At 40.1% G+C, this 144,179-nt stretch overlaps 9 protein-coding genes across 19 annotated transcripts in view; 6 read left to right on the top strand and 3 right to left on the bottom strand.

Annotated features, from left to right (window-relative positions):
- Positions 1–12,058, top strand: part of pdgfbb (platelet-derived growth factor beta polypeptide b) — a 12,281-nt gene extending 223 nt beyond the window's left edge. The window contains exons 1-8 of the mRNA XM_061700713.1: positions 1–380; positions 6,061–6,157; positions 7,148–7,204; positions 8,406–8,599; positions 8,689–8,877; positions 8,972–9,740; positions 10,648–10,799; positions 10,876–12,058. The exon at positions 1–380 is cut by the window's left edge and continues 223 nt beyond it. Coding sequence (XP_061556697.1) covers positions 315–380; positions 6,061–6,157; positions 7,148–7,204; positions 8,406–8,599; positions 8,689–8,877; positions 8,972–9,740; positions 10,648–10,781 — 1,506 coding nt within the window. The 5' untranslated portion in view covers positions 1–314 and the 3' untranslated portion in view covers positions 10,782–10,799; positions 10,876–12,058. The remainder of the gene's footprint in view (positions 381–6,060; positions 6,158–7,147; positions 7,205–8,405; positions 8,600–8,688; positions 8,878–8,971; positions 9,741–10,647; positions 10,800–10,875) is intronic.
- A 6,310-nt stretch (positions 12,059–18,368) lies between these two features.
- csf2rb (colony stimulating factor 2 receptor subunit beta) lies at positions 18,369–29,145 on the bottom strand. Of its 10 annotated transcripts, XM_061701523.1 has the most exons (16): positions 29,129–29,145; positions 28,851–29,039; positions 25,224–25,341; positions 24,974–25,149; positions 24,731–24,885; positions 24,499–24,564; positions 23,865–24,009; positions 23,034–23,166; positions 22,767–22,921; positions 21,901–22,034; positions 21,421–21,607; positions 21,224–21,326; positions 20,643–20,709; positions 20,461–20,540; positions 20,178–20,340; positions 18,369–19,976 (listed from the first exon to the last, which is right to left on the bottom strand). In XM_061701523.1, the coding sequence occupies exons 2-16, from the start codon at positions 28,951–28,953 to the stop codon at positions 19,647–19,649; spliced, it is 2,115 nt and encodes a 704-aa protein (XP_061557507.1). In that variant the 5' UTR covers positions 28,954–29,039; positions 29,129–29,145; the 3' UTR covers positions 18,369–19,646. The 10 variants fall into 10 exon arrangements, 8 of the variants coding, with proteins under 8 accessions (XP_061557507.1, XP_061557506.1, XP_061557512.1 ...); XM_061701522.1 differs by lacking the exon at positions 29,129–29,145 and having other exon boundaries at positions 28,851–29,122; XM_061701528.1 differs by lacking the exon at positions 29,129–29,145 and having other exon boundaries at positions 18,369–19,793; positions 28,851–29,122.
- Positions 29,146–35,502: 6,357 nt separating this feature from the next.
- Positions 35,503–71,174, top strand: pvalb6 (parvalbumin 6). Its single transcript, XM_061700280.1, has 5 exons — positions 35,503–35,711; positions 68,986–69,051; positions 69,254–69,386; positions 69,496–69,605; positions 70,654–71,174. The coding sequence occupies exons 2-5, from the start codon at positions 68,991–68,993 to the stop codon at positions 70,677–70,679; spliced, it is 330 nt and encodes a 109-aa protein (XP_061556264.1). The 5' UTR covers positions 35,503–35,711; positions 68,986–68,990; the 3' UTR covers positions 70,680–71,174.
- Positions 71,175–71,719: 545 nt separating this feature from the next.
- baiap2l2a (BAR/IMD domain containing adaptor protein 2 like 2a) lies at positions 71,720–123,528 on the bottom strand. The gene is made up of 16 exons (XM_061700951.1): positions 123,413–123,528; positions 122,148–122,335; positions 119,211–119,299; positions 83,807–83,882; positions 82,007–82,093; positions 80,359–80,420; positions 80,166–80,237; positions 79,960–80,040; positions 79,288–79,419; positions 78,272–78,370; positions 77,837–77,903; positions 77,374–77,578; positions 77,121–77,186; positions 75,501–75,666; positions 73,588–73,628; positions 71,720–73,306 (listed from the first exon to the last, which is right to left on the bottom strand). Exons 4-16 carry the CDS (start codon positions 83,874–83,876, stop codon positions 73,228–73,230), a joined length of 1,227 nt encoding a protein of 408 aa, XP_061556935.1. The 5' UTR covers positions 83,877–83,882; positions 119,211–119,299; positions 122,148–122,335; positions 123,413–123,528; the 3' UTR covers positions 71,720–73,227.
- Positions 88,230–99,499, top strand: cbx6b (chromobox homolog 6b). The gene is made up of 5 exons (XM_061701556.1): positions 88,230–89,158; positions 93,906–94,182; positions 94,517–94,749; positions 96,531–96,710; positions 96,921–99,499. Exons 1-5 carry the CDS (start codon positions 88,457–88,459, stop codon positions 97,149–97,151), a joined length of 1,623 nt encoding a protein of 540 aa, XP_061557540.1. The 5' UTR covers positions 88,230–88,456; the 3' UTR covers positions 97,152–99,499.
- Positions 112,928–122,390, top strand: LOC133415108 (extracellular serine/threonine protein kinase FAM20C-like). The gene is made up of 10 exons (XM_061700935.1): positions 112,928–113,355; positions 114,965–115,143; positions 117,686–117,764; positions 117,864–117,956; positions 118,893–119,008; positions 119,106–119,286; positions 120,750–120,859; positions 121,069–121,150; positions 121,624–121,683; positions 122,156–122,390. Exons 1-10 carry the CDS (start codon positions 112,928–112,930, stop codon positions 122,388–122,390), a joined length of 1,563 nt encoding a protein of 520 aa, XP_061556919.1.
- On the top strand, positions 123,362–132,362 carry LOC133415119 (nuclear body protein SP140-like protein). Of its 2 annotated transcripts, none has more exons than XM_061700950.1 (14): positions 123,362–123,451; positions 126,414–126,588; positions 127,367–127,939; positions 128,052–128,168; positions 128,248–128,381; positions 128,775–128,813; positions 128,893–128,935; positions 129,120–129,272; positions 129,365–129,504; positions 130,471–130,598; positions 130,835–130,952; positions 131,037–131,111; positions 131,203–131,346; positions 131,426–132,362. In XM_061700950.1, the coding sequence occupies exons 1-14, from the start codon at positions 123,374–123,376 to the stop codon at positions 131,498–131,500; spliced, it is 1,992 nt and encodes a 663-aa protein (XP_061556934.1). In that variant the 5' UTR covers positions 123,362–123,373; the 3' UTR covers positions 131,501–132,362. The 2 variants fall into 2 exon arrangements, with proteins under 2 accessions (XP_061556934.1, XP_061556933.1); XM_061700949.1 differs by lacking the exon at positions 123,362–123,451 and adding an exon at positions 123,535–123,841.
- Positions 132,363–132,591: 229 nt separating this feature from the next.
- On the top strand, positions 132,592–135,822 carry LOC133415408 (uncharacterized). The gene is made up of 3 exons (XM_061701448.1): positions 132,592–133,044; positions 133,833–134,110; positions 134,450–135,822. Exons 1-3 carry the CDS (start codon positions 132,807–132,809, stop codon positions 135,251–135,253), a joined length of 1,320 nt encoding a protein of 439 aa, XP_061557432.1. The 5' UTR covers positions 132,592–132,806; the 3' UTR covers positions 135,254–135,822.
- ccdc97 (coiled-coil domain containing 97) lies at positions 133,265–141,207 on the bottom strand. Its single transcript, XM_061701449.1, is given in 8 exon segments — positions 133,265–136,675; positions 137,420–137,543; positions 137,649–137,841; positions 138,421–138,509; positions 138,709–138,868; positions 140,185–140,331; positions 140,333–140,359; positions 140,873–141,207. Coding segments are annotated over 8 exon segments (1,005 nt in total). The 5' UTR covers positions 141,023–141,207; the 3' UTR covers positions 133,265–136,560.
- Between the last annotated feature and the right edge of the window lie 2,972 nt (positions 141,208–144,179).

Genomic DNA, 144,179 nt, shown 5'->3' with positions numbered 1-144,179 from the left:
TTTTGGGGGACTACCGCAGGCGCGCATCAGTCTGGCGCACACAGCAATCTGAAGCTGCTGATCTATGCGGATTAAATCAAGTTTTTTGGGGGGGACAAAATCAGGTGACGGCGGACTGCCTTCTACAACCTCATCTTCGACCTCTGGATAGCTGACGTCACCGTGCGAAGACAGCTCGGGGCGCGCTCCGCAGGGAGAGAGCCGCGTACTGTCCGGGTCGGGAGAGCCAGTGTCCCCGCCGGCCGAGGACAGCGGGCCTCCGGAGCCTCCATAAATGCTCGGCCCGTCGCAGAAGCTCCAGGCTGGGCAGCAAGATGAGCTCCACCGTGCAGCTGCTGCTCGCGTTACTGGCGACGTGCGTGCGACTTGGCGCGGCCGAGGTGAGTGCGCATCTCGCAGTTGCAGCGACTTTTCACGCCGTACACGCGCGTGTGTCGGACACTCGATTAGGTACACTCGCACCACGGGAGGTGGCAAGAGTTGCGGGAAAAAATGTTGAGGCGTTGCTTGAACATCAGGTGTTATTGTTCGTCAAGTTTACAAAGCATCATGTTCAACCATTTCTTATTGTCAACAGAAGAAGGATCGAAACGCCGTTTAGTAACAAATAACCCTAACACAAAATATATATCAAATTAGAAAGACGAAATGCGGTGCAGTAGTTTAGATTATTTAGATGTGGAGCGGACTGCAACATATTAGCAATACTATGGCAATATTAAGAAGTCATTTGGTCATTTTACTATTGAGTAGCATGAAAGGTTACACCACTGGAAACAGCTGAGCATTTTATGTGTAGCCAATTTCTGTGGCCAGTAAGTCTACATTTCATATATGTGAACAGCCTGACTGTCAAATGTGATATACTGAAAGGCCTGCAGCAAAGGCTATACAATGTATTACTGCATTGGCACCATATAAACTAGTTTACTGATATAGTTTGCCACATCGTGAAGGGCTGATGATGATGTACCGTTTCAACCTTGATGTACCTTTCAACAGTATACGTTCATTAGATGCAAGGGAATGTTTTCTCTCTCTCTCTCTCTCTCTCTCTCTCTCTCTCTCTCTCTCTCTCTCTCTCTCTCCCCTGAATCACCCAAGAGCACCTGCTGGATAATAAAAGTCTCACTTCAAAGAGGGCTGCTTGGCGAGGTAAACAGTTATTCCTGCCATTAAGTGCCTATAAGAAGGATTGCTCAGGGGCAGGCACGTGCACGTGCACGTATACGTCGTCTTCTGTGGGTGAGGAGGCAATAAGCTGTGAGTGCACCATGATAGGCTCCCTGAATGCACCACATGGTGCATTTAGATGCTGCTGCTCCAGATGTGAAACTACCACAAATCAGTGAGCTGTATCTCTCTCTCTTGCTCGCTCTCTCTCACACACACACTGTAACTCCATTATAAAATGAACATGTGTTTGGATTGCAACCAGGAAATTATATTATGTTACTTTTAACAATGCCAGACAACTTCACATAGTGTTCGGAATACTAGCCCTGAAGATGACAAGCTATTCACATTCATGTGTCACGTGACGCTACAATACAAATCTATTCGCATAACACACTGAGGATGTTGAATCATGCAAAGACCTGTATAAAAAAAAAAAAAAAAAAAAAAAAAAAAAACGACAGGATGCATTTGTCTCACATGCACAGGTAAGGCAAAACATTTCAGAGTGGAATAGGGATGAACAGTTGCTGTTACGACGGCATGTACCACTACACTACCCAGTGCTGAACAGGAATGAATAGTAATTGACATTAAGTCTGTTTCAGTGTTACACTATGAAATCATATTTCCTGACAACTGAACAAGCAGTCGTAAATGTAAATGGGATTAAAAGACTTTGAAACATGTCACAGTTTGGGGTCGTTATCCTCACTCAGGAGGGCTGAAGTCACTTGTTCCCTGGAAGGAGCATCAGATAAAACATACAACGGAATTAGTAAAGTCTTCTGGGGTTTTAAAGATGAATCTGTATGATTGCATGCGAGAACAAATGGCTCAATTCGTCATTTCCTTCCAAAGTGCCTGAAATAAAGGTGAAACAATAATATATATATATATATATATATATATATATATATATACCTGTATGTGATGGATAACTTGCAAACCCCTGACATCAATGGCTGTTTTTTATGCCTTCTGTAGGCAGCACATTTAAAGGAAACCTCAATTTTGACAGGCAGCCTCATGGGCGTAAGTTAAAAGGACTTTGATGTATACAAGTGGGAATCCCCAGAGTTGAACTTTGAAAGTTGGAATAAGGCATATATGCAAACTTCAAACATCATTATTATCATCAAAATGGCTTCAAGTCACACACAGTGTTGTGTGGCCAGTCAGTTCCATTTATTTCAACAAGCGACCGCCAAAGGGAAAACACACATTTACACATACACTAGCCCCAAAATTCGAAACACCTGCATTTGATCCAATAAAAAACTCCACAAACAAAATAGTAACTGACATTGTCACATAGGGATTCAATTTCCTGTTTGTAAAAAAACAAAAATTTAATTATGATTACTATGGTTGTAGTTTGCTGTGGTGTACAAGTGCACCGCATCATAGATGATAATTTCCCCTAAATTATAATAATATATCATTGCATATAATAACAATATCCAGACACTGTGCAAGTACGCCTTCTGGGGGCTGTGAGCGGCATAGTGATGACATCAGAGCAAATACTTTGACAACATCGCGGCGTCATTATTTTGCTATCCATGAGCTCGCTATTGACCCTTTCCCCAAAAAGCAAAAAAGATTTTGGAACATCTAAACTTTTGGACAAAATATATATATATATTTTTAAATGAAGCTGTTGAGTGGGGGTGCTGCCATTAATTGCAATAAAAACAAGCTGGGGAATAATAAGAAAACCACATGCTCTGGGTTCAAAACTCAACTCTCCTGTGTGGCGTTTGTATGTCCCCCCCCCATGCTCGCTGAGGTTTTCCCCAGGTACTCCTGCTTCCACCCTCATTCCCAAAACATGCTGAAGATGCGAAATTGTCCATAGATGTGAATGTGAGTTTAAACGGTTGTTTGTCTAAGTGTCCTGCGATTGGTGACTCCATTCATTAAAATAAACACATCCAAGTCACATGTCTGTGATGTATCACACACATGCAATTAGTTTTAATTTCAGTGACCACTTGTGAAAAATCCCACGTGTGCTGAGACACAACCAAGCCCTCTTTCCCTCCCTCCCTCCCTCCCGCCATAATTACATACGATTAGACGATCGTGCTCCTCCCCTGCAGACGTACCTGGCATTCCTCAATACGTCCAGTAGACGCTCCAGAGAGGCGGCCCACTCGAGTCTACCTGATTAGGGGATCTCTATTTAAGTTTAATTTCTGGTTCTGCGGTCACAGTCACATTCACCAACACTGATGCACAATGGCAGGGGTGTAAAACTTTGTTTTGGTCGCGGGCCACATCGTAGTTATGGTTGACCTCAGGGCGTATAACGGTAAAACGACATAAATGTTTAATCGCTAGTAGTGTAGTGCTACACCAGGAATCAGTGCAACAGTAACAGTGTGATTTTGCTATACATGCACTAATATGTAATGACATTTGTTTTTGATGTAGCTCCACTTCAAAGAGCTAGGGAAGGTTTGTACTGTGCTAGCCTTTTTGGCGTGCTGCACCGACATTCCCATTTGCATGATGCCATTTAAAATAAGTAAAGTTCATCCTTTAACCAGAAGCTGAGCTTCACTGTGTTTGTTAATGGACTTGATGTGTAACAACAGCTTGAGGGGGTTACACTTCTTTCCCTCACCTATGTAATATGTTCAGTGTAGGAACCCTAATAACTGTGTCATCAATAATATATAATTGATCCTGCATTTGAGTATCATTTTTATAATGGAAACTATTTTTGAACTTAAGTCAAGGTCACATGAAATGGATGGATTGAGGCTCCATTATACAGAATTGACATTTGTTATTGTAGATTATTAGCATTTGTTTTTGTTTAACTAATGTATTGTCTCTTTCATCGGTAGCTAACCATTCAATGACCCAGATTTCACAAGACGGTGTCCACTTCAGATATTTAGTTTACAATCATCAGTTGACCAACGAACCTTTTCTCTCAAATGAATGTCACTTCGCTTTTGAGGCGCTACCATATTGCTTCTTTTACAGAAATCCGACCTAATGAACCAATTCTAATACACAACTCTCTTTGTGTTATGAGTGTGCGCATCCCTCCTAAATACCGGACATACTGAATGCTATTATTTCCTGTATAGATTTAAGTTGCATAAATCAATACTGCGCATTTTTATTTATTTTTTTGACATCAGGTTTGTTTAACAGAAGCCAAGCGTTTAGAAATACATTTCTAAACACTGCTTACAATTACATTTCATGACAGCAGGCAGGGCTGTGGAAAAAAGGGTCACGTCCTATAATTAACATCAGACACAATTATCCAAGCAAGCAGGTTCGCTCTGTTGGCGAGGAAAGGAACTAATGATGACTCCTTTGGGGCATCTGCAGCTCTACAACAGAGATGGGAGCGGAATTACAGCAGGCATTTCCCGGCCGGGCTGTTGGAGACTCTGAAATGGCAACCAACAATGCAGGAAAAGGCCTATAGTAGTACGGGCCCGGTCGAAATACTCGCTCATGCACGGATGGTTGCTTCCTTTGGCTGAAACCTGCTTTCTAGAGGAATTTGTTAAATTCTCCAGATTTCAGATGGACTCTCACACATGCTTATACTGTACATACAGGACATTTTACAGCTATTTGCATTCTGTTGTGTTGAAAGTGTCAGACAATAAAAATAAGTATTATCCCAAAGGTATTATGTTTGTGCTGGACCATTTACCATAAATTAACAACAGGATTAAAAATTGAGTCTTGCAGCACGGAAGAAGTGCTGTACTAAAAACAACTCATTTTATCCGATAAAGACTTTCTAGGCCATATTTTGTTAACATATATTATTTCGAATGCACTTTCAAGTAAGACTAAAATGTAATATACCATTGACATTGCATGACTTATTACAAATATATTGAACTGAATGGAAAATGACAATTTTCAGATTTTTGAGAACACAAACAGTAGTTTCAAAAACTTTTATTACATTCATATCTCTCCTGAGTTGTCTCATGATGCACTTGGCACACTCTGAAGATCATTTTCACTGGCTGCATGTGTGTTATGGCAAAGCGTCCACAGAGCATTTGAACCAGTGCGAGCAAGTGTCCCAACCCCATGTCTGATCCTTGTCCATTCTAACCCGTCTTTTATTCATCTATTATCCCTCCTTTTTGACATGTGCCTGCCTCCCTTCTCTTCTCCTCTTCTCTCTGTATCACTCCTTCCCCCACTTCCTGGCTCCTTCCTGGCTCCTTTGACCCCTAAATGTTAGCAGATGAGAAGACACAACGCCAATAGTCATTCAACCCGTTCTTAGTGACCATTGTGTGTCTGCTTTGGTTAATACTCACCCCCCTACCTCCACCACTGTCACCCCCCTTGCCCAATAATGACTGAGGGAGGGGGAGGGGGGTGTGGGGGGGTTAAACCCACAGTCAGCTCATGATTACAATGTGGTGTGTTGCATTTAGTTAAATACAAGGATTCATCGAGTGTTATTTTATCATTAACTTGTGAAAATGTTGAAAGAAACCCTTATTTGGATCAACACCAAATTCAACACCTTCAAGTATCACCTCCTGCACATGCATCTATTTTTCTTCACAATGCAAATTCAATGAAAAAAACCCATTTCTATTGTACAATATAGTGAGTTGTGTGGTGTCCATTTTGACTTGTTTAAATTGCCTATGTTGGTACTTGCCCTGAAAAGAGGCTACTACCTGAAAAATTAAGGGAAATGTCTAAAATGCCTTTTCACAGTGTTAACAATAACATTCCTGGATTCACACATTTCTATGCATCCACACCCAAATGCAATGGGTTCCAGTACTGATTTATCCCAACCCTGTTAACTAACCGTGAATAAAAAAAAAATTCTATTCATGTTTTTTTTTTTTGTGTGTGTTTTTTCAGGGGGGTCCACTTCCTGCAGCCCTGGTGGAGCTGGTTAGAAACAGTCCCATCTCGTCCATTGAAGATCTTCAGCTTCTTCTGCTCACTGATTCCGTAGGTAAAGAACTGCTCATTTGAATTCAATTCGTTCTGCATACATGTGATCATTTTACCACAGTTTTAATAATAAATGGATACATGTTGAAGAAAATATGTCACACATTTGTGTTTTACCCCAATCATATTGTAGGAAAAAATTTAATGAATGTTTTGTCTTTTCCCCCTCGCACACTGCATGGAGGATTGCATGATGCTGTATGGATTAAAAAGATGAACAAATATCTGTTAATTAACTATTACAAAGACATGCAAAACTATGTTAAGTCAACAAAGACAGCACAGTCAATTGGATTCATGTGATCAAACGTTGTTGCAAATAAAATAAGGGTTGAATTGATTAGTACAGTAGTCAACTTCACAACTCTGCATTGGCTTTACGCTTGAAGTCAACCACTCGCAAATAACGTTTTTGGCATTTTGTCTTCCAATCGGCCAATGTACTGAGGGCTTTCAAGTGTTTATGTGTGCTTTGTGGCGCAAAATTAGTTGGGGCATGCTGTATTGTGCTGAAAAAAATAATGACATCGATTAATCGACTTCGGCTCAACTTTCATCACATTATAGTCGACGACAAAAAAAAAAACCATTTAGTTGTTCAACCACTAATATAAAACCAGAACCTCACACAGGAGAGTGCAGACCTCCACCAAAACCAAACCATCCCCATGTGGACCTGCACCAAATTGTACGCCTTCGAAGCTACCCATCTCCTGCATTTGCCTGAATTTGGTCTTTAAGATGCATGTATTATTCACCGAGATATTGAAGACAATGTTGAAAATGCACGATCCTGCCATACTGACAACTTGTCAAGTGGGACAAAGAACACACTTACTGGTGTAGCAATAACTCAGAATAGCTAACATTTTAAAGAAGAACAAGCAGGGAGACCAGGGAGAGAAATCCACACAATAAACATGAAAAGTGGTCAATTATTTGGGATGTTTGCATTAATCACAGGCTGTATGTGTTTACTGCTTTGTCTCAGATGAGGAGGAGGGAAACTCAGCAGTAAATGGAGGTCACAGACTACCAAGAAGCCTGGGTAAGCACCCTGCGCCCCCTTTTTTAAACGTGTCACTTGTGAAAAATTGGTCGGCTATAACCTCTACCAAAGGAATATATCACATAGCATGACTTTTCTCATACCCAAGCCTGTCAAAAAAGAAGCCAGAAAAGACATGTCTGATAATGTGTCTATGTGCATGTCATGATAAATGCACACACAACCGTGTTAGTAGGACGTTGGAGTGCTGGCATGGAGGATTCCTGATTTTCCTCATGAATGTAAACGTACTCCATCTTCATTAGGCCGCCTCTCCGGCCAGTGATTAATGTGACAATTTTGGTCTTAGTGACATCCTAAAATCATTCCCATTAACCTTTTTTGGCAATCTATGATAAAACAGATGTCTTAAGTGGTCAGTGTCAGTCTCCAACAGTTGGTGCACGATGAAGGATTCCCTCCAGCATGAGGAGAATAATGACCTTGCATTAAACCATATGTTAATCCTGATGAAAGCTTTATTTTCCTACAACTACTTTCTATCCTCTCATATTGGCATAGGTTTGGTCTGATGCAACTAATGATAATAACAACAATAATAGTGACAGACTGGAATGAAATACTGTATGGTGCACGTCCTCTTTTTTCAAGATTTCATTACTCGGCACGCATTACATCTTCTGTGGCTTGTAGTCTACATGTCACTCATTAAATACACCACCAGTGATTGGCAAAAAAAAATAAAAATAAAAAAAAAAACATTGTATGGAAATAGGTCAAGTCAACCCAAAGCAGCAGGAATGGATGTTTCAGGTTTTTTTTTTTTTTTTTTTAAAAGCCCAATTCATTCATTTTAGAAGGAACAGGTATTGTTTGATTCAGCAGAAAAGTTCAATGGAAAGTAGAACGACAAGATTATAATCACTTGTTTTTTGCTGCTTTGGTTGTTTTCATTGTTATGGGTTTGTTGCCTTGTGGAATATCCTGTCTAATATGAAATGAGGATGATGTCATTTTATATATATATATATATATATATATATATATATATATATCCAGAAATTCATTCCTGATTTGAATTAATTTCTGGATATATATATTTGATGCGCTTATGTAAGAATAACATCTCAATTATCTTCAGAATCCAACTGAACAAACTAGTGTTATTAATATAAGTTATCCTCATGTTAATTCTAATGTCAGTTATCAGGCTCACAATTGTCTTGGTCTCCTTCCTCAGTTGCTCAGCCAGCCCAGCAGGCTGTGTGTAAAGTTCGCACAGAGGTAGTGGAGGTCACCAGGGCAATGTTAGATCGAAGCAACGCTAACTTCCTGCTATGGCCGCCATGCGTTGAGGTTCAGCGTTGCTCTGGTTGCTGTAACACCAAAAGCCTGCAGTGCGTCCCTTTTGTCACACACACCAGATATCTGCAGGCAAGCAACCACACTGTACATACCGATCATACATGTCTGCTCAAGGTGTAAGTAAGATCATTAAGGGTAAATCGTCTCATCTTCTGTAGGTCATGAAGATTGAATACATAAATAAAAGACCCACTTATGCTAAAGCGGTGGTGTCAGTAATGGACCACGTGGAGTGCCGATGTCAGCCTATGCCAAGACAGCAGCTACTGAAGAGAAAATCCTCTCGCCGGCATCACGGCCACAAGGACCAGTATCGCAACCAGACGCTCAGCCAAGGACACAGACAGGTACTGTACATTAAAAAAATATATATATATATTGTTCAAGCCCATTGCATCACTCAGTACTCAATACAAGATTGTTTTGACTTTTACGGTCAAGGTCAAGGTGCACACCAAGGATGAGCTACATCAGTGGGATGAACTGAAGCAGAACCAGGGTTCCCTCCTGGTGGACCTCCTGGAGCAACACTGGAGCTCCAGAGGAGACACGTTCACTGAGCCTGGCGAAGGCTACAGTCTGGCTGCAGAGGAATCATCTCTACCTGAAGAGTCTGTTCTCATTGGCCCACACTGGACACACAACTCCACAGGGTTCCTGCAGACTAAAACCCAAAGGGAGAATAAGGAGACCAAAGAAAGGATGTCAGAAGGAAACAAGACTCTGTCTTCAGTGGCTCATGTTGGCATGGCTAAAATGTTAGAAGATAATGTGGGGCTCATCAATCTTGAAGGAATGATTATTGATGGACCAAAGGGCAGGAATGAAGGTACACAAATACACAGTCCATCTAGGCAGGAAGAAAAATCTGCATTTCCAAAGCCTGTCACTCAAAAACCTCAAACCAAGTGGAGTTCAATTGAGGAAGCCATTGGCAGGTTTGGGAGCAGGTTCAGACCCACCAAAGAACCCAACCCGGACCCTCGGGAACAGACCAGGCGGAGAGACAACAAGACTCCAGAGGAGGTGAGAATTCTGCAGATTGCACAGCAAAGGTTAGAGGAGGAGAGAAAAGAGCTGTTCCTGCTTCACAAGAGGTTGGACCAAGAGAAGGAGATACTAAAACAACAGCAAAAGAAACGAGAGGAGGAGCAACGCCTCCTACGTAGCAGACATCCTTACTTGCAAACAACAACGGCACCGTGGCCAGGTACAACAGAGTTCACTGCTCCCCCAAGTAGCATACTTTATTTTGTGTATTAGGGAACAATTTCATGGCTCTGTAAAAAAAAAAGTTTTTGTAATGGGATTCTTGAAAGTTTTCACCAGGCCAGTGGTAAAGAAACACTACAGTGTAGTGCCTACATGCTTGCACACCAACTGCTTATCCTCCCGAGTCTAATCCTAAAACCACTTTTAAAAACTCTCCAATGTGTGACAAATAAAAGTAACACCACTCCTTGGACAGCACTATAGTTAATGGGTCCCTTGAAAAGTGCTACGAGAGTAGTTATTATGATCCATACATACATTTTCTAATATTAACACATACTTTGCTGGAGAAGCAAAAAGTTAAATATTTGCAGTAATCAGAAGCGTAACAATAGAGCCGGCATTTATTTGCCTGTTCTTTTCAGACAGAACTCACCGAAGCAAGACTTTTGTGGTACAAGTGCGTGCTCAAAGAGCTGATGCTGGCTGCACTATTAACATAATTAGATGCGTAGTGACATCACCATGACAACGACACTTGCTTTAAGTTAAAGTGGCGTGGACAAGTGGGTCTCTCTGGTGTTTAACATACTCTGATCGCAGCTGGCGGCTTTCTGACCGTTATGCCTCTGATTTGGGTTCAGAAGCTTGCGAATTTGTGGGTCAACTTCAACCTCCTATATATAGCACATCGGTAGCTTATACACGGGACAATAGCTTAGATGGCCAGAGTGAAAGAGGCTTTTGAAAAAGGCTGACACACTTCCATACTGGTTTGTACACACTTACACTTTCTTTACATTTTCAAGCTCCAAAATGCGGTTATACTGTACATGAAAGCCCCCCCACCACACATTTTTTTGGTGTAACACAAATAATCCATACATTATTTCTTGTCCCCACAGAGATAACGCCAATGGCCACCAAACAACGTTCAACAGATCCAGCAGGGCCCAGACCTCCAGCACATCCAAAGAGAAGGATGAGGAAGAATCGAAAACGGATAAGCAAGGCAGCTATGAGAGCAATGCTAATGTAAACCCTTTCAGAATTCCAGGTGAGTTGACAGAATTCTGCGGATGTTTTGTCTTTCACTCACAAAAAGGCTACTAATCATGTATTTGGACTTTCAGGAGCACAAGGTGAACTTGGAGTATGGATAATCCAGGTCTTAATAAAAGTGACTACTCCTCAGTGACTCTATTGTTTGAAGAAGCCATAACTGCACCTGGATGGAGTAAAAGGGAAGAAGAAGGCAGAAAAAACATTTCTGCAAAAGTTGGAAGTGGCACCCAAAGACTTGCCAAAAATGTGTGCCATATTTCCTGCATTTGAACAGAACTGTAGAAATCCGTGTAACTTCTCTACATGGATGCTTGTTTTGAGATCAGAAGAGAGAAATTGCACTTCTATGTTGACATAAATATTGGCATTTAATGACAAAGTCAGTTTCTGAAAGACTGCAGACAAAGTGCAGACTTCCAAATGCAACGCTGTGGTCTACTATACTGATGACATATGAATTGTAAGAGGGCTGCACACCAAAGTTAAGTTGACTAAGATAACGTTTAATTACCAATGAAAACAGTGAATACGTCTCGACCATATTTAATTCCATTTTATCCATCACAAACACTGGAATTAAGCGGATGTGATTAGCATGACAAATCAAAACAAAGGTGAGCAGGGGATGATGTTACACCTGTGGCCTTTCTGCTTTTTACATTATTATTTATTTACCACAACTACTACTAAGGGTTAACCTTCTTCACCAGTTTTGAAAACACATGTAACAATGTCATGCAAGTCAGGGTTCTAACTGAACAATGTGTGTTACTTTTTGAGTTGTATTTTTTTTTCTTTTTTTTTGCAAAAAGGTTAAACCTTCAGTGTATTGTTGCGTTGAGTTTGTATGCCAAGTGTGTGTTTGCTTTTTATGTTTGTTTAGTGTGTGTCAGAACCCTTCCTTTTATTTGAAAGCAACATCCATCTCCCACTGGTGACTTTTTGGTTGAACCAATCACATTCCTCAGTTAAAAAAAAAAGAAAAAAAGAAAATGTATATATATATATATATATATATATATATACACACACAAACATCAAATTTAGCATGTTAAAGTGTCCAGATTTGTTTGTGTACACTGTGGACCTTTTATTTGCAGAACATGATTAAGAGTCAGGTAGTGTTGTGTAGTTCATGTCCCCATCAGTGATGGCAGGAAGAAACACACTGTTGTTGTTGTTCTGTGTTTAAAAATCCGTAATCAGAAACATAAGTTATTGAAAAGTGTGTATGTTCTACTTGTCAACTTACAACTGTTACTGATTTTGTCTCTTTTATTATGAGTTTTGAGAAAACAAACAAACAAACAAACAACTAATGATATTTTCTCATGGTAAAAAGCTCATGTGCTAAAAATAGTGTTGTTTTGTCTTTTTATTGCATACCATCAAATGGCAGGCCATAGTAAGTGTGCCTGTTTCCACTTAAAATTATTCTCTCACACAGCGCAACTCAGTGTTTTTCTTACTAATGGCCCTTTACATCTTTAAATGCTACATTAAACCTGAGTAAAATACAGTATATGGGATTACATGAGAGGTCGATGTGTAGGTGAACTCTGACACTGTCCTTGTGGTTTGCATCGCACCCACCCAATAGCCACAAGCATGATTTTAGCGCTTCACGGTCATCATCCGCTCCTTTTTGGTCCAAAACAAATTGTCCCAAATGATGTTTAATTTGACACATTGACTGAGGTGTTGCCCTGCTATACACATGTGACTCTTCAGCCTCAATGTACATTTGTGCAGCCAGTATTCCTCCATGTGGCCCTACTGTCGATCTCACACACACATAACACTTTTAAACAGCAGACCGTCTCCAAATTCATCATGGAGGCGGGAAGCCAGTGGTCCTCTCGCACGACACCCCCGCAATCTTCAAACAGGAGCGAGGAGGAGGTGGAGGGGGAGGAGGAAAAAGGCGTGGAGCCTTGTTGACTGTGAGAAGCATGTTCATGCTCATTTCGGACACACACAGGGGTCAAGCACTGTGACAATGTGGGCGTGTCTCGCAGGACCAAGGATGGTTCAAAGCGGACTAAGTGACCTTAAAGGATGATATGGTTTGTTGAGTCTTAACAACACTGAGACCTAACCAGTGAACAGCTACTGGAAAAAATAGAATCAACCATCATTTAATGCACTGGTTTACACCTACATTTTAGTCCAAGGGGGAGCGCTGCATCTGACGTTTTTTTTCCATCTGCTCCGTGCACCGGTGGCAGATCGAATAATCCAGGGCAGACAAAACCAGACGTTGCAGAAGCAATGCATCTTGTTGCAAAAGTCACAACTTTAAAAGTGAAATTCCCTGATAGACTGCATATGAATGTGGAAAATTCCAAAGAGATAAATGAATTGTGGAATACTGTATTGTGGATATATATATCACAGTACAGTATCATAGTTTTTCAGAGATTATGGGCAAACATGCCCTCTTTGGATGGTAATCAGATATTTGATTGGCTGCTGAGTAAGTGCCATGACAACGTTACTACATCATTGTTTCCTTTTTGTCAATATTTTATTAATTTATTAAGACTATTATTTACGTATTCTCTTTATCAGTAATAATGTATTAGCTGTATTCCAATATTTTGGAAGTGATGAGTGTTTGGTGAGAAAAATAACACAACTGTCCTGAACTGTGGGGCCTTTTTGTTTGAGTGAGATTGAGTCCATTGAAAATTATTACACACCAGAAGAAAAACGTACAGTGTGGCTACATGACTCTCGCGACCACACGATAATAGTCAGCTGGGAATGGATCCAGCTTCCCTGCGACCCTCAACAGAATAACATGGATGGATGGAATTACAGTACAGTACTATATTTATGATTGTCCTTCCATATTAAGATGGAGATATTCATACCAATGTCAAGGCAGTCCTCCTACATGGATCCGAAATATGGAGAGTGACCGACAACACCACCAACAAAGTACAAACGGTCATCGACAGGTGACGAAGACACATCCTGAACATCAGATGGCCCGACAGGTTATAACCAACAACAATCTGTAGGATGGGAGACAAAGGACGAGAAGCCCATCAGCCAGGACGTGATAAAGAGAAAGCGGGGTTGAGCCTCATAACGAGTAGGCAGATCACAGACCTCGGATCCATATTGCAGATACCAGCTTGGATTTTACTCAGTATCGGATCAGAAAGGAAATAGTGGTATCCAAACTCACTATCTTGCAGAGCTGCTATTAACCCTGCAATTATAGATCATTCTTTTAACCATCGGCTTTGACTATTACTTTACTGATTTATAAATCAGTGTTATGGAAGTCAGTGTGTTTAAAAACAAAACATTAACAATAATGCCATTAAGGAGGTCATCTAGACTTTGGCTATAATTGTCAGTTTGAGCCTGGCCCACATTCTCACAGACAAGGAAACAAGAGGCGCTGCAAAAGGAGGTTACACAAGCGTCCGCGTGACACCACCCACTCCCCACACCTTCCAGTGCCTTTATTTTCCAGTTTTTATGTACGGCAACGGACGCAGGGACATGATGTACACGGACGACCAACCGTGATCCGGAACACTCTCAATCAGTGGATCCGCTCACTCCACTGAAGCACCCTCCTCTTCCAGAGAACAATGGCCTAAAGCTGAGTGGGAGACTCAGGAATGTCACTGTTTTTCAGGAGGCTGAAAAAGGATGGAATTCTTAAAAAAACAAAACAAAAAAAAACACTCATCAAATAAAATGTTCCTTCCCTTCCCTTATGACGGGCAAGGTCAAACACATGAACATGTTGACATCTTCTCACACATGAAAGTTCCCGGATTTTCCTTTAACATCAATGCGTCACATTTATTACATTGTTTGTTTAGAAGTACAGTATAGAGACGCTCCTATTGATTTTTAAATGTTCAGTAATGGGTTGTTCCCATAATATCTCTATCATTTTGGACAGCTATATACAATGGGACCTCCAAATGTTGACAGTAAAAAGTTAAAAGTATCATGCGTGACAAAGCACATTTTGGGAGACTTCAGCTCAGTGAGCACTGATAGAATTACCTCCATAGGCAGTTCCCGCATTTTTCTCTTTGTTTAGTTCCTTCTCTCTTTTTTTGTGATGCCACCACAGAAGGATGAGGGCAAAGAGAAAAGGTGTGATGAAAATGGAAACCTATTGAGCGATAGGAAATGGTGCAGCTCATCAGTACAATATGGCCAGTGAAATTATTTAAACTGCATACACAAATGAATGATACCAAGTTGATGCAACTATAAATCATAGCCGAAAGCAAAATGCTAATGCTAATGACTAGCATGTAAATGAAAAGCGAAGCGTGCCAGCCAACATACTTTTACTACAACGAAAAAAAAATAGTTTGATTACTTAAAATATACAAATGAAACAACCAAAAAGCTCAAACAGCCTCCTGTTCCCTCTCCGTTACATGTCTGGCAACAATCTTCAGTAGGTGAGTAGCTTTACTTCGTTTTAGTTGTATTTTCAAGTGTTTAACGTCACTTTCCACTTGTCATTATTAAAGTGTTACTTCAACCATTGTAACTTTACTATCGGTTTTGATGATGATTGCCACTATGATCCTAGAAGAAATTAGATCACTCACGTTATTTACTCGGTGAAAAGTTGTTTTAGGACAACTTTGAAGTCAAACAACGTCACGGGAAAGGCTGTTTTCAAATTTGGTTCCACTGTAAAGGACTTAAAAACTTGTGAGAACATTTTGGGAAAGGCCCGTTTCTGTTCCAGCTTGACTGTGCCCCAGTGCTCTTCTGGATAAATGGACAAAGATTTCCACACTACATTCCACACACTGCAAAGGACAGACCAGCTCCATATTTTCTCATTTTTCACAATCCCTAGGTGGGTCGGTTTTTCCTCAATATGCTATCCCTGTTATCATACAAAATAATGTGGTTACAAAAAAAGACATGCAGCATGCACACAGGCAAACTAGAATGCTTGAACCGGAGTACGTGGCGAAAAACCAACGAATGCATGCGGAGAACTCCTCACAGGAAGGCCGGACCCTGGATTCGAACCACAGAACTGTGAGGCGAGTATGCTAACCACTCGGTCACCATGCCACCTGCATGAACCTTAAACCACAAAGCACTCCTATATTATTAATTATGTTTTATTTTTGTTTTGGCTAATCCAATGTTTGTGTTAGAAAAAGCGACGACGCAGGAGTTAAGTGTAATGTTTGATTGTCTGAACTTGACTCCTGCACCATAAAAAGCAAATTAAGCAGTTTTTTTGGACCAAACTCTATCAAACATTCAGCAGTAATGTCTGACAGGAGGTGATTTATGTTTTGCGTGTTGTTTGGGAGTGTGGAAGCAGGTGCAACACAAATCAGCCACGTCACTAAATTATGTGGACTCCCAATTAAACACGTGACACCCTCTGATTATTGATCTTTTTCCACTGTTTTTTTCTGGTTGGAGGAGTTTAACAATAAACAACTCAACTTTTGACACCCACTGTGTATACGTGTGTAAATTTATTATAGTGGACATAGAGACCTTTACAAAAGCATATATCAAAGTACAGCAGAACCTCCAAGGTTGAACACATTCTGATGCTGGTTTACTACAAATCTGTTCTTTTTTTTCTTCTAAATTTTCCCATAGAAGAAAATTAAACATTTATTCAATTCAGGCTTACATTGTAAACTGTATAATATTTTGACTAATGTTTTCGATAACATTTTAATATTCTTGAAGTATAAAGCAACTGCAAAAGTATTGGTCATATTTTACTAAGCAGCCAGAATCTTCCACATGTAGCAGTATGTTCCATTTTTAGTTCGGTATCCATTGGTAGTCAAGTCACATAAAAGCACAAAAAGCCAAAGAAAAAGAAAAATCCACTTAAAAACATCATCTTCTCAATTACTGGTTACTTTTGTTTGACTTTTTAGGCACATATTTCCAGAAAAGCTTGGTAGAACTCCAAAATGGACCACTTTCGGAGTGTTAGTATAGAGAGCTAATACTGTACGTGGTTCGACATTTGCAGATTTGCCTCTTTTTGGGGGGAACGGATCCTCTGTTATTCGCTGAATACCTCACCTATTCGCTGTTTTGTGCTCATGTTTAACAGAAATATTGCTTTGGTGTCATCATGTGCCAAGCAACTATGTAGAACTGAGGGGAGGAGCTTCATTAGGAAAGTACCTATTATCAATGGCCTGGAGACTAGTTGGCGACATGATGCGACGCGATTCTCCGCTGCTTGCGCAGACAGCGCCGCCACATCTCCTGGAGACTGACCAGGTCACTAGGGAGTCGCGGTAAATTCGAACGATGTCCACATAAATTTTAGTGACGATTGATCGCTGTTTTGGACACGAAGCAAGATTTAGCTTTTTTACATCAAGTTAAGACCGTCCGGGAAGTCTGTGCTCTGGCGGCTGAGTGTGGAGGGCTGCCGCCGCCACTTCGAGATACGTCACCCAATTGAGGTTCGACCACAAAAGAAAAGAATACTTGGGTCACAAATAAATGATTAGTACGGTGGACAGCAAGCTACAGCTGCATGACTTGTTTTTCTTCAGTTATTCTTTTTATAATGGTGAGAAGCCAAAACAGAAATAACAGTTAATAACAGTTAACAGTTTCATCTGAATTGTAAGCTGTTCTTAAGCCTGTGTGTCTTCATTCATATATTACATGTGAAAACTGATGTCTCACTCCCTGGAGCTGAGGTCAATCAATCAATCAATCAATCAATCAATCAATCAATCAAAATTAACTTTCCATCTCCATTTTAAAACACACACACACACACACACACACACACACACTCAAAACATAATATAAGTTATAGTTCTTTAAAGACTATATATAGGCCTATATCAGCGACTTCCAGGTGAACTGGTTGTCACCTTGTCTGGAGACGTCTCCGAGACGTCGTCCTGGTGAGAGCGCAAGCAATATTTTGATCTCCCAGGTCGCCAGAGTTGCCGTGACTGATCAGTCTCGGCTGTCGCGGTGACGTCTCCGCCAGTGAGATAGGCTCGTAAGGCCATAGCCTTGTCTAATATATATAAAAATGTGCTTTGCCGCCATCTTGTGGCATATTTCGGCTCAGTCCCTATCCCCCTCTGAATAGTGGGAGTTCACAGTACCTTTATTATTTATATATATCAAATATATTTATATTTATATATATCAAATGAAGTGCTGTATTGTATTTCCTTCTGTATAATGTGTGTTTGTGAGTAAACAATTCACACGATATACAGTATGACCCCCCCATTTAGGAATGCAATCTTTCAAGAAAACACTCTAAACACGCACTTGTTCCATGTAGAGGCCCTTGAAGCTGGTCACGAGCTAAATGTTTTCACACCATCATGACCGCGGTCTGCTGTGTTGCAGTATCATTGCAATGTCGAGAACTTTTTTTCTCTCTTTTTTTTTTTTTACGTATTCAGCGCCTGCCAAGCTTGGACATTAACAACAAGTCACAAAAACACACACCTCTGTGGAAACATGCATATATGGCCACATAGCAAACATGACAGTATTTATGAACTTATGAACTTCAGCACTTCACTTTTTGGCTTTTTTATTTTTTATGTTTAATGGAAGCAATTAGGATAACAGTTTTTTTTAAATGTCCATGTGATTAGAATGTGTGCTTTCAATAGTATTCGTTACACCTGCATAAAGAATAAGATTAAGTGCTGTCAGAAAAACTGCCTTTACAAAGACCACATTTTGTATAACCCTGGTAACAAACAGTGAATAAACAATTGCTTGGCAGCATTAACAGTTCTCTTGACGGTCAAAGATGTGCAATGTTTCTAATACTTTGCCCTTTTCATGTAGCTAAATAGGCTAACCAAACTGATACTTCGCCATATGTTAAAGTGCAGCTCAACTGAATACCACAAACGCAATAATAAGCATGGTTAAATTAAAAACTTTTGAGTGTAAAATAATGTTCCCCCAGCTGTTACATTGGATCTCATTGAATTGATAGTTGCTGTTTAATCCTGTTTTAGTAAAAAGAATACTTGTGCAGCAACTACTTTGTACTGTATAAAAAGTATTTTTTGGTCTCAGCTAACTACTGCCCCCCACTGGTCAGATGTGAAACTCTAATGTGATGATATGGCTATTTTTGATAAAACTAAGCAGCAAGCATGAAAAACTGTTTGAGCATTTATTCACTATCCTTTAGTTACTTGCAAGTACTTTGGTATTCAATTGTTCATCAAGTGAGCATATTTGCCTTTACTAGTACTACTAGTATGGTCATAAATATCACAATTTATGGTATAGGCTGCTTTGGCTCTTAAGTATTGGGCAAAACTGGGCTATAACAAATCATGTGAGTGACTCGATGCGGCAAACCCTGACAGGACAAGCAACGACTAGTAGTTAGCTACTTGGAGGCAGATAGGAACTTACCAGTAGTATGTCAAAAAAAGAATACTTGTATTACGAGTAGGAATTTTGACCCACACTAGTAAGGTCAAAACCATCTTACTTGTGCTACTAGTGGACATTTTGGTTTGATAGTACTACTAGTGGGCATTCACACTATTACTACTAGTACGAGAAAGGTGAAACATACCTTACTTGTGGGCATTTTGGTACTTCTAGCACTAGTGAGGGGAAAAATGCCTTGGTGCTCTTAGTGGTCATTTTGGGGCTACCAATGGGTGACTAGTGCATGACACATGCCCATTAGTAGTGTGTCTACTAGTCACTGAATTGTGTTACTACTGAGGACAAAGCGCACACTCGTAGATTAGAAAGGATAATGAATACATGTTCAAACAGCTTTCCATAAGCAACTGTCAAAATTCATCTTGCTCAAGTGCTCTTAAGAAGGAGGTGGCAGAAGACAGTACCCTGAGGCCATTATGGTGGGCCAGGCGGACTCTGAGCTGTATGCTGGAGGCGGGTCACTGCTGTCGGGCCTGATGTCGAGCAGCACTGGGTTATCTGCGCTCTGGTGGTTCTGCTCACGCTTTTGTGCGTTTACATTGGCATCCCAGTGCGACGGCAGATTCGATGTGGAAGTGGAGACGCTGCCACGGGGGAGGCACACATAACCTTCAACATTGTGTGTGACGACCACCGAGGAAGGAGCCTCTGATGATGTTACTTCGTTCTCCTTTGTCTCTTCACACATGCAATTGGAGTCTAATGACTGACAAGTACAGACCCAAAGGTTAGTATAGCATGTCATATTATAATGTCTTTTTAGTGTGCATTGTACTTGATATCATCTCAGCAAATGTTTTCAGAAAGACCCTAAAATGTGCCTATAACCTTTTATGTTAAACGTTATGGTTTTATTTTGATTTATGCGCTTGCATAGTTGACGAATGGTTGTGAGTGAGTAGCTGACCTGACAGAGGATATATGGGCCGCTGAAGTGCATTGGAAGGTCACAGCCATTAAACTTCTCAGCAGGGAGGGTCAAACTATTAGACTTGTAGTCCTGTCGGTCCTGCTCCAAATCTTTATTTTCAGCACCCTCAGTTGGCCACAGCGAGGAGCTTTGGGATGTGCTGGGAGTGGAGTAATCTCACTGATGAATTCGTGCATTATGACTTGTGTGTGACTACAGCGCAGCAGTATTTTAAATAGTAAAAGTGGTAAAGAGAAAACAAATAGGTGAGAAATATTACCATGTAGCCAAGCTGTACAATTGCTCCACTTTGCTCATGTAAGTGTTCTCGTTCTCTATCAAGGCCCAGGAGGTGGCAGACTGGAATATAGAAATATTTTTCTTTCATTATAAAATATAATGGGGGGGAACTCAATTAACTACAAAGAAATAATTAGACATGCAATAATTTCATATTCTCACCTTGATCTCTGACAAGGTTTTGCTTTTGCCAGGAGAAGGAACAGTGCCCACCCAAATAATTATTTTCCTATTTGTGGATATTTTGGAATTAGAGAAAATGAAACAAAACAGAAAAAAACAACATTTAAACATCAAAACAAATCGGTTCAGGTGTGGTGGAGATATTATTTGTAAAATATGAAATAATACAATTGTAAATATCCGTCCTTTTTCGAAACCGCTTATCGTCATTAGGCCGGAGCCCAGCACAATTGACTTTGGAAAAGAGGCGGGGTACACCCTAAACTGGTTGCCAGCCAATCGCAGGCCATTTATCGAAACAACATCCATTTACACTCACATTCACACATAAGGACAATTTAGAGTCTTCAATCATGCATGTTTTTTTTTTTTTTTTTTTTTTTTTTTTAATGTGGGAGGAAGCTGGAGTACCCAGAGAAAACCCACACATGTACACAAGAGAATTTGCAAACTCTACACATGAAGGCAAGAGCTGAGACAATTAAATATACAGTAAATGTAACAAAAAAAAAAATGACACAACAAAAACATTTTTCATAAAGTGAGTGCAAAAAGAGTACCTCTGACAGGATGAGATGGTGCAGTAGAGTAGCAGTATCAAGAAGATTATGGCTACAGTCGCACTGAGGCAGAAATACACCGTGGTGGTGAGGGGCCACGTGGCTACCATGGACGTAAAACAGGTATTAAAATCCATGGTGATCATTTATGGAACAAAGCAGATAAATGGAGAATAACACACTTCCCAGTGCAGTACCTGCGTGTGAAGTCCAGTCCGCTGGCTCGCTCCATTCGGAGGGGCTTCCTTCATAAAGTGAACCCTGTCCAGGGATGACTACAGATCTGACTTGGACCCGGTGGTGCTGGGATGGGCTCAGGGATGGCCCCAGGATGCTCACTGATGTGGAGCCTTCTGAAATGTTCAGCAGCAGAGAGGACCCCTGCTAAGAACATGCATATAAACTGATTTAACTTGTCCAACACTCTGAAAGAGAATACGAGCAACTACAAACATGATAGAATGTCGTACATCACAACGCAGCGCTAACTCCCGTTGTAAAGCTCCTGAGGTAAAATAAAACATCTCAGGTAAAAGCATGCAGTAATAAAAACAGCACAGCAGAAGTTAATATTGAGAATAAAAACAGATGAAGAGCATAAAACACATTTATGACTGTAAGCTCTTGCAGTGGTTTTGAACTTTAAAGGACTCAATTCAAGGTTTATTGTTTATTACCTTATCTTGTGTCTTGTAATAGCGCACTTGATAATATAGTCGGATTTTGGAGGCTGTGCTGGGTTCAGTCCAATCCACCATCCAGTTGTTGCCTTTTTCTCCCACTCTCACCTGCTGTGGTGGCCTGGGACGAACTGCACATGAGAAAATATACTGTATTTGTTAGCATTAATAATGCTGATATTATTTAGTGCTTACATACTGTTCATTTTCAATGCACACTTAGTAAGTGACTATCCTCATTATAATTGTCTTCATCAAATTAAGAACTGTAGATCTTTTGAAAATGTATCAACAGTCTTTATGACATTTGTGGATGATTAATCGTTAATCAATGTTTCAGAGAAAAGCGAGTGTTTTTTTGTTTTTGTTGTTTTTTGCATGTGCCGATCTCGTGTCTGTGTCAAGGCACCCCTGTGATGAATGCATGTATGATCATTCTTATGCTGTTTTACTCTTCAAATGTTTCTGTAAAAAAGAATGATACTTTAAAATATCTTCCTTTTTGTGTATTTTAGGTCACCCTAGGAAGCGTCATCAAATTTGAGGGTGAAAGAATGACATTAAGGGTACTTTTATTGCTGTTATATGTCAAAATGGGTCAAATTTGACCCAAACAATATGCAAAGGTTAAGAAACAAATTAAAAACATATGACCCAAACACTATGCAAAGGTTAGGAAACAAATTAAAAACATGCCCATCATCTCTAAATGACCTTCAGTTTCAGTTTCATTTCAGCGCAACAATGCAGTTGTGCCTTTCAACACTAGGTGGAGACGCTCAATCACGTCACCATTGTGATTTGTCTGATCACGAGCCTTAAGAGTCTTTTTGTGTGCGTGTGTTTTTTTGTCATTCACTCACTGTGCTTATTGGCCCTGAACGTCTTTGCATTGCGAGTTGGTTGAAGTTTAAGCAGCAGTTGTGCAGGCCTCGCGACAGTCAGCCAGCAGCTGTATCGTACTAGTGGCCTACTGGGGTCAAAGGTGACGGTCTGGTTCTCACAGCAGCTCTCAGACCTGCAGAAAGGCATTACAAGAGGCGGAGCATCAACATATGGAGTTCAGCTTCCGCCAAGTACTCTTTCAACATGCACGCACGCACGCACGCACGCATGCACACTTGACTCACGGTGCAGTGTGGTTGTGTTGACAGGCCAGCTGGTAGGTAATTACGTGATCCAGCGCTCTGCTCACCTCCCAGCTACACATGACTTTGTCCTCTCCATCCAGCACACAATACAAGCTGGGAAAGTGCCTGCTGTCTGAGGCCAGAGAGTGAGAGAGAGTGAGAGACTTTATGATAACAAGAATACATACAGTAGTACAGGAAAGTCAACTGAATTTTCAAACATTTGTTTTTTTAACTGAAATTATGCTGCAAGACGTTTGTCTGACTGCCGTAATCCCCCATGGTTCACGAACCAATTGGCATCTTTTTCTGTGGCACCTATCTCCAGCTCACAGTATTTGTGTTTTTTGTTTACTTTCCGAACACAATAAAATGCCAAAATTTGTCACCAAAAATAAGTCTAAATAGGAAAGTAGCACAAGTACATACTGCATGTTTAAGTGACATATCTTTACTGAGCGACAAGCTTTGTAAGTCGGAGAGAAACTACAGCAAGTTTAGCCTGGGTTGTTAGTGTAAGTTATGGAAAGTCTTTGCCCCATGTGCATGTACACATAAGCACTTTTGGTGCATTTCTTTCAAAAATCAAATGATCTGTGAGCCATTCATTATTGAGGGCAATGTAAAATGAGCAAGAAATTATATTAAACTGTTTTTGGATAATAGTTTGTGGTATATTCACAATTTAAACTTTTCATATCGGCAGTTACTAATCTCAGAGAGGCTAAATATTGTAGCAACAATGATAATTTCAAGTTGAACAGGTATGAATTTTTTTCACAGTTTAATTGTAAAGTGTTTGATCCCTTCTTTTCATCTTCTGTAACTCACCTTCTTTAGTCCTCCACATCACGACGGGGCTCCAGTGACTCCACTGGCCCACACCGGCCCAGCCCCTCACCCTGGCCTCGTACCTGTGACCTGGAAGCAGCAGTCGTGTCTCTAGTTTGACATCTGTGCTCGTCACATTCATAATCTGCAGACACAATCGCAGAAACAAACTTAACAGCGACCAGTACTTCAAGTACTGGCCACTTCATTTTGACCCCGTGCAAAGTCTGGATCTTGCGGTTACAAATCTGCCTCGTAGTTCTGATGTTCAGGGTTTGAGTATAGGCTCCAGTCTTCTTGTGTGGAGATTGCATGTTTTCCTAAATGGGTTTTTGGCAAGTACTCTGGATTCCTAAAACACGCATGTAAGAGTGAGTGTAGACTCTAAAGTGTGAATGTGAATGTGATTGGTTGTTTGTCTATACAGAATGTGCCCTGTGTTTGACTTGTCCTCCAGTATACCCCGCTTCTCACCCAAAGTCTGCAGGGACAGGTTCCAGCTCACCCAAATCAGGAAATACTCTCACTATGATGAAGTGCAGTTCTACACCACAACCATAAATATATTGTTGAATTAATAGCAGTCATCCATCCATCCATCCATCCATCCATTTTCTGAGCCGCTTATCCTCACAAGGGTCGCGGGAGCGCTGGAGCCTATCCCAGCTATCATCGGGCAGGAGGCGGGGTGCACCCGGAACTGGTTGCCAGCCAATCGCAGGGCACACATAAAGAAACATAAAGACACAACCATTCGCACTAACATTCACATTAATAGCAGTCAATCAAAACTTATTATTACAGTTGGGAGTGTGCAGGTATATATTCACTATGACAAGAAATTACAGAGATTGTCTGGTGCTTACAGTCCACGTGTCCTGTCTTTCTGCCTTGTAGCCGACTTGGTACATGAGGTTTTTGTTCAGGGATGAGGATGCAGGATAAGGGCTGGACCATTTGATCCACAGCTGTCCATCACCGGTGTCATATTTTGACAAATCCACAGGTGTGCGTGCTCTCACTGTACAACAGATAGACACAATCAAAACCATGTTGTCCTTTTCTCCCCAGCATTTATTTATAGTTATTAAAAAGTGATTTAAAGTAACCGTGATCAGAAAGCTTCAAGGGCTTGCGTGGGGCAGATGAGCAGAGTGCGTCGTCCTCGACAAAGAAGACCGTGTGATTGATGCCAATGGAAAAAGAATGCGTTTCATATCTACACTGGACAGTCCTGTGTCCATCTGCATTTCGGACCTCGACGCCAAAGTTCTCACATCGCTCCCTGAAAGGAAATGGTATGATCTCTACAGTGATGCCTGTCCACCGCCTATCTTTTGACCATTAAGATGTGTTTACCTGCTGCGTTCCGTATGGAACCAGAGCTGCAGTGGTGCACGTATGTGTGGGCCCTCCCCCCACTTGCAGTAGACGTACGATTCATAGTCATTATGACACTGTAATAACTCCATTAACACTGCATGAGAGACAGAGGCATTGTTCACTTAATTCACTTATTCCCAACCACTGTCCTGGGAGAGATCATCAGGGGGGCTGCCGGAAATTATCCAATTTCACGTGATTGATCCAAAATGTGTTATTTTAAGATCGCCGTCATGTGGCATTCTTCAATTTCTGTTCAAGTGAATAGGCCCAGATTTTACACTCAGTAAATTTGTGAGTACATTGAGACAAGTTCATCATTATTTCTATATATATATATTTTAACCTTTTTATTTGTTGGTGTGCTGTGAAAATGTTCTAATGTAAAACAAACAAACAAACAAACAAAAAAAGACAATATTAATTCATTTTATTTAAAAGGCAACTTTCAAGGCACTAAAGGTCACCATACTCATGTTAAAAGAAATCAAGCAATACAAGTTGTAGTTTGAATGCTGCGGGAACAATACCAGTAGAGAGAGATGGGTGGAGGAGGTTAGTGATAAGAGGGACCAGGGACGGGAGGCAAGCTTTGACCAAACAGTAGGGAGGTATCAAGTTGGCAAGTGGAGGGCTTGGAGCGACACGTGATTTCTGAAATGTCCATGGAAGAAGGCAGAGTAAAAATTGAAAATGAGTGGACCGGTAGGACAGGGAGAGGCAGTGAGGATGGACTAAAGCAGGAGGAAGGAGGAGGTTGCTGGTGGATTTGTGTGATTTTTGCATCAAAAAATGACATAAAAGTACAAGTAGGAGTTAATGGAATCCGGTCACGGTGGGCGTGAAATATTGCCAAGCAGGGAGAATAGTGCCTTGTAGTTTTATGGCTTTGGGTTTTGTAGTAGGTGGATTTGGCTCGAGTTAAACAGTCTTTGAAGTGGTTAAGATGATGCCTTTACATGTCCTTGTGCAGGACAGGGGTGAACCAAGGTGCAGAGGTGGTGAAAACGACACTGTTTTTTTTTTCTTTTTTTTTTTTTTTTGAGCATATAATGGAGGTTATTGTTGTAGTGAGTAACCAGCGGCGGCACGGTGGACGACTGGTTAGAGCATCTGCCTCACAGTTCATAGGACCCCCTCTACGCCTCGGCTGCGCCGAGAAATTCTGTCCATAAAAGTTATGAACAGAATCGGTGACAAAGAGCAGCCTTGGCGGAGTCCAACCCTCACCGAAAACGAGTCCGTCTTACTGCCGGCGATGCGGACCAAACTCTGACACTGGTCGTACAGTGTCAGAGTTTGATACTCTGACACCGAACAGCCCGTATCAGGGGGTTTGGTTCCTCATACTCCCGAAGCACCCCACACAGGACTGACATGGTCGAACGCCTTCTCCAAGTCCACAAAACACATGTAGACTGGTTGGGCTAACTCCCATGCACCCTCGAGGACCCTGCTGAGCTGGTCCATTGTTCCACGGCCAGGACGAAAACCACACTGCTCCTCCTGAATCTGAGATTTGACTTCCCAATGGAGCCTCCTCTCCAGCACCCCCGAATAGACCTGACCAGGGAGGCTGAGGAGTGTGATCCCTCTGTAGTTGGAACACACACTCCGGTCCCCCTTTTTAAAAAGTGGGACCACCACCCCAGTCTGCCAATCCAGAGGCACTGTCCCCGATGTCCACGCGATGTTGCAGAGGCGTGTCAACCAGGACAGCCCCACAACATCCAGAGCCTTTAGGAACTCCGGGCGAATCTCATCAACCCCTAGGGCCTTGCCAGCGAGGAGCTTTTTAACCACCTTGGTGACCTCAACCCCAGATATAGGAGAGCCCACCTCAGAGACCCCAGACTCTGCTTCCTCTTGGGAAGGCGTGTCGGTGGAATTGAGGAGGTCTTCAAAATATTCTCCCCACCGACTCACAACGTTCCGAGTCGATGTCAGCAGCGCCCCATCCCCACTATACACAGTGTTGATGGTGCACTGCTTCCCGCTCCTGAGAGGCCGGATGGTAGACCAGAATTTCCTCAAAGTCGTCCGGAAGTTTTTCTCCATGGCCTCACCGAACTCCTCCCACGGCAGAGTTTTTGTCTCATCGACCACCAAAGCTGCATTCCGCTTGGCCAGCTGGTACCCATCAGCTGCTTCAGGAGTCCCACAGGCCAAAAAGGCCCGATAGGACTCCTTCTTCAGCTTGACGGCATCCCCAACGGGTTCGGGATTGCCGCCACGACAGGCACCGACCACCTTACGGCCACAGCTCTAGTCGGCCGCCTCGGCAATAGAGGCGCGGGACATGGTCCACTCAGACTCAATATCCCCCGCCTTCCCCGAGACGTGGGTGAAGTTCTGCCGGATGTGGTCGTTGAAACTCCTTCTGACAGGGGATTCTGCCAGACTTTCCAGCAGACCCTCACAATACGTTTGGGCTGGCCAGGTCGGACCTGGTTTCTTTCCCCACCATCGGAGCCAACTCACCACCAGGGGGTGATCAGGTGACAGCTCCGCCCCTCTCTTCACCCGAGTGTCCAAGACATGCGGCCGCAAGTCCGATGACACGACCACAAAGTCGATCATCGAACATGCTTGAACATGGTGTTCATTATGGACAATCCATGGTGAGCACAGATGTCCAATAACCTCGGATTCTGATCGGGGGGGCCGTTTCTCCCAATCATGCCCTTCCAGGTCTCACTGTCATTGCCCACGGTAGCATTGAAGTCCCCCAGCAGAACGATGGAGTCCCCAGCGGGAGCGCTCTCCAGCACCCCTTCCAAGGACTCCAAAAAGGGTGGGTACTCTGAACTGCTGTTTGGTCCATAGGCACAAACAACAGTCAGGACCTGTCCCCGCACCCGAAGACGGAGGGAGGCTACCCTTCTCGTCCACCGGGGTGAACCCCAACGTACTGGCGCTGAGCCGGGGGGGCAATAAGTATATCCACACCTGCTCGGTGCCTCTCACCATGGGCAACTCCAGAGTGGAAAAGAGTCCAACTCCTCTCAAGAGGACTGGTACCAGAGCCCAAACAGTGCGTGGAGGCGAGTCCGACTATATCTAGTTGGAACTTCTCAACTTCACACACCAGCTCAGGCTCCTTCCCTGACATTCCACGTCCCTAGAGCCAGCTTCTGTAGCCGGGGATCGGATTGCCAAGGGCCACGCCTTCGGCCACCGCCCAGCTCACACTGCACCCGACCCCTATGGCCCCTCCCACAGGCGGTGAGCCCATGGGAAGGGGGACTCACGTTAGCCTTTCGGGCTGTGCCCAGCCAGGCTCCATGGGTGCAGGCCTTCGAGCCACACCTCCAGGCCTCCAGAGGGGGGCCCCGGTGACGGGAAACCTAGATCCATTTGATTCTTTCTTCATAGGGTTTTTTTTTTGGAGCCGTGCTTTGTCTGGTCCCTCACCTAGGACCTGATTGGCATGGGTGACCCTACCAGGGACGTGAAGCCCCAGACAATTTAGCTCCTAGGATCATTGGGACACACAAACCCCTTCACCACGATAAGGTGACGGCTCAAGGACAGGAGAAAAGCCCATTTTTAACCTAAATTAGTGCCTAACTATGTAAACTTTTAAGAGAACACATTGCTTACCGTCGCGTGAGGTGTCGCTGTCATGAATGATACATCCGTCTGGATGAGAGAGGAGAGTCAGTGGTGGGAGCACTAACCAAAGCAGCACCCAGAAAAGAGGCATCGTTCTCAGGTAAAGGCTGGTCCCCCTTTTTTCTTGGGGCTGGCTGGTTTCAGGAAAATGTGAGTACTGACAACATGAGAAGTCCGCTGATCAGAAGGAAGTCATGAAGAAAGTCACAGAGTCACTTTTCACAAAATCATGAAGAAAATTGTCACAACCACATTACCGCCCTTACTTCTCCTTTGAGCAGCCTGCACACTTTAGTTTTTTCAGCACACATCCGCTCAGTCTGTTCTCAGCCACGTGTTAAATCCTGATAAAGAAAATGATTCATTTGGGAAAACAGCAATATAAAAATATCGACAGAGAATAGCGAGGGTGGCTGAATATTCAATATAGTGTAAAATTCACAAGCTGCACACTACCCTCATGTTAAAATATAGGCACGACTGGAAAGAACACCATCAATGTATATGGCAATAAATTCAGAGGCGATCCGTGGAAGGCCGTTTGGAACTGGCTGGTTATTTTGTGAAGTGCTAATCGTTTTAGGCTTTAGTCTCCCTCCATCTATTTGTACATGGCTTTTCCCCATCATGGTTGCGGGGGTTCTGGAGCCTATCCCAGCGGACGTTGGGTGAGAGGTGGTGTATATCAAAGGGAATGTAGACAAACAATTCCCATTCCCATTCACAACTATGGACTCAGATTCAGAATCTTCAATTATCTTAACATTCATTTTTTGGAATGTGGGTGGAACCTCAGAACTAAGGAAGCAGATGTGTTAACAACTGAAACTTGGCCTAGGCCTGCTTCTCACTTTTAAAATTGTGTTTCTTTATGTTTCTAATAATAAAACCCCTCCCCCACTTTTCCTTTACTTGGCTGAATTATATTCATTGACTGTTATTACATTTGATTTGCGTTTTTGATTTGTTTCATTCTGAGAAATTCCATAAGAAGTTCCACTGTTTGAAATCACCATATCCCAAATCATCCTCACTTCTCTAAAGTGTAATCTGACAAAGAAAATTCCCAATAATTCCTCATGTCTAATTTGCAGGATATAATCAGAAATCTGACATATTTTAGCCAAATCAACTAAAAATAATGCTACACATATTGTATTCCAGAGTTCTATTTTGCCTGTAAAAAAGTTTCTTTTGCTATACATCCCCATGGATTATTGGTTTCTGGATATAATATTAGAGCATATACAGTACCTGTACTGTTTTTGAAAAATGACGACAATGACGATGTGACAAAGTTATGTGAGAGACTTAGCCCACGTGATGAAGACTTCTTCCCGCTCACCATTTTGCTTTCTTCCTTTTTCTTGAGAGCTTGGGGGAGTTTCCTCTTGTTGTCTACAGGTTCCTCTTTTCTGCCTTGGTGTAAACTTTTATTAAACCCTTAATCAGCCCTTTTAAAAGGAACACAATGATTCCAACTTATTTCATGTTTTTCACTTATGAAACATATGGGGTGGTTTTAATCTTCAAAGTTGAAATGGAGTGAAATGGAGAACAACAAGGTACAGCTACAAGTCGAGCGTACAAGAGTAGAAAGAGGCGAGGCAAAAAAAGAAATCAATAATGTGCGTGTGTCGCCACACTTCTTAAAAAAAGAAAGAAAAAAAAGAAAAGAAAAAGAAAAGACATTGCTTTGATGAATATTTTCTTGACAACCGGTTCCACACAATTGTGTTGTTAACAATAGTGTTTATGTGTTCATTTATGTCTATGTTATTAACTAAATATTTTTACATTGATTATGTTCACACAAATTAAGTGTGGAACAAGTGGAAAAAATAAAAATATTAATTAAAGGCATGATTAATTGTTGATTAAATGTTTTTTCCCCCAATGTGACTGCAATAGCATGATCAAATTCCAAAGATGAACATTTTAAAATGTTTTCTGTTGTTATAAACATCTTTAATGAAAACCAAATAATTGTATTTATGTAGGGACTACATAACTACTACTACCCAATTTCCTAAACACTGAATAAACTGCAGGTGCCTATAATATGTTTATATTCATATAGATACAGATATAGAAGTGTTTCTACTATTTTGATGATTATTCAGCTACACAGAAGTGGCAAAATATAAGAAACACCACTCAGTATGATGCATTTTTATTCACAGTCACTAAACACATATTTATTATCAACCTCTGTAATAAACACTGCTTAATGTTTCAGAATCAGAATCAGAATCATCTTTATTTGCCAAGTATGTCCAAAACACACAAGGAATTTGTCTCCGGTAGTTGGAGCCGCTCTAGTACAACAGACATAAAGACATTGACAAAAAACAATTGTGCAACAAAAAAAAAAAAAAAGAACTATTGTGCAAAAAGATGCAGAGTCCTCTAGCACTTAGAGCAGTTCGAATGACTAATATTGCAATAGTCCGGTGCAATGACCATTGTGCAAAGGGCGCTGAGACTTCAAGGAGTGTATGCGGTTTATAAGAATTCAAGTCTTCTGCAACTCAGCTCGATTGAGTCTTTTTCTTATTCTTTGTCACAAGTCTCTGACTTGCACCTGACAAACGCATGCGGTATCTGCAGCTTTTCATTCTGAGTCATGCCCAAGATGACCCTTTCCCCATTTCACTGCCTCATATGCCTGTCCATTATCTTCTCGTGCTTGCTCAACTACATGATGACTCCTGAAAAGCAATTTCACACGTTTGACGACATGAAAATGCAACAAAACATCCATTCATCCTACACCACTTGTCGTCATTATGGTTGCGGGTGAGCTGGGGTCTATCCCAGCTGACTGGGAGAGAGGCGGGTTAAATGGATGGCCTGGTCGCAAGCTAATCAGGGCGCATTTAGACAAACAACCATCCATACTCACATTCACACCTACAGATGATTTAGACACTTTAATTAACCTAATATGCATGTTTCTAGAATGTGGGAGGGAGCCGGAGTACCCGTAGAAAACTCATGCACCCCAAACCTCAGAAACGTAAGGTAGACATGCTCACTACTAGCCCAAATATACACAAGCTATTAAAAATCATGTGTATTTTTCTCTGCAATCCATAACCTTGCAACAAGTATTGGTACCATGCTGTGACAACAACTGCACACAGTAGGTTTGGGATTGGCTCAGGCCCGCTGGGAAAACTAGAACTAGAGTGTGACTGTCTAGAGAGCTTGAGAAAAAATAAGTTCCTTCCTCTGAAACAATGGGAAACTCTCAACAAAGAAAATGATAATCAAAACCACGAAGGCGTGGTTTGGGGGTTTTCGGTCTTTCAAACATTCAGAGCTCTGTTTTCGTAGATGGTGTATGTGTGGCGCAGCGCAAATGCTGGCGCATCTTGAATTTCATTGCGAGCGCGAAGCTCGCTGAGCGTTTGCCAATTTGGCAGTTTGGTTTTGTAAATGTGGATGACACAGCAATTTTAATTTTAGCAGCGAGTCCAAAGCAGTATCCATCATTAAAACTACGGGTAATCTTTAATAATTTCCATTTGCAAGAGGGCATGGCAAGCAGAATTTTAACTAGCTATTTTCTGATAATACATAACAGAACGGAATTTTAGAACGGAATTTTATTGTACGGCTGGTGTAACTTCTACAAACAGGAGATGGATGTCCTAAATGTGGATAATCACCCAAGCGTCAGTCATATATATATATATATATATATATATATATATATATATATATATATATATATATATATGACTGACGCTTAGCTTAGCTGTTAATAAAAGTCAACAGTCTGAAATAGAAGAACAACATTTCAGTGACTACGCCAATCTGCTGTTGTTGACTGATAGTGTCATTTTCGCGATGCATGGCAATATTCTTTGAGGCTGATGAAAATGTAATCTATATGAATGCAATCAATTTGGTGTGTGTGTAACAGAGAGCAAAAGAGAGAGAGAGAGAGAGAGTTGAAGAGGAAGAGAGCCCATTATTGGACCCATGATTAAGAAAGGAGTGCTGTGAGCTGATAAACAGCAAGAGGAGGCAGATCTAACCCTCTTTATCCCGTCTCATTCATTTTGAGTTTCTTTCTATAACCGTACACATACACATTCCGCAATATTGCCGTCACAGCACAATTGTATTCCATTACATCCCAATTTCACTTGAGAAAAATACATGGAATGGAAATAGCGTCGTGTCAGCCGTGGAGCATGCAGCCATTTAAAATGACGTGAACAACAGAACAGCCTGTATAGATGGAAGTCTTTCATCGTTCTCGAGAGCAAGTCTAGATGTCTTAAGAATGATTTTGAAATAAATTCTGCTGTTTTGCTTGAAAGAATGCAATCAGACTTTTATGGCCAGAGACACTTGGGGCAAGCACAGGTCATCTGAGCTGTTTAAAAGCTGACACAAACGACAACCGCAAGGTTGCGGGCGGGCCTATATTTCCTGTTGCCCATCTACTATAAAGTCTTTGCGATGCAGAGAATAGACTACGCTTAACAGGGCACATATACAGTAGACAAATAACAAATCAAACTCATATTCACACCTATGGACAATTTAGAGTCTTAACCTAATACTGTACGCATGTTATTGGAATAAAGGAGGAAGCCGGAGAAAACATGCAAGCTCCATGAAGAAGGCCGGAGCCGAGTTTCGAAACCCAAAATTTACAACTGCCAACATCTTTTTCAATGTAATATTATTCTTGTTACACTGAATTATAGTTATACACCATTATATTGCCTTTAAATTGTCATATTATGTTCGTCCTACATTGGAAAAAAGTCTTTTGAATTTACTTAACTGGAACATACATCGGTTTCAAATATTAAAATGTGTTAAACGAACATATTCTATTACTTTCAAGGAGCAGAGGGGAAAATTACCTCAATTAGCTACATTTTAATCACGTGAAACCGATGTATTAGATCAAATAAAGTGCTTTTTTCAGTGTATTATTTGATATGATTGTGAATTTGTGATTACCTTTCTTTGCTGGTGACTCTATTAACATTTTGGACACATACTTCTCAAATATGGGTACTTCCCTGAAAGAAAGGGTTAAATACATACAGCATTAATGTGTAAAGGGCTCAAACAATAAAATGAGGTTTGAGAGATGTTCAATAAGCATCTTACAATCATCATTTATTTTAAATTCAAACTGCTACTGAATACACAGTGAATTTGACAGCTACATTATGTTACCCTTTATATATGATAACAAAAAAATGTATTTTTATGCTCACCCGTGACCCTAAACAGGACGAGCAGTGCAGAAAATGGATGGATGAATATCTATAAGGATGCCATTATCATTCATGCTATACTGATGACATCATACACCATAAAACATCCTTTCAATTTTTTATACTGCTTCTTCTCATTAGGGTCACAGGTGTGCTGGAGCAGCAGCTGACTTGACGGGGTACATCCCGGTCATGGAACGCCACACAGGAAGGCCGGAGCCCGGATTCGAACCCAGGACCTAACACGGCATAATGGAAGAAAAAAAACAAACAAACAAAAAAACAAGCATTCTTTTGAATTCTTCTTCTTGTGTCTGGGAAACCAGAGGAAGTTTTTTTTATCTTTGGTTTGCATTCACTCAACCAATGTGACCTTGAAAAAAATGAATGTACATCTACAGGAATTAAATCTATACCTCAGGATGAATATATATCCACGCTAGCAGTTTTGCAGCCAACTGAGACTTTTGAAAGCTTTCTTGCCTTAAAATGTGCAAATGCACCTCATGTGTAAGATAAGACCCCCTGGTGTCTTTGCGTGAAGGAGATTTGACCCGTAATTTGAGATCATTCCGATTTGTAACCTGGAGCCGTTTTTTACGGCTGCACTTTTTCAGTGCATTCGGCCTGATCCATTGTAAATGTCAAACAATGCCGAGGAGACTTGAGGGGAGAAGAAAAAAAAAAAAAAAAAAAAAAAAAAAAAAAAAGATTTCAGGTCACATGAACATCAACTTAAAGTTTGAAAGGAATAAGATGGATCAGTGATTTTTCATAATATCGTAATTCTCCATTCAATCTGTTCAACCTTTCGCTACTATTCGACACCCTTTCATTCCAGAGTACTTCTCTTTCTCTTCTCCCCTTCGGCCTCAGCATTCCATCTTTTTAATCAGTCTTTTTAAACCATATTGATCCATGGATTTCATTATGGTAAAAATATCATGAGCTTTCCTCACCTATGTCTTTTTTATTTTATTTTTATTTTTTCTTAACTCCCAAGGTGCAGTAAGTTATTGCTCCAATGTGGATACACTGAAACACATTATTGGATTACAGTGTGATTGAATGGACAGCTTTGTCTCCAGAGATGGGATACATGTGATGAGTTTAATTTATATTTTTCAGGAGGAGGTTCTGCTAATTAAATGTTTTTGACAAACCATTGCATTATTGCAATTAATTTTTATGCATTTTTACCCATCTGGCTTATTTAGCACTCAACCCTTTCCTTCCTACCTGACACCATTTCTTCTCCATCTCTGCCTTCATCCACTTCTCTCCTCCTCCTCTCCAACATCACACGATCCCCTCCTATCCGAATACAGCGCTCCCTCCCTTTACTCCTCCATGCCCGTTCATCTCTCCCTCACTCTCTTTCTCCCCTTCATCTCACCTCCAGCCAGCCTCCTCCTCTTCCTCCTTCTAGATCGCATAGCATCCACTTTCTCTTTATACCTCTCATCACTTGTCTCGCAGTCTCTTTCTCCTTCTCTCTGTCCTCCACTTGGCTCGCCCATCAGCAGCTTTGCAGGCTCGCTGCTTTCCAACCGCTGAGGACTCAGAGGCACTCAGGAGTAAGTCTCTGTCATTGCAGGTAAGTGTGACTGTTGATCATTTAGTGCTTTTGGGGTCCAACTCGCTGAATAAAACAAAGAAAGAAAGTCAAGGTAGAGGAGAAAGCTACAGTGCAATGACGTTAATGCGTAAATGGCATATTACAGAATAGAGTAAAAAATGATTTAAAAGACACAGAGGTAGACAATTGTGATGATGAAATGAGATTATCAAAAGTAAAAATTAAGGTATGGGAGCCAAAAGCAGTTAAATAAGTGCTGTAAGTGAATAGCAGCATATGACAAAATAATAAAAAAATTAAATACGTGACCCTTTATCACAAACATAAAATACGAATATGATAACAGGAATGTTGCATGAAATAACTGCATGATTCTAACAGCCAAAATCCCATTCACAAACCGGAGCTGAAAACTGGCGATGGTGATTGGTTCTCTGAAAGCTGTGAGTCACTGTGTGTGTTTGTGTGCGTGTGGGCAGTGTGTAACGGGGGGAAATCCATTACATTCCTTAAAGAGTGCTGGTGAGTCTTCAGACACTTGAGTTAAACGTTTTTTTCTTTTACACTACACGTTTTACATGGCCTGCAGTGCACATTGTAACCGTGTATGTATATGCAGTATTTGACGAGCGAGTGGCGGATTAAAACATTTTGGTATCATTGGTGCAGCTCAATATTGCAAAGAGTGGATATGATTATTTTGCACCAGAAAAAAAGCTCCTTTTGTCCCCTTAAATCTTTCTCAGTAGTTGCATCAGTCAATGCAACGCTACATTGTTGTATTCAATGTAGTTCCAATCCCCTGACAAAATCTGTCCTTCCGGAAGAACAGCTATATGCTGAAGGGCAAATACACTTCAAATACATTCTCAGGTGGATTATAATGACTACCAGAGAGGGGATGAGAATGATGCACAGGCTGTTATTTAAGCCCATAATACATTTAGACCCCCCCAAAAAATTGCAGATTGTCAGTTATTTTAACTGCTTTGTTGTCCAAAAACAGATTTTAGGCAAACAAGCGCCACTTATGCAAACTTTGTTTGCATATGCTTGGCCATATCAATTAAATTGAAATGATTAATTATTTAAATAAACATAAAAACACATGCTTGAAAAGCATATATATAAAGAGGACCCAGAATTGATGCTTGAGGAACACCCTATGCTTTTTGATGCAAAAAAATGCATGTACTTTGTCTTTCACGTCGTACATTTAATAAAAGTTGTATGATACATAATGAGGATGTTAAGCGAATGTAATGCAACAGTTTATTTATATTGCTATTATTTAATATGGGAAAAATACTTTAACATTTCAAACAACTTAAATTGTCCTGGAACAGATAGCACCCAATTTGCAGTAAGTGAGTAAATGTGCAACATTTTCATAATCAGAAACCATTCAAGATTGTCTTTGGGTCATAGAAACAACTACTTTTGAATAAATAATGTTTGATCTAATATATGGATGTACCTGAATAGTGTTGGTCATATTAAAATCCACTATTAAATGTTTGCCAGAACCTCTTGTTTGATAGTTCATTCACAGTAAGTTTGTACAGCACCCCCAACACGCCACTGCCTCGCCCATAACCATCCATTTCTCCATTTTCTGAGCCGCTTCTCCTCACTAGGGTCGCGGGTGTGCTGGAGCCTATCCCAGCTATCATCGGGCAGGAGGCGGGGTACACCCGGAACTGGTTGCCAGCCAGTCGCAGGGCACATACAAACAAACACCCATTCGCACTCACATTCACACCTACGGGCAATTTAGAGTCTTCAATGAACCTAGCATGCATGTTTTTGCGATGTTGGAGGAAACTGGAGTGCCCGGAGAAAACCCACGCAGGCACGGGGAGAACATGCAAACTCCACACAGGCGGGGCCAGGGATTGAACCCCGGTCCTCAGAACTGTGAGGCAAACGCTCTAACCAGTAGTCCACCGTGCCGCCCATAACCATCCACACACCCTTATTGCACCCCACCGCATCCCATTTTGCCTGATCGTTGTCTGTTAAACTCACACAGCATAAAGCTTATCACCATTTCCCCATTAGATACCAGTCAGGTGGAAGAGATGTTAACATGTCCACACTTGATTTCCTGGGGAATTCTGTAATTTAACAAGCTCTGTGGAGTGTGAAACGCCACACGTGATATAAGGCTCCCTGGGGAAGATGGCTGACTCTGTGACAGGAAGACATGAAGAGGGACAGAGAAATGGGGAGTGTTGAAACAGGTGTGGAATGGTGCCATGCAGGTGTGACTGCTGCTGTTCTTGTTGTCACTGAGGTGTGGAGATGCAGTAGACTTGAAATTTGACCTGTGTCAGTGGTCCAGGTGTTCCCTACTGAAGTTATTTTGACTATATATGGCCGACCTGATCCAATTAAAGACTCTGGCTGACATCAGGGAGCTGAGAGGGGAGTGTTGCTAGATTGTGATTTGATATAGGACCTGTTTGCCCCTAACATGACACCTGTGATGCTCTTGTCCTAATTCATTCATCTTTATGCGCGTCCTGTCAGCCATATTGTATGTTCTGAGGATAAGCGGAACAGAAGATGAATGAATGAATGAATATCACCACCTAGTGTATAGTTTAAACTCAAAGTCTACTATTGACCTATGTTCAAAAACAGTTATAATCCATCATCCATCATGAGGAAAAAATAAAATAAAATAAAAATATTAAAAAAAAAATGCAAGGGCAAGCATATTATATAGACAGTAAGGGACAGGAAGTGTAAGAACCTTGAGGTTCAACAATACACATAGTCCATAAACAAGCACAGTGCAGCTCAGCCTCTGGATAGCAAATGTCATAGAGTTTATAAAAAATAAAAAATAAAAAGTGTAATGGAAACGCAATTTAAGCATTTAAACAACCTTCAGACAAACAACTAGTCCCATTTTCCTAAAAACAAACAAACAAAACAATTACATAAAAGATAAACACTTTGTATCGCATTTTGTTCCTTTACTCCTACCAACGTTAACTGAATCATGACTGTAAAACCAAGGTACGTACCAAACAGTGATTTTGCACTGGTTTTACCCTTACAACAGGCCCCCTGACGGCAACCATAATTACAATGTGGCCTGCAATAAAAACAAGTATGATATTCCTGACCTAGTGGCACCCATATTTGTGTCTGATCATAATATACTTATACTGTACTTTACTATGCAACACGACAGATTCATCCATTCATTTTCTTGAAGTACCTGAAAAGTACTGGGAGAGTATAATAACTCCCCACAGCAAGGTCAGAGCTGATATTCCAACCCCAGACCTCACAAATGTAATTCAGAAGTACTAACCACCAGTCCACCGTGTCGAATTCAAAATATTTGTAAGTTCTCTTAGATTGATGCTGTGCACTTCTATACCACTGCAACAACCTCAGTAATAAACATTATTTAATAAATTCATCTTTCCCAGTATCAATCCATAATGAACATTATTATCGTCATAGTGGCAGATTTTTAAATACAATTCTTGTGTTGGATCACTTGGTGGTGATAAAATTGAGTAGGCCTGGAGGAAATAAATAACATCTGTGGAAATTGTTTTTGCTGGTTCAAATCCATCAAGGCTGAGACCCACAGGACCTTATATGCTACATCAAGGACCTGACTTATAATATCACGATTGGTTGTGTGGTTTGTGTATTATTATTTAAAAACATATACAGTACGATTTACTCAATACTAAGACGGGCACCATGGCTGAATAGTGGTTAACACACATTGTGTGGGCTTTCTCCTGGTACCTTGCTTTCTAAACTTCCTTCTAAAACTTGCTATGTTTTTTGCAGTTAATGAGATTTTTCCCAGGACAAAGTAGTTTTTTACAGGGAAAAGGGATGCTTGTATGTGATAGCATTTAAGAGAGTGCCAGTAAAGTCAGTGGTCATATGGAAGGGAATTAAGGCCACATTTTCCCCATTTGTGTGTAAGTCTATTTTATTTTATTTATTTATTATTATTATTTTTTTTTTACGCATTTGGGTTGCGCATCTTTTACCGACATGCATTCTCCCGTAATGACTTCTAACACATGCAGTGTGCGTAACCTGGAAATGTTTGCGCAACCACCAAAGATGCATAACTCATTAAAGTCTGGGACTGGCTGTAAATCATTGAGCATTTAGTTTTCCTGAGACGCGAATGCCATAGAGAGCCATCTGGAAAATGTATCACATAATGTGGTAGGGAGACATTATGGCCGTTGGGCAGTCGGTGAGTGGAACGTACCCACACCCTCAACACAAGTCAGCCGCCGCTGCGCTGTCACCGGGCTGTTACCGGCGCTGTCGAGGCAGTTCACTGAATCAAAACATGCAATATGATGATTCGCCTTCACGGGGCACTAGACACTACAAACTCCGTAGTGTGAAAGAGGCAAAGTGATTAAGTCGGTGGGTAGCGTGCAGTGGACATACGTACGAGGGAGAATATGGCCATTAATGAGGTGAACACTCCAGCAGTAGAAATGCCATATGATGTGTTTCTTGACATTAAGTAGATCGATCTATTAATAGATAGATACTTTATTCATCCTGTGAGGCAAATGAGATAATTAGGAATGCTTAAATAACATCTCTGTCCATTCCATTTGACGATTGTTAAAATTGCCAACTTCCTCTGGCATGTGAGCAGACAAGCAAATTGCACGATGCAATTTGACCTGCGAGCATAAGCCCACCTCGTCGCTATGCTTTCTCCACTATTTTGGCTGAATAATTAAAACAACGTTCCCAAGCACGGAAGAGAGGTTTTGTCATGCAAAGGACAATTAACCCCGCTTTCAGGGCACTTGTTAAAGGACATTAATTAAAACGAAACGATAAGAGACTAAAGTGGAAGACACTGTATTTTTTGCTGATTTGACAGAAAGAGAATTTGGCCCATGCTACTGTCTTGTAATTGCATTTGGACGCTTTGCTCTCACTTTTGGGGTAAACAGCTGGTTACAAACACATAAATCGACAGTCACAGTGACATAAACTCGACCGATCTCTTACTGTAATATAACTGGCATTACACTATATCATTTTACATTCAAACCATCCCAACCGTTAATACTATCCTCTGTGTGGTCTTTGCCAAGGTCAAAGACAGATATTGTCTGAGGCAGATGGCATGCGGAAAAGCTTTGACAGGCTCGCTGATATGCAGCTTAATCAGTGAAAAATGTGCCTGACATGACCAGTTTGGGCCTTAGAATTGTGTGTGTTGCCTGCTGACGCTGGTAGAAGAAATCATTGCCGGCCAAACTGTGTGTGTCTACGTGTGTGCGTGAGAACGAGAGAGAATGGTACCCGCGCTGCAATGGTACCACGCACTAATAAGAACTTATGAGGGGGATCGAACAGCATATAGTATATAGAAATATCTACCACTGCTGTTTGGCCAATTGCAGAAGTGATGTGATGGGGAGGCAGAACGTAATATGGATTGCAATGTGAGGTCTCAGGTGGTATTACCAAATTGCACTGCTTGCATTGCTTTATATATTTTTGTCTCTTACAGGTGCAAGACATATCCAGCAGATGACACTGTTTTTTTTAGTTTAAAATTAGTATTTTAGTAGTCATAGAAAAAGTGCTGTCAGTGCCTAGTTTGGCAATTAAACTGCACATGGCAATTTTGGTCTGTAGCAGTGATTCCCCACCACATCAGCACATTAGTGTGCCATGAGCGATCATCAAGTATGTCAAGGATGACTATCCAATGTCACTTAATTGGTCTGAAAAGTATTTATTTACTACAAATAATGGGCCGTATCTTTGTTTAAGTATCTATGCTAGTGACGTATCGTGACAGGCAGAACAATGATACGCTCCTCCACTGGACGGCAGAAGGTACATAATTAACCTGTATACCCACATATTGTGACATTTTTGTTTGGTTGTGTGCTGTGAGAATTTTTCAAATGTAAAATTTGCGCCGCGGCTCAATAAAGGTAGGGAAACACTGGCCTGTAGGAAGGCATTATCCATTAATTGAAAACTGCCAGCAGAAACTACTAGGGCTAGGGATAGGGTCGGCTCCACCCTACCATATGGTAGAAAATGGATGGATGGATGGATGAATGGACAGAGGGATTGATAGATGGACAGATAGTGTATCACTCAAGTACTGCTTACTTTTCCAATTCTCCTCAAAGAAAGCCGATTGCTATAATCAGTTTAACGCTCTCAAAGATGGATTCGTGAGACTACAACGCTTGTTTTCTTGTGAGTACATCTTCTTTGTAAGGTCACATGAAAACAAAAACAAAGAAACTTCCAATGTTATCGAAAACAAATCACGTTCGGCCCTTGAGGCAGTATTTCCATTTATTTTAGCTTATTCTGGAAGGTGTTTCCAAAAACAGCTGTGACAAGAGGTCCAAAAGTTGATGCTAACTTTAGAGTGACACCAAGGTTCGCCCAGGACAAAGAGACTCAACTCATTTCTAATTAGAAAAGCCATGACCTCTTAAATGAGATCATTAGCAAAGCAACATTCAGATGGGAACTGTGTGTGAGTGAAAATGGATTGAGACGTTTCTTAATTTAGAGCCTGCTCTTCTTTTATTTCTTCTAAGAAAAAAAAATTAAAGAAGCTGAGGATGTGACCCATTTTGTCAAGGCCACTTAACGCCGTCATCACTTGGGAACCACAGTCATATTTATAGAATTATGCTTTTTTTTAAATAGTAAAAAGCATCAATAATTAGGTTCAGTGGTCAGTTGGGCATCAATCGGCATTCGTAGGTCAGACTCTGCATATTCCTTCAATGGAGATAGGTCATAATTGGTACTATAAAAAGTATAACATTTTAAAATGGGTCATAAAAAATAAACAGGCACTTCATGAACTTTAATATATGCAAACGTTAACATAGGAATAGCGACCTATTATGTGCCAGTGCATTCCCTTTACAATTTGAAAAGAGTCAAAAGTAATGAAAATTGGGAAAAGGAAAGCATGGGCCCTCATATTGAAATGCACAGCTATCTGAGAAGACTTAAAGCTAACGTGGAGAAACTAACTGTCAGCCGTCAAACAGGATTGCATAATCAACCTACAGTGTGAATGACAGCTAATCGCAATAACAGAGATTAGGCTAAGCATGAACCAGCAAAACAAGCATTCGCCGTGAACAATTTCCATCCATAGTCCCGCCGGCTTCATAACCTCAGCCTCATCCTGCTCCTCACGCCCGCACAGCGTCGTCCTTTCGCTGCTTTCAGCCGACCTTCATTCCTTAACACTCGATTCATTTAACCCATAATCCATATCAAATCAAGCGGCACCTCTCAGAATTGCCAGCTCGTGTACTCGCTGCCGCTGATCGTAGCCTGGCAGAAAGACTATTCGTCAAAGTTCAAACTTAAACTGGAGTTTTTACCTGTCACATCAAACCTATTAAAGCACCACATTTTGGAAATGTTCTCCATATTCACCATATACACCTGAAATATTTCTGACGCTGGTAGAATTTCAGTTTGGTTGACTTGGAGTAGTAAATTTCTTATTGAGATGATTTATATTATACATTATCAACTGCCATACTGGCATAAGCAGAAGTTAACCAGTGTAATATAAAGCCATTAAAAAAAAAAAAAAACTCTTTAAACACGAGTTTGACTTAAATCGTGAACGAGGAAGACTAATAAATACTGATGCATTTACTGTACATACAAACTTACAATGCATAATTTGTATTTTTTTTTAATTTTTTTTTACATGAACTGCCACACAACTATGAAGGAAACCAAACACTAATCTAATGTAAAACTTTAAAACATAACACACTGTTATAACACTTTACCTCTTGATTAAGTACCAAGCATATGGCGGCTTGAGCTACAAACAAACACACTCACTCAGTGCTCCTTAATCATAAACAGATGGACGCAATTGCACGGCACCGGTCAGAGAAGCGCTATTTTAGCCCTATTAAGCCAACACCATTGGAACGCAAAGAGAAAGTAGAAACCTACCTAAATAAAAGCAGTAACAGCCATAGACATTGCTTAACAGAAAAAAACACTTCTGCTCACTCGTCCACATTGCGACTGGCAACCATCATTGACTACCACGGCATGAAAAGTACTTCGACACCATCAGATCCTCTTCTACTTAGAATGTGAGTCCTTCTAACTTCATGGTAAATTTGGGTGGATGTTCTCCTCTTCTCACATTTTTCTTTTTTTGATTACCACCATGCTCCTTTCAGAAAAGGTATTAGGGAAAAAAAAGCCACAAAAACACAAAATGAGGAGCTCATGACATGCCCTCATGGCTAATATGATGGTGTTTTGTTTTTTTCTTTTTTTCTCGCCTCGGTTGCACTCCAAATTGTGCAACTTTTTGGACTTTTAAACTTCAAGGTGTTTCATGTTATCCATCATTTCTGTTGGAATTCTGGTCATACTTGAACACCATCCCAGCCCCCCAAAAATGTTTGTTGAATAGTTGAGATGAAAATCAATAGTTTCTGATCAGTGATCAAAGCCAGTTGGATCAAAGAAAGCATTCGTTTCAGATGCCAATTACTCTTTTCATTTGCACTCTTTTACCTTCACTTTCTTTGGTAGCCTTTTAAAAAGCAGTAAAAGCTTTGATGTCAAACACACTCTGATGTCACACACACTCACATTTTTGTCATTGTTGTTTTGCAATTCATCCATCCATCCATTTTCTACCGCTTATGCGGGTCGGGTCGCGGGGGCAGTAGCTTTTTTGTAATTTCTTTTTTATTTGTGTTTTGTATTTGAAGATTTTTTAAATTATGCTTAGTAGAGCGCTAGTAAGAAACCTCTACAGCACAGGTGTCAAACTGGTGGCCCGGGGGCCAGATCCGGCGCAACATCATTTTATGTGGCCCGCGAAAGCAAATCATGTGTGTCGACTTCATGTTTCTTGTGAAAATACCAAAATTGGTGTCTTTACTTGTATAATGTTGAGATATTGCAAGCATTTTATGTTACCAATCACCTTTTCGAAATAAATGTAATAATAGTTGATATTATATTATTTTTTATTGGCTTCTGATTTTAAAACTAGTTATCCATCAATTTGTTGTGTATACGTCATTATATGAGACAATATTTTATATGGGTTCACAGTCATAATGGCGCTCCGAGGGAAGCCATAACTACAATGTGGCCCGCGACAAAAATTAGTTTGACGGCCAGTTAGAAGTGACTTTGGCATGTGAATGCCTCTATTCATTGTTTAACCCAGAGCTATAATTCACTTACAATATCTGCGTCTTTTGTGGCTTTATGAATGGCCGCACATTTAAGTGAATGTGACTGTGGTGTTCCTGACTCCCTTGCTGCTGCCGATTTTCCATCCTCTTTCCCTCGCTTTGTAAGAAGACTGCTCGCAGCCACCAGGCCCGAGGTGCGTCCTGAGCGCCAGTGTGGACCGAGGCTCAGATTGAACACGGGAGTTTGTTGTATACGCCGCTGTCAGAGTGCGTGTCTTTGTGTATGAGCAGCGGAGGGTGCGCTGCCACCGCTCTAACTGCTTTCTGCTGCAAGGTCAGCGCTCCTACACTGCGCTCGCACACACACGCGCGACCGCACATACACAACACGCGCGACCGCACATACACACTCGCGCCGCTGCAGGAGATGAGTGCAGAGAGCTGCTGCTGCTGCTGCTGATCAGGCATCGCTGGTAGGGTTAGAGATACATGGGAACACACATTTGTACATCTAATTGCACCGATGGGAGGGTTGGTTCTGCTCATTCATGTTGATACAGATGCACTTGAGCAAAGAGCATACCACTATAAATGTTAATGGAGCAAAGTGTACATTGGAGTCACAGTAAATAGACGCTTGCTGTCCTACTTCACGTCTACAGTCCTAAACAATCATGTATCAATACGTGCAGTACTTGTGCTGCAAAGCACGAAATGGTTGGAACTAGAATGGCACCGAATAGCACGCTAACCTACACCATGGTTGAAAAGTTGAGAAAATTGTGAAACTGTGAGGAACCTATTGTACTGTATGAGAGCAGGCCACACATCACATTTTGGGGAAAAGAACAACCACTTGAAGACACAAATATTTCATATTCATATGACAATATCTAAACTGTGCTCCCCACTGTGTCTCTTATTTAATGCATGCTGAGCGATCCATCTGTGAGTGATTACTTCGGACTCTGAATGGAGATGGGCTTAAATACTAAAGAGTTTAAAAAAAAAAAAAATCTTCTTGGGATAAAAGTCAGACTTACCTTTGGGAAGGAGGTCATGTATTTAACAGGACAGCATGGGTTGGTTTGTTTGTGTGTAACTTCCCATCTGCAGTTTTTTCTTTCTTCCTCCAAGGACGTTACCAGTACATTATGATGAGAAGAGAAGACACACATGAATGGATGATCAAAAATTCCGAACTCATTTGAATTGGATAAAAATATAGAACCCACCTCTTTAACATGTAATCAAATGACCTTTTTTTTAGGTGTATGCAAGGAGGAAGGGTGCCGTTGGGAATCCATGGTAACTCAACATTGGAGCCTTTCTTTTGTTTTGCATATAAAACACAGCGTAGTGCTTCTATAGCAAAATTAAATGTCACATAATCCTAAATGTTGTTTTATCATCAGTTTGACTTCCTGTTCTGCCTATTTAAGAGGTGTACGGTACTGCTGTTTTTTTTCTTCTTTCCAGTAATTATTATTGCTGTTATTGTTATTCTTCTTATTATTAGTAGTAGTAGCAGCAATTGTAGTATTTAGCAACTTGCGTAACAGTGGTACATATTCCATATACAGTATATTAATTCCCCCTGGTAGCTGTTTGCTCTCTCATTGTGGTCTCTGTTATCATTATCACATTTATTATATGATTTATCGCAAATTATCATTTGCTGAACAGCTTTGATTAGCTGATAAAGCAAGGGGGCATATTACATAGCGTGAGTATATTAAGCTAGAGCGAACCCTCAGGTTACGAATATAATTTGTTTTGTGAACAAGTTATCTAACTGAAATGTTAAAAAAAAACGAGGTAATGTTTCCCATTGAAATGATTGGCACTGCAAATAATCCGTTCCAGCCACAGAACTATGCTATATTTACCTTATTTTGATCTCATGTGGGGAAAAATATAAAATACTGTGCAATATAAAAATAGGTGAAAACACAATTTCTGAGGATAAAATAACAGTGGGTTTGCTTGCAAATCACTGTGCATCGTCTTGGCATTTTTGGATACAGTAATGTTTATGTTCACTGCGGTTACTGCTAGCCCTAAATGGCCACCACCTTCCATAATCCAGTGCAGCTTTTGTATTGCATTGTAGTGTGTGGTGGCCATTTTAGGCAACAAAACAAAGCTAGCTGAAGCTAGCTGAAGCACAGAGCTAATGATGTTTATGCGGCGCGAGAAAAAGCACCAAGTTCTGAGTCTTCCACGGGCATGCCGAAACTTTTCGTAAACTGAAAAAAGTATGTAACTCAAGGTAATTTTTCTTTTAAAAAAGTGTTCATAAACCCAATTGTTCGTAAACTGGGTCGTTCGTAAACCGAGGCTCCATTGTATTTGCTATGTTGGTTGTTTGCAGAATTGACCTTAGTGAATCAAAGTTTTCAAAAGCCTCCCAGGTCCATCTTTATGTCAAGAATCTTAAACCACCCTCTAAACTGTGACTTTAACAAAACCTCCCTCTCTCCTCCTCCTCCTAAAATCCATCTCGCCACTCCCGCCCCAAACGTGGTTCAGAATACAAATAAGTGTTTTTCTTTCTTTATTTGGGTAGGCAGTAATGCGGCAGCCCCGATGGGTGAATGTTGTCCACCAAGTAGAAAGGGAGGCTGTAATAAGGCGATGAAGCTGCTCCATTCACAAAAAGACAAGAGGACAAAGAGGCTCAAATCGAGATATGGCGAGAGATTGCGAATACATTGGAAGGTGAATGGGACAATTGTGAAGAGGAAAGAACAAATTAATAAAAGGGAGAAAAAAAGAATGAAATAATGTAATTTACATTCATGTTCCATTGAAAAAGACGCACAGGGGATTTAATGAGACGATGTGGTGCCTTATTTGCTATAAACTACAAAGGTGGAAAGTTGCTGAAAAAGCCAAAAAAAATTTGACAAAAAAAAATAAATCATAATGAAATAATGTAAAAATATATATATATTTATACAAGTATATTCTAAACATCTACAATAGCTTCAACAATTAGTCTATCTAAATGTAGACTGCACTTGCATGACGCATGATTAAAATTGACGCAGGACTTTTCTGCGTTGGCGGTTTTGTGTTTCACTCGCAAATATGTTATCACTCTGCGTAACTGGACTCCATCAGTGAGGGAAAAAACAAGGCCCTTGCATCACACTGTGAGGCAGAGAGGCATGACGAAGACTGCAGCATTTGCAGATCAGGGAGGCGCACACACAGTTAAACACATACTCCACTGCAGCTTAAGCAACAATTACATGAGAAAATATTTACATTAAAAGTAAACAGTCGAGAAGATTAAAGCTACATTTTGAGGCTTAATACACGTCATTAGTTTTGCCACATGCATCCATCAGTCTTATGATGATGGATGCATGTGGAAAAAAAAAAATTCTGGAATTATTGTATTATTTGTACCAAAAATAGGTCTGAATTGCCTCAAAGCATGCCAGGCAGTCCAATAAACCTTGCGTGCCATGTTAATAGTTTGTGTTGTGAGTTGCATCTTCTGCGTTGTGCATCCATGCATTAGGGCATTGTTGGCTTTTTAAGCTTTACTCTTTGTGCATACTTTGGCAGAAAATTGGCTCTGGGGCTGTCTTTGCCTTACAAAAGTTAAGGACTCGAACAGGAGAAGCAGCCTGCCCACTGATTGTGGAGAAGAGGTCAAAGTCAAGTGCATCATTTAGATTACCTCAATTCTGTTGACGCAGCAAAGTGCAAAGAACACTGCAGAAGAGTGGGGACACCCTTTGCAGTCATCACTTGCTGGTCTTGCTGAGATCAAATTCAACTGTACTTGCGAAGAGATGCTAGGTGATAGCTAACCTTGCACATTGATACAGCATTCGACGCACACAGCAAATTCTAGAAATAGTGTTCTTTTGCCTGGTAGCCTGCACATTGTGTGCTGCATACTGTGCTTGGAGTTATTCCAAAGGTCATCCTGAAGGTCATTGGTTATATATTCAATGCATTCAGATGTAGATTTCCCCCCGGCTCGAGGTTGTGCAACACTAATCTCACAGGGTGGTTTCACACCTGAAGTTTGCTGAATCAGCACATGCATTAGGAAACGTTGTCTGTTCCACTCCTGATTCGGCAGACTTGTGTCAGAAAGTCAGAAAGATCACACCCGGATTTTTTGATTTTTTTCATGACTGATGAACTCAATAAGCATTTACTTTGTTTGTGACTGTCAGCAGTCCTCACAACAAGCCTCCACTTTTGTAGCCTCTTTTGTAGTTTTGAAATACAATTTTCTTAATAAATCTCATATTCAGAAATACTATGGTGATATATCTTCTCATCAATACCCTTCCAGAACAGTAATATCTAGAATTAAACACAGATAAAAAGAATTTATTTAACCTCATTGCTATACTGTATGGCGGCACGGTGGTAGACTGGTTAGCACATCTGCCTCACAGTTCTGAGGACTGGGGTTCAAATCCCAGCCCCGCATGTATGGAGTTGGCATATTTTCCCCGTGCCTCTGTGGGTTTTCTCCGGGTACTCCGGTTTCCACCCACATCCCAAAAACATGCATGGTAGGTTAATTGAAGACTCTAAATTGCCCGTAGGTAGGTGTGAATGTGAGTGTGAATGATTGTTTGTTTATATGTGCCCTGCGATTGCCTGGCGACCAGTTCGCGGTGTACCCCGCCTCTCACGCCCGCGACCCTAGTGAGGATAAGCAGTACAGAAAATGGATGGATGGACTATACTGTAGGTTATTGGATTTTTGTGACTGGGGTCAAATCTCATTGGGATGGATCAATTTTCTCTGAGTTTGCAAAGACAAAGAGGAACTTTGATTCAAGTTGTTTTCCAATGCACCTTTGCTTTTTGAATGTTTCGGACTTCCCATGTTTCTCTAATGCAGCACGTAACAGTTTTTTTTACAAAAATTAACATCAAGCAAAATTGGAATTTGTTGACTTCACCAATTATGCGGACAACAAAGAGGCTACAGTACAGGAAAAATAAAATGCTGCTCGTGTGAAAGCACCTGGGTCAACCTTTCTCAGGAGACTAATTATTAGATCAGATTGTTATTTTTTTTACATTTTTAAATGAGAGATTTCATGCATTTTGACCTCACTGTTCAAGTGAATCCTATCATGGATCATCTGAAGGAACATAGTGGGTAAAACCTCTATTAAACTGCGTCAATGTTGACACAGCAAAGACGTGTTCAACTTTTTTCGGGATGCATTTACAGTTTGACTCGCTCTTGTAGCTCAACGAGGGAACCAATATATTAGTAACTGTAAGGTGTAGTGCACCTGCAAGCTACAGCCACAAACCCATTAATACCTCTGTGACCTTTTGTGTACAGCTCATTGTGTGTCTGCTCTGTTTAAGTAACACGATGCACATAAACATGGAATGACATCCGTGAACTGAATCCCATTCTCTTACAATAAATAAAGTCTTGGGGCAGAATTATGAGAGCCTAAAACCTTGGAAACTATGCACATTGATTTCTGTTTAGTGTTTAATGTGAATGTAATCTATTTGGAAGGAGACAGGAGGCAGCAGCTGAGCATGGAAGTGCAGCTAGCGGAGAAAGTGATTGCTTGAGATGTACAACAAATTAAAATGTTTGTGAGAGTGTGTGTGCATTAATGCAAACATTCTCAGTATATATTTTTGCATGTCTGTAGCTTGGTGGACATTAGATGAATCATCTAAGTTGACATTAGCTGCAGATTGATAATACTATTGTCTGACAAAGTGACCACAGATGAACCTTAGCCGACAAAACATGACAGATTGTTTCCCTGGAAAGAGAGAGAAAAGGGAGGTTGATGTAGTGATGAGGCTTAACTGTACAGGATGTCTCTGTGTGTGTGTGTATCTTCCTCCGGTCATAATTCAATGCACTGCACCTGGGCTACAAGAGCCTGTCTGCTATTGCCAAATGATCCCGTTGGAGGGTGGAGGGAAGTCGCAATGGAGAGTTGCAGATAAGAGAGGAGAGAAAGTGAGAGAGAGCATAAAAAAATAGGTAATCAAGGATTTAGAGTCGAGGGAATAGGGGATGCAAAATTTGCCAGGGAGAGGGGAATGATGAGATCACATAAATGCGTTTGGTTAACAACAAATGAGTGTGTTAAATTTATGGATGAAGAGCTAGAGATGAAAAAAAGTGAGAGACAAAGAGTGGGGTGTTTTGAAGGGAGGGAGTAGATGGATGCAGAGGCAGCGAGATAGATGAGGGTGTTAATTGGGTTGCAAGGGAAGAGACGAGCTCCGGCAGCAAAATGGCTGAAAAGAAATTACAAAGAAAAACAATTACATAGAACGGAGACTGGGACAGGGGATGATGACTAACTGTAATTAAAATAGGACAAAACAAGGCTCTCACCATTTCAAAAACAACCTATGTGTACACGATACGGTCAAAAGTCAGGAGGCGAAGCTTAGCACTGCAAATTGGGTCACCATTCCATTTTCACTGAATGTAGATGAAGAAGTCTCTCAACGTTTTTTTCTAATACTTTTTTAGTTTTTACATTTAAATGAAATAAAAATTGTTTTTCGGTATTTGCATGCATCACAATTGATATCAAGACATCAAAATAAAGCAAAATATGAGAACATTGAAATGATGTGAGCATCATATTCGAAATCTCATCATTATGCTATTATTATCGTTGTCACACTTTACTATTAACATTGGTTAACTTATTTACTACATGTCGAATAATAATGGAAATAGTTGGACTCTGGAATAGATTATTATTAGTATTTCCTATGGGAAATATTATTTTAAAACCCAAACAAGTCAGGTTCACTCAGTGTTGGCTGGTCAATAAAGGGTGGTAGGGGCTGCCCCGCCATGCATGGTGGTCACCATATTACTTTCCTTGAAGACAACCATCCATTCATCCATTTTAAATATGTTGAAATATATGTATAGATTATTAAAATGAGTAGAATAAATGGGATGTAGTGAATGATGAGCAAAGTTGTTTTTCTCATGTGTTCTCTGAATAGTGATGCATTTTCCATCTTGGGCGCACAAATCAATGAATTGTTCACCGTATGTATAAAGCATCCAAAAATGAGGACTCCTACTTTAATACACTACTGTTTGCATCCCAGATCCACTATTGTACTTTTTGGCAGTCTAAATCATAAAGCATTGTTTACTTGCCCCCCCTCACTTGTTTTGTCTGTGTCGTAAATGGTCCGCGGAGAACATAATTATCTTCAATTAGGGGTTGTTTTCTACTGAATACAATTCAAAACATCAGACAATTTTGAAAGTAATTCAAGGGATCGTCAAAAATTAAATTAGGTGCATATACTCTAATATGTTTGGTTATATCTACACAAGCAAAATCCATACAGAAGCTACTTGAGATGCAAAGACACAATGGCCACACATTGTGGTGTCCAATTTTGTCTCATCACACCTGAATGGACAGCGGCAAGTTGATAAAAATGAAGAGGGAAAACAAACAAGACCTTGATGGAAGAGATGGGCGGCAGCCAGCTAAGAGAAATCAAGATATGCGTTTTTCTCGGCAAGAAGAAAGGAAAAATAGTTGTCACCTTGACAGAGGAAGAAGAGATGAACGGAATAAGTAGAAGATGGAATGATTTGGAAGGAAAGAATGAAGGAAGACAAAATCAGAAAATGAATGAGGCAAAGGAAAAGAAATGCTTGCACTCGGTTCCATCTGTCAGAAAGAAAATTGAAAATTTCTGCTCACGGGAAGGCAACCCCTGGCTTGTTTGTGGTTGGCTACAAACATGTTTTCTCTCCTGTAGCATTAAGACTGTACTTTTGGGAATTGAGCATTCCTTCTATCTGAAATGAGGCTCCAGAGCTGGGATTAAAAATGGCCCAGAAGCCTGAAGAGAATGCAAATCACATATGGATCACCATACAGACTGTGCGTGGAGTTTGCATGTTCTCATCGGGCATGCGCGGGTTTCCTCCAGGTTCTCTGGTTGTCTTCGACATCCCAAAACAAGCTTCTTTGGTCTCTAATTTGCCTATTAGTGGGAATGTTTGTTTGTCTATACTCTGGGCTTGACTTACAACCAGTTCATCACCTCTCGCCTTAAGTCAGCCAGGATAGACTCCAGTTATCTAATTTGGACAAGTGGCCTCAAAGTTATTTCCTTTACAGTTATATCAGTTTGCACTCCTCTGGGAAGACTTTCTACATGAAGTGGGAATGTGTGAGGGCTCGTCATGTTCTACCACACCAAACTCATCAACTTCCCTCATGTTCTTTTTTAAACATTTTTTAAAGCTATCATCATATTCTCACCATCAGCAATTTGTCTGTTTCATCACAATTCTTGCCAGCTCACTGCCTCCTCTCCAGCATCACTTGCCTTTCCCAATTACCCCCCATGTCTGTTTCCACCCCTCCTTCACCTCCCCTTTCTCTGTCCCCATCAACTCACCTGCCTCATCTGTCACCTCCGATTCCACATCAGGACCTTTCATCGATAGGCCTGCATCAAAAACTACTACAAGCCTCAAGTGTGCTTCAGTCACATTGCGGTATGAAATGTGATTCAAAAGGAGGGCAAACATGGAGGAGAATTGTGCCGGGAATAAGTGTGTCCAAATGCATGACAACTTTCATTAATGTAATCCTGTTTCCAAAGAAAGGGGGCAACGTGTTATGAATGAATGATCAACCAAAACAAGGGTCAAGACTCTGCATGATTATTGTGCACTAAAAGTGGAATGAGGATTTTTTTTTTTTGGCACGCCAGATTGTATTTGGGAAGCTCAGTTTACCTGGTGCCACACATAAGCACACACACACACAAATGCAAACATCCACTTATTAACTATAAGAAACCTTTGGTGCCTGGCCATCAGTATCTACCTCAAAGTTTAGAAGAACGTTGAAAATAGTGATCATTATACACCACACACAAGAAATTTTAGATTTTGGTCATCTTTGTAAAATTTTAAGATGAATAAAAAAATGCACTACAACCTTTGCAGGTGAACTTAATTTGACCTTCTCTAAACTTTTGAAAACATGTCCAGCTGTTCAATGTTCCAACAACTTTTTTGGTGTTGCATCCATAAATTGACTAAATCATTTCCAAGGATGGCCACTTCGGCGCCTTTCTGTGACTCTTTTAGTCTCTCTGTTGCGACCTGCTGATGACACTCTAAGCTCAGTGGCCACTTCCCACTGAATCTTGTTTAAAGCCTTGCAATGGGGAGTTACATTTGATCAATTGTTAGGCGTCATCTTGTTCTCATGATGTCAAAATGTGAACAGCATTACAAATAAGTCCATCCATCCATCCATCCATCCATTTTCCGAGCCGCTTCTCCTCACTAGGGTCGCGCGCGTGCTGGAGCCTATCCCAGCTGTCATCGGGCAGGAGGCGGGGTACACCCTGAACTGGTTGCCAGCCAATCGCAGGGCACATACAAACAAACAACCATTCGCACTCACATTCACACCTACGGGCAACTTAGAGTCTCCAATTAATGCATGGACCCGGGGATTTGAACCCTGGTCCTCAGAACTGTGAGGATGACACTCTAACCAGTCGTCCACCGTGCCGCCTCATTACAAATAAGTAAAAATAATATCTAAATATCAATCCAAATGAACCAGGAAATGTATTGGTTCATTCATGAATCAAACACCTGTTATGAATTTTGCCCTTCAACTCATCTTTAGAGGAATTGATTTCATTCTTCAGTTCTCTTTGACGCTGTATTTTCATAGATTTCATAGACATCCCGGTGGATTCTGATTTTCGTGCAAGCACAAGGCTCTGTGCGCACGTTTGCCAATTTGGCAGACTGGTCTGCGCCAAGATGGTGTTCCATCACAGTGAGGGTGTGTCCTTGGAGGTGTGTCGGGCCGGAGTGACAATTCGGTGGAAGAAAGTCAGTCTGAAATGCTGAATTTCATTGGTGCACAGGCAGACACTGAGTTCCGTGGACATATTTAAATCACTAGCTGTTATCACCAGCTGATTGTATATTTAAGAAGGGTACCCACTCATATTGTCTACTGCCAAACAGCCAAGAGCGGTGACAATGCTCCACTCATTCACAGATCGCTGCAATGACACATCGTCCTCTTCTGCACAGAGATCCATCTCCATCGAGACTGTCTTTGGACCAAATTTAAAGGGAATGAGAGGAGCCCCTTTGATTGGCGGCGAATGAAGTCCAACTCCTGTAGCATACCCCCCCCGAATGAAGGATCGCACTTCACTGATGACTTTTCAGGTTTAGTGGCAGCAAACCATCAATTTCACCGTAAGAGCTCGGGAATACACAAAAAACAAGGTGTAAACTAAAAGGCATACACTTAGAGCCATCTATCTTAACGTTTACAAAATCAGTAATCTGGAACTCTGGTAGCAAAAATCAACAAATATACAATTCTGGTAGCACAAATATGTTGCGATTCTTTTACACAATAAACATACCTTGTGCCTCGATCAAGGGGGTTGCTAAGCACAAAATACTGTTCATTTACTTCGCTCCGTGTCGACTTTTTACTTTTCAGTCCTTTCTTTGCCGTTAAGCTAGTTCTCACTCACTCAAAACAGGAGGTCCTTTCAAAAATAAAAGCATCCAAATATCAAACAGGAAGTTAGTCTTAACTGATTGTAAACAACGCAATAAGTAGCAAATAGACTACTACTTTGCAACTTAAGAAATTCACTTGGGGTTATTTACAACTACAGTGTACCATGCTGTACATACAGTGTATGTAAATAATTTAGCCCAATACGGAAAGCAGGTCAGAATGAAACACCAGCAATAACAATTTTCTATTTGGTACATTATGTAATGTGTCACTTCATTGGTAAAAGAATACAGTACCAATAGAAATAACTTGACATTACAATTGATAAGGACAAAGTAGTAGTGCCAGTCTAGTGGTTGAGTGACACATCCGGGTCACAAAGGTCTTTATAAGGAATACTGTAATTGTGATCTCATGGGTAAAATTACTGTACTAGTACATGAGAGTGGGTAGCGTGTACTGTCTATGAGTAAGTGTGCAGAGGGATGACAAGGCTAAAGTATCAGCCTGGACCTGATAGTCACATTTACACGGCACAATTCTATCCATGCGTGAGAGCATGAGGAAGAAACAGAAAGCAATGAAGTGAAATTAAAACCCAGCGGTGGTTACACGCTTTCCTCAAAGGAGACTTGACTAAATTCTTCTCTTCGTGACAATAAACCAAAAAACTAGCTGCAATTCTGTCAAAACATACAGTAAGTCCCAACTTCTAAAAGCATTTTTAAATGTCTTTTCTGCAAGCTTCCTGACAGCATTCACGTCTATGTATGCATGATATGAAAACATTGTGACTATTTTTACATGTAACTGAACAGATACATGGTAAGGCTAGAGAGAGGTGATTTTGTAGTCTTCAGGCTTTCAAATGCAGGCTGGCAGTAAGCGAAGTAAAAAAAATAAAAAAATAAAATAAAATAAAAAAAAGAGAAATTAAACAAAAAATATTTAAAATACTTTATGATTCAAAAAATATATAAGCACTGTTTATTTCAAATCAACACAATGTTTTGTGTGGCAGTTTCGACCAAGAAGATTATCTCAAAAACTTGATTACTTAAATAACTTCAAAAATTAGGGCAGCCTTTGTCACAAAATGTTTTTCAAAATAAAAACAGTTTTGACATTTGTTTTGCTTAAAAAAAAAAAAACTGCCACTGTGCAATTGACCCTGAGATACTTTGAAAATGATGTACCTTTCTCTAGCTCCATCCAGCATGGATCGATTCTAGTCTGGTAGATGTAAATATTTCCACCCAAGTGTGCCGTTATGGGGAGTAAAGTGACAATGATGACTGACAGATGCCCTAATAAAGGGTATTTTCAATATTCTGCATTGAAGTGAAATTTTTCAAGGGTCTCCAAACCCCCTGGTAGAATCTTGATTAAACACTCGAGCCACGAACGGACAGAACTCTGCTCTAAAATAGAATATATTATTGTCTTGTGTACTTTTCAATTTTGCATGGAGCAGTTGTGTTTCATCAAACATTGCTGGTGCATGAACGCACTAGTTTTGTTATCTATCAAAACAATTTTGAATTGATCCAAATAGTCTTCCTACAACTAAGCTATATAATGCAAAACATACTTCTGTGAGACTGCGGAGTATCTGCATCTTAATCTCCTAAATCTCGTATTCATGCAGGCCAACTGCCACAGAAAGCTTTTGTCCCAAAGATGCGTTTCTTCGAGTGGTCATGAATGATGCAGCGTTTGTTCCAATGCTGGGCTACACTTTATTCTGTCTTTTTGCTTAAAACTATTCTTGCGCCTCCATCAAGTGCTCCGCCGCCGCTTGTGAGTGAACACAGCAGGATTTCAAGGCAACTTGGTTCTTTCTTACTTCCGCTGAAAATAAGTTTGCTTGAGTTGACTTTACAGTCCGTGCGGGTGCACACGGAGCCCCTGAGCTCTCTGTAATGTAATAATGGCCTGCCACAGTCACATGTGTGCACCTAATAAGGCTCACAAGTCGTGTCTCCATGAGACATTAGCGGCAAGAGGATCAATGTGCACCAAATTCAAGTGTATTAAGCGGACTTAATTATAGCCTTCCTTGTGTCAAACAGCACTAACCATCACTATACAGCATGTAACACTCAGCTAGTTATGAGGTATTCAGAGACACATTGCAAGAAAAGTGACATTCACATATATGTAGGTTTCCTCACTCAGAATGTAGCAAAGGACAGTTTTATGATAGAGTGATTTGAGATTATATCTGTTAAACTATAAACTGATGTACAGCATTGACGCCCATGTCGTGAATTGATGCCTCACTGCCACAGATCAGTAGATGGATTCAAAATGTACAATATATGTTTTTTGAGGTTTTTAAACTCAAAAGCACCAATATATGGCATGTTAAAGTCAAACCGATTTTAAAACGCCAGCCCACATCTCTGATAAGTAGAATGCAGTATGCAGCGCGCGTCAGACTGCAGTATGCGGTTCAGAAAACTGCCGCAATGTCTTTAAAAAGAGAACCTGACCTAAAAACAACATAAAAAAGGTTTTGACAACGGGGTAACAGAAAAACCAACAGCTACCTTAAACAAGGACAAAAAAAACATCCTCATCAAAGCTAGTTTTCAATGACTGTTGCAATCTTGCAAACTAATGAAAAAAAAAAAACATTTAACAAGCAGAGCAGCAGATTTTGGCTCAATATGCGCCAATTCACAGGACCACAAAGCAATTCAGTGTCCCACAGTCAAATACGGATTTGATCCAGGATTTTAATCTACTCCCAGAGAATGCTCGTGATTGGCCTACTGATGACGCCAATTCGCAGGAGCTTCTTTTTTTTTTGGGTGCTTTGCATCTTACAGCTCACTGTCAGAGCCCCGAGTCAAAAAGAGATTAGTACACAGAGGTCCCTAAGAAAAATATGTGAGAGAAAACTGAACATATTAAAAAAATGTGAATGCCTCTGAAAGTGATTTGATAAAAGCAAAAATAATAATCTTTACTGTCTGTTAAACTGTCTATTAAACTGTTAAAGCAGAGCACACATGCACCAGCCTTATTTCTGTTTAATTAATCTAATTGATTGATGTTATTAAGTGTTCCTTTCGGCGCTGCACACAGAAGAGAATCCTTCCCCTGGCTGAGTTCTGGAATAAAGGCGGAAATTACAATAAGATGTAATGCTCCTGGCACACGGTGATCTAGTTAATATGTGTTAATGAAGCAATCACTGAAACATAAACTGGGCATAAAGGGCACATTTGCAGGAGTAGAGTGTACAAGCTGCTCTCTCCTTGACTTTGTTATTGCACTTAATGTTTTTGTATTGTCCTGCATTGTTTGAGGTCATAACAACGTTCCCCTTGATTAATAAACGTAAGACAAGTCAGTGTGGCCTTTGACTGACAGTGCATGGAGGTCATTAAGCCAATGTGCAACCACGTGCTCGCTTATGCTGCTCATGCCATCAAGACCTGAGTTAATCCTCCACACACACATGCACACACTCCCCCTAAAAAAAAAAAAAAAAACCACGATTGTAGCAAACAGAGTCGGTAAGTTGAGAGAGTGTGTGTAGGATGACAGGGTCACATTTAGGTTGTAAGCAGTCATATAAAGACTGGTTTTCAGAATTAAATTGTTCAATCAGCACCCCAGTGCCCACAAAGTACTAAAAAGTACCCCCAAAGTACTGTGTCCCCCCCCACACACATTTCTAAAATTCTTCTGTTTTTTGTTGTTGATAAATGGAGACATTTTACAAACTGTCAACCAGGGAGACCAGCAACCATAAATCAATGAAGAGCTTCATTTACTTGAAGAAATCCATCGACAAACACTGTAGCGTATTAAATATTATTAAATATTTCTCTCGTTATATGTATACATTTGAATGAATTACATAATACATATCAGTTATTATGTAATTTATTATTGATTAATTATTATGTGCGTTCCATTGTTATGAAACACCAACAAAAACACACAACCAGTAACTTATTTTCAAATAATTCACAAACTAGAAAAGCTACATTTTGGTCCCATTATAAAATATGTTTGCAAATCTGTGCTGCAATCCACTGTGTACACTTAACAAATTTGTGGAAACTTAGACAATGAGATAGAATTGTGAAGGATATTGAGAAATGCTGAGGATAGCACACACCACCCCTGGAAAATTCAATAACTGACCTGAGTGATCCTGTCAGCGCACTCTACATCTTCCCATCTAAATGAAAGCCAACAAATCCTCTGTTCACCTGCGCAGCCTTCTGTGTCTATTCACGGACTTCAGTCTGTCAAGACATCATCTCTCTGTATGTTTCTGTCTTAATGTCTTCAAATGGGAATATGCTTGGGCAATTTTAGAATTGTTGGTTTTAAACTCCAATCACTCAATTGAAAAGGTACTCTCTGCAGTGAGCACAGATATTTATAAAACAAAAGTTTAAACAACAACAAAATAACCTGCACATAAAATATAGTTTCCCTCTTTTATGAACTTGCATAGTGTTCATACTGAAAAAGGAAAAATGCGAGCATTGGCTCATGGCTTTATACTATCCAAACAATACAGGAAACTCAAGATAGAACGCACTTGGCTGGCACAAGAAATCTACCTATGGATCCATCTAGCCATCCATCCATTTTTTTTAAGTAACAGTAAGTAATACTGAGAAATATGTAATGCTTTTACATGCTGTTTTCTATCAATACATCTACCTATCATATTATAATGACCAAACATTCATATTTTGCTCACTTGTCTGTCCGCTACAATTAAAGACATTAACAGGTCAGTGGAAGTTATACAGTATATACAGGTCCAGTACGCATGCGTGCTTGTTTATGACTAAAAATAGCCACGGTGATAAATTGTTTGACCACTATGCAAGCTCCAGCAGGCAATGGGCACATATTTCCACTGTCTGTTAATTTCACATTAATATGCCAATCAGCCATGAAGGAACACCCATATTTATTTGAAACAACCTGGATGGGAGTCCCATAAGTAATCATCCATCCATCTTCTGAGCCGCTTATCCTCACCCAGCTATTTTCGGGCAGGAGGCGGGGTACACCCTGAACTGGTTGGCAGCCAATCGCAGGGCACATAGAAACAAACAACCATTCGCACTCACATTCACACCTGCGGGCAATTTTAGAGTCTTCAATTAACCTACCATGCATGGGAGGAAACCGGAGTGCCTGGAGAAAACCCACGCAGGCATGGGGAGAACATGCAAACTCCACACAGGCGGGGCCGGGGATTAAGCCCCGGTCCTCAGAACTGTGAGGCAGACGCTCTAACCAGTCTTTCACCGAGCCGCCCCATAAGTAATCACACAAAGCATAACCTTTCCAATGATGGAGACAGAAGTCATAATCAAACAATGCAAAGCAGTAGGACAAACGGGGCTCAAATTAGGATGTTGTTAAGCTACAAAGCGATGGTCTTGATTAAGTATGTGATGTTGCCATTGATGTGGAAATAGAAAGAGGCCATGAAAAGCGTCCTCTCGTCTTTCGTGGGTCCCCCTGATAGTTGCCCTTGTCAAACAATTGTCTCACAAGCTTTGAGCAAGACCAAACCTCATTGCTTATGTAGATTTATCAGTGTAGCTCCCCTTTTCTTTTTTCCTCATTTATCCGCACCATCCCTTCCCTCCTCACACCGGTGCCTCATCTTGTATTCCACGGTGGAATCCAACATTGACCTCTGTGCCACAAGCCACGTCGCAGGCCTCATCGCTCCCGTTCTACTTTCCTCCTCTACGTCAACTGCCTCTGCTTTTAATCTCTTCTCTGCCATTTCTTTTTTTAATATTCCGTCTTTCATTATCATCATCCCAAGATTACCTGTCAGTACTTCATCCTCCTGTCGCCTTGTCACAAACCTGTGAGAGTCACCCCTCTCGTGGCCTTTTTGCTGCTATGTTGAGATGGCGCTGGTGATATATTTTGGATGAATATGCCAATAAAATGGTTGGACATTTGAGAGAAGAACATCTTAACTAGAGGTACCACATGCCACAGTGATAACAGTATGAATTTATTTCAATTTAAAGAGGCCAACATTTTTAACACGCCATCAAGTCAGTATCATAGAATAGAAAAGAATAAAATAAAAGTATCCCTTTTCTCTCTGGATGTGCAAAAAAAAAAAAAGAAAAAAATCACAGCAGATGCAGATGACTCCACTGGACTAAGTAGTATTGCAGTAACATATACTGTTCGTAGGCGGACAAGAGTTAGAATCACAAACACAGCAACAGTGGCGCAGTCTGTTATTGTTGTTTGGTGTAAAATGCCCCTCGTGTCCCACCCGGGGACGATCACATTCGTTTGTGTGTGCGCAGACAATGTGGATAAGGTACAAGTACTGTGTGTTTCTAATACTGCTTGCGCTTTCTCAACATGGTAAACCGTTTCAATTGACGCATTTCATTTTTGGAAAATGATTGTTTTGTTGAACTTTTATGCTATGTACTCTATGTACTCTATGTATATCCTTATTATGAAAAACTGGAGGATGCCCTTTTTGGTACATAGTGCTGAAACTGCAGAAAACTTTGAATAGTTGTTCAAATCTGCTCTTGCCCACAACCAAATGATTACCAGCGGCCCTCCGAGGGAAGTCATAACTGCGATGTGGCCCGTGACAAAAATGAGTTTGACACCCCTGTTCTAGGGCATACAGACTCCTGTCGATAAAATGTGTTTACGGCACACACAGTCACCTTTAAACCTTTAAGATTAGTCTTGGTCCTTGATAACACAACTGAGAGAAGCAGATGTTTGTACTAAAACGTCCTGACAGGTTTGAGCAAAGTGGCCTCTGTAGTACAGACTCTTACTTCCTCATTACATAAAACGTTCATACTCATCCACAAATCAAAAATGTGTCTAACAAATTTAATTGGCAATACAATCATTCACTGGACTTTACAATGGACTGGTCACCAGTCAAACACAGGGCACTAAGAAACTACCATTTATACTCACACCTTTCATTTAAGTTTGAGCCTTCAATTAATTATTACTAAAGATGTGTGTGTTTGGAATGTGGAAGGAAGCTGTAGTACCCAGATAAAGCCCATGCAAGCAAGGGGAACACATGCAAACTCTACACGGATACATCTGAGCCGAGATTCAAACTTCTAGTTTGTGAGAAACACTAAGCAACGTTGTGTTTTTAAACTAATCTGTTTTTTTAAATTCGGAGGCATTTAAATGCAAGATAGAATGCCTAGCCAGTGCTACCAAATATAAAAAGTAATTATGCAAAGCTGTTCCTTTGATTTCTTTTCAAGACATTTGTCCATTTTCTGTTGATAATATTGTACATGGATAGCTGATTTATAGCTGATTTACAAAACGACATGTTTGTACATAATTACTAATTTCTCAGAAAACTTTTATAGAGGCCATTGCAATACTTACACAGAAGCTTCTTCGCATCCTGAAGTATCTAAAAAAATATTTTGAGGAAAAATAACAAATATATAATAATAATTAATAATAAATTAAATAATTATTTACTTACCGTTAAAGTTTATTTTTTGGGGGAAAAAATATGTTTGAGTAAATAAAAAGGTTTGTAACAGTTTTGTAGGACTATGGAAGGCCTTTAAAATGACACCAAAATCATCTTCCTAAATGGTGTAGTTTCAAAGATACAGTTCAGGAGATGTTTAAAGTCAACTGATTTCTCTAGTTAGCCGAAGGTTTGTTAGCTGATAAAGGATCCTTCTAATTGAGAAGTTTAGAAGAAAACTCAAAATTGTTTTTTAATCTGTTTTTTTCCTTCCATTTACAACCACACCTCAAAATTTGCCAAAGTGAAGTCTGAGGTTGGAAGGGAAACGAAAAAAGCTACAGCTGTGTTGCTTGACATACACAGGTTTCACAACCCAAACAATGCATATTAGGTTTATTAGTGGTAATACATTGCAAGTAGGTGTGATAAGGAGTATTGCTAATGGATGGGAGCAAAAAGAGAAAACACACCAGCAGGATTTAATGTCAATGGAGAAGCTAAATGCTTTGAAGCAACCGTTAAATGAAAAGAGAAAGCATCAATTATAAGTGTGCAGAAATAAAACAGACAAAGGTCAATGAAAGAGAGCGGTGCCGGACTGGTGGTGCGGGGGGGTTAATCGCCTCAGAGGGGGATTAGAGGACAGAGAGGTCCTTTGGGTGGGCCGAGTGAGGAAAATTAGGTGAAGAAATCGAATAGCTGCAAGGAGGAAGGAGCAATAGCAGAAGGGCGCAACAAGGATAGCCATAACTAAACAAAACTGCCCGCTGAGCGAAGTGTAGATGTTTGGTGAGCATTACTAGTGATGTTTAATTAGCCTGGGTGTGGACATTAAAATCATACGATTAAGCTGAGCAACTTCAGTCACCACAACCCTCAACTGGGCTAACATGGGAAATCCTTATCCAAAGTTTTACACTTCTGGTCATCGTGCTCAGTTACATTTTAATGCCTAGATCATTTTTATTTATTTATTTTTAATATAAAGTTCCAAGTGAACCATATCTGAAATCCCTGTGCGGACATTTAGTGAACACAAAACAACAACCAAATGCAGGGAAACAGGTGAGAATCCCCTATTGAGTCGGGTACCCGAAGGTACCGTTATTTGTGGGCTTTTTGCATACTTTTTTTATACAGTGAACCACCATTCATTGCAAACTGAAAAAGTGAAAAACTGTTTCATGCCATAGCTCCACAATTGAATACGGCAAAGTTCTCAGTCTTTGCATGTTTTCAGCAATTATTTGCAATCACGTATAATGTACGTATTTAGAAACTAATCTCTGAGTACACTTTTAACATTTTATAGTGTTCAGTTTTAGTTCAAAGGCTCGGTCACCTCAGCACTGGCCTTAATTGGTCAATCGTGTCTTTATACCTTCAAGTTTTCATTGCAATGTTTCTCTACCATGAGTGCTGTTTGGCGGACGTGCATGTGTCATCAATTGACGCATTTCTCAATGACATAGCCAATCTATTTGCTTCAACTACAGTCACGATCAGGATGCAGATGAGCATCTCTCCAACAACTAGCTGCAATATCTTTTGGTCAGCAGTGGGGCTCGAACTGGGATCCTCCAGTTTCAAAACACAAGCTCTTATAGATGAGCAACTGCTGTCCCAAAATGTAAGCTGATTCAATAAACTTAAGTCAAACATTTGAGTTTATCATCCTCCGATCAGGTAACAAACTGATTAATCTGTTATCCAATTTTGTGCTAGATGGTGTCTCTTTGTACTAAAATGCAGTGCTAGATAAAAAAAGGAAGTAAATAGATTAATCAAAATAAAAGAGCAAGGATGTTATTTAACTCCCTAAACTGGCTCTTCCTTAGAATGAGATCAAATTTAGATACAAAGACAGTATCTCAACTCGGTAATTACTTTCCGATAGCAACCGTTTGCTTGCAAAATGAGAGGCAGTAGTGTCCCACGGCTTACTTGTGATTTATTTCAAGGTCAAATTTTACATACACTTAATGAGATTGACTGCGCTTTTACAGTTGTGCTTTGGGGTAACCAAACTTTGTCAAAATGCTGATGCACTCAAACTTGTTGATTTGCCCATGAGAATGAATCCATGAATTTATGAATGAATACAAGTTTCATGAATAAAAATAGATGAAAATAAAAATGTTGCATGCGTTCATGCATGAACTATATTCTACCATGAATATTCACGAACCGAAGAATAGTATAAATAATTAAAGTTAATGAGATGGACAATCATAACGAAATATGACTTTTTACACGGTTTACAATGAGCAATTGAAATAATCTGCATGTTTATTTTGTGTGCTAATATTACATGCAAATATGTCAAATGGTCTCGACACCCGTGTTGCTTTCATTATGTTTGTTTTGCAAATGAATCTCATGAATGTTAACTTTATTAGACTGTAAATCTTAACGTAGGGGAATGTGTGTCACATGGGAGGACTGCACAGTTACAAGATAATAGTTTTTAAAGTTTTGTAGATATTTATTGTGGGGTGAATACCAGCATCCTTTTCTTTGTTTTCACTTTTGCTAAATTGGGTTGAATTTGCTGTTTTTATTACTTACATTATATTATGAATGAAGTGACACGCAAACTTCATGAAGGGGTGAGGTATGGCCCAATAAAGAAGCTATCGGCGTGGCTATTTTTCACACTTAAAATTGCATGATTTCCACCTTAAATCCTCAATGGCTGCCCGTTTCTTTACAAGATTCATAATCATCCTGTAATAAATACAGTAAGTAACCTATTAAGTAGATGTGAAGCGCTTTTGTAATAAGATAGCCAAAGTACTGTATGAGCATTATATTGGTTTGGATGTGATGAGTCTGTTCAGGTTTGCACTTGCTGCATGACTCTAAGACAAATTGGGAGTGGAGGCTAATGTTGAAGGTTTTTGTTAGTATTTTAGTTCTTTACTCGAATAAAAATTAATATATTATATATTTTTGACACCTAACCCTAAATAAACGCATTTGCACATAAATTGTATGAACTTTGACATCTGCAGTGCATTTGGGGGGAAAGAAAATTGTGCATTACTATATAAGTTACCATATCCAAGACAAAATTCAGTACAGATAGGGAAATACAGAAACACTCACTCACATTGTCATTGCCAAGAGGTGTGTGAGGTTAAGCTATCATGCACTGTACCTGCTAGAGGTTTAGGGAGAGGACAGTGGCGATAACAGCCACATGGCCCACAGGCCTCTACACTTTTCTTGACTCATCGACTCACTTTTTGTGATGTATTTCTTTGAACTGTATGTCTGTGTGTAGTTGTCTGTGTGTTCTTCCCTATCAGCATCAGTAGGAATTACAGTTAGCTTCCATTACATTGGATCAGGTCATTTGAGGATCAATTATGCGGATATTATGCAATTCAGAATAGCTTCATGATCAAATAAATTATTTCTGGGGTTCAAGAAATAATGGCCTTCTGGATCTATTTATAGTCTACACATACACATCCAGGGTGATTGATTAACAATGACACAGTAATTTGACAATATTACACTATGGTGTTAGGAAACAAATTCTGGCTTTGTGATAATATGAGAGCAAAATACGTTTGAATTTGTAATCAAAATATACTGTTAAAATTATTTATACTGAATTTTGTATTTTTTTATTAGTTTTAGGCAAAACATTAAATACGTTCTGAGGATTTGCCTTGACTTATTTGAAAACAAGCTCTCTGCTGTACGGCCCATTATTTTAAATGTACTCATCAATTACAATATCTATGAAATTGCCTAATCTTTATGTAAGCGCAGTTTTACTTGACTAAACAAAGTTTGATGAAACAGATACACTCTGTACCTGGTACGGACAGTCTTCTTACTCACTAAAATACTTAAATTTAGGGCTTTAATCAGGGCAATGAGAGGCCCAATGGAAGATATTTGTTTACCAGTGTTATCGATAAATTCTTTAAAAGATTGACTTTAATCTGATGTAGTGTAACATGCATTTATTTACTTGTAGGTCCAAACTCGACCGCCACCCGACTTTGTCGTCCTCGCTTGGGAATTTATGTAAAGTAAGGGCTCTTTCCTCAACAGTCAGCTCTGATGCATAGTGTACATGAAACAGAAATGTTTTCCAATCGAACAGTCTGTGTGTTAATCCAACTTTTAAACAGTCGAACACAGTCAGATTTAGGTGTTAATATGCATTTTAAAAACTGGTTTTTAGTTGATTTTCTTTAAGTTATGTAAATGTACTGTGTAATGTTATGATGCCACACTACAGTTCTCTAGCACTAATATGCAATAATCTACAAAAACTCAACATTCTGGTCATTATATAGAAACAGTTTTGACTCACCCTTATATCATTATTTCAAAGGTCACAGCTTGTAAAAATGCAAGTCTTGTTCTGAATTTAAACTGTCATTTGTGTGCAGAAACATTCAACAGCTGGACCATAATGGGTCTTGATGAAGTCCTATTACTGTAAATAAATAACAATTGACTTTAGCCATTTCTGCTGAGAACTCAGTGGTTTAAGTTATCTAATCAGGTCAATCTTCTCTTCATTTTAGAGTGAGTTGTTTCTTTTCCCCCCCAGGGACCTTTGTGCTGTAGGTCACAAAAGGAGGTTGTGCTGGTAATAAGAAAAGATTGAACGTGTGGGCCACACAAGTTAAGTACTGTTCACTATTGATCCAAGTTTGCAGCCCTGTGTCACAGAAGCAGATAGCACTTGTATATACCTCAAGAAGCTCATATATCACCTGCTGGGATAAAAATGGAGGAAACACACAAAAGCACATGAAATGGAGGTCACCTTTCTAATCTAAGCGCTGAAAAGATCGTGTCGGGTAAATGCTACTCTAAACTCTAGACAAATACATGAACTAATTTCTCACTGGGTCTTTTAAATGTATTCAAATTTTATTTGACTCCGCCTCCAATCACTAACGATAGTGACCAATAACACAATGGGCCATTCAAATATTGACTGTACAATTAAAGATCATAACACCATGTTTAGATGGTTTCACCACAACTTTTAAAATTATGTGTAAGCCTGCATTTTGCCAATAAATGGTAATACCCTTATGAATAAAGTGTTACGCAACATTAGATTTGTTGTTTTGGCAATTCTATCATCACCACTTACAATATAAACAGAATTTGACCCTGCAGTATAGATGTCAGACCTCCAGCATGGCCAATCTGTTGACAAAAATGAAAAAGAAATCATTGGGTGTTGTATTAGCAGTCTACTTTCTGGCTCATGATGACAAATAGATGAGTGGTGTCCTAATGGAGGTATTCAGTTGCGTTGATAGTGACTGAAGCAGTTAAAATAAATTCCCATACCCACACATTTTTCCAGATTCTCACAGAAATTGTAATGTTTCCCCCTTTGCCATATGTTCGAATCATTTGTAAAGTTTAGTCGACGTTGGTTTCATATTTTATGCATAATTCTGCACCATTGCTGTTCTACTATTTACAGCATGAATATGTCAAAATGTCTGCTGCTTAAAAGGTCATCAAAACAAAAAACTAGTGTTGACTTTTGCACAATACGTCTCATTTGGTATTTCAGAGACAGCTGAAGACTCAGATGGTCTGTTCAATCCCTGCTGGCTTGGCCTCCTGCCCTCCGCCCTGCTTTCATCTGCAGTCGCTCTATGATACGGCACAAATAAAATGTTATACTCGTATAAATGGAGCTGACTGCCATCTGTGCCTTGTCCCTTGACTGCTTCATTGTACTTGATATTTTCATGCTTTTACTCAATAAACCACAAATAAAAAACATTCCTGCTTCGGTGCCTTCCTTTGTGTTTGTCAGTCATTAATTCATTCACCTATTCATCACCTCTAGCGCATAAGTACCGGTTTCCTGCTCCATTCCAATAGTGTCAGTGTAATACAGTACAACAATGTCCATCCCCCACTCCTTCATGACCTTCATTTTAACGTCGTCCCCTCCTCTCTCACCTCCTGTCCCTTTTTCTTTTTTCAACTACTGTCCCCAACAGTCAAAATGGCGATGAACAGCATCCTCAACGCTGACAACATCAAGAAAGCACTAGATGGATTTGCAGGTATATCACAGTGAATATTTGTTTAAACTGAAGCTTACGTCAGCTGCGATAAAGATTTTTTATTTTTTTAGTTTTTAGTTCCTACAGGGAATTATTATCATATTACCGTAAGTCAAGGTCATGTAGAGTTTATTTTTCTGAAACTTTGGTAATTCTATGAACTTTTTGTGCATGGTCTTTCTTTGCATTTCTTTGTGTGCAGTGGCTGACTCTTTTGACCATAAGAAGTTTTTTGAGATAATTGGCCTGAAGAACAAGTCTTCTGACGATGTGAAGAAGGTCTTCACGGTGCTGGATGCTGACAACAGTGGCTATATAGAGGAGGAGGAGCTCAAGTAAGAGAAACATGAACAATGATGCACAATGTACCACAAACAAATCCTAAACACCATTATATGGTACAACAATATAAACATGTTCATTCTCTTTTTTTAATCTGGTCAGATTCGTCCTGAAGGGCTTTGCCAAAGATGGAAGGGACCTGACAGATAAGGAAACAAACATTTTTTTACATGCAGCCGACAAGGATGGAGACGGCAAGATCGGCATTGACGGTAAACAACAGTAGACTAGGTCACATGAAGACATTATGCTATAAATATAGTGGAACCTCACAACAGAATCTGTTACAGAGATACTGGTTTCTAGAGGGCGGCAAGGTGGACGACTGGTTAGAGCGTCAGCCACACAGTTCTGAGGACCCGGGTTCAATCCCCGGCCCCGCCTGTGTGGAGTTTGCATGTTCTCCCCGAGCCTGCGTGGGTTTTCTCCGGGCACTCCGGTTTCCTCCCACATCCCAAAAACATGCATTAATTGGAGACTCTAAATTGCCCGTAGGTGTGACTGTGAGTGCGACTGGTTGTTTGTTTGTATGTGCCCTGCGATTGGCTGGCAACCAGTTCAGGGTGTACCCCGCCTCCTGACCGATGACAGCTAGGATAGGCTCCAACATGCCCGCGACCCTAGTGAGGAGAAGCGGCTCAGAAAATGGATGGATGGATGGATGGTTTCTAGAGTCCAATTGTAGTAGCTTCGAAACTGTCATACATCTTTAAAAATGGCTTATACACTGCTGTTAGTAAAACTGCATTCTGTCTTAACTGAGGAAGACATTCTGAGAAAGTGCGGTAATTTTGGAAAAGATGAGCCTGAGCATTCCACTTTTTAAAATTGTTGAACGTCACACAAGTGTAAAAAGTTTAGCACAGCAAATTGTAAAAAACAAAAAGAAACCTCTTAACAATGGTGAATAGAGATGTATAGTAGTAAGCTTACACCACATAACTTTGTATTTTCTTATCTTCTCCTCACGTTCTTCTTCTCTTAACACCCATGAGGGTTGAGGATCGCCCTTCTTTTGGAAAAGATATGTAAACCACGCTCAGAGAGCTAATCCTCCAACATCTCATGGTCTCATGTGATGTCATTAATAGTAGTTTCTTTGTAGTAGTTTCTCATAATTGTGTGTCATATTACAATTTTTTATGACCTTAGAGGCTTTTGAATTTAAAGGCGATACAGTAGAAGGCATTTTCCGAAGATGTTGACGTAATGAAATGTAATGATCAAGATGCTCTGACTAGTTTTTTTCTTCTCTTGTAGAGTTTACTGCCCTTGTGAAAGAATAGTCACCTGTGAAGACTGACTTTTGAAGACCTCCTGACCATCACTGCATCCTGACCCCATTTCCCCATCCCTTTGACTGCACAAAAAACATCCAACACACAACACACACACACTCACACACACACACACACACACACACACTCACGCACACACTTATATAATGCCCCACAGTCACATGCATTCATCCCATCTTATCCTTTTTATACAAACTGTTCTTGTTTGTGCTTATGTATAGACAATAAAAACATGCCTGCAGGACTAGACCTTGCATTATAAAGCAAAGTAGTAATGTGAAGAGATTGTAAGCGAGATAACCTATTTTCCCTCTGTGCTTCATCCTCTAACTTATCATTTTAATTTTCTCAGCCAATGCTGCCCCCCCCCCCAAAATCAACATTCTATTCAGCTCTCTCTTATCCAGCCAGTAATGAGATGTATTACTGTCATGCCACGAGAAGAAAGCGGTTAAGCTGTGAATGAAAATAAATATGACTAAAATGAAGACGACAACGCCTCGACAATAACTCCCTGTGACTCTTCTGTTTGCAGAATCAATCGATGTGATTTTACCCCGCTTTGGTTTTTGCACTATTTCCTCAAACAGAGTAACTGAAAAACAAGTTGACAGCAACCTCATAAAGTATAAAGCGATGCACTTCAAAGAACTTGAGAAGGGCATCACATAAAAACAAACCCATTATATTATCGAATATACCAGAGGTGCTGGGCTAATTTAACAGAACCATACCTTGAAGCCATTAGCACACACACTGAGGTTCAATTTGGGTTAAGTATCCCCAATGGAACAGCCAAACAGGCAATGTGGGATCTTCTTTTGTAGGCCAATTTACTGCCTGAGCAAATAAACGGAGAGTCCAGTCATATAGAGGCGACCAGCAGAGAAACTGTTTGATTCACATTGTTGCATCACAGGAGGAAGACAAGACAAAATGATTTAACATGCAAATGTTCAAATGGCTCTTCAATGAGCACCATTTATTGGGAAATAGTAACACTTCATTCTCATAATGACTAAGCCACAGTTGTTAATATATTCCATTGTACAAAAATGATGTAATTATTACGTTCCACTTTTAAATTCCCATCTGTGGAGATATTTAAGATGGCAAGCGATGTCTCACAACTTTCATTAACTTTTAGCACAGTTTTATTTGTCCAATTACTAATTAGTTGAGAACATATACAGACTGGTGAAGAAACCCAAAGCAGAGCCATAGTGCAATGGTATTGAACACATTAAAGAAAACAAAAAAACAAAAAACTGAAAGCTACTTGACATCAAGCAAAGAGACTGAATTTGTAAGAACTTATATTTGAAGGCTTTCCAGACAGACAAATGCTCACTACAAACAAAACAAAAACCCAGAAACTTGTAATTTAGCCCAAGATTGGGAAAAGTGATTGCAAGTGTTGTGTGTAACTGTTAAATACTGTACCCCCCCCAAGACATACAGGAAGTCTTCGAGTTACGACGTACTCGACCTACGACGTTTCGACTTTACGACGCCCGTGCCTCGTCCGCCATTTTGTCCCCAGCACCATAGTGTTTCTGCTTAGCTAGTGCATAGTGCTTGTCTGTGTTTGTGTGCCAGGAGTATCTTTGCCTTTTTCGCCCTCCTTTTTTCATACTCTCAGCAGTAATGGTAAATACAGCATCTTATTTTTTTTATTTTAATGTATTTGAGTTTCTTCATACGAAGCGTTAACCTTTCCTGCTACGGTCACCTGACATTGGTCGGGCCTTCTCCAGGGCCGAGGTTGTCCTCCTCGGGGTTAACTCCCTTCTCTCGTTGCACAGCTGAGCTGGGTGGTGGCAACAATAAAGGCACGAAGCACCGATTTGCTGCTTTAATGGCTTTATTAGCTCCTCTGCACATTCAACGTCAACGGGTCCGCCGCTAATCGCTACTCTTCCCCGGTCGCCGTCACTACACTTGCCACTGTACACACTCGCACCTGCGCGCACTCCTTCGTCCGTCACAGTCCCGTCTCACTAACACATTGACGCACACGCCCACACACGCTGAGCTTGCTGTCATAATCACGTGGGACAATACCTGTAACAGAAGTATTTTGACGCAAATTTCGACTTTAAATCCGACTTACGCGGAAATTCGGGTTACGTCGCCAGCGTAGGAACGGAACTCGTTCGTAAATCGAGGACTTCCTGTATATCTAAACTTGTTGCTAGGACAGTGGTGTTGCCCCATGCTGGCAATTAGAGATGATGTAGTTTTGATGCGCAGGATTGGTTCATATTTATCCATTATTACTTAATAATTAAAAAATTTAAGTACAGTGCTGGAGACAGAATTCTAGTACTATTTAAGCATCCCATAAAAGGAACTTGGATAATGACTAATCGATACCATTTTTGCTCACCAGAAAACTAGAATGCCAACATAAAAATCTCAACAGATTGTAGATTGAACAATATAGCAAAACATTTTTATCGACAGGTGCAAAAGAAACAACATCAAGAGTGGAGAATCATCAACCATAATTCATTATTTTGTAAATAAAATGACATTAGCGATAAAGACGAGGCGCTGACCTGTCATTGGTGGATGTAGGTTTCAACTTAACTGTTGCAAATGGGTTTGTGCCCCTTCAAGATAGAGAGAAGGAGAATGGTTAAATCAGCAGAAAAGGGGAATTCATTACTTTATCCACAAGCATCATTTCGTGTTTTACCTGAAGATGAAGCAATAAAGTTATATTCCCCAACTGAAATTATTTTAAGACTACAAAACAACTTAAAATCATTTAAAGATGATAAAGCCCCATTGAGATCAGTATCAAGATTTATGTATGATTATTTTATGTGGTGAAGAACATGTACACCCACCTTCATAAAATCTCATCGCCTCTGGGGACATTTTTACTTACCTCGGGAAGAGTTCTGGTTTTGGGCTGTGTGCCTGGGATCGCTGCAGAAATAAAACAGGAGAATGGTCTCAATGAGTGAATGAAGTTGCACTTGCACTCAAAACATTTCAGCCAGTTTCCATCATTGCCCACTTGACCGGTACGCTCCATTCTCCTTCACACTGCTCATGCAAGTGTTGTGTGTCGAGCACACAAAAGTGCACATATACACGCAACTCACATAGGACAAAGCAAATTCAGATCGGAAAAGTGGTGGATACTGCAAACCATGCACCGATAAATATACTATTAAACCAACTTTGGTTTCCAAAAACACAACAGAATTGTATTTTTGGTGCAACTTGTATAACTGTACAATTTACTGTGTGCCAGCACGATAGCGGGTCCCCCCACACACACGCAGGCACGCACGGACCCAAACGCACACACACACACTCAGACACGCACACAAACTTCCTCACTCATACACTGTCAGCAGCTGGAGCTTCCGCCTTGCATCCACCAGAAAGCGGGATGAGGTGACATGGAGAAAAGCACCCTGCCACAGTGCCCCTGCTGGAGAGAGAGGTACATTGCAACAAAAGGCTTTACCTGTGTTTGGTCATCAAGGCCAGCAAGGCCCTCTCTGCCAGCCTTAACACTATCAGAAACACTGAACTACATTTTCAACTTAAATTATAATACTTATTTCCATGAAATCTTATTAATTTATTCCCTACCGTCTATTTTTTGTCATTTTGTAGTGTTTCTCTTGGCTGCACTGCTTCAAGTACGTGTATGTGGATGTTCGTCATTTTGTCCAACCAGACTTAAGGCTCGAAGTTGCCACCATGTCAATTTAATATGCCCATGGCCTTTGCAATCAGTAGTGCTAGCCCATGTAACTCAAACAATATTCGCAATGCAAGTGTTTCTTTAACCATTCAGATTTCAAATTTGCCTCACAGGGTCGGATACCCTGCCCACAAAAACGTCAGCATTTTTCTGTCTTTTGATTGGCTGGAGCAAAACTGGTTACAGCTGGACTAGCAAAATATGTCTGAAGAAATCTGCACATATTAATACATTTGATAATCAGCACCTTTGGTGAGTATGATGTATTCCAGTTAAAGTTTTGTTTTTGTCAAATTATTAGATGCATATTGATTCTGAACGGCTCCAGATGATGTACGTGGCACAGTCACGTTGTTATATTGCCTTATTGATGGTTTCTACAATTGCAACATAATAGTAGTGGTATTTTTTTAAGAGGTGGATGAAGTCAGGTAAATCCCCATTGAAGGCTCATGTACCAAATGCACGGCCCACCACTGCACTTTATATACAGAGTATATAATCACTGATTTTCTCTTTGTTCATCCTTGCTTTGGTTAGATTTAAAAAAAAATAACTGGGAATAAAATTATGTAAAATATAATTTGGGTTAATTCCAATGTAAGAATTTGGTTCATATTAGATGATTCACAAGAGAATTAATTCATTTGTGATATTTTTTTTTTTTTAAATGGTAAATGGACTGCATTTATATAGCACTTTATCTACACTATCACAGTGCCCAAAGTGGTTTACAAAGCCTCACATTCACCCATTCATTCACCAATGAGTGACTGCTGCCATGCAAGGCGCTGCCAGGTCCACTGGGAGCAAATTAGGGTTCAGAGTCTTTCCCAAGAACACTTTCACAAGAACACAACACATGCAGACAGTCAGAAGTTGGTATTCGAACCAGCTACCCTTTGGTCACTAGACGACCCGCTCTACCTACTGACCCACAGCCGCCCAGTATTTATGCATTAGTAAAGCCACAAGCTAGGATGCATGGCCTTCTTCTGAAAAAAATTAAAATACGGTATGTGAAGCCATCAAAGTTGATTCACTCAAACCGATCAATAAGAACTGTTAGATTGTGCTACCTTTTTTTCTGGATGAGACTCTGTCCCCCTGTCAGATGTGCCCGTTTGCATCTGAGAGTAGTTTTGTGAGGACTGCGATACCAGAGGTGTCGGAGGTGGCGTGTTTGTTCCTGGTATGTCCAAGCGGCTACTCACAATGCTGTTGCTTCTTCCCCGGATAGCGGAACTACAGAAAAGACACGCATGTTAAATAAAAACACAATAATACAAGTTTATTTGACACATGTTTCTCTTTCCACATGTTAACGTTCAATAGTTCACAAGTTTGAGGAGGATTTCACCACAACAATGTGTGTTGGAAACACTTAACCTATAAGGGATTAAAAAATAAATAAATAAATAAAATTTGCTTCAGGCAAGATGCACTCAAAGGCAATACTCAAAAGTATTGTAACCCTTACATCTACAGGAGATTAAAACAGAAGAAATTATGGAGTTGGCTTGCTTCCACTCTTCTAATAAGACAAAATTAGTCTATTTCATCCAGATGCAGAAGTTGGTCTATTCTTCCACACCAAACTCCTTCATGAACGTTGCTTTGTGCACTGGGGCACAGTGGAACAGAAAATGACCTTCCCCAAACTGTTCCCACAAAGTTGCAAGATTACAGTTGTCACAAATTAACAACTGTCCAAAACTAAGTCTAAAAAGTATTGCCCATTAGTGTTTGGAGAAGTGTCTGCTACATGTGCCACATGCCCAGATCTGCACATTAATCGGCAGCTTGGTGATGAAGTGCCAACTCCACAAGTAATAATCCAAATGATGCTTTTAGTGTCTTAATGGGGTTTGGGTGAACTTCGCATTTTCTAGCACTGCCCCTGGGTGTCATGGTAACGCAAAACTGTAATCTCATTGGTACAGTAGAGAGGCTGGGGTGAGCAGTGATTCACATGCAAGGGAAAAGGGCTGAGCCCTCAAAACTGCCTAATTTCAACAGTACTGCAAAAAGAGCGTAAAAGGTGTGCAGGTAGTTCCCATACTTGATCTACAATTAAGTAGAACATCTGGGTATGACAGTGAATGAACCATGTTTAAGCTAAAAACCCATAGTGGCATTCCTGAAGGCGCTGGGTCACCCAAATATCTGAAACGGCACATATCATTATTCCAGCCCTGATTATTGGTCCAATAAAATCAATTGGGACAGCCTGGGGAAAGCGACATAATTAGTCCGTGTGAAAGGAACTCTTACGCAGGGTTGTGGTTACAGATTCTCCTAATTCAGAATGTTATGATCCATCAACTATTATATACATCAACTATACATCAGCTGTACTAAAAACTGTTCCAGGGGCTCCCTCTATGTAAGAACAATATAGTTTTAGCATTTACTGATGCCCTTGATTATCCTCAAAGTTTTATTACTTCCAGTCACGTTTCAACTTGTAATGGACTGATATGGACGGATCAAAGATGGTACATCTGACACTCTCCAAATGATTAAGAAAAGATTCCCATTTGACTGAGGCTAATGAGGCTGAAGTTCCCTGCAGATGAGGAGGACGGAACATGAATTCTAATTGGAAACCTTTCCATGATCCACAAAATCTCTTGTTGGTTTTTTTAACTGAAGAATTATGCATTCTATTTTGCTTTTTTCTGCAAATGTTTGTTTACCCCAAGTCAGCTTGCATAGGAAGGTCATCCACTTCTTCTACATAGGAGGCCGGGAACCATCCCTGACTGAAAATACATTGAGAAAGAACTGATGTTATTGTTGTGGCTGATGATGTTAACAAAACCTGACGAGACACACACAGTCACTCCACAAAATATGTTTAAAATTAACTAATATTATAAATAACTTATTTGTTATTTGTTTATATGTTCAATAAAGGATCAATTAATTTGCACACAGAAAAGAACTCACCGTGAATTGTTGCCAGCTGCACGGCCATACAACCAGCCGTTTTTTGGCTGCTGGACCAGCACAGTGATCATCTCTCCCCTGGCAAAGTGCAGCAGTGTTGGATTGGAGCCAACAGGCTGATGGGCCACCCGGGCCCTCAAGGATCTTCCTGCACCCCCCACTGATTCAGCCGTAGAGCGGTATATGCTTCCCTGGGGGGACGGGGCTGGAAAGATCAAGAATCAAGAATCAAGCAACACTGGTGATGATATTTGTTGAAGGACATGAGCTAAAATTGGTGTCTACACTGGCTCTGTTTCTGATGTCAACCTGTTGCATCTACATTTCTCATTCATTCCAAACAGACAACTGAATTGTTTCATTTCCTTATTTCTAAAAAGGGAGAATTGGCAAGAATATACTGAGGAGTCGTCTTATTTTCTTCAAAGAATTACAAATTCCTGCTCTCAAATGATTTTCTTGCCTCTTGATGGTATTTTGCCGAGAGGCTGCTCTTCTCTCTTCTTCCAGTTCTCATGTTTTATCCGTGCCTGCATAGCAAAAAATAGAAAATCAAAGTCAACACATTGCCCATAAAATGATTATGATCAGTCATCATTTAAATGCTTCAAGATAAGATACATATCGTTTTATTTATTCCAAAGAATCTGAGGTTCTCACCATGCCAGGACTACAACTCAAGCCACCAGAGGGCACTCTGGCAGCAAAAATAAACTAATACAGTACTTTCCTCTCTAACAGTCAGTGCAAGAATGAGATACAGACCCAACCTGTTTAAATAGAGCTTCCCTCAGATCCGCTCTTAGAAACCAAATAATACTGCCCACACGTAATGCATCCCCAACCTTTCATCAAATCTCCGTGAAGCTGACTCGTATCAGCTCCGCCATGAACTCACATTGATATCCAGGCCAGGTGGCCGTATGGCATCCGATCTTCTGGTGGCATTTACCTCCTCTCTCCAGGAGTCAGTCTTCTGCTGGAGAGAACCTCCATTCTACATCATAACACACACAAATGAGAACAGTGTGTGTACACATTTGCATGAAGAACACAGATTTTGAAAGAGTTGACAAGTATAATTGCACGTGAAACATGACCTCACCAACCTGTGGATGAGGGTAATTAATGCTCGCTTATTGCCTGTGTCCTTTGAGGCATGAGCAGTTTCCCCACATATGAGTTGACTTGAGATACAATTATTTCACATGGCTACAAAGGCACTAGATTACATTTACAATTTAAAACAAAGGACCTATTGAAATTGAATATCTTGTATATCCCCCTAATGATCCATGAGCTTTTTTGCACCCTCATAATCAAGTTAATAATATTTAAAGATGAATAATGAAAAAAGGAAACAATGATATTTCAATTATTCGAGATTTTACATTAGTTCTGAAGGTAATGTAAGTTTAAATGGCCATTTCACTAGACGTGTCCCACATATTAGCCCAGCTTTGAAACAACCTCTCAAGACAATCATAAACGTGAAAAGTCAAAGACATTCAAATGTAGTTAGTTCTGTATTAGCTATATTGGAATGCAGAAGTTTACGACCTGATTTCTCAGCTTGACTGTCTGTGAAGAGATGAAAGAAAGAGGAGGAAGCCGAAAACAGGCACCTCCATGCTACGGATTCTGAATCGCTATCATATTCTAATCTCCTGCTCTGTGGTTGACCCTCATTATAAAGAAGGCAAATTTCCCCACAGAGACTAATAAACGCTGACACAATCATTAGACATTATTGAGAATTCTCTTTTGAGCGTGTCCCTGTTATATTCTTCATGACAGTTACTGTAATGAGTTACATGATGATCGTAACCCATTCTGTGCCAGCTGCCATTAACCCCGGAGTACAAGCCATAAAATAGTGTATTCATTAATGCTATTCTGAAGGAAGATATTTACCTTATTCATGAGGCGAGACATGGACTGGATGAGGCCACAGTGTTTCTCAGCCAGGAAGCGATATCTTCTCTCTTGCTCCTTTAGAGCCTCGCTATGCCTTTCCCGGAGGAACAGCAAATTCTCAGCACCATCCTAAGGGTATGCATGGTTATCTGTAAATACTGCATACCTCATACACAATAAAGATCAAAACACTGGAATACACCTTATGAATTAATTAAACAATTAGGGATTAGAGTACCTCCCTTAGCCACCCTCTGTTTGTATATGTAAGGCTTAACATAATATGTTGTATGCTAATTTCCTTAAGTCCATCTATGCCGTGGTGTAAATACGAAGTGACCATCATCATGTGTGTTAGCATTAATCTAGTGGATTTTCAGCGTTTCTACTATCTAGTACTCTGAACTAGTAGCAGTTCTAATACTGTTTCTCGAACTCTGTAGTGTTTCCAGTTTCTAGCTAGTCTACCTTTGCTAGACAGACTTATAAGGTTTGGTTGAACATTTTGGTGTTTAAATATGCAACCTTTAATTCAATTGTGTTGTTTGGGTCTAATTTCAAGTAAACTTCAACTGGGAGTGACAAAGAAACAGCGTATCCCCCATGGTTTCATTGTATACCATAACCACATACTGTAGGCTACATGTAGAACAGTGTTGAGTTACAAACCTGTGCAGCACCACGCCTTAGCTGTCTGTCCATAGTTGCTGCCTGATTGTGGACACTCATCTCATATTCTTTTCTGCTGCCCTGTGAGGCACAGAGTTCCAATCAGGTACTTCACTATAATCACAATCCCAAACTTGCAAGACAGGGACTTTCTTATCTCTTCTTATCTTAATTTCCGACGATGCCTCTGCATGAGCCTCACTCACTGATATGTAATCTTTGTCCAGTCTAACATTATTGTCCATCTCCTGAATAATGTCTTCAGTGAACCATTGGAACTAGGAAAACGCAAAGTGAATGTGAACAATACAAAATAAATGCAATAAAATGCTCGCAATATATTTTTTCCAATTCACTCAAAAACTATGTGAAAGAGAAATGAGTGATGATGTAACTTACTACTCCCTCGAGCTCCATGGTGAGTTTCTTTTGGCTCTCAGCAATCTCAATCAGAACATCTCCTTAAAGAAAAATACAGTATATAATGAAGAAACAGTGAAAGTTACTTTTAAAAATATTTTTTCCCCCATTTATTCATGTCAACACTAGTATAACCAGGGGTCACCAACACGGTGCCCACGGGCACGAAGTAGCTCGCAAGGACCACATGAGTCGCCCACAGGCCTGTTCTAAAGGTAACTCATAAGTGCTTGGACATTGTAATTTCCTAGCAATGTTGTAGCAGTGGTCATTTGAAAATATAAACACACGCCTTCTGGCTGGGTGGCAGCAGGGGGGTGGCTCCGTGCCTCACACCACACTCCAATTGCACTTCCAGTTTCACTACCCTTGGCTTCTTCTGTTCTCGTCCTGTCCCTGTCCTCTCCCTTTCTATTCTATTTGGTTTAGTCCCTTACTCACAGGGTGTAGCAATACTGCTTAGTTAAAAACTTGGCTTGGTCGTGTTTTGCTTCATTATTTCCCCCCCCCCTTACAGCTAGTGTCTAGTGTTTCCCCCCCCTTACAGCTAGTGTCCCGTCATACTTTTTTTCTCTTTCCTATCTTATATCTCCGTCTCTCTTTCTCCCCTATCAAACCTTGTTCTGTCTGTCTGCAATTTTCAATAAATATCCATCATAACACAAATAACCACAAAGTCAGTCTATAAAACTCCCCCATGGCACAGATGAACTGCTCAAGCATAAAAAGATACACAGATCCTTCATTCTGCATGATCAAGTTGTTTAGTAGGACATGTTTTTTTTTTTTTTTTAAGTACAGTGATAGCTCTCACTTTCAAAAAGGTTAGTGAACCCTGGTATATACTATGCATAATATTCAGTAAAAGTTATAAAATTACTGTCTGAGTGAGTTAAGCTGTGTATTTGCAATTGACTTCATGTTTTTCCTACACTGGCTTCTTAAACTGTATTAAAACATAAAACATATTAGTCACATAATTCACATTAAATGTTTTTTTAAATGTTATGTACACAAGTTCCTGTTTTATTATGGCTGTGTTAAGTGAGTGAAGCACAGTCAGGTACTGTCTTTTATTTTTAAAAAAGCTGGGACAGGGTATTGTTTACCAATGTGTTACATCACCTTTTCTTTTAACAACATTCAATAAACGTTTGGGAACTGAGGACACTAATTGTTGAAGCTTTGTAGGTGGAATTCTTTATTTATGTTTAACACAACGTCCCAACTTCATTGGAATTGGGGTTCTACAAGGTACATATCCTCATGCCAGGATCTGATACCCAACCCCTGATACCCAACTCCTGGATAAATGATAAACGCACTTACGTTTTGTCATGGGCGCACACGGGTCAATGAGTGTAATTGTAAAACTGTTGTAGACGAACCCTTGAAATGCCGTAGTACAAGATCCCTCAAGGTTTAGAATCAATTGTAAACCATGACTGGTAGATAATTGGACTGCGATCTCAGCTACCTACGCACTTTTGAGACATACTAAATAAAACATATACAAATTAATTCAATAAAACACTCACATTCTGTACTGCCAGTGTAGAAATAACCTCTTGGTTTTGCCATTCACTAGTAATGGCATTAAATGTCTCCTGTGCAAGCTTTCACTTACCTATGGAATGCGAGGACATGGAGTGGCAGGCCTGCTCGCCGATCTGTGAAAGTGCAGTGAAGTAAGCCTCACTTCTTACAGCCAGAGCTGAAAAACACATATCATGTGAAATTAACTTTTCCAACAACGGCATAAGTCAGAAAGTAGGGTAAAAGGTGAAACGTAATAAAATGTTGACCTATATGTACACACATCTTGTTGAAGTCCTTTGGAAATACAGTATGTTCCCTATGAAACAATATTCCTTAAATTGCATACTGGTGTTTGTGTAGTTATTTGAACACAGCAGATATTTAGAAGACACTGTGGGAAATGAGGCAACAGCTGAAGTTCAATTTAGTATACTATAGAACAGCATCGTAGTTGTATACTTACACTTAGTTACAGTATGTATTTTCACGAGAGTACATCAATTGCTGTGATCCCTATAAAACTACTGATATTTTGAAGCATTTTGCATATATACTCTAACAAAGTCAAATCAATAACACTCATAGTGCCAAGGGATGATCCAGGGTTGTCATGGCAATGACAGATACTGTATGTCATTTAAAAGTGTTGTGAAAAGGAAAATGACATTGTTGTTTAACTGTTCTTGTGTATGCAGGTGGCTGCAGACAACCTGATATAACAGAAATTGTGAGCTTAGACTACAAACACCAACATGTATGAATCTCATGACAGCACGGAAGATGACGCAATTGCAATTACATACGTATATTCAAAGTCAAAGTTTAAATGAATGCCTTTGAAAGAAAACAATAAACAGCTACAGGGGATATAAAATGTGTACACCACTATTCAAATTCCAGGTTTTTGTGACATAAGAAATGAGACCAAGATAGATTTTCTCAAAAACATTTTTGAATGATTGTGACTTTCAACCTGTGCAACTGGAAAAAACAATATTTTAGAGAACACTGACATAATATGGTTGCACAAGTGTGCACATCCTCATAACGGCAGCTATGGGTGTGTTAAAACTAACCAAACCCATTGAACTCATGTTAAATTTTGTGCCTCAGGTTAAATGGGAGTAAGCACACACCTGCCACCATTTAATTTGCCAAATCAATTATAGTTAGCTGTTCTAGTAGGCCTGACATTTTTTGTAGTAACATATTACAGCATAAGCCATGATCCACAGAGAGCTTCCACAGTATCAGAAGGATCTCATTGTTCATAAGTCTGGAGAAGGGTACAAAAGGATTTCCAAGGCATTAACTATACTATGGAACACAGTAAAAACAGTCATCATCAAGTGGAGAAAATATGGCGCCAAAGAAACATTACCAAGAACTTGACTTTCCTCCAAAATGGATGAAAAGACAAGAAGAAAACTGGTCAGTGAAGTTGCATGCCAAGAGGCCGACACCAATATTGAAGGAGCTGCAGAATTTTCTGGCAAGTACTGGCCATTTAGTTCATTTGACAACACTCTCCTGCCTTCTTCATATTTCTGGGCTATGGGGTAGGGTGGCAAGACGGAAGCCTTATTTTACAAAGAAACAGAGTCGTTGGATTGCTGATAACTTAGTAATGTAATCACATATCCTCACACCTTGGTTACAGGCCTGCAATAGCAAACACTCTTAGCAAACATGGACTTTGGAATGAGGTTCCCTCAAAAAGATGGCTGAGGTTACAGTTTGTTTAGTTTATAGCACTAATAAATGAAGGTGTGTGTGTGTGTGTGTGTGAACGGCACACACAAAAGGAAGCAGGAAGTGAAAAGTGATTCAAATTTGATATTTTTTCCTCCCCACTCTTCATATTAGCTCTCTTTTGCCGCTGTCTTACCTTGGAAAGCTCGGATGTAGCTGTGTCCGAGTGACACAAGTTTTTGCAAGCCGGGGTTGAACTCATCCATCAAGCTCTGTTTAAGAAAAAACAAAAAAACAGAGGACAAACAAGAAACTTTGAAATCTAAATAATCATTGAGATACAAATTTGCATATTAACAGTCACATCGTCTCAGGTGTGTAAGCGAAAACGCACTTTTTTTTTTTTCAAATTTAGCTACCTTCCTTCAAAAAGTATTAGTTACTTACTGAGTAAATCCCCAAGGTTGACCGATGTAGCTGCTCACTGTTCATTGCAGACATGTTAATATCCAAACTAGTGTAACTGTCAATGAAACCCTCGGAGAGCATCCAGGTCTTAACTCATCCAGGCCACAGAGTTGAGCATCTTGGACTGAACAAGCGCAGGAGGCTGCTCAGGTTGTTGTTAATAGACTCAGCTGTGACTTGAATACCGTGCAGTAAATAATTAAACACGGCCCCGCCATAAAACACAACGGGATATCCTGTAAACCATGACTTAGTGTTTGCCGTAATGTCTGTTTAATTCAACACTAGATGTGTGTATTCATTTATCATATACAAAACATGCTCTGTGTGGTAACATTTAAATTATTTGCAAAGCAGAAAAAATTGTTCTGAAATACTGTGTGTGTCTTTATGTTTCACCCACCCACAACTAAACAGAGATAGTTGCAATAAGTACTGCTATGAACTCTTAATTTGCTGGAAAGTCACAAGAAAAAAATATTAGGTTAGGTAGATTTGTTACAATGGAAAAACTTTAACATTGTATTATCGCTAATATCCCATGTTAAATATTGCTAAAACAAATGGAAAAACACCTTGTCCTTGTTTAATATAATACTGATAACAGTAAGCTGATCACATATTTTGAAGAGCAGTATAGCGCAAAATAGTAAAATTCATGCAACTGTAAATTCATTAGATAAACATAACATGCTAACCACTTTATCACTATGCTATTGACAATTTATTGTTTTATTAATCTAGCTTCAGAAGACAATTTACTACAGAAGCTGCTTTAAGAGGAGTGCATTTTGGTTCAGCTACAAAATAAATAAATGCATATAATTATAAAGTATAAATGTGTTCTAGACGGCTTTTAAATAAAATGAGAAAAGATTCTTGTCTAAGAGTTGGAAAGAGTGGTTAAGCTGTCTTGAAGATTTCATTTAAAATGTAGCCTCTACCCATATCATGACACTGCAAAGACAAGCCACAGCTCTGATGACTCATTATAATATATCTGCATCACCGCAACATTGTGCTGATGAGTATTGATGCGACCAAGTCAAGAGAGGAAATGAGGAAGGAAAAATGTGGAAGCTTTGATTACCAAATTCATTATTTATTGTTTTATAAATTACAGGCCATGGCAGTCAGACTCTGATGCCAGTATTGGTTTGTACACTAGGTGGCATTAAAAACTAACTGGATACATGACAAGAATTTTAAGCAGCATTATAATAAAATCCTCCCTAAAATACGTACACTTCACTGTATTTTTAAATGACATGATTAAAATAAATAAAAATAAATAAATACATAAACATCATATAGAGTTGCGGCACATTGTCCAGCTGTCCAAATCATAAAACATCATAATGTAGAAGAAATCAATCAACAAAGCATGAGAGGTTGTTTATCTAAGAGAAACAGTAATCTCATTCCCAAGTAGATAAACAAAAGCGTTGTGGGGAATCACACAAGTTGAAGACAAAAATTGTGATAATCCAAGCCACAATTGTAAATGCTGACTTGGATGATCAACTGAGTCGTGAATTACCAACCAAAGAGTCTTCACTGGCTTTTTACATCAATTAGAAATGGATGTACAGTGTATAATGATTATTCACTTCATACAAAGGCCTAGAATACTGCACTTCTACAAGGTTAGTCTTTACAATGCAAAGCTTAGTGGAATTGAAAAGTTTTAAACTAATAACTACAATAGGAGGCATATTAAAAGTATTCATTTAAATATCCATTCATCCATCCATTTTCTGAACCGCTTCTCCTCACTAGAGTCGCGGGCGTGTTGGAGCCTATCCCAGCTGTCATCGGGCAGGAGGCGGGGTACACCCTGAACAGGTTGCCAGCCAATCGCAGGGCACATACAAACAAACAACCAGTCGCACTCACATGCACACCTACGGGCAATTTAGAGTCTCCAATTAATGCATGTTTTTGGGATGTGGGAGGAAACCGGAGTGCCCGGAGAAAACCCACGCAGGCACGGGGAGAACATGCAAACTCCACACAGGCGGGGCCGGGGATTGAACCCAGGTCCTCAGAACTGTGAGGCTGACGCTCTAACCAGTCGGACACCGTGCCGCCTCCTTTAAATATGCCACCATGAATTCTGTCTAGAGCAAGACCAGTGCAGTGGGTGTTAAGATAATGTCATTAATCGTTACTCGTCATTTCAATATCCCATCCAAAATACATTAGAAGAATAGTTTGTACATGTAAATGTCAGGCTGTAGTCTTCCATCTCCAATAGAGTACTTGCAGTATAAGTCATCCCTGTTACTATTTTAGTGTTCCTGCGATAGGGCAAGCTATTTTCTGCTGCAGACATCTTCCCCTATACTCCATCTTATAATAGGACTCTGTGCACGCACCTTGGAGAAGTCTTTGCTGGAATCCCCTCTGAAAATTAACATCACATTGTAATGTCATTTACACAAAAGCAATTCAATTTCTTGTTATATTGTTATGTCTAGTAAACACATTCTGGCTCTCATGAAAACACGACACAGTATTGGAACTTTTTCTAATGTGGTCACATAGATTAACATGTATTAGGACGTGTGTGTGTGATTTAATGACACCCACTAATAGCACCAAGTCTGAATCGTGCAACACGCAGACCCACTCGTCACCACCAGGGTCATCATTCCATCATCTCTGTTGCTGTGGAGCTGCTTCACTAGGAACCTTGAGGTTGATTTATAGCCATGCACATTTCCCCACACAGTATATACGCCTCTAATGTGTTGCTGAGCTACAAATGATTAGACAGCGGGTGAGGGGATATGACAGCTATAACTAAGAAAGCTGTGTGCTGGAAAACCCTTTGCTGCAATGAAGCAAAAGAACCCCCCTGCATAAACCCAGAGGAATGAGTGGTTCAGAATGCAGCCTGCCCTATGCAGGTTGGATTCCCCCTACCAGCAAGGGGATATGCATCCCATATGCATTCAGGGCTGACGTGACCTACAGCAAGACTTCCAATGAGTCAAACATTGTATTATCAAGTGGTTTCATTCGGCCTATTCTATTCTTAAATACCCTTAAATAATTTGGTGTATCAATCACCATTTTCTCAACATTTCCAACATGTTGGCCATAACCAAGCTTGCCAATTCTTCACATTTGACAGCTGAGGTGGGCAAATTACTCCTCCAAAACATTTGGCCAATTGCAGTGTAGATTTTTTTGATTGACATCAAGATGTGACCAATCACAGCAAAATGAGGAAAGAGCTGTCCTATGGGGATGTTAGCGTGGCCAACTACCGGCTCGCACTCGTTGTAGTTGTCATGAGTGAAAAAGGTAAGAATTAACCCCCCCCCCCCCCCACTTTACAGCGCAATAACATCAGAGTATCTATATTCTTGTGATTTATTGGGGTCAATACTTGGCATTTTGGCGCATATCGGCAGCGGACTAATTTTTGTTTCACAAAAGTAAAACTTTGTTACATTTATTTTGTCTTATTTTACACAAAAAATACTATTTACTGTCAAAATAGTGAATTTAAATAACTATATATGCTAATAGGCTATGAATATATAAATATCGCATCTCCTGGGGGCTTAGCCCCCCCCCCTCGTCCATAAAACCTAGTGATGCCCCTGGTTTAAGCAATGGAGACTTTGAACGACTTGGCGAGGGTGAAGTGCCTCACACAGATGGCACTGAGTTCCATTCTAAAAATGCGTTCTGCATTTGATACAGAGCAGCGTCAATGCTGGTTCTTTTCATCAACTTGTGGGGTAAAAGAAATGTGCTTCACAAATTCTGCCTAGCAACAAGTGGCATGAGCCTCAGGAGAGTCATAACAATAACTCTCGTGTCCATGCTAAAAAGTTATTCAAATTTTAAAATAGCAATGGGTAATCCTTCATGAGTTATGTTGCCTGTGTGATTTAGAGATAAAAAATTCAATAAAAATAATAATCTGGATAGACAGGAAAGTTGTCCTATTTGTGTTTCACCGGCGAAATTTGCGCATATGAACATAAAAGAGTGTCGTACGTTGAAATGTCTCACGTCACTTTGCCTTGTTATTACCAGACTGCATTTTGTCGGAACAGTGAGGACATGGGCGTTGTTAAATGCACGGAGGAGGTGTAACAGTAACACACCATGCTCAGATGCTTTCTGTCGACTCCATGATAACTCCATTGAGGCGCTCTCATGTCCGCATGCATCACCTGCGTTAGTACAGGAAAGTAAACGGGGTTCTTTTTCGGTCGCTCGATCTCTAAAGTCGCATGATTTTGCTGGATTCAAGTTTTTACTTTTTCTTCAATGGAGTGTTATGATTAGATTTTTTTGACTATCGATCGTCTCCACCGCCACCCTGAAGTTCATTGTTATCATCTTGGCCGCCGGCATGGTGGCCTTCATCGGCGCCGTGATCTGCATCATCGCGGCCGTCCACACCGGAACCACCAAGGCGGCACGGCAGCAACCGGCAGCCGACAACCGCTCGCTGTACGTGGCTGGCGCGACGCAGCCCCCCGCTACCAGAGGCTCGGCTGCCAGGGCTGGAACCCTGGGTGCTCTCCACGGTTCTGAAGTGCCCGAATCCGAGGCACCGACCTTTCACATCGGACTCGGCGGTCTGGACGGGGTCACTGGACTGACTGGGCACCACCCAGCTGTCAGTCGACTCATATGCACCCCAATTCCCGCAGGGGAGTGCAACCCGCAAAACTTTCAGCAACAAGCGGACGACCCATTGCTATACGCGGGAGAGGACTGGGGGTACCTCCGCACCACCGCGGATGAGCTCCGGCAGACCGTCCTGCAACAGAAGGCGCAAATACAAACGGACCAGCGGACAATCAGGGAACTGACAGGAAAACTATCCGAGTGCGAGAAGGGGGTGATGAGTCGGGGTGGCGTCGCCGACAGAGGCAGGGGAGCTGTGGGCATATGGGGAGGCAAAAGCCCGGCAGAGGGGGCGCACCCGGAGCGGGTCATGGTGCGGGACAGCCCTGCGTATGCACCTGACCACGTGCTCACGGTACGGGCTGTGGATGAGCTCGAGCAGGCCATCAGTCAACTCAAAGACCGCATCGAGAGACTGGAGGTATGTGCAGAAACAAATCACCCCCTCCACACAGCTACACTGCAGAGGCGTAATGAATCCCATAGTTCTTGTCCTGGAGCGCTTGCATGGCATAATTTTGAAGGCAGAGGAGGGATTATTTTATTATAACTGTTGAGAACGGCAATTGCTTGAGAATTGATATTTGATGATGTCAAAATGCTCATCAGGGATCATTCCAAAGCCTGGATTTGTCTCGTGGTGTTGGTAGAGTGATTTAAAAAGCAGACAAGTGAGCCTTTGTGCACATTCGCAGCATTTGTTTTTTGTAAAGACCAAGAATCAAGTCATTCATTAGAAATAAAGACATCTCAAAGCACAACTACATTTTAAAGAAAAATAAGCATGACCCTCCATCCCATTTCATGGGAATCATGATGGACGAAAAGGCTGTCATAGGTATTTAGTGATATGTGTAATCACAGGAGGCTAATCTTTCCTAATGTTCTTTTTTTTTTTTTTTTTTACAGCAATGGACTGTTTGGCAACAGTGTTTCTGTAAACTACTATGCCAAGAAAGCAGATTGCAGTTTAATTTTGAAAAAAAGAGGGATGGAAAGCCTGGGAGGAAAAAATGGGGGGAAGTGAGGCGGATGGAGAGGAGGGATGATGATGATAAAGTGGTAGAAGAGGAAAAAAGACAACGCCACCATCAGCGAGAGGAAAAGGAGGAGGGGGTAGAGTACAGGCAGCGTAACATGAAACGGACTCTCATTTGACCAGATTCTGAAGATGTATAGCCCCGTTTTTGGCAAAAGTAATATCATACATAATGTAAGAGTTTCCTTTTTGTAGGGTACAGACCTCTCATTCAATTCAATGCCTGCACACTCTTTGTGGTTTTTAGCAGATTGTGCATTCAGCCACCTTATCATTTTATGTTGAGTTAACCCAGTGCTTCTCAATTATTTTCTGTCTTCCCCCCCGCCCCCCACCATATATATAATGGTATAATTTGTCGATAAAAGTGTTATAAGTAAACCTCTGCATAACACTGCATTCTTATTAACATTAAAGAAAACAATAAATATAAATCAATTTACAACAAAGAATAGCTTTTAAACTAAACTTTTTTTTGTCATTGGACAGAGGGATAGTTTTTATTTTGCAGCACGTGTGTCATTCAGCATGACAGACCATGTCTCATGCTGAAGACAGTATCAGCTGTGCTGCTATGGTGTTTTTATTTTTATTTATTATTATTATTTTTTTTGCACTGAGCTATTTGGTACACCACCTAAATGACAGTAACTGTGCTCGCTTGTTTAATGAAGTAGCATTCACAAAGCGCAATGATTAATGGCAATATTTCGCACATTTTCGCAGAAGGAAATTGAGCGGATTATCACCGTGACTGGGGTGTAATATATTTAAGTGACACCTTAATTTTGTTTGGCTTCATGCTGTCCGCTGCCAACATTTTTAGACACAGTAAAGTCTTTCCTCATCTCCCACCGTAGTCACATTGAAGTCAAGCGCTACATACGCTTCGTCATATTTCCTCGTCTTAGCTTTCGGGAGACCTTTGTTTGTCTCATTAGCTCCATCTCCCTTTGTTTTTTTTTTTTTTGTTGTTTTTTTAAATCACTGTTAAATATTTTTCTATGGTGTCTCTTGAGGGCTTGTTCACTGCACTTCATATCTTCTGCTCTGTGCTGTGTGTGCGCATGCTCAGTGCACAAAAAAAAAAAAAAAAAAAAAAAAACCTACACCATAGAGATCATGCTTCCTGCGCACACTCTAACAATGAGAGCACTACTGCCACCTACTGCAGTGGACGTGCAATTCCCCTTTTACAGCAAAAAAAAAATAAAAATAAAAAAAAAAAAAAGCATGTTAGTATTAATACTAACCACAGACGCACCCACCTTGGCATAGGAGCGCAACCCCCCCCCCCACACACACACACACAATTTGAGACAGGACTGAGTTGACTTAAAATGGTCTTTATGTCCAGTTTATTTTTTTTTTTTTTTTTTTTTTTTTTTTTAAATAAATGGTGCTGCAGCATCATATTGTATAATGCTGCGTTATTTTCTTAAGGAGCCATCACCTGAATGTTTCTCCCAACAGCCCAGTCACGTTTCCAACAGTAGGTGCTGGAGCACCTACTGTCAGCCCTTGTTTTTCAGGACAGTTTCTCCTGCTGAGTGCAGATTCAGAGAGCAAATTTAAAAAAAACAAGGAACTGTTTAAAATTATGTTTAGTATGCACAAGATTTTTGGGGCATGAAAGCTTGTCATTTATGAAAATGCAGATCTGCAATGATGTGAGCTCCACACGAGCTCCTTAAAGCATTTAGTGCTTGCACATTCATGCATTTGCGCATCAGATGAGAAGCTGCAACTATTATGATTTCTTCTCCCTCTAGAAAACTTCGTGTGTAAACAAATACCTGCCTCAAACTCAACCCCAGGCTCAGTGATAAAAAGGAAATATTTGAGGAGAGATTTCTAAGCATCCAAAGACCCATCTGATGTTGTGTGATAGGAGCATGCCTCACTGAAATATTCATGATGCAGGTTTTGAACACAAGTAGCAGCTTCAACCAATGTCCATCCAGCCACCCAGTTTCTATGCTGCTTATTGACGTTAGGGTCACATATGAGCTGAGCCTATCCCAGCGAACTTTGGGCAAGAGGCGGGGTCCACCCCAGACTGGTTACCAGCTAATTAGAGCCAAACAACCACTTTTCAATTAACCCGACATACAGTACATGTTTTCAGAATATTGAATTAACCCAAAGTAACTGGAGAAAACCCACACAAGCAGAAGATGCAAACTCCACAACAGGAAGGCCAGAGCCCGGATTCGAACCCACAACCTCAGAACCATGAGGCACGTGTGAACAACTTGTTCACTGTTCCGCCTCACCCAGTGTCAAATCAGTTTAATTTAGGTTTAACTTAAGCTAATACAACTAATAATGAAGGTTTGACACAAGTATCAATTAAAGGTTTTGTTTCTTTTTGTTATAGATAATACTCTTTAAGTCTGGGGATATAATATACAGGAAATTATGGCGAAACTGAAGGAAGGTGAGAGAATGGCATTATGAGAAGCTGCAGAGCAAGCTGGTCACCTAACGACCGAAAGTTACAACCACTGTTTAACTGCTTTTGCTGCAAAATCTATAAGTAATATTTTGTCAAACTACTCTGTGAATTGTACATCATCCGAAACAACAGCGTGGTGTGTTCTCTGACATCAATTCCATTGTTATTGCTTCTTACATAATGGCTGTCCTTTGGGGAACTGATCAATTCTTCTATAGCTCGACCTTAATTTGTATTACATTATGCAACACATGTAAGCATAGTGTACACAGTTTTGGATATCTCAAATCACGTTGTTCTTGTGCTTTCGGTATACAAAGCAAGCTCGATAGATCTCGTTCCCAGACGAAAAAGGGTTCAACTTGCAGAGTCAAGACATTGCTTCCCTTGATGTAAAGGTGCTTTCAATTAGTGGGCAAAATTTTACGTTAATGAGTTAAATACTTTGTCTTCTAAAGTAGATAATATGATCTTAAACCTACACACGTGGTCAGACACGTGTCACGTGTGCTTTAAACCACATTGTATCGAACAAATCGAGGCTCAGGCCGTTCTGTGGGGAATTTGTACACTCTTCCCATGCTTGCATGGGTTTTCTCCGAGTACCAAGTCATACTCTCACATTCCAAAAACATGCATGTTAGGTTAATTAGAGACTCTGAACAACCCATAGGTGTGATGGCTGATGCTCCTTGATTGGTGGGCGACCAGTCCAGGGCATCCCCTCCTGTTCCCTTGTCAGCTGGGATAGATTCCATGTCACTCATGACCCTGAACAGAACAAGCAGTAGAAATTAGATGCTGGGTGGTTACTTGTGAGATTCTGTATATTCTGCAATTAAATGTTCCCATTTGTGTTATTTTTTTTCTCAAATCAATGTGCTTAGTATTCATAGGCTAACAATGCAAGCACTTTTAATGACAATCCATTTCAGCATTAATACTAACCACATTTGCACCAGGGAGAAGAATCTTTAAGCTTTCCTTTCTCAAAAGATGTGAAGAGTATCTGAAAAATAATTTGTACCATACCAATTTTTGGAACCCTGTTATTGGGGCACCAAGAGCATTGGTAGTGTACCTAAAGGGTGGAACTGTCACTTTGCTGGGCGATGAGTACAGAATGGAATGAGAGGAACATAAAATGCATAAAAAACATCTACTGTAATTAACAATCATGTCATGAAGAAAGTCCACAAGAAACCTCCTGTTTTTTATTTTTCATTATTTCGACTACCTGGTCCAATTTGGTTCAGTATAGTACATCGTGTTTTTGACATTTCAATTATAAAGGCGTCCTAATATAGCCTAGGCATACAGTACGTAACCATTTTTAGGAACCTTTCATCGGGTCATCAGTTGCATAATACCCTATATTCTCGCCCTCCTGCTTGCACAACCTGATGTAGACACCCAAAACTGATCATAGTTTACTGAGCCCAACTGTGGCAAACCAAAATGAACTGCACTGCTTGGTGGAAACGTGGCTCGTTTCACGGCTATTTTTCTATTTCACGTCATTGCGGAATTATATGGCAAATCACATTATGTCACATTATATGAAGTCATGGTAGCTATTAACGAAAACCTGTCTACACATTTCACTGTGAAAATGCGAGCAAGACTAAGGCTTATCGTTAAAAAATGCGCGTTTATCGTCCTCCTCTGCAGGCAGACATCAATTTATTTCCCCACAACCAGACGGACCTAAACACTTCAGCAGTGGTGGAGGACGGCAGCAAATCTGGTGGCCCAGAAAGTTTAGTTGGGCACAAAGCTGGTGCAGAAAGACCCTGGAGGATGGAGGACTTGGAAGGGGCGCTTGAAAGGAAGGTGGAGCTGTTGGAGAAAGAGAGAAAAGCCTTGAGGCTGGAAACAGAAAGACACAGACAGGAAATGGACCAGGGAATCAACAAGCTCCACCAGCGACTCTCAGGGCTGGAGGAAGGTAAATATTAATAGATGGGGTAGATAGAAAGCACTCATTACAGAATGTGTTAGGTTGCATGTGTATGTCAAATTAAATTATAGTGTTAGCTTAAGCAAGCCATTAAGATTCTTTGCAGTAAATACCTTGTCATGTTAAAAAGAACAGAAGGATTATCAAATGCAAGCTTAGAAAACCAGTACAGATGTTTGGTATGAAAAAAAATGGGGAAAAAAAAGCAAGAAAATTTTACCACTTTAGCAGACACTGTCTTTGAGATCTCTGATCATTATCTACTGAATCTGTAACTTCCTATCCAGTATGTTGTTTATTTTCTTTTTCTTGCCTATTTTAGCTCATTCCTTTCCAGAGGGCTACAGACTGTCTTTCCCGTCCCGTACAAACTACATGTACGCTACGGTGAAACAGTCCATCCCGAAGTTACGGGCCTTCACCTTCTGCCTGTGGCTTCGGCCCACAGAAGGAGGCATCGGAACACCCATCTCCTATGCTGTTCCTGAGCAACCCAATGAATTAGTGCTGCTCCAAGGCCTGCATACGCCCACTGAGCTGCTTATCAATGACAAGGTACTCAATCAACCAAGAGGCATCATTTTGTTTTTCTATAAAACTGGTAACCTGTTCAGATGCCAGGTTTTTGTGATATACAAAAAAAACAAAAAAGACCAACACAAATAATTTCAAAACATTTTCCATCATTAATGTGACTGATAACCTGTACAACTCAAGTGGGAAAGAAATTGATTCTTTTCGAGAGGAGAATTAAAAATACTGAGATAAATTGAGGTGTGTTGCATAGGTACACACACCCTCATAACTGGGAAGTTGCTGTGTTCAGAATTAACCAATTACATTCAAACTCATGTTAAATGGGAGTCAGCACACACCTGCCCCCATTTAAAAAGCGTCTGATTAACCCAAAATAAATTTCAGTGGATCAAGGAGGCTTTTTTTTGTTTTGTTATTTGCTGCCGAGTAGAAGCCTGAAGATTTTCTGCTAACGCTGACTGGTATTTGGAACTGTTCATAATTCCCTCCAACTTGCTGAAGTCCCAAAGCATGATGCTGCCACGATCATGCTTCACTTTAGGTACCGTGTTCTTTTGGTGACGAACAGTGTTGTGCTTGCGCCTTTTTGAATTATGGCCAAAACGTTAAACCTTTGTTGTAGAATTAAAACAGAAATACACTTGAAATCTCCCAAAAACACACATGGGAAAATGTGTGTGTTATTGGCCGATGAAACCAAGGTCAACATTTTTGGCCATAATACCAAAAAGTATGTTTGGCGCAAACACAACACTGCTCATCACCAAAAGAACACTACACATCAGCAAAAGAACACTCTACCATACCTATATTGAAGCATGGTGGTGGTAGCACCATGCTTTGGGGCTAATTTTCTTCAGCTGGAACTATGGCCTTAGGCAAGGTGGAGGAAATTATGAAGAGTTCCAAATATGAGTCAGTGTAAGCTGAAAAACTTCAGGCTTCTGTTAGAAAGCAATAACACAAAAAAAAACAAAAAAAAAACGAATCTTACGAGAACTGTGTGTGCTGACTACCATTTATCATGAGTTTGAATGTGACCGGTTAATTCGTAACACAACCACCGCCCCCAATACAAAGGGGTGTGCACACTATCAATTCAAGCTAGAATATCCACAATAAAATTGCACAGGCATGGTGGAAGACTGGTTAGCACAGCTGCCTCACAGTTCTGAAGACACGGGTTCAAATCCGGCCACGCCTGTGTGGAGTTTGCATGTTCTCCCCGTGCCTGCCTGGGTTTTCTCCAGGTACTCTGGTTTCCTCCCACATCCCAAAAACATCCATAGTAGGTTAATGAAAAACTCTAAATTGCCCATAGGTGTGAATGTGAGTGCGAATGGTTGTTTGTGTATTTGTGCCCTGTGATTGGCTTGCAACCAGTTCAGGGTATACCCTGCCTCTCACCCTAAGTAAGCTGGGATAGGCTCCATCATCCCCACGACCCTAGCAATAAGCAGTACGGAAAATGAATGAAATAATTGTACACATATGGACTTCATTTGAAAATAAACTATGGAAATCTGCAAAATATTTGCATATAGTGTAAATAGAATTACCATATCCAATTAAATGGTTTTTCTAACAAACAAATCTGGCAGACAAGCGCAATAACAATATTGTAAATTTAGGTATTCACTTGTCTGCCTTGCAGGGATATGGAGTGCAACAGTGTCATTAGATAGATTTTAACGAAGCAATTATCCTAAAATATGCCCGGAGGAAAGGTGTGGCATTAAAACAGTACAAACTAAGTACAAATATATATTCAAAATCTGCTTCTACTTTTTTATTGCTAGGTGGCACGATTACCTCTGAATATTTCTAGAGGCAACTGGCAGCACATCTGTGTGAGCTGGAATCAGAAAGGAGGAGAGTGGCAGGCCTACCAAGGGGGAAAGCTGAGGGGAGAAGGCCATGGACTGGCAGCTGGTCATGACGTTAGACCCGGGGGTGTGTTAATCCTGGGTCAAGAGCAGGTAAACACATTGAGACGCTGACTGACTGAATAGCTTCTAAGATCTAAAGAGACAGGTGGGCTGCAACCTTACCATTGGCATATTCAATAAGGTGCGTTTATAGAAGGAGTCTGAGTTCATGAGTGTTTAGGTCCACAGCAAGAGTAAATGTGTTTTTGGGTCAGCAACCCTGTGAAATGTGCATCTAAAAGCGCTTGTTTTGCACCCTAGGATTCCCTGGGAGGAGGCTTTGATTCAACTCAAGCTTTAGTTGGGGAGTTGTCCCAGATGGGTCTTTGGAACCGAGTCCTCTCTGCTGACCAGGTGGCCAGCTTGGCTCGTTGTAGAATGCTGACCCAGGACAGCGTGGCTCCTTGGATTGAGCGTGGAGTGGAGGTTTATGGTGGAGCCACCAAGTACCCCGGGGAGCCTTGTAGTAAACACAGCCGGATCTCTAAGTGACAGATGGAGCATTTGAGGAAAAGGATGGTGTCAGGGAGAGGGAAAGTTTCAGCTTTTTTAAACAAAAAGTTAGCATTCCATCTGGTTCATATTGGTACTAGAAATGGTTTTAAACAATTCTCTGTGGGACTGACCTGATGAATGTTTGAAAAAGCAATTAGGCTTTGCAGTTTCACTATATGGCCAAAAGATTAGGACACATACAGGAAGTGAAAATGGAAGAAAATACACGGTTGTTCTCCACTTTGCAAATAATCTGGGAAGACTTCAAGTTTCTGGTGTGTCTTTAAGGATATTGTTATAAACGTAAGACCAAAATACAACCTTAATGACCAGATTGAAAGAAAGATTAATGAAAGATTGTCCCAATTGTCTCAATAAGAGGAAGGATAAAGATTTCAGGTGAGTTTATAAGAGTCTGAGCTCTTGAGCTTCACAAAGTGCAATCACCAAGTGCAGTCTGTTTCGGAGAACTGCACCATACAAGATGTGAGTTGTCATATGAGATATTTGGAAAAATAAACATTTTATTTCATGTAGAGTAAGCTGATGCAAACCAGCAATCTAAATGCAACTTGTAATATTTTAGTATTAATTAACGACAGAGCCGTTTACGTCGTGATTTGAGAACGAAGAGATATTGTTAGTCAAGGTGAGATGATGCAAAATGTTACAAAGATGGGTAGGACTATCAAGAAGCTGATGGCAGCAAGGTGATGAAAGACAAGGAAAATAAAACATTTATCTCGTAGACTGTGTAATATGGAACATTCCGACCTGCATGTTATATTCATACCTGTAATGTCTTGCCTGTGCAATGTGTCCATTTTGAGCTTCACAAATAAGGACAGTGCCTAATAATGCTACTCTTTCTTTACAGTATGACCAGCACACAAATATTTCTTCTGTCCTAACCCTAAAAAAAGAAACATGTCAATGTGCACACTGATCATAGATGTATTTGAATATTTCCATTTGTTGAACCAAAACATATATACAATTTATCAATGGCTGAGTGTCAATAATTAATTTTCAGTAAATTTATATTACCTTTGTGAAAATCAAGTTACTTCCCTGACAATTGAGAATTCTCTTTAAAATTTTGTCCGTGTGTATAGACCGCTAACAATCACTAACCAAAATATTGAGTAACATTGCAGACACAGCCTAACATTCTGACTACTGCACTGAAAAGAAAAAAAATAAAGAAAAAAACTAAACATAAAAAAAAAAAAAAAAAAAAAAAAAAAAGTCATTTGAAGTTACTTAGTTTGAACATGTACATCAGTTGCATATGATTAAAATGACTTTTTATTTAGGAGAAGAGGGGTAAATTGTTATTTTAACACATTTTAATCGTGCAACTGATGTACATGTTAAAATTAAGTAAATTCAAAGGACTCTTTTTTTTCAGTGTGGGTTAGTTTGCTATGTAGCATACTTACTTTAACATTATGCTGATAATTCTAATATTAATCGAATGTGTAAAAGTGTGAGGGTCAAATACAGAACATTACAAGCAACAATTAGATTAAACTGTATTTACAGTCAAAATGAATTTGGATTTAGGCGATTGGAGACCGAAGAAAAGTATGTTAAATAGACAAATACATTTCAGCATTCCACTAGCATCCAGTTGCTGCCCAATGAAAATCATGTACTGCTTATCCAAATTCTGTGTTTTTCGATTCCATTCCAACTGTGACAACTTAGTAATGTGGCGGGATAGAACTGTCATCTTCCTACATTCCATGCATGGGGCCTTGTTAAGGTTTATGTCACCTCTGGTTGAATCCAAAATATTGTCCAAAAACATACCCAAAAAAAAAAATCTAACTCAAGTTTTGGGAGAAATGACGGAGTGACAGTATAAATACTTGCTGTCAACTACAGATAAAAATATTATAAGTATTTCCCACACCTGTGTTAAAACATGTTATGTATCATTCTGATGCAAAATTAAAACTGTATTTTGTTCATGTTCAAGTGATTTGTCCCTGCAGAACGTTTATGCGATACAAAATTTGAGAAGAGAAATATACATCAAATCATCTTGTGCCTAATATTGTCTATATGGATGTGTTCCAGTGTGCAATGTTGACAAGAATGATGTTTTTGTGGTTAATGTACTGCGCTGTATGTCACGGCTTTTTGGGAAATTTTAATAGTGTTATGGCATTAAACTGTCCAAGATTGATGGTACTGAAAAATAAACCTGTTATGTCTTTTAGGGATGTTTTTTGTTTGCATTTATACAATTGTATGTCTAATCTGTTACATACTGTACATAAATACTGAGTATCTGTCTTGTTGTACTGTGATGTTTATTGTCATTTATTACAATTAAAGTCCTTTTCACGGGTTGAAACTGAGTCTCTTACATTTCTGATATAACAACAAACTGACTTTGAAAAATAAGTCTATAAATAAATAGTAAAAGAGTGAAAAATAGTGACAGGGACTCACAAAAGTGCACTTGCAGTGCAGCGAAAATAAAACCTCTTGTAACAATACTGGTTTAAATGCTTTGTCTAGTAAAGAAAGATTTCCTTTGCTGTCCACACTCGTTATTTTTCCTAAATTATTAGTTTTGCAGAAGGTAGAAGAGATCAAAGTGAGTGGAACGTTGTGAAGTCACCTATATACAGTACAAATGTGTTCACACCAGAGCTGACTAACGGACAGTGTATAGTTCTCCAATTCTGTTGACATTTTGAAAAATGGTCCTTTACATCAGCAATCTTATTCATTGTGCCACTGAAATGAGAAAAATCATTGCAAACTATAACGTGACTTTTAAAAGACAAATGACGGATTGGATAATTTTGTTTTATGAAATGAGGGTTACTCATTCCAAGGTACTTAAATTTTAGAATGCGTGGTACGCTTATTTGGTCAAATAAATCGTTTATTTGTGGGCCTTACTGCATTATTTTAAAATACCCTATGTAAAGTGATCACAAACCAAACAATGGATCAATTTTGATAATGTTGTCTAATAGGTATAAACTCGTTGAGACTAACGTGGAGACTTAAAAAAAGGACGGAGTCTGACAGATAGGAATATACAGTATGAACCTTTACACGAAATATGTCACTGTTCTGTTTTGAAGTTTTTCCATTATGATTTTTTTTAATGTAATTTAAGATATCTTATTATTTTTACAACAGATAACATGCAGCTACTACAAATTTGTCGCAGCAGATTATCATGAGCAGAACTTTATGCAGTAAAACATCAAAATGTCTTATGGAAGCTGCTAAAATGGAAGGCAATAACATAACCTTAACCTTGTACCGAGCACTGATGGAGGATTGACGTATCAGAGTAGAATGACTCCTGAGGAAAGTGCTTGTGGACGGAGTCATCCTGGCTGAATTATGATGAATCCAACTTGTGTGTGGGTATTAGATGACACAGTTGTAGTTATTAGTACTGGACCATAATAACAACATAGAACAAATGAGGTTGTACAAGTGGCAGCTACTTGTATCTTAGCTTAGTTGAGCACAAATCTTGTCACTGTATTGCTACAGCTTGTACTAAATGAAAGTCATTTGCTAGCCCATTTGTGGTACTGACCACACCAAGTATCAAAGAACTGGCTTGCTCACAAACTGCTAATTTGACATCGTGAAGTACAGTAGATACACTCCACTTTAAAGCTATTGGAACAGCGAGGCCAAGTCCTTTATTTTTGCTGTAGACCGAAAACATTTAAGTTTGATATCAAAAGATGAATATGAGACAAAGACACCAACATTTTAGCTTTTCAAGACAGATTAAAGTGAATGAGACTTAATATTCATTTGCTTTCAGTAACTGCATCAAGCCTGTAACCCAATGACATACAAGTTTGCAGTCATGTTTTGTGATGCTTTTCCAGGCCATCAACACAGCCGCTTTCCGTTGTTTTTACTTTTTTCAGCCACCACTTTAGCAGGTAAAAATGCATGTTCTATACATTCTAAGTCAAAAACCTTTCACTTTTTCCCCCTGATGAACTCCTGTGTTGTTTTGGGTCATTAGCTTTCTGCATGATCAGTTGGATTTGAGTTAATTTTGATGTTACCTATCATGTGTTACATCCACAGTGAAGATTGGTGAGCCTTTACCAGACGAAGCCATGCGAGCCCAAGCCATGACATTACCTCCAATTTGCTTGTACATTTGGAGAAGACCCTTTGTTTTGCAAAGCTCTAAACTTTTCAACACTTACAGTAAGTAAAGATTCATCTTTTGCTCATACCAAACTCCATACAACTTTCTCCCGGAATGTTTGAGGGACGCCACTGCGCTTCTGGGCGAATCCCAACATTCTTCGGGCTATTTATTTAAAAAAAAAAATATATATATATATATATATATGAATCTCTACTTACTTACTTATATGAATCTCTACTTACTGTAAGTGTTGAAAAGTTTAAAGTTTAGAGCTTTGCAAAACAAAGGGTCTTCTCCAAACCAAACAATGGATCAATTTTGATAATGTTGTCTAACATATATATATATATATATATATATATAGGCATGGGGCAAAGGGTCCTCACACACACACACACTTACCTCTAGGTGAGAACTCACTGTTTTGATTCTGCACCAGGCTTCTATTTTCATTTCTGTCAACCTCCACCCTCACACTCCACTTAAACGTCTAATTCATCCCACCCTCTTCTCATCTCCTTTTAAAATGTGAAATCCTCACATTCCTCATGTCCTCTTTTTATTCGGCCATGAAAATTTCTTCAATATAGCTAAGGCCTTGATCAGACTAGAGGATTTTAGCCCCGATATTGGCCCAATTAGCTATCGGAGGCGATTTTCCAGATCAGGCCGACATATTTTGTCGGGAACGACAAAACTTCTGTAGTGTGACATACACCACGTCCAACTATTTGGCCCTATAACGCCAAAATAAAAAGTATAGTATGATTGATTTTTTTTTATTTTTTATATATCTTCCGTGTAGTGTGACATATCAACTACAACTCTCTGACAGTGCGCCTTGACGTCGACCAATAGGACTGCGTATTGTGACTGGCGCATCGCCTCCAGTGCTTGCCGTTGGCAACATTTATTTATGCGCGCAAACCAATGTTTACCGAAGCTTTAGAGCATGATTCGACAGAACGCCGGCATGCTTGCGTACAACCCTTAGTGCTAGCACTAACTTGCTAGGCAACATAACATTTTGTTGCCTGGTTGTGAGATGTATGGTATTAAAAGTACGTGAACATACTTCAAGCAATCCTTGAATGAACGTCCTCTCCCAAGCGCCAGTGACGACCACCACACGTTTTTCCTAATTTTGTCACTGACTCTCTCTGGGCGAGAGGCAGGGTACACCCTGAACTGGTCGCCAGCCAGTCTCAGGACACATAAATAAAACTATTCGCACGCACATTCACACCTGCGGGCAATTTAGAATCTTCAATTAACCTACCTTGCATGTTTTTGGAATGTGGGAGGAAACCGGAGTACCGGGAGAAAACCCACACAGGAACTGGGAGAACTCCACACAGGCGAGGCCGGATTTGAACCCGGGTCTTCAGAAGTGTGAGACAGATTTTCTCACCAGTCAGTCACCGTCAAAGCAAATTCATTCATCAATAAATTCATACAGCATGTAGACTATGCAACAAGAGGAAATAAAACCCTGTAATTCTTTGTATGCCAAATACGAACATGAAGGGAGATCTTTTTGCATATTTTAATAAAGTAATAATATTTATATGCACAACTCAAAAATGATATTCACTGCTGGATTATTAGTCCAGATCTAATCCATAATGCGCCATCCGTCTGAGAATGGGCAGTATGTAATCCCATTTAATCCATGCAACGGATGGCCCAACAGTTTGCAACATTATAATTGAACTCCTGCTGGTTTATTCCAGGTTGCGATAAAATAAAAATTAGGAGACAAATAGTCCCTTTACAGGATTAATTCAGCATTTTCTATCTTTTTAAGTGTTCTTTTGTCAATCTGTATGGGTCAAATCTGATTTCTCATACAGGAGACGATTGTTCCCTGTGTTTTTTCCCCTAAAAGACTCATCTAGTCTTTAAATTCAGAGGTAGTTATAGAACCTTGAGGCAGTATTTTCTCTTCCTGTCAGGTGCTGCAGCTCAAGGAAGTGTCACAAACAAAACAAATGCTCAACTGGGAATTTCTGATTTCAAGCTGTTGTAAATATTGACTGGATTTGTCCATGGAAAATTCTCCTGGGGGAAAATAGATGGTGAACCTTCTTTTATATGAACAGAAGTCAGTAAATTTCTCTGTGATGATCTAATATCACATCTGCAATATAAGAACAAATGAAGACACCCCAGGACGAAGGTGGTTTGATTTTTGAAGTCTTCATTTGAAAAAATAAATAAATATATTTTTAAATGAGATGTAAAGATGCAAACATTTATAATTGGCTTCTATTCCAAATAAAAATGTTTCTACCACACGATCATCGTTAAATCAACTTAAAAATCCTTAAATTTAACTAATCATTTTCTTTGCAGGTAATCCACCTACTCCGCCTCCACATGGCTGCCTACCAGAATAGAACACATTTTACACACACACTCCAAAATTCCCACAGAGACTCCATCTGGACAGGAACACTTTATCTTCCTCCATCTTTGTCACCCACTCTGCCTCTCATCTTCCTCCCACACACACACTCACCCTGCTTTAACTTAATACTCATTCAAACATGGTGTACAATCGTGTAACACCAGAGGCAGTGCACCATTATTACAGGCCCTCTGCCATTCAGGCTAAAAATATATACCGTTCAGTACATATATTCAGTGTCTGAGGCGCTGTGCATTTAACTACACTCAATTGACTTTAGGTACACCTGCATAATCTTATGAGAGTATTACAAGAGCTGGTCGTAAAACAACTATTCATTTACAAATATGAAAAATGATCAGTTTTGATATACGCTCTAAGAGATATTCATTTGACAATATTTTGTTTTGTGGTTGTAGTTTCCAGTGGTACAGAACTGCACTGCACCATAATGGGGTGTTTTTAATATTGGGGTGTTGAACATTATTTCACTCATCTTGTGTAAGGCAACATGAAGGCAAAATATCAGAAACACAGATGTATGAGTGCAGTTGTGAACTAACTACACATACGTACTGTAAATCAAGTTAAAGTCCCTGTGAAGTGAAAATAAAAAATGTCTTCTAAATTGACAATCTTGACAAATTTGAATGATTAAAAAGTATATAAAATGAGGCTTCAAAATCATGAAAAATCAAGTTATTCTCTCTGCTACGTTCAACTATTAATCAAATACCACTGCTACAAGCTGGAAGTAACTTCGTCAAGCATATTTCTAATGCCAACATCTTTGAACTGCGAAATATATCTGCCTCTATATTCCAGCCTCTGGTGGCTGGAATATATCCCACTGGGCAGTCGAGGACATTTCCACGCCATGAAAACGAGGTGCTCTAAACCGGCCACGCCAGCCCAAATCCCCATGTGCTAGCTGTCACATCAGACTTTCTATTTTTCCCCTTGCTTTCCACCTTCTCTTCGTGACGCGAGCGCATTCACGGCCGCGCATTCACCTTAAAGCAGTCGTGCCAGCCCAAAGTCCCTGCTCACACGCTGGCAATCAAGTCGGACTAGTATTAATTTTCCCCCTCGCTATTCTGCCTTTCTACGGGACAGGCACTAAGTCACAGCCAACAACAAGGTACTCTAAAGGCCTTTTCACACTGCACTTGCTCAGTGTGAAAGGCCGCCAGCATCAAAGTGCTACGTTGACGGCAACGGGGGTGCGTCCATCCCATATTTGAAAGTATTGACATAGCAGCCAACCAGGAGGTAAACAAAAGTTTTCCTGCAGAAGTAGACCGCACCTCGGCAAGAGTCTTTTTCACAAAAGAAAGCCCTGGCGTTGCTCATTTTAAGGAGGAGGAGACGAGCTGAAGAAAAAAAAAGGATATGGGTTCATCCCATTGTAATGGCTCATCAGAACCTCAGTTTAGGGTTGTACGTGACCTACAATTTTACCAAGACTGCTTTGAGGTATATTTCAGGCTTAGCAGAGATTTTCAGACAAAGAGAGAGCGCATGTATTAAAGCGTCCTCCATTTCCCCATAAGTCCGCCAAAATAGCACTCGGAAAACACTCCGCCAGACTCTCTCCCATTGGAGGAGCGTTTTGACGTCACCGCGTCAGCGTTTCAAAATAGCACATTTTTCTATCCGATGATGCGGTGCTATGTGTCAGACTGCATTGACGCGACGCTCGGCGTCATGTCCAAACGCGCTGAGGCTCCCTCAGCACGCACACACACACACACACGCACACAATAAATGGGAAAGTCAAGAGTGTCAGATGCCTTCCCAAGTGTGAAAAGGCCTTTAAGCTGCCACGCCAGCTGAGTATCCAAAGGGAGGATAGTTTCAGGGTTCAGGCATAGCTAGCTAGCAAACCGCACGTCCTAATTGCACCGGATAACTAAAGGTACTCAAGTTCTTCTATAATGGGGGAGGTGCAACTCATGTCACTGGCGCAATTTTAGCTGCGCCCAAAAACCGAAACGGTGAGAAATGGATTTACGCTATGGCTCCACAATAGAGTAAAACATATACAGCAGTTCTTGGTCATTGCACATTTTCAGCAATTATCTTCAAACATGTTTAATGTATTTAGAAACAAATCTCTGAAATAATACTTTTGTGACAGTCAGTCAATGACTGAAGGTCTACTTAATGTTGAAGCCCAAATGATTTAATTAGTAATCACTGTCATGACTACTTACACTACTTTCATCTCTCATTACTTTACACAGAAACTATTACTATTGTTCCTGTCACCAAAGTCTTAAATATAGTTTTTTTAGTTTTTAAATTTAGTGGTGGACGACTGGTTAGCACATCTCCCTCACAGTTCTGAGGAACCGGGCTTAAATATGGCCTTACCTGTGTGGAATTTGCATGTTTTCCCTGTGCCTGCATGGGTTCTCTCCAGGTACTCCGGCTTCCTCCCACATCCCAAAAACATGAATGGTAGGTTAATTGAAACTCTAAATTGCCCATAGGTGTGAATGTGAGTGCGAATGGTTGTTTGTTTTATAGAATGGCCGTCACCATTTTCGAAGCAAAATCATGCATTGTAAAAATGCATTATACATAGGTAGAAGAGTTTTCCAGAATTTTGAGGGCAACTTTGGGGATGCGTATTACACATGGGTGGGCATTATACACGAGAAATTACGGCAAGACTTCTGTTTGTATTATACTGTAGACAACCTTTGCAGCCTGTTTCTGGATAATTGAACAGCTATTTCCCGACAACCGTTCTTGACATTTACCTCATATTGTAATCCAATTTCTAAAAGTTTCACCTCTTCCTTTTGAAACTTTTGTCGCTTCCTTACCGACATGGAAGATAATTTTTCATTCTCTTAAAAGTGAAGTGATCAGAAGCCTTTTAGTAGGGCCTGTCAGCAACAACTAATTTTTGTTTTAATGTCTTCATTACTAAAAGGAATCACATTTCACAATGATTAATAATTCACTCATGTCGTGTCGTACGGTATTTCGAAGCTAGACTTTAGCTCTGCACTAGTCTACATAATCAATTGCCTTTTTTTATATATTGGTATTTTGATGAACAGTACTACAGTTTAAATCTCAAGGCATGAAGCTATTCAGGGTTTTGTCTTTGACAATATTTTTGTTACATGGATGTTTACATGAATGACACAGAATACAAGTAAATCATGATATTTTCATTAACTTCTTTTGGCATTTAAAACTAAGGGAACATTATGTAATAAAAATGAGGTGTGAAAACAAATGAGTGTGCAAATATGGGTGGTTGGGGGGTTAGCGGATGAGTGGGCTGTCTACATGCAGGATGATGAAGGAGGGCGAGAAATGAGTGATCACATGACAACAGAACAGCCATACTTCACATTTAAACTTCATGGACAAAGATATTAGGACACCTAAACTACAAGAAATTGAAGCATTTCTCAGAACTTATTGTGCATACACACTATATTGCCAAAGGTATTTGCTCACCCAACCAAATAACCGGAATCGGGTGTTCCAATCACTTCTGTGGCCACAGGTGTATAAAATCATGCACCTAGGCATGCAGACATTTTTTTTTTTTTTTTTTTTAAACAAACATTAACCCTAAGTGGCAGTGGTTTCAAACAAGCCGTTGCTGGACTATAGAGCAGTGGAGACGCGTTCTCTGGAATAACGAATCATGCTTCTCCATCTGGCAAGCTGATGGATGAGTCTGGGTTTGGCGGTTGCCAGGAGAACAGTACTTGTCTGACTGCATTGTGCCAAGTGTAAAATTTAGTGGCGGGGGGATTATGGTGGGGTTGTCTTTCAGGAACTGGGGTTGGCCCCTTAGTTCCAGTGAAAGGAACTCTGAATGCTTCAACATACCAAGAGATTTTGGACAATTCCATGCTCCCAACTTTGTGGGAACAGTTTGGAGCTGTCCTCTTCCTCCTCCAACATGACTGTGCACCAGTGGACAAAGCAAGGTGAAAGGTTTTCTTCAGGGGGGCGGACTAAAATCCGGAATGATAATTTTGACTGACTACTACAGTCACATCTGATTCAGTTTGTCAAGAGGGAAGAACCACCACTGGTGTAGTCTTTTTCATTGCATCAATTAAAATGTGGTTTGCATCATCAGGCCTTCGTGTCTGTGTTAGTTATTTAAAATTAATTTATCTCTGCGATTTGTCCTCCAAATAGTTCCACTAACAACACACATACACTCATGTCCTGAAAGTGTGTTCTTTGTTCTGGTTTCCTTTCTAAATGACACATGAAGATGATGTATTATGTGCTGGTGCAAAACAGACCGACGGAATTGTTGCCTTTGCGATGTGTAAGTGCAAATCTTTGGCTGAGAAAAGGACACTAACAATTAACTTAAAAATCTGTATCCTGATGTGTGTGTGTGTGTGTATATATATATATATATATATATATATATATATATATATATATATATATATATATATATAATAAATAAAGGAAGACTGCATATGACACAATCTCTAATACATGGCAACATGCACACACAGGAGCTCGCATATTAGGCCGCCGGGGAGTAATATTCAGAAATTACATCTGTGTGTGGATGGTGGCTGTGTGGAATGGATCTAGCTGCCAGCTTTCAAGGAGTACGAAACATCGACAATGTTCATTAAAAAAATAACAGTGTGCAGTCTCTCCCTTATTTCTCAATTTGCTTCCTACCAATGTGTCGACTGCTACCTGCCATTAACATTTACACACAGCTTAAACTCACAACAGGGTTCTCATGCGGCAAGATTAGATTGTTGTGCAGGCTGTCACCTTGTAAACAATGAGATTTAGAATGATATAGAACAAAGGCGATGGGCAGAATTGATGAGGAAATGAAGAATCATCCATATAGGAAAACAAAGAATGCTAGATTATAATTGCATGGTTCAATGTCCTCAATGTTTACAACGCCGGTTTTACATATAACTGGCATGCTTAACACAATGGTCACACTACTACTTAGTATTCCATGCCAGTTTCCTCGTACTCTCCGTCTGTCTTAACACCTCCTACATCTCTCGCTCTCTCTCTCCACCCCTCCCTTGCTTTTCTTCTCTATTAGCATTGTGCCTACTTTACATCATTTGTTCCTGTTGCTCCAACCTGTTTTACGTCACCACTTTACCATTCACCCTCTGTCTTTTTGTCTCTCAACCTCACACATCTCTCCTTACTCTCTCTCTCTCCATATGAAATATTCATGGCCATCCATACTGCGTGTGCAGCACCCACAAGAGTCAATGCGTTCACAAAGATTGGGCCTTTGAGCTTTGAGAAGAGTGAAAAAGAGATGGTGACAGAATGCATGCTCCTGGTCTGGAAAGGAGAAGAGGTGGTAAAAGAAAAGTTGCTGTGCCGAAAGACAAATTATATGTATCACATACAACCTCCATTTCCACCAAACAGTTGATGTGGAAAATGTATGTTTCATATACATCAAATATTAAATTTATTTAACCTTTACATGTTTTATTGTTCCATAGCTCTTAGACAGCACAGTATTTCTGTGTCCTTGACTGTTTTGACTACTCCATGGATTTCTCTCTCTTCTTGCATGCAGAGGTGCATGCAACCATTTCCATATAGATAAGTTTGAGTGCCGCTGGACAACGCGAATTGTGTGAGAATGTTGTGGGAATGAGAGGGGTGTATTTCTTTTTTCCCCTCTGTCCCTCTCACTTCTGTATAACGAAGGGGAATTTTTGCTTGAGCTTCAGTAAGGGGTAACAAGACATGACGAGTTGTACCTTTTCCACTCTTTGCAAAGACTTCCTTCTTTCTTGTAAGAAAACTCAACAAAGACAAGATTGCTTCCTTACTTATTCCGTCAGAAAAAGACTTGCCAAAACACGGGAAAGTTCATTTCAGTTTGATTTACAATTTTGTGTTTTAAATGTCATGAGGTGTGAAGGGTGTCAAAATAACATATATGGCATACCACTATTTGATACCATTCATCTGGGGATGAATTGAAATGCCAGGGTGACAAGTACATCACGTCCGTGCAACAAAGAATGGAACAGGAAAACATTAGTCAACAAGTCAAGATTCAAACAGTTATGCTATTTGCTGTGGAAATAACACCCTACCTTTTTTAATTTTAATTAACGTGGCATTTTCACTGCTAAAATATAAAGAAATTAATACAATAGACAGGCCCCAAATGCACATACACTATAAACTCTTAAGGACTTCAAAACCTTGAAAATACATACACCCTTTTCTATACAGCTTATCCTAGATCTAAAGCCTATCGCAGCTGACTTTGAGCGAGAAGCTAGGTACACCCTAAACGGGTATCCAGGCAATCGCAGAGCAGCTTGAAAATACACTTAAAATAAATTTTCAAGAATTCCCAGAACCTGTAGAATTCCTGATAGTCCAAGGTGTCCTGGGTTCCTTTATAAATGAATTTATCTCTATGATTAGTCCTTCAAATAGTTCCACTAACTACACACATACACTCATGTCCTGAAAGTGTGTTCTTTGTTCTGGTTTCCTTTCTAAATGACACACGAAGATGATGCATTATGTGCTGGTGCAAAACAGACCGACGGAATTGTTGCCTTTGCGATGTGTAAGTGCAAATCTTTGGCTGAGAAAAGGACACTAACAATTAACTTAAAAATCTGTATCCTGATATTTATATATATATATATATTTATTATTTATATATTAAGGAAGACTGCATATGACAGAATCTCTAATACATAGCAACATGCACACACAGGAGCTCGCATATTAGTCCGCCGGGGAGTAATATTCAGAAATTACATCTGTGTGTGGATGGTGGCTGTGTGGAATGGATCTAGCTGCCAGCTTTCAAAGGAGTACGAAACAGTACATCGACGGCGACGAAACAGTACATCGACGGCGACAATGTTCATTAAAAAAATAACAGTGTGATTAGTCCTCCAAATAGTTCCACAAACTACACACATACACTCATGTCCTGAAAGTGTGTTCTTTGTTCTGGTTTCCTTTCTAAATGACACATCAAGATGATGTATTATGTGCTGGCGCAAAACAGACAGACGGAATTGTTGCCTTTGCGATGTGTCAGTGCAATTTCTTGGCTGAGAAAAGGACACTAACAATTAACTTAAAAATCGGTATGCTGATAATTTACACATACAGTACAGTATTAAAAGGAAGACTGCATATGACACAATCGCTAATACAATACATGGCAACATGCACACACAGGTTACGTGACAGAATGCAATCAAAGCACATATTAGTTAATTCTGCACATTTCACTCTAAAATGCCAGATGTCATTCTGGAATGAGTTTGTCTTTCTGTCCTTGGTTTGCATTTTGGTGTGGTTGCCTGCCTGCTTGGAGGATAAAGCATGCGCACGCTCCAATTAGGTGTCAAATTATGGGTTATTTCCAAGCAACCTACATTAAACTGCAACAGCTGTTTTGTGCACTATTAAGAATAAGGCTTTAGATGACAATGAAACATTACAATTTCAAAATATAAGATATGTTTAATCAATGAATTAAATGTGTCATAAGTCTGAAAATACAGTATTTAATGAGATATGGTTCGTTTGTATGTACGATATCACCAATTGAGAAAAATCCATCACTTATGCAGTATTGATGGACGTTAGTTCAGAATTTTAAATGGTTAAACACTCAAATATGACATATAATTTTATAAAAATGATCCACTTTGAGTGATCACATTGTACAGCACATATTGACAAAAATAGTTTTTTTAATATGTTTGTACACCCTAACTGTGTAATATCATATAATTCACTGCAGATATGAGCACCGGCCTAGTCTTCTGAGACCTGCAACAACACTCATTATACATTCAGACCCAAAGCAGTTAGCTAATTAACTGAAACATATAGTAGTTAGGTGGCAGCATTAAATACACTGACCTCTTTTTAATCCTTTAGAACAAGAAACGCTGAAAGAGACAAAATGAATCATAAGCCGTTTTTTATAGATAACAATGGATTTTTATGAGCTAGATGTTATGATTACTGTCCAAGGAAAAGATAATATTTTGTGTTATAGTAACACTACATTGTCATACTAATGGTGCAGCTTCTGCTCTGTGTTTATCACTCCATTCATTGACAGACATGGTTAGAGATCATTTGTGTGCAGGTCACAATGACACAGGTCAGTGCAACATGTCTCTCCTCTGTTTGAATTGAAGTGTGCCATAACAAACAAGCATGACTGCACACCATGGTAGAATGATCGGAAAAATCAGATATCGGTCTCATTAGCCGAGGAAGTAGGGGAACAGAGAGTGGGAGAAGAAATAAAGGTCTTGAAGGGAAAGAGATGTAAGTAATTCCTTCTGCCCGCGGTACCCAGGGGAATATGGGAGCAGCAAGTTCAATAATTTATTGATTTTTTTTCCAGTGAGCTCTTCCTATCTCATGCCAATGATTTATATATATATATATATATATATATATATATATATATACACACACACACATACATACACACACACAATTAATGCCTGAGTTGCTCATCAACTATAATCATGTCAGTCTAAACCAGTGGATTTAAAATTCATCTCTGGATACCATGTAATTTATATTTTTCTGAATGTTTACTTGTGTGTGAGCTTATTATATTGATAGAAGTAAAAGTCAACAGATTTTCATTACCATACTTTATATTATAGTCTATTTAGATAGGGAAATTATTTGCTCCAGGGCTCAACAACCCAACCCAAAAAATTTAAAATTGAATTTAATTCAAATCATGTCCGTCTCAGCATTTACACACAAGATGTTCCCATACAAGTCCGAGCAACATTAAGGTAGAGGTTTCTGTGCTGGTCCACTATTAGTCTAGACCACTAAAATAGATGATGCAAGTCGCCATGGCAACAACTGAGACACTTCTCACAATCGGAAGCTGTTTAAGGTCAAACTATTGTGTAGTGTTTCTTTAAGTACTGAGGGTGAAAATGAAATCTGCTGTTGTGGCTCGGAACAATTTCATGCTGACCTTACAATTTACTGGAAAAAAAAAAAGGAGAAAACGGTTCAATCAGACAACCAGTTGGCGAAAAAAAGAAAAAAGAAAAAATAAGGAAATATTTCATTGTGATTAGGTTTGAAGTGGGCAGGCCTCAACAGCCCATTTGGTTTTCAAATGTCTCTCCTTCTGTTCTTCCCTTTCAATTTTCCAGCATGGGGAGACGGAACCTGGGCCCATCCACTCGTTCTATCTATCTTTGCCTGGCCTGTCTGTCCCTTGCTCTGCACATCATTCTAGCATTCTTTTGTCTCACTGTCCTCCAAACAGCTTGTGTTCTTCCCAATTCATCTTCCTCCTCCTTAAATCCAAGAACATATAACCAGAAGCATCAGTCCTCCTCGTCACATAAACTATCAATAAGTTACCAGAATGATGCCATTGCCACAGAGAAGAAAATGATTGGCAGTGGAAGAGTAAATCAAGTCATCGAGGGGGCCACGAAGCTGGAGGCACTTTTCAAGCACCCACTGTACAATCTGCCAGAAGTAGGGTTGCTGGAGGAGGACTGGCTGCTAAGGGTGACGAAAAACGAGCATGTGGGTGATGACATGGAGGAAGACATCAATAGTGACAGTCATTGGTGAGTGCAATACTGGAAACGTTCAACTGATATTGGATGAGAAATTGGTTTTATTGGACAGTAAAACAGTGCTGTAGTTTTGCTGTTGCGTAACCAACCTGAGTGGTTGGTGGCCTACCATTTTTATTTTTATTTCATTTTTACATCAAACAGTTAAAGCTTTTGTCTCTCCATTGCTAAAAAAGACCCTGTAAACTGAAAACAAAAAATTATTGTAAATTTGCCAACACAGTTGAATGGCAACACGGTATTACCGGGTTTTAAGCCAGCGAGGCTTAGCTGCTGCCACGCCATACGGTCTATAAAGTAAACCGTACGCATGTTGTGTTTTACAATACTTACCCATGTTGACAATTTATGACCTAACTCTGGATGAAATAGCAAAGCTTGTGGTCATTGTCGCCAAAATGTGCGCGAGCGATGGACATCGCACACTGGTTATGCTAAAGTGAATGGGAGCTCCCCTCTTTTTATTTTGACCCACATACCCATTCAGCTCACGTTCCCGATTCGTGGGCCAACAATCCAATGAATACTTGGTGAATTCTGCTTCACAATGATAGTAAGACAACATCAAAGGATCCAAAAGCAACTTTGCTATAATTGCTTGGCCGCCACAAAAATGTCGTGATATCGTCAAGCACCAATCAGAGCAGTTGTTTTCCGTATTTAAATGACAACGATCCAATCAGAGCAAAGCTTCTTCACATATCAAATATTAATGAAAAATGTGGTCGTCTCAATTGCCTGGTGTAATGCAATAGCTTGAAAAAGGGCATCCTGGGCATTTCCTACCCAAATTATCTTGCAAACCTGATAAAAATACATGAAATAAAATAAAATAAAAAAATAAAATAAAATGTTGATGGCATTGGGCCTTTAAGGCCTTTTCACACTGCACTTTGTTTTCAGTGCGGGGCAGCACACAAGGATGACCGCGCCCCAGTGCAAGATTGCCCATATTTCGAAGTGCTTTCATTAGCAGCCTACCAGGAAATGTATGTGGCTTCTGACGTCACTACTGTGCCGCTCTCAAATTGGACATTTTTCAATTTGAGGGTGTGTTACATTGCGGCCAACAAAGTTAGATGTTTATAAACGTGGTAGCAAAGGTCATTCAGTCTGCATGACACATTGGAGCACATACTGTACTTCCTGCTAGTTTCAACATATCACGGTTGCTTGAATAACAATACATAAAACTTGGGAATTTAAATAACTCGCAACTGGGCCAGAAAATGCTGATGTGAAAATGGCTCTCAAGTTCTTATATAGTGACTCATGCCAGACGCCAAAGTGTATGACGTGGTGCTGTTGTAGCCACGCACCCCCCCCTCCCCCTCCAAAAAATAAATCTGGAAACTTAAACTTAAACAGTTTAACACTACTGTATATGACCACAATTCATAAATATATTGTTCTCAGTCTGGAGACTTTTTTTTTTTTTTTTGCAATTACACACGCACACACACACACACACACACACACACACACACACACACACACACACGTAAAATGTATTCAGAAAGAAAACCCTCTGAATTCACTTAACAGGGTCTTTAAGGTAACTTCTATTGGCATGTCACACCAACAAATGTCTCCCTGAAAGGCAGAGTACGGGTCAAGAAGAAGGCTACGACAAAGTCTCTTGGACCAGCGACGCAGAGACGCACCCACTCTGGTTGCAATTCCACTTGGGCATTACTCGGAGGAAACTATACAACAGAAAGGACCTCACTGTGGCAAAGATGACTCATTACTTGGCAACGCAACACATCCTTGGAGCAGGTGAGAAAAGAAGTTGTGCAGTGATGACAGATGAGAGGTGAGAATAAGCGTCGTAGTGAAGAGTGCTGATTTTTTGTTTCCCCATTGTACGCTGTCTATGTGCTGTGTATTGTATACTACAGCAATGAAGAGAAAAAAAGAACACATTTATGCAGCGATTGTCGTGTTATATTTTAAATGACATTGCATCATCAGATTAGGTAAATCCTTGTAAAGTTTGCGTGCCATTATCCCCATTTAGTATTAAATATTTAGTTGTCATTTTGGTTTAAAAGCAGACAGACATTATTCTGCACTTCACTTGTGAAACCTGCATTGCTCAACAAAGCAAGAATACATTTAGCAGCTGACCTAGCTGTTGACCATGATGGTCCCAGAAGTGCTTAGTTTGCATCTAATTATGATAATTCAGTTTCTTCTTCGTTAAACAGAAAAACTAAGTCACCACCATGCTTCTTATTTCATTTGGACTCATACAGTATGCTTTTATAGAAATGGGTTTAGTCTGTTATGGAGCCAAAGCAAGACAGGCAAATCACAGTTTTTTGTTTTGTTCCCTCCCCCCCCCCCCCCAAACTTAATGGAGAAAGTAAAATGTGCCAAAGTTTACATTCAGAGCAGGGAGCCCTTTGAAGATTTTTTTAGAACAAAAATAAAAGACAGACAGCCAGGCAGGCAGACCCTTATGACAAAAGTGTGCTAGATGAAACTGCATGATGCACAATTAGACTTTGCTATACTGTTCACAATACATTAAAATTTTATCATTTGGTCATCAAGGAATTCAAATTATTGTCGAGAATAATTTGTCCACAGAGCCACAGACTGTATCACTATGTCAGAAATACACTGTGCACAAAGACACACATCTCAAGCACATATTCATGACTTTGTACATTCTGGATGAACTCATACGTAAATAAAGGCTTGTTTTGTGTTTGTTGATTTCAGGCAACATGCTCACACTTTCAGCACTGTTCAGAGTACAGTAAATTATATATTGAGAAGTGTATTATGCAATGAAGATTGAAGCTACAAGCTGATTTGATGTTTTTGCAGTACCTCTCTCTCTCTCTCTAACTGATAGACCTAGAGAAGCCTGCTAAATATTTCTTTACTGTAGGTTATACAAATACAGTGGATACAAAAAAAAAATCAAAAAATCTACATACACCACTTGCAATGCCAGGTATTTGTGATATATAAAAATGAGACAAGGATAAATCATTTCAAAACGTTTTCCACCATTAATGTGACCTAAACACTGTACAACTCATCTTAAAACCAAATTAAGTTGACAGGGGAAGTACAAATAAACAACTGAGATAATGTGGTTAACTGGGTATAGGGCTGTGTTCAAAATTAACTACTCACATTCAAACTCATATGGGAGTCAGCACACACCTGCCACCATTTAAAGTGCTTCTGATTAAACCCAAATGTTCAAATGTTCTAATAGGCTTCCCTTGACATTATTTTAGTCACATCTTATTGCACAAGACATGGTCTGCAGAGATCTTTCACACAATTAGAGGAATCTCTTTGTCCAAATGTATCAATCAGAAGAAGGGTACAAAAAAATGTACAAAGTAGCGACAGTCTTCATCAAATAGAAAACATATGGCACAGCAGTGACATGACTAAAAACTGGATGTCCCTCCAAATTTGAAGAAAATATGAGAAGAAAACTTGTTCGGCGGGCTGCCAAGAGGCAGACATCAACATGGAATGAGCTGCACTTCCAAACAGCAATCATTGTTAGCACAAAACCTTCAGGCTTCTGCTTGAAAAAAAAACCAACGAAAAAACAAAATGCCTACTCGGACAGCTGGACTTTATTTGGGGTTAAATCAGGGGCACCTTAAATGGTGGCATGGGTGTGCTGACTCCCATTTAACATGAGTTTCAATGTTATTGGTTAAGTTTGAACACAGCCACATCCCCAGTTATCAGAAGGTGTGAAGACTTGTGCAACCACATTATCTCAGTTGCTTATTTTTACTTCCATTCTCAAAAAGATTTATTTTTTAAATGATTTATCTTGGTCTCGTTTTTTATATATACACATCACACAAATCTGGCATTTGATAAGCGTTCTGTAGACTTTATATCCAATCTACAGTAAATGAGAGCTAAATTACATTCTTCTATGATGTTTTATTTGTCAAGATTACATTTGGAAATACAAACCATGTTTGACATGTAACAACCGAAGCAATCTTTTTTTTCTCTGAAATATGTGCCTTTGTGCAGAGGAAATTGACTTGCTTGGGTGAGAACCCAAGGAAGTATCTTGATTTACAAATTAAACTATTGACTAAGGACTGATTTTCACATACTGTGATGCAGGTTTAAAAGTTTAAAATCATTTTTTATTGCCATGAGGTCAAACTGTGCATTAGGCCAACTTTGCTGTCAGAAGATGAGAAAAACATCAGAATTTCAATTGTTAAGCCTCCAGTTTTTCCACAATATGAATGGTATGATTCATTTTTTTGGACATGAATCAATCAATCAATCTTTATTTTCCTCTATATTTCAGTTCAAAAGTCAGGAGGCACTCAGCTCAAACTGCTGGTATCTTTCCCAAACTATGGACAAGCTCTGCTCAAACCTAGAAAGTAAGGCCACTATGTCATAATCCATCCATCCATTTTCTGTACCAGTTACTACTAATGCTATCCAACATTCAACTCAGCATGAGTGTTCTTCTTTTGTAGACAATCCAGAGAAGCAGAGACAGATGTGAACCTCTTTTACTTCTCCGACTTTGAAAGACACAATGCAGAGATCGCAGCTTTTCACCTTGACAGGTACCAAGAAAGTATTTCTCTGTGAAGCTTCAACCATGTTGTGAAGTGAAAAGAAAATCACTTGTGTAATTTACCCAAACAAAGCAGAGGGCCTGATGTGAAGACCTTGCACTTGTATTCTTTCCAATTCACCTTTGTGAATTCCAACTGCTGCTGCGCATGAACGACATCAAAGCAGATGTCAATTCTATGATGGCAACAGTTCCACCCTGGAATTGATCATTTCTATTTTCTAAGGGAAATAAAAGTTTCGGAATCGCAACAAAACTGAAGTCCGCTAAGCACCCCCCCCCCCCCAAAATGTGTTCACCTCAGAGGTACTGCTATATGACAGTGAAAATGCAAAAAATGAATAGTTCATAATTAGTGTAACTCACAAACAGCTGGACCGATTTCTGTGAAACTTTATGTCTGTGACATTAACCAAGGAAGAAAATGTTGATGTGAAACAGTTGACAGCAGACATAACTGCCACCTACAGGACATGTGTGTTCTGCCTCAATGAATGTCTGTTTTTTTCCCCCCGTGTTTTATTTATTTATTTATTTTAATTATTCTGATCACGGTGGGTGACTGGTTAGAGCGTCAGCCTCACAGTTCTGAGGACCCGGGTTCAATCCCCGGCCCCGCCTGTGTGGAGTTTGCATGTTCTCCCCGTGCCTGCGTGGGTTTTCTCCGGGCACTCCGGTTTCCTCCCACATCCCAAAAACATGCATTAATTGGAGACTCTAAATTTCCCGTCGGCATGACTGTGAGTGCGAATGGTTGTTTGTTTCTATGTGCCCTGCGATTGGCTGGCAACCAGTTCAGGGTGTACCCCGCCTCCTGCCTGATGACAGCTGGGATAGGTTCCAGCACGCCCGCGACCTTAGTGAGGAGAAGTGGCTCAGAAAATGGATGGATATTCTGATCTCTCTGTGTTGCTCTGTCTCTCAGACTGCTGGGCTTCAACAGAATCCCCCCAGTGGTCGGTCGTCTCATCAATGTCACCAGTGAGATCAGAGAGATTACCACTGATCGCAAACTGTCTCGCACCTTCTTCACTTCCCCTGGTATGCTCCTGCTGTGGGAATTTGTTACTCTCTCGCTCCCTCACACTAAAGACACTATAATGTCCTAACACTAAAATGTACCTCTGACTCCCCCTAGCGGGGAATGTGTGTTTCTATGGTCAGTGTGACTACTACTGCTCAACAGAGCACCCACTGTGCGGTCAACCTCACTCACTGGAGGTATCTTTGGCGGCCATGTTACCTGACCTCAGCCTTGCTCCGCGCAGGTCGTGGAGGTCACCATGGAGACGATCATACAGCCGCACCAAACAGGCCCAGTGAGTACTCCGCCTGTCGGATAAGTAGAACTCTATCACATTGCTTGCTTTTTTAGAGAAATACAAATTGAATGGTGAAAATTTTAGAGTCCCTTGCAAATTATTTGAGACTGTTTTTCAAAACCTTCATTGAACCAAGGAACATCTATATTAAATTACAAAAATCTCACGGCACACCACCGAACAAAAATGTCACAAAAAAGTACATTCACTGAAATACAGTAATGATGATCAACTCAATTTCCTCACAATTTTACCTTCGCTGTGTGAAATCCAGGCCAGTTTATTTGAACAAAAAGCTATTATTCCGTTGTATGAATGGCAACAGGTGGATACTGATGAAGAAATTCACAGCAACAATAAATAATCCAACAAGGAGTCTGCTGTGAGGATGGAAATTTAAGGAAACGTGCCAGCAAGGGTGAACTGACCAAATGAGAACCTGGGTCCATGTGTTGGAGATAACCTCAAACAATGAAATTGGTCTGTCTCTTATAAAACAAGATAAAAGAATTGAGGCAGTAATTTAGGAGACAGGAAATAAACCTATAGATACTGTAGCAAAAAAAACATTGATTGGGTGAAATGCAAATACTGGGAACACAATGGGGTCTCCGTTTAACCTGTGAGAGAGTGGGGTCTCCGAGACCTTTCCGGGGTTTGTGTAAACAATAGTTGAGAGTCTGTGTTCTTGTCAGGGTCCAGTATCTCAGTAGGGCGTGTGCGTGATATAAGAAAGAAAGTGAGATGCATTGAAGAAGTATGGCATGGGGCCGTGGCCTAGAGGCAGCAGATGGCCCAAAGACACACAAATATGTTTGTATTTATATTCTCTCCTAGAATAACTCAGATTTTCCTCCTCAATATACAGGTTAAGTGTACTTTCTGTCATCCAGTGGAAGAGCACTCAGTTTATCTGCCTGTCAATCTATGAAATACTATCCATCCATCCATTTTCTGTACCATTTATCCTCACTAAATACTAGATGAACAAAAATACATTAGAAGAAACAAAATAATACTTTTTACTTTTTAGTTCACGGTCGCTGGAGCCTATCCCAGCTGACCCCAGGCGAAAGGTGGACTACACCCTGGTCATTAGTCAGTTGCAGGTCACATATAGAGACAGACAACCACAGACTAAATTTGATATACTGTAGTTCATGCTGTTATTACAATACTGAAGACAATGTATAAAAGAGATGCACACCAACCACGATGAAGCTAAATGTTGTTTAAAATAGCAGTAAGAAAGTCTTCATGCTTTTGTTGCTCCTGGGCAGGCCCTGCAGTCGTGAAAGACAATAAACCTCCTTATTTCAGACAGTGTATTACATTATTTTAAGGTTGTCATTACTATAATGTGGACATACTCTTTTGCTACTCTCGGTAGAAAAATTAGAAATTTTCCTTGTTAAATTTAACCACTTCATGTCTAATATTGAGTGCTCTTGTTGTGCCAGGTGGGAAAAAGACCCAGCCTACTGTGACACCGTCAAAGAGACGCCTCCTTACAACCACGGCACCAGACTGGTGGATGTTATAGACATGGCTATATTGGACTTTCTCATGAGTCAGTCTCTGCATTCTCAATTCAAGCCAATACTTTTAAATTCAAGGGAGCTTCGCAATGTAAACATTACATTGCAAAGCCATTTGCCATTTGCTATTTAATATTTAAAAGAGGTCATGAAAAAAATGGGAACAATGACAAAACTTGACATTGCATGAATTAAGTCTATGCTAACAAAGTCTAAACGGATTTTTTTTTTTTTTTTTAAGGCAACATGGACAGACATCACTATGAGACATTTGAGAAATTTGGCAATGAAACTTTTCTGCTGCATCTGGATAATGGACGAGCGTAAGTACACACTGTACCATCAATTATACATCAGCTAAAATTATGATGAACATGAATTCAATAAGCAACAATGGATCAACACCCCTTTTACATCAGATTGCAAAACTTAATTTGGGATTGGCATTTGCCTACATTTTCTACATTGCTTTATTGCAGTGTTGTATCGAGCACAATACTGCTGCATGGAGGAGTTTGTCCCTCGTGTAAATGTACAGTAGCTCAACTTTTATAAGTAATGGCATTTTGTTCTTAATTACACTGAATTAACATTTTGCCTCCATTGCTTCAATATATTGTACTACATTTAACCACACAATCTACAAATCAAACAATGTTTATTTGATTATTAGTTGGTCAGTGAATATGAAAAAGATTTCCCTATATCAAATACATTAAGGTCTAACAATCCTGGACAAAAAGCTATAAGTTTCTATGCACAGTTACTTAATAGTACTTATCCTGATATTTTGCAGGTTTGGACGTCACTCTCAAGATGAGCTATCAATTTTAGCTCCCTTACAACAGTGCTGCAGGTAAAACATAGTTTGCACACTTAAAAGTGCAAAAGGTATGCGCTTGATACACTATATGGGCAAATGTATTGGAGCACCTGGGTCTTACACTGACCGAAAGTAAAGAAGAAAGAGTTGCATTGAGAACAGCGTCCTTTCTATATGATTTTGGACAGTGTCTGCAAGGATTTTTGTCCATTTAACTCCACTCATGTTGGTTCGCAATCCCAAGCATGCCTTACTGAACTGCAAAGAAAACAGCATTGTCCAAACTGTTCCCACAAAGTTGGAAATATATACTTGTAAAAAATTAAAACAACCCTAGAAAGTTCGAGTCCCTGGTGAATTGTTTGATCAGTGAATTGTATCCATTGTTTTTTGTTGTTTATTTTTACTATAAGAAAATAGTGGGATTTCGTTCGAAGAAGATATGTGCTATCAAAATACTGTCCTTTGACTGCATTTTCTACTTGCTCTCTTCCTACCTGCACAGAATCCGTCGCTCCACCCTCCTTCGTTTGCGTCTCTTGTCCAATCCAGTATTCCGTCTGAGTGATGTCATGCAGCAGTCGCTGGCCCAGGATCCTCTTGCAACAGTTGCTCCTCTTCTGTCTGAGCCACACCTCGCTGCTTTGGACCGACGCTTAGCAACTGTCCTACAGGTGGTGGAGACCTGTGAGGAGCACCGGGATGATGTCATTTTCAATGACTTGGGAACATCAAACTAAATAAGTCAAAAACAATAATCTGACTGATTTAGTAAATACATTTGAGTAAAAGAGGATTTGAGAAGAGGCTAAATATAGTTTAAAGCAAACTGCAAGAAGTAAATAAGTAGATTTTTGAAGCATCTATAATTTACTTAAATATTCGTTTTCCTCATTATGTTTTACTTTTACTCCCTAGACCTAGATTAGAAAACATACTTACCTGTACGTTACTTTGTCGAAATAGGCCGGTTAGTTTTTTCAACCCGAGTGGATGACGACACGATGTAAAAAGTCGTAAACAGAGAACCGCACCAAATATTTTTTTTAAATAAACATTTTTACGTTTTCACTTAAGTACATTTCAGAGTTTGTATTTCAGAATCAGAATCATCTTTATTTGCCAAGTATGTCCAAAACACACAAGGAATTTGTCTCCGGTAGTTGGAGCCGCTCTAGTACAACAGACAGTCAATTTACAGAACACTTTGGAGAAATAAAGACATAGACAAAAAACAATTGTGCAAAAAGATGCAGAGTCCTCTAGCAGTTCGAATGACTAATATTGCAATAGTCCGGTGCAATGACCTTTGTGCAAAGGGACTATTGCAATATTAGTTTGAAACAATAGTTAAATATGTACTTCTGCTTTTACCCGTCTTTTTCTACACAACTAGGCTGACTTAGTACAGACTGTGAGCACTTTTGCAATAATTGCCATAAAGATTTTTAATTTAGAAGCTAAAAATTCTCTGCGACAAGGGCCTGTAGTCCCAAAGAATCTGAAAATAACTTAAACTTTTTATTTATTTTTTTTTAAAAAAATTTTTTAGCCTACAAAGTGCAGTACTTTGAAGTAATAACTGAATTGCAAGTGTTACTCGTCTTGTAAAACTGCAATGCTGTCCCCTACCGGTGATTAATTGACGTTCAGTGTCAACTACACGTTCTTAAAATTTTAAGTCTTCAAGTCAAGTAGCGAACCACGCCAACATGTCGACCATATGGTCGTATTCCCCGTTCTTAATAAAACGAAAGGATACCTGTACAACTGGAACGCTTATCATTTTACAACGAGGAGGGTGAGTGGAAAGTAAGTCCGACCTGTACTTTCACTTTCCAAACGTCACCGACCCCGTGGGCAGTGCGTGCATGGGTGGTGGCTTCTTCTCCTCGGACGTGTCTCTGAGCGCCATTTTAAATGTTTTCAAAGCACTGCAGCGCGACAATTAGGTGGTCTGCACAAAAAGTGTGACTGACCGCCGTGAATAATTGACTTGCTCGGGGTGACGGCTAGTAACTCTTCTGTTTAAGTTGGGTGGCATTTTTGTAGCTTGATGGATTTCCCGGGAGACGAAGAACTACGTCGGTTTTTCCACTGCTCCAAGACAGAAATGTCGTGCATGGGAAACCCGCAGACTTTTATACGTCAACTCAGGGATTACGATCTGATTCCGGAAAAGTTCTACAAGGTGAGGCGGAAGAAGCCGTTCCACACCACTGCACCGCATCCGCCGGTGGAATGATAATACATGCAAAATAAATACAAGTGATGGATTACTGTCTGAGTTTGAATTATAATTTATAAAAATGTTTTTATTGTAGCATCAAAATCAAACATAGTTTTTTTTTAAAAAAGAGCTGTCCGTTTTTGCGCATTCTGGCACGTTTTGCAATAAGCCTCCACTTATAGTACATGTTTCTGCATATTTTTACATGTCCTTGGTCGCATGTCATAGTAAGAATTACCTATCATGATATGTATTATTAGTTTGGTATTTAAAGAGGGCGTTGAAACCTTGGAATTGTGCAGGAACGTGCAAAACGTGTGGGAATGTGCCGGAGCGTTCAGGCGCGTGCGAAAGGGCGGTTCTTTGAAAACGGACACACAAACTTTCAGTTTTAAGTATATAGATTTGCTTTCAGGGTCACATGACCAATGGCGTGTCACTTGATTGGCTGGACATTGGGCGAATTGCGAAATGACTTCGCTCTGAATTTGAATGTAGACCCATTCATCCATTTTCTGTACCCAATTTAGTTTGTATTTTTTTTACACCATTACACCACCAATTGGTTTACACTGATTGTTTTCAAGATGTTGAATTGTTATACACGTATTTAATTTGAGATGTTGAATTTTTTTAAGTTAGAATTTTTGAAAACCACAATATTTTTGATGGTTTTTAAAATTCAAAGTTTGACTTTGATGCTAAAAATCCAGTCTTAACAACTCTAATTCAAAATCAGGTGGCATCAATAAACTTCCATAAAGTGCATCACTTACATCAGCACAGTGTTAATGGCTGTGACTTTTGATTTAGTAATACCATTTGGTTCAAGTTGAATTATAACAGCAGGTAAAATATACTGCAGTCCGTTAAGCATACATGCAAATCAGCCGCCTTTCGGAGAAATTCGCTGTTTTGAACTCAAAATAGGCCATTTCGGTGACTAGTACAGATCCGATGAGTTTTTCTGATGGGGAGGGTTCGCCGTCGCTGTCGTCATAGGCTGTTTCGTACTCCTTCAGCGCCGGCAGCTAGATCCATTCCACACATCCACCAACGAGACATAGATGTAATTGTGAATATTATTACGCAGGCGGACTAATATGCTGTCGCATCGGCCTGAGGTTCAGCCTGTGTGGAGTTGACGAGACCAGAAAAAAAAAACACTTCCGCCGCTTCTGCTGTTAAGAAGTAACGGTACTTGAAGTTAAATTGTATCAAGCGACGGAGCAATGTTAGGATTATGTCACAAGACAGAATGAACTAACTTCAAATTCAGAAATGGTCAATATAAACAGAAACATATTGCAACTAATATTTTCCTGGAGGATGCATTTGGGATTAGCCTTTGAAGTTGGCAATAGTGAAAAACGAAGTGAAACAGACAATGATTTTAGTCAATTCCTTTCCAGAATGAGTGTTTAAAGAGGAGGATGCTATTCATGTGGCACAGTTTGAAGCTGGCATCAGATGCAGGTGGAGTTGGGCCTGGCTCAAGTTGGAGGCCAAAACAAAAAAAGCAAAGAAATGTACTTGAGCCGTGTAAATAAATGTTTTTCTGCATGAAGAAAACGTGTTTATTTTATTGTACTCTTCAGTGACTTCCAGATTGCTTCATATATGTTAAAATCAAAAGCATTCTCTGCGGGAGCCCGGTGGATCCCCCAGACCCACCCCTACAATGTTTTTTTGTTTTTGTCACCTTTTTCATGCCTTTGCATGTCTGGTTAAGGGGTGGTAAGGTGAGTTACAAAGTGTTGAACAAATTGGCTTGAGTACAGTATTTGACTTGTTCGGCATTGACACAATAGCTTATCTGTTTTCAGCATTTAACCCATTCCTGAGGAGCAGTAGTGCAGTAATTGTGTAACGGATTAAACAACAGTACAGTGTACAGTTGTGCTCATAAGTTTATATACCCTGGCAGAATTTGTAAGATGTGTCTTAAGGATCCTCAGTGGCTTGCCATGTCTCTACACTATTAATATATGCTGTGTATGTGCGGGTGGGTGTGTTTTGTGTTTATATGTTGGGATAAGAGGGGTGGGTTCTTGTATATTTCATGGTATTTTAATTGTCTGGTTTTATCTCTGTAATGCACTTTGTGTTGCATTCTAATGTCTGAACAGTGCTATATGAATAAACTATTTTAAAACTGTATGCCATCCATATTAATTCTCAATAAAAAGTAAATATTTATTTCAATTCATAACCAGTTAATATTAGTTATAAGGTCAATAAACATGTTTAATTTAGGGTGAGCAGCTAAAATAAACCCTGGTTTTACTCTGAAATTGGAAAACTCCTCAAACAGAGAGAAATTGCTTGGGCCAGGGCAAGGAAAACAAAGACAGGGGTAACAGGACATTATAAAGCTAAATAAAATACACAGAAGTATTTACATTGAAAAAGATTAGATGACGGGAAACCGCAAACACACAGAGACTGCCATCCAATGCTGGGGACGAAACTACAATACTCTTCATCATTAATCTTATGTATATTTTGTATTTTATTTTATTTTTTGGTGCAGAAAGTGGACCGTACCAAGAGCAAAGAGGCCTTGAAGAAAGCCCTCTATGATATTCTGGACTGGTTGGAGCGGGAGCGACCAAGGTCCATCAAGATGTTTTGGAGGTGTGTCTTCAAGGAAACCATCATAAATCAATACCCCACCCTGCAACAGTTGAGCAAAAGCCTCAAAGATGGTATGACTCATTTATGGTTAAGTAAATGGTTAAGTACAGTATAGTTTATAGTATCGTGTAGTCTGTCGTGGATAACCTAGACTCCTTAGTCGAGCAACGTAGCAGAACGTGACTGACCTGGACAACATTTTGAGGTGTCATATGTATTGTATTGCCTGTGTCACTGTAGCTATAGTATAATGACGCAATCATATTAAAAAGAGGGGCAAGAAATAAAAGGATTATGGATATTTGAAAGGCTGCTGGGAATGATCCTCCTATTTTTTGACCGCATTCATGACAGAGACAGAGACTTACCTCGCTTTGCTCTTTCAGCCACAGGTAATTATAAAATTGTCACAATACTATACTGAAACACACATATATACGTGTGTGTACATATATATATATATATATATATATATATATATATATATAGAGAGAGAGAGAGAGAGAGAGAGAGAGAGAGAGAGAGAGAGAGAGAGAGAGAGAGAGAGAGAGAGAGAGAGTGAGAGTGAGTGAGTGAGTAGAGTGAGTGAGTGAGTGAGTGAGTGAGTGAGTGAGTGTGTAGTGGCCGACACGCTGTTTAAAACTGATTGCAAAACCTCGAACACTGCGCGACAGTTCAGTTGAGTTCTCCCGTGCAGCTCCCTGTCCAGGGAGCCTCAAGTCTTCACACAAGAGTGGAAGCAATCGTTTTCACTTCCTGTAGGTGTAATGTCCAGAAACGTTCGTCCAATTAGAGTTAAGTGACCCTGATTTGTATTGGATATTGACTCCTATCTATTGACTCCACCAGGCTCCTTTTATTTGGATACACAACTGTTTAACAGCAAGCCGCAGGCAGAGACCGATGTCAGGAAAAGAAAGGAGCCATCAGAAGATGAAAACATAGAGTGGAGGCAAGAAATCCCAGTGTCAAAGAAGAAATGCAAAAATAACATGTGCGGTGAGAAGGAGCAGCCCTCCCAATCGTCTCTATCACCAAACAAAAGTCTGTTTAACAACAAAGGACAGGTAGAGACTGATGTTGGGGAAAGAAAGGCGCCATCAGAAGATGATATCGTACAGAGGAGGGAAGAAATCCCAGTGCCAAAGAAGAAGAAACAGAAAAACAACAATGTGTGCGGTGAGAAGGAGCAGCCCTCGCAATCGTCTCTATCATCAAAGAAAAGTCAGTTTAACACCAAGGGACAGGAAGAGACCGATGTCGGGAAAAGAAAGAAGACATCTGAAGATGAGAATGTAGCAAGCAGGCAAGAAATCCCAGTTCCAAAGACAAAGAACACACAGAAAAACAACAATAAGTGCAAAGAGGAGAAGGAGCCCTCGCAATCGTCTTCCACACCAAAGAAAACGAAAATACGCTTCTGTAAGTAACCTGTGACAAACTACTATGGGATGCTTTAGAATTATATTTAGATTCTATTGTCATTGCACAGTAGTGTCCTTGTTGTTGAATGTTCTTTTCTTTTTTTTTCCAGCCTCTCCAGTTAAGGGAGCAAAGAATGAGATATGGATGTGGCCCATCTATAAGTCCAACCTTCCTGTGACCTGTGGAAACTTAAAAGGGACTTTGAACAGAGACGGTCTAAGAAAAGGTCACAGGCAAACTGTATTGCATAAATCATACTGTAAAATTAATTGCCTAAAATTGTTTCTGAATCTTTTATATTTTAGGGGAGCCATGCATTTTTTTCAACAAACAGTGGGTCACTCCCCCTGAATTTGAAAAACTCGGAGGAAAGGGTTGTAACAAGAACTGGAAGATAAGCACCCGATGTATGAACACGCCCATTGCAAAGCTTTTGAAGGTTTGAGAATTTGATTTACTACTTTTACTTTACTTGACTACATTTGCGTTATCTGAAGAGATCTGGCAAAATTTGGACATAGAAGGTTTCCGCCCAACAGTCACGACCCAGTACGTTGCTTTAACTGGCACACCAGGATGTAATTTTATAGGAATTACCTGGCCTGTACATAAATCCCACCATCACCGAGTACCACCGTTTTAGAGACTACAACTGACAGCATTTTGTAATTAATGCTTGGGGGGGACTTATTTCCACGAATGTAGCTAAATTGATCATTATTGTCTTTATAAAAGCAGATATCTTAATGAAGCTCTTACACTGAGTCTTAATTGGATTGTTTAGTTGCATAGAATAATAATTTTTGGTTGGTTTCTGTGTAATCAACTGCAGGCAGGACATCTGAAAAGTGCGAACTTCAAACAGAAGAACGTAAGAACCTACGGCAAATTAGTGATATTTGTGATTTTTTAAATTGTTTTTATTAATTCCTACTTTTTCTTCCTGCTAGGCCAAGAAATTACTCTTCTCCACTGATAACGGCACCATTTCAGGTTTGTCGTATTAGTGTAAAACATCTGAGATGCCAGTATGCAATGCTAACCGTTGCATTTTTAAACTGCACTTTACAGGTGAAAAAGATGCACACAAACAGGTGTTAAGGATTAAAAATGCATTAGTACTAACAATGAACGAAAATAATTGCATGCATCACATATAGTAATTATATCCCCTCAGATTCCAACCATGAGTTTGAATCGAAAGAAGCGAGTGAAGTGCAGCCTAAGGAGATGCCCACGAGTAGCCATACTACAAATACAGACGCTTGGGTGCTCAATGTGACATGTGGAGCACTTGCTGGCAAATTATACAAAAAGCGATTTGCATCAGGTAACTAATCCATGAAAGCAGAGCATATGCATCTTTAAATCTCATCTAAGGTCAGAGAAGTTTACCTCACAGACACCTTCTCTCCTCAACAGGGATATGTGGTAAGAGCATTCGCACCAACACCTGCTGGATGACCCCAGCAGACTTCGTGAAGGAGGCATTCAACGACAATGATGCCTCCTGGAAGAAAGACATCCTGTGGGAAGGCCAGCCGCTTGGTGTTGTTATTCATGTAAAAATCTAGTGCAAACTTATTTACATTTACAAATAGTGGAAGTGGCAATATGAATTCCATTATTGCTGGTTTGGACACAGAAAGCCTGATTTGACAGTATATACAGGGTGATTGAAAAGTAACTCCCTATTTTAAAATACTTATAATTTATTCATATGTTGTAATATTTTCTCATTTTTTTGTTTGAGTGGCCAGCCAGAAGTCCTGACTTAACACCCTGCAACTTGTTTTCTGTGGGGTTGGTTAAAGGAGCGAGTCTATTCTACCAAACCAGCGACTTTGGAAGAACTTGAAGGGCGAATACGAGAGTTCCTTGTGAAATCAGTGAATGCGGTTCCCAGGCGGCTTGAGAAACTGGTGGCTAATGCTGGCGCCCATATCGAATTTTAAATAAAACTCCATGCAATACACTTTCTTCTCATGTTTATTTCTTGTAAGAATTATAGTTCAGAAATAAATTACCAATACTTAAAAATAGGGAGTTACTTTTCAATCACCCGGTACAGGCTCAGCACACCCTGAGAACTCAAACACAATTATTCAAGGAGACTGTTCAGTTTGAATTTCAAATTATTTGGAAATTGTTACTTTGGACTTTTTTCTCCCAAAACAGGTTGTAATTGTACTCTCTATATCTATTTTCCCCCCATTGTGGCCCCTACATTCCTTCACAGCTAGCTACCCGATAGGTACATAGCTATCAGTGACTGACATTTGATGCAGTTTTTATTGTTTTCGTGGTGATGACGGCAGACATAAGGAGATGAAAATGCTCATTATGGTTTATTTCAGGAAAACCTCTTGAGGATCCACTCACCTGCTTAGTACTTGCAAATTGTGCAGACCAACTGATTGTGATCTGCTAAGATTGTTCTCATTGAAACCCAATTTCCTTTTATTTCAGTGTTGTGGTAAAGATATATAATTGTGTTTTACACTTTAAATGTACTATGTACTCAACAGGAGGAGCAGAAAAACGATGATGAGTGTTATGTGTGCAAATGTGACGGAGACCTAGTTGTGTGTGACCAATGCCCACGTTCTTTCCATCCAAAGTGCCACCTGCCTCACATTGACAACAGCATTTTGAGGTGATCACAATCCGTCATGCTTGTACAGTACACCTGACAGAGATTCTGCTTGGGTACACTCGCATTTGTTGTACGTCACCAAATATTTTTTTTATTAATGCAATTAATAGCATTTGTCAATAATATTTTGGTATTAAAATAAAAAAATGGGACTGTGATCCGAAGATTTTCCATGCCAAATGGATGTTAACATTTTTTACACTTAATTTTTGACAGACATGTATTTGTTTACACAGTGATAATAGAACATGGATGTGCACCTTCTGTATCTTCACAACAACTCAAGGGTGGCGCTACTCTGACCAGTTGGAAAGCGATATAGTCCTGTCCAAACAAATATCCAAACACATGCTAGTGAGTACATTACTACTGCCATTATTTTTCGGTTATGGGGTCATGCCTCTGTGTGTCGATAACCTTCCCCTTCTTACCTTTCAGGGGTGCCAGTACCTCCTCCTATATCTGTTTAGTGCTGATGATGAACAACTTTTTGCAACAAATCCATGTGTCCATGTAAGACTTTGGTCTCTGTTCTTCTCATGAACAACTTTGTGTCAGAATAATCATCAAAAATAGATCATGTGTTTGTGCTTAACACTCACAGTTGAACGACTACACTGCAGTGGTCGAGACTCCCATGTGGTTACGCAAAATTGCAGAAAAGATCCAGAAGAACGACTACTGCTATGTTGCTGAATTTGTATATGACGTCCAGCTCATTTTCTCTAACTGTGATTTGTATAACAAGGTGAGAACCACTGCTGGAATGAAGACTGTTGATCAGGTTTAATTTTTTTTTTCAAACATCATTTTGTGCTTTCTTGCAGGATAACCCATATTTCCTTACCGAGGGGTCCAGACTGAAAAGGTTATTTGATGAAGAGTTTAAGAAGGCCTTCTAAATTCTCAAAGAGATGTTTTTGTGTACCCCTTGTAGCCTTACTAAATACATAACCACTGGCCACAAATTGAACTACACATGCTTAATCTAAAGCAAGAATTTCCAAAGATAAAAATGTTTGGTTTTGATAAAAAATGACAGAGAGAGACTTTTTTAGTATTGTGGTTGTAGTTTGAAGTGAACTGAAATGGAGAAATAATTGACTAATATAATTGTTCTTTTGTGTAAGTCATTCCTATTTAATAGTATTTGTGTAATAGTATATTTTTTTAATGTATAATAGTATATTTTTTATTATTTTACTTCATATTTATATAAATGTATGATTTTAGCCTTTTATACCATACTGTATGTTATATATTTGCTTCAACCATATACACTATGAGCTTCTTGAAAATAATATATATATATATATATTAAGTACGGTTTCAGTACAGTATAAGTGAACATCCACACATGTGCAGTTTGGCATTTCCAAATTCACCTAATTCTGGGTTTCATATTTTGAACCTAACTTCTGTTATTTGCCAAAAAAAAGTACCTATTCACTGTTTATCTTGGTATATTACCGGGATACCTTCAAAACATTTGTGTGTGTGGGGGGGGGGGTGCGTCACTGACGGAATTTCACATTTGTGGCAGGGCTTTTTTTTTTCTTCTTCTTCTCCATCCCCCGTAAATAGTGGGGGTTCATTGTATACCAATTATTTGTATGTCACCACAGTGTATACATTTCCACCTTTTAAACCTGCCATGGCTTATGTTGCTGCAAATCTAACCTGCTAGTTCACATTACAAAAGGCAAATAAAGAAAAAAACTGCTTAGCTAACAGCAAAATAATAAAGTCTATTTTTGTAACTTCTATTGTTTTACTGTTTTAATTGATGACATGCTATGCCACATGAAGTTTATAATTCCCAAATCAAATTCCTGCCCCGTGGACCAGCAAGGAGACTTGTGTGCCTGTCAGTGACGCCACAGCTCCTAACGAGGCTGTGCTGACTGCGCAGCCGCTCTGCGCAGCCGCCAGATTGTGGGCAGCCGCAGCGCAGCCATGTCTGTGCTGCTCTGAACGCACATACTCTCTCACATACACTCACGCACACAGCGAGGTGACGCGTGTCCATCACACACGCGTGTAATGTGGTGGAATAATCTCTGCTAAACGCATCTGGATTCGTCTGAAATCCACCATCTCGAAACTTTTTCCGAATTGAACGCCTGCGCAGCCACCTCCCTCTCTAGGTTTGTGTGATTCTTTGTGTGTGCACGCTTATGCGTGCACGCATATGTGTGTGTGTCCGCCATGGAGGCCACCGGTCTACAACGAGGCAGCTGCGACGCTGCAACCGTGCACGTCAAAAGGGAGGAGGGAGATGAAAAGCAATTTGCGCTGGTTTTTGGCAGCCAAGGCTCGCCTGCGCCCTGCAGCGACCCTGCATGTGGAGGAGGAGGAAGAGGAGCGCCGGATCACACTGCAGAGGAGATGGGGGTGCTATCGGCGCGCCACGCAGCTATCACCGCAACTACTGATGCACAACTGTGTGAGTGCTCACTTCACCTCGTTTATTTTATTTTTATATTACTATATTTACATCACGCATTCGCCGAGTGAAAAATAGGGACAGGAGAGCAGTCCTCCGCCAGATGGCGCTGCTGTCCAATGAAAAGCATGTACAGTACTGACTGACTGCATCTCCGAATCCCCCCCATCTTCTGAAAGAAAACAAAACAAAACAGTGAGAACACATTTTATTTATTTATTTTAAGGAAAAACGTACATAATTTGAAGCTACATACTTTAATTGGCCATTACCTAAATGCGCTTGTTTAAGGCATTTCCATAGCTCATAGTTTGCATTTTGAACAACCAGCCCCGTGGGCGTGTTTGGCACATGCAATGATGTTCTTTGGCCTATGCAATGAGTGTCGAATTAATTTTCATCGTGGGCCACTTAGTTATGATTTCCCTCAGAGGACCGTTATGACTGAATATCATATAATGGATAGTCATCTCATTATGATTACAATCACACAATTACCCCTGCATTTATTTTTAACAAAAAATTGAGTTTGAAATCAGAACTCATGGAAAATTGTGACAACCAACCAAGTTACTGCCATTTGATTGGCTGATTGATAGTTGCATTAACGAGCAGGTGCCAGTGAGCCAGCATGTTTCAGATGTGCCTAAATATAAACTGATTTTCAGGCACCTTACTTCTTTTTAGCAATTCTGGTTGGACTTGTTTAGAGCAAATTTGAGTGATGACTACTCTTTGGTTTGTGTTTCAAATCATTAAAAAGTTTCCCTGCTGTGTTTTTTCCCCAGCCTCGGTGATGCCATCTGCTCCTCCTCTCGGTTCCGATTTCTCCTCCAAGGCTGTTTTGTGTCTGATTGATGCGGTCGGCCGCCGCTGGGGCCTGTATGAAACCCGGGAGCGTTCACAGCTCTTCCAGAGCGTCCAGGAGGAGTTGGCCGCCAAGGGGCACTTCCTTCCTGTTGAAAGGATTCGCCGCAAGTGGAACAACCTGATTGTCACGTACAAAAGGGTCAAAGATCGCAGTCGAGAGACGGGACACGCCAAAACATCCTGGGAGTTCTTTGATGTGAGTATGATGGTCCGAAAAAAAACCTTTTCTGTTTGTGTGGTAAAGATAATAAAATTACAGAGAATCCCCTAAGTTGGAATACAATTTATTCAGGGGTGCTGGTTGACCTCCAAATATTTGGTATAATAAGTCATAAAAGTGTAAACATAAGTGAGCTGTTGATTAATAAATTTTCACAGGTGAGCTAGAGTTGATCCTAGCTTACTTTGAGGCAAAAGGCACAGTAGACCCTGGAATAGTGGACTGGTTGCCAGTCAATCACAGCTGGCCCATGTTGTGAATAATACATACAATAAATGAAAGTTACATGAGCTCTAACGCTTGTCCATGTTGCAGCTGATGGATGCCACACTCTGTGACACTGTGGGTTCTTACAACAGCAGCAGCAAACGCGGCAAAGGCAGTGGAGCTATCATCACACAAGCCTCGGCAAAAGTCGCACCAAGATTACACGTTCCGCCGCCCACCACTGTCGTCCGTCCTAATGGGAACTTCCCCACGTCGCTTCAAGTGGAATCAGGGGTCAAGGGTCAGGCTGCTGTCAGCAGTAGTAGCACTGGTGTCATTGCATCAATGTCAGCTGTTCGCCAAACAGAAAGTCCGGACCTCAAACCCCTGATAGTCCTTAACAGGGACATTGTAACATCCAACCTTCATCTGGCCTCCACTGATCCAACACAATCATTTATCTCCTCACCTTGTTTTACACAAACCGCCTCCCCTTCTCTTGTGTCCACCGTCAACACAGACCTGAACGCATCCCGCAACGCTCTGTCCTTCCCAACAGATGTCATATGCTTCCGCCGTAGCAACAACCAAAACCTCGCTTCCAATTTCCCCTCCACATGCTCCTCTCTCACATCCTCTGTTTCCACGTCAGCCATATCAGGACTTGACGGCCACATGGGAAACGAGCAGCACGGCTCCTCTTTCTACCAGGAGATATTAAAGCATAGGGAGGAGCAGATTGACCTGGATGGTGTAGCTCGTGGCCGGATGGAAGCCAGAGAAAGGCGACGTGAGAGGAGGGAGGTGCGGATGGGAAAGTCCCTGTGCAGGATCGCTACAGCCCTGGAACTGCTCTCCTCCAAACAGGACACAGTCATCGCCCTACTACAGAGGCTGGCTGATAGAAAGTGAAGAAAGAAGGGCTCATGCTAAATGTTGAAACTAGTTAGCCATGAAAGTTCTTTCTGCTCACTCTTTTTTTATTCCCTATCTCTCAACAAGATTTACACGTGACCACAGGGGTTAGCCATCCATTAATCGATGTGATATTGTATAGTTTAAGTGATGTTTGCTGAACACAAATACAAATACACATTTTCCCACATTTGGTTGGGAGATTTTGTTATAGTCCAATGAAACATGGCTGTTTTTCTTCAGCTAGAACAGGGGCCTTAGACAAGGTGGAGGGCATTATGAACAGTACACAATAGCCGTCAGCGTTAGCGCGAACCCTTCATGGTTTTGCTAGAAAGCAAATATGTCAGGAAAAGACAACTAGAACATCTTAATTGTATTTCTGGTTAGTCAGAGGCACTTTAAATGATGACAGGTGTGTAATGGTGACAGGTGTGTGCTGACATCGGTTTGAATGTGTTTGGTTAATTCTGAAAACAACCACATCCCCGGTTATGAGGGTGTGCACACTTGTGCAACTACATTTCAATTGTTTATCTTTATAAATATTTATATCTTCTCTCTCGATAAGAGTCATTTTTTTCAATTTATTTGTACAAGTTATCGGTCACATTGATGGTGGAAAATGTTTTGAAATAATTTTTCTTGGTCTCATTTTTTTATATCACCAAAGTCTGGCATTTTAACAGGGGTGTGTAGACTTATATATAGTGGTTATTTTAAAAAACAAAACAAAAAACATGTGGGGCCAATTGTGTACTGGATGTAGTTCTCAGTCATAACGGCCCTCTAAGAGAAACCACAACCATGATGTGGACTGTGACAAAAATTAGTTCGACACCACCGATTTAACAGTGAAACTATGATCCTTTCTAATTAAATAGACTTAGAGCCATGTTGACTAATCATTACTACAATATTGTTCCTCATGATGACAAGTAATATACATTTGTTTTTGATGTTTTCAAGACAAATGCTCCTACAAACCAGCCCAACCTGAGCATGAGATACAATGCAAGAAGGGAAAATATAGTTTGCAGTGTGTGGATCTAATCATTTGTTTTATAAAGCTCTTGTACTGAATCTCATTAGATTGTGCATGTGTACCTAATGAAGTATCTTATACTAATCAATGAAACATTTTGGCCAGTTTACTCTTGCCAGTGGGGTTTGCGTTTCCCATGAGAAAAATCATCATAAAAAATACCAAAACAACATTTATTACATATTGTAAGTATATGCATTTGTGTCCAACATAACACAAACAGACCACTTAACTTTATGATTTGTCATCCCTGTGGTCACTATTCTACCATCATTTCTTCATCTTCTTCCTCATCGTCTTCATCAAAGTACTTTTCCTCTGCATCTCTATTGACGATGTCAAGGTTGTCATAGTCAGGGTTCTCGTCCACTTCACTATCATGGAGACACAAAAGCACACAATTGATGCAAACGATTTTTAAGGGAATTGGAGACTTAACATTATTCTAAACTTTTTTTCAATGCAATTATTCCATTGTTTCAAACATTCTACTTAAAAGAATTGCCAGCAAAGATGTAGTGCATTGCAAAAATGCATTTTTGCCCAGTTGCTTTAAGATGGAATAAAGAAACAAGTTCACAACTGAATTCCTATATGCCAATCCCTCACTAAAACATACATCTAAGCACAAAGTAAGTTGAAAAAAGATAATAGCTCTAAATGTTTTTACTCTATTGTAACCCAGTAAAATCTCCTCCCAAGCATGAGCAGAAAAGATTGCGACAAAGGAGAATCTTGCCTCTAATTTCTATAAAATAAATAAATATTTTTCCCCATCAACCAAGATAGAAAAACTATTTTGAACATTATCCTCCATCCAAACACAATCCTGAACATGAGGTGGAATGGTTAGTCTTAAATGATTGATTTACATAATACAGGTATTCAATCTCATTTACAAATTCTAAACTATAATTTTTGGAAAAACTAATACTGTGAAGTACTAATCCCACTTCACCAAAACTAAACCCAAATCACAAGCAGTTTGTAGCAAATTGTTTTTCTGAACACACTAAACGTGGTTAGTCTGCTGCCCAAGAACTTTCCGCTAAATGTTTGAAGAAATGTCTGGTGCCTGTAGCTTGAAGATAACTCAAATGTTTTGCGTGCACACTGACCTGTAGTTGAAGTCCGTGTCTTTACCATCAAGGAAGCGATGGTGCATCTGACTGATGAACTCCTCCCGAAGTAGTGCTTTCTCCTCAGAGGTCGGCTCCCAAGTCTTCTCGTGGACTCTGTCTTCTTCAGTAGGAATGTTCAGACACATGCAGAAAGACACAAAAAAAGATAATTTCAGTAATAGCATTTATTGTCTTCTTTTCTTACGAAAGCTCTTGCATCTCTTGCCTTCATCCTCCTCATCCTCGTCCTCTTCCCGTGCACCCTCCTCTCTATCCTGCTCCTCCTGCAGACGATTTTGGATGAGACGCTCTTGGTAAGAGTTAAGGAGGAGGTGTGTCAGGCCTCCTGCGGCTCCCGCTGATGCCTCCTGTCCTTCCTGTGCACCACCCAACATGGCCTCGTGGGCGCGCTCTATCACCTAAATTGTAAAATTAATGTATTTTATACAAATTAGGAAGGCTGGCATAACTCTCTGGGGGGGGATTATTGTCAGGAAAATATAATTGTTTGGGGGGGGATAGTAATCTTATGGCAATAAAGTCATCATTTTACAAAAATCAAGTACTGGTGATTAGACGATGTCAACACCATTGTCAGTATGATTGTACAGATGTTTGAGTCTGTTGCTAAGAAAACGACACATAAGGAAACCAACTCTAAGTAGAAGTGAGTTTAGCAAATATTTAATGATAGTACTTGATTAATATAGGTCAAGTCTCTAGAGAGACACCATAGTTGCTCATCTCATATTGTTATGTATAGGTTTGTTTGGAAATTTTGACATTTACGTGTTAAAATTGGGGCACACATTTTGTAAAAAATACAACAAAAACATTCATAACATGAAAACGTATTTCTCAAAACCTTATACAAATTTCCCCCCTCATAGTTTCACTTTTTTCCTTCTATTGTATTCCTTCATACATATCCAAGTCAGATAAAGTTAAAACTGTCAAAAAGAGAAAAATATAGGTGATTAAATAAATTATACTGTTACCTCCTCATCAGTTAGGTACTGTCCAATATATTGTTCATACAGCAGTGGCTCCCTGGTTCGCATCTGTTCTTCACTGAAATATTGACCCTCTAAGAAAAGAGTATAAAAGAAAATTAAACATCACTTGGTTGACTGGGTAAACAGCATTACAATTCTTGTTATTGTTGTTTTGGCTTGTTGTATTTATCTCAGCAAGCGCTTACCAAATCTTTCTTAGTTTGTAATTTAAATTCCAGTACAGAGAGGATGAATGCACTGTTTATACAATTTTAGAAAAAAATCCACTACCTTTTTGCAGTGCCATGAGTGCAGCGTACCGCTGGTTTCGAACTTGCGTCTTGTGGGTGTTTCCTGCTGCTTGCCTCTGGATCACTTCACAATAGTGCTGAGCCCGTGGGTCAGTGCTGACATGGGAAAAAGCTGGCAGATGCACCGGCTTTAGGCATCTCTGGAAATGTAGGAAATGAATGCGGTGAGGTTGAAACTAAGTGTTGCAAAAAGTTATTAACTCTGCAAATCCATCCATCCATTTTCAACCGCTTATCCAAGGTCAGGTCACGGGGGCAGTAGCTTTAGCAGGGACGCCCAGAGTTCCCTGATCCCAGCCGCTTCATCCAGCTCTTCCAGGGGGATCCCGAGGCATTCCCAGGCCAGCCGAAAGACGTAGTCTCTCCAGCGTGTCCTGGGTCGTCCCCGGGGTCTCCTCCCGGTGGGACGTGCACGGAACACCTCACCAGGGAGGCATCCGGGAAGCATCCGAATCAGATGCCCCAGCCACCTCATCTGGCTCCTCTCGATGTGGAGAAGCAGCGGCCGAGCATCTCACCCTATCTCTAAGGGAGAGCCCGGACACCCTGCGGAGGAAACTCATTTCGGCCGCTTGTATCCGGGATCTTGTTCTTTCGGTCTCGACCCACAGGCTCGTGATCATAGGTGAGGGTAGGAACATAGATTGACCGGAAAATTGAGAGCTTCGCCTTTTGGCTTAGCTCCTTCTTTACCACAACGGACCAATACAAAGTCTGCATCACTGCAGACGCTGTACCAATCCGCCTGTCGGTCTCCCGTTCCATTCTTCCCTCACTTGTGAACAAGAACCCCGAGGGTGTAGAGCTGGTCCACTGTTCCACGGCCAGAACGAAAACCACACTGCTCATCCTGAATCTGAGATTCGACTTCCCGACGGACCCTCCTCTCTAGAGAAATCAATGTCTAGTATAAAGAATTGCTTTGGCGCTATCTTGTGGCATCTCGGTGCCACGAAACTATGTTGAAGTGCGTTGAAGAGCTTTATCTACATGCCATCTTGTGCCATAGGCAATTATAAATCTTTTTGATACTTAGTTTATAACATAAGCGAAGCTATTGGAACACATTTTGATACCATAAAGGTCAATGCTAGCTAACTCTTAAACCACTTGAGACATGTAAAATGATTTTTTTCCCTTCTGTTTGAGCACTATTTAAGTTAATTAAAGAGGTTGTGAGATTGTGTGTGCATAAGCTTTCTGTGGTTGTGCCAAGTTATCAAAACAGGTATTATATATAATATTGTATTTAATTGGCAGTAAATATAATGAACAAATAAGCTCCTGTGTAAGATTATTTTTATTTTTGTACTTAAATAGTTTTTTTAAACGGGTCTTTTTTCTTACACAAGTTTCTGTACTGGCACATAAGTACAGAGTGTGAGTACTTTTGCCACTTCTTTTGTTATGTATTTATTATGTAAACTGAAGGGCAGACAGAGAACAGTGCACATACATGATAGCGCTCCAGGAAGACCAGTGGTTTGCTCCCGTATTGATGAAGTAGCTCCTTTCTACGTTCCTCTGTTGTCAGTTCCGCATCTCCTATCTGCTGACTCTTTACTTGGCTTCCACTCGCAACTACAGCCTCCAACAAGGCGTGGAACATCAGCGGGGACATCTTGAGACACCTTGGGGTCAAATCAAGCCAATATAGCAGACCTCAGTAAAATACAATAGAGTGCTCATTTTACAAAGCCAGTGGTGGGGAACTATACTTAAGTAAATTTTTCAGATATCTGTACTTATTTTTCTTATAACATTTTACTTGTATTCCTTACACTTGAAATAAATGCCGGTACTTTGTACTATTTAGTTTCCAAAAATGCAAAGACCGCATACAAGGTGTATTTTTTCAACATCAATAATGGCCAATTTAGCATGCTTTGCTCGTCAGTTCACAACGTTAGAAAATCTATGGGAACACGGTTTTTAGCATATCCAGTGATGTTTTTGTTTGTTTGTTGTTATTTTTCGTCTACACAGTAGAAGCACTATTCAGCTAATCTCTACAAAAATGTTGTGCAAGTTATCAAAACGGGTACTGCACATAACTGACTTTTGTACTTTTCAACTTTTACCTGTGTACTCCGAAATGAGTACTTTTGCCACCTCTGTGATTGTACCTAATGCTTTTGGCTCACCTGGGTATCTTGCAGTGGTTTTGGATCGTCACTGTGGGAAATACGGAGCAGTATCAACGGGTTCTCAGGTATTGTGCGCTGGTCGTCCTTAACACATTTATCAGACGGCGTGGGTTGTATTTTAACGGGTGGTTCGATTTCACCCCACATTGCTCAAGTGTCCGTTAGAGCCCCCAAAGCTAGTATAAGCGTGTTGCCTTTGTTGCACTAATGTATAATCACTGGCGCAGATAATAGTGGTTATCATCCACATTTAACATAATCACGCGTAAGTAGTTTTACCGTTCAACACCCAAGTTGCTGTTATGGTGCGCCGCCATATTGGTCCGCCACTATTTTCGTTCCCCGGAAGTCACTGACGTACAGACATCCGCCCTCTGCTGGTAGTTTGTGTAAATGCACAGTGCTGCATGTATTGTACTGTATAGTATATATATTAGGGTGGGCCAAACGTAGTATAAACTTTTAAAATTACTGTACCTTATTTAAGGAAGTGAGGGAGGGAGCTAAGAAGGAAGGATGGAAGGTAGGAAGAACACACTCCTGTCCAAAATGTCTGGTTTTTGTGATAGAAAAAAATTAAATTAAGATATATCATTTCAAAACATTTTCCACCATTAATGTGACCTATGATATATATAACATAATTGAAAAATAATATAATCTTTGCAATGGGGAACTAAAAATAAACAACTGAGCTAATGTGGTTGCACAAGTGCGTATACCCTTTTAAACATAATTGGGGATATGGCTGTGTTCAGAATTAATCAATCACATTCAAAATTATGTTAAATAAGAGTCACCACACACCTGCCACAATTTAAAGTGCCTCTGATTAACCCCAAATAAAGTTTAGATATTCTAGTAGGCTTTCCTTGACATTTTTCTAATCACATATTATAGCACAAGACATGGTCTGCAGAGAGCTTTCACAACATTAGAGGATCTCATTGTCCAAATGTATAATTCAGGAGACGGGTACAAAAGAATTTCCAAGGCATTAAATGTACCATTGAACACAGTGAAAACAATTGTTATCAAGTGGAGAAAATATGGCACAGAAGTCACATTACCAAGAAATGTATCTCCCTCCAAATGTGAGGAAAATATAGGAAGAAACTCAGTCAGAGAGGCTTCCAAGAGGCCGACAGCAACATTGAAGGAGCTGCAGAGATTTCTGGCAAGTACTGGTTCTACTGTCTTAATAAACTTGGGAATTCATTTGTCCATTGATGATAACAATCCATCCAGGCCTTTAGGTAGCGAACCATTGAAAAATGATGCCCCCTCCACCATACTGGGATGAGTTTTTGATGGTGCCTTTTTTTCTCTACACATAGCACTGTATTCCAAACAACTCAACTTTGGTTTCATATGTCCACACAATAATTTGGCAGTAGTGCTGTGGAAAATCCAGGTACTCTCTTGCAAACTTAAAATGTTTTATTTTTTATTTTGACAGCAGCGGCTTCCTCCGTGGTGTCCTTCCATGAACTCCATTCTAGGTCAAGTGTTGGTAGATAAAATAAAATAGCAGCAATTTAAGACAACCTCTCCGAGTGCAGGAGTGAAGGGATCACAATCCCCTGTTCATAAAAGACATTGTGAACAAAAGTGCAGACGCAACACCATGAGATGCAAACCACTCATTAGCAAGTAGAATAACCTTAGAGCAGGTGGATAGGGTCGTCCTGTTTTCAGTAATCGACCAGCATGCCAAAAACAAAACAATGTCAACACTGCCCTTTGTGGGTTATGGCTTTATAGGTGTGAGAACTCGGCACCTTTGAAGAATATGTTGTCTGTTATATTAATTTTCTGATGTACACATACAATAAATATACTGTACACAGCAGATATAATTTAGGGTTAACTTGAACCTAACTTGAGACTTTTTCTAATTTGCTATCTTGTTTCTCAGTGCTAATGACTCATTTGAAGGGCCCGTTGGTAATGTTTTTTTGAGATGTTTACTGATTTAAATACACACACAAACACACGCACGCACGCACACATATACACACCATTTAAGAGTCTTACGGTTGCATTTACATAAATTATTGTACAGATTAGTATGCACAGAGTTAAAGTCACACATGCAACAACATACCTGCACATTTTCTGTACGCACACAATCAAACAACAGTGAAGTGAGATAATCAGCGCCATCTCTGTGGTTGTGGCCTTATCTGGAGTACTGGCGTATTAGGGTTGTAATTCGTTCCCCCCTCTCTTGGAAGACTTTCAAGTTCTTCGCCTGGGGACACCACCATCATGTTCTTGCATACAAACACCATCAGTGGAGAAACACACACTCACATTGTCCCAAAATGTGCACACTCAGACACACACCACTATTTATGTGAATCAGCGCAGGAAAACATTGCATTGTGTCTTCTGTATGTCCCCTAATCACCAAATCAGCCACTTTTACTCCTCAGCCAACATAATATGAATAAGCACCATCAATTGGTTGTAATGCATACTGACTGGTTTGAAAGAGGACCTTCGGTTTTTTTCAACCCTCTCTCAGCTCACAATATCACATCATATTATCTCGTGTCACAATGGACAGAGCCCTAGTAATGGAGATGAATGAAAGCTAACAGATTTCTGATCCTGTGGGTCATACACTTGGGTACACATTGCAACACATTCTCAAGTAATCAACAAAAGCAAAGCAAAACACCCTGCTTTTGTTCATAACTCGAAAATGTTGTAGCTCTGTTGTGCCCAAAATGCTGCTTTTTTCATAGTTTCACAACTGTTAGGGGCTAAGATTAATGAAGATTTGATGATATCCTATGATTTTCTTTGTGAAAGCATGCACCATGGTGTTATTGAGCGGATGATATGAACATAAGGGGTTGATTCATGAAAAAGATCAGTTTAAGTAGGGATATTTCCCCCATTTTCTCCTGAGAATGATTGAGGGCTACAATTGAATGACAGTGCTAACCTAGAGAGAATATGGGAGAAGAAGTCGCAGTGTGGGATAACATGAGTGAGTTAAGATACATCAGAGGACAGGAGAAGTAGAGGCCGCGTTCAGGAACAGGGTAGGACGGGGGCAAAGAGAGGCAAATGTGTGCACGCTACATTCATGGCATAAACAATTTAAAGGGATTTCAACTTCCTGGCACTCGGGGCAAACAGCTTCCCTTCATCACAAACTTAGAGACGACATTAACATAGGCTGCATTTGCACGCAGACCTCAGCCCACCCCTACTATAAATATTGGCTACACTGACACTTGGATGGTGCTGTAACACATGTGAATTTCCTAATGGGATTGCTTAATGACAT

The sequence above is a fragment of the Phycodurus eques genome, chromosome 16 (assembly GCF_024500275.1).
Source record: "Phycodurus eques isolate BA_2022a chromosome 16, UOR_Pequ_1.1, whole genome shotgun sequence".
Taxonomy (NCBI): domain Eukaryota; kingdom Metazoa; phylum Chordata; class Actinopteri; order Syngnathiformes; family Syngnathidae; genus Phycodurus; species Phycodurus eques.
This window is presented reverse-complemented; position numbering and strand designations above follow the sequence as displayed.

What these genes read in the sequence shown, in the direction of transcription:
- pvalb6 (XM_061700280.1), top strand. Translation starts at nt 68,991, where the DNA reads ATGGCGATGAACAGCATCCTCAACGCTGACAACATCAAGAAAGCACTA. An exon ending in AGCACTAGATGGATTTGCAG is followed by an intron (nt 69,052 to 69,253) that starts GTATATCACAGT and finishes CTTTGTGTGCAG; the next exon opens with TGGCTGACTCTTTTGACCAT. An exon ending in CGGCAAGATCGGCATTGACG is followed by an intron (nt 69,606 to 70,653) that starts GTAAACAACAGT and finishes CTTCTCTTGTAG; the next exon opens with AGTTTACTGCCCTTGTGAAA.
- baiap2l2a (XM_061700951.1), bottom strand. Translation starts at nt 83,876, where the DNA reads ATGGATGAGTTCAACCCCGGCTTGCAAAAACTTGTGTCACTCGGACAC. An exon ending in TGGACAAAGATTACATATCA is followed by an intron (nt 80,041 to 80,165) that starts GTGAGTGAGGCT and finishes TGTGCCTCACAG; the next exon opens with GGCAGCAGAAAAGAATATGA. An exon ending in TAAGGCGTGGTGCTGCACAG is followed by an intron (nt 79,420 to 79,959) that starts GTTTGTAACTCA and finishes GCATACCCTTAG; the next exon opens with GATGGTGCTGAGAATTTGCT.
- LOC133415119 (XM_061700949.1), top strand. Translation starts at nt 123,707, where the DNA reads ATGGATTTCCCGGGAGACGAAGAACTACGTCGGTTTTTCCACTGCTCC. An exon ending in CGAACTTCAAACAGAAGAAC is followed by an intron (nt 128,814 to 128,892) that starts GTAAGAACCTAC and finishes TCTTCCTGCTAG; the next exon opens with GCCAAGAAATTACTCTTCTC. An exon ending in CAAAAAGCGATTTGCATCAG is followed by an intron (nt 129,273 to 129,364) that starts GTAACTAATCCA and finishes TCTCCTCAACAG; the next exon opens with GGATATGTGGTAAGAGCATT.
- LOC133415108 (XM_061700935.1), top strand. Translation starts at nt 112,928, where the DNA reads ATGGGGAGACGGAACCTGGGCCCATCCACTCGTTCTATCTATCTTTGC. An exon ending in GCAACACATCCTTGGAGCAG is followed by an intron (nt 115,144 to 117,685) that starts GTGAGAAAAGAA and finishes TCTATATTTCAG; the next exon opens with TTCAAAAGTCAGGAGGCACT. An exon ending in CATCTGGATAATGGACGAGC is followed by an intron (nt 121,151 to 121,623) that starts GTAAGTACACAC and finishes GATATTTTGCAG; the next exon opens with GTTTGGACGTCACTCTCAAG.
- cbx6b (XM_061701556.1), top strand. Translation starts at nt 88,457, where the DNA reads ATGGTGGCCTTCATCGGCGCCGTGATCTGCATCATCGCGGCCGTCCAC. An exon ending in ACTCTCAGGGCTGGAGGAAG is followed by an intron (nt 94,183 to 94,516) that starts GTAAATATTAAT and finishes TGCCTATTTTAG; the next exon opens with CTCATTCCTTTCCAGAGGGC. An exon ending in TAATCCTGGGTCAAGAGCAG is followed by an intron (nt 96,711 to 96,920) that starts GTAAACACATTG and finishes TTTGCACCCTAG; the next exon opens with GATTCCCTGGGAGGAGGCTT.
- LOC133415408 (XM_061701448.1), top strand. Translation starts at nt 132,807, where the DNA reads ATGGAGGCCACCGGTCTACAACGAGGCAGCTGCGACGCTGCAACCGTG. An exon ending in AACTACTGATGCACAACTGT is followed by an intron (nt 133,045 to 133,832) that starts GTGAGTGCTCAC and finishes TTTTTTCCCCAG; the next exon opens with CCTCGGTGATGCCATCTGCT. An exon ending in CATCCTGGGAGTTCTTTGAT is followed by an intron (nt 134,111 to 134,449) that starts GTGAGTATGATG and finishes TCCATGTTGCAG; the next exon opens with CTGATGGATGCCACACTCTG.
- csf2rb (XM_061701523.1), bottom strand. Translation starts at nt 28,953, where the DNA reads ATGCCTCTTTTCTGGGTGCTGCTTTGGTTAGTGCTCCCACCACTGACT. An exon ending in TTCCATACGGAACGCAGCAG is followed by an intron (nt 25,150 to 25,223) that starts GTAAACACATCT and finishes ATTTCCTTTCAG; the next exon opens with GGAGCGATGTGAGAACTTTG. An exon ending in GGACTGGACTTCACACGCAG is followed by an intron (nt 21,327 to 21,420) that starts GTACTGCACTGG and finishes CGTCCATGGTAG; the next exon opens with CCACGTGGCCCCTCACCACC.